Source organism: Rhipicephalus microplus, chromosome X (genome assembly GCF_043290135.1).
Source record: "Rhipicephalus microplus isolate Deutch F79 chromosome X, USDA_Rmic, whole genome shotgun sequence".
In the NCBI taxonomy this organism is placed as follows: Eukaryota; Metazoa; Arthropoda; class Arachnida; order Ixodida; family Ixodidae; genus Rhipicephalus; species Rhipicephalus microplus.
Window position 1 is genome coordinate 180,417,847 of NC_134710.1, and position 144,179 is coordinate 180,562,025.

General features: G+C 46.5%; 1 protein-coding gene across 3 annotated transcripts; it reads right to left on the reverse strand.

Annotated features, from left to right (window-relative positions):
• Window positions 1–40,664: 40,664 nt before the first annotated feature.
• LOC119177237 (innexin unc-9) lies at window positions 40,665–114,456 on the reverse strand. 3 transcript variants are annotated; one of them, XM_037428660.2, is made up of 4 exons: window positions 114,329–114,456; window positions 65,818–67,838; window positions 65,714–65,757; window positions 40,665–41,008 (listed from the first exon to the last, which is right to left on the reverse strand). In XM_037428660.2, the coding sequence occupies exon 2, from the start codon at window positions 67,560–67,562 to the stop codon at window positions 66,162–66,164; it is 1,401 nt and encodes a 466-aa protein (XP_037284557.1). In that variant the 5' UTR covers window positions 67,563–67,838; window positions 114,329–114,456; the 3' UTR covers window positions 40,665–41,008; window positions 65,714–65,757; window positions 65,818–66,161. The 3 variants fall into 3 exon arrangements, with proteins under 3 accessions (XP_037284557.1, XP_037284559.1, XP_075734434.1); XM_037428662.2 differs by having other exon boundaries at window positions 40,665–41,026; XM_075878319.1 differs by having other exon boundaries at window positions 114,278–114,414.
• Between the last annotated feature and the right edge of the window lie 29,723 nt (window positions 114,457–144,179).

Below are 144,179 nucleotides of genomic sequence, written 5' to 3' on the forward strand. Positions count from 1 at the left end.
TCCGCCTCCATCGGAAATGCAGCCGCCGCCGCTGGCATTCGATCCTGCCACCACCAGGTCAGCAGCCGAGTACCTTAGCCACTAGACCACTGTGGCGGAGCATGTGTGTGTGTGTGTGTGTGTGTGTGTGTGTGTGTGTGTGTGTGTGTGTTTACGATAAGGTAATATGTAATGTAAGGCGTCGCTACGACTACGGCGCTGCGCGATGGCACGCGCCGCCGCAAAGAGAAGCAAGCAAAAATAAACAGTGAGTGATGTCTCCATTTATGCCGTCAAAGTTATTGTGCACGATGTAACAGTTCCTCATTCAACATAGCTAAAGAAAGCTGTCCTAAAGGCCTTTCGTAGCACTGTCTTCACTGTACATATCAGCCGTTCTTAGAAAAAACGCCCACCATTCTGTTTCAAACCCTTCGAAATTCTACCTTCTTGTCAAATTTTGTGACTGCAGAAGTTTTAGCCGATCAGAGAGATCATATAGCAACAGACTGGGTCAATTTGTGTTGACCAATGGTGGAATTTAATAACATGGCAGAATTCGATAGCGTGAAGAAATCTGATGATGTCCTGGATAGCTACCAGAAGCTTTGCCTGGTCCGTATCAGGTGCGCTGGTGTTATGGCTTGTTCAACAGTTGTCTTTTTTTGAAGAACAGAGGTTATTGTATGAGTCGCGTGTAGGGTTTGGTCCTTTCGTCATTCCTTTCGAAACTTTTGCTTGACTTTCTATTGTGTGTTTCGAGGTTGTGTCCCTTTTCATCCTGTAAAAAATGGATGCGCTGTTTCTGAATGAATTCACCGCCAATGGATAAGCGTAGTAAAGAGAAAAAACTTTAAGCCAGACGAAAATGAACTAATGTATGTATTAGTTTAGACGTTAAAAATATTGTACTATATGTGTGTTTTTGATGAAACTAGCTGATTGGCATACACGTAATGGAGTGTGTTGAAAATCCCAAGTTAGCAAACAGTAATAACTCGTGGGACGAGCCTAGGGCTAAACGTTTTCGCGGTTGCATACAAAAAAATGACAGATCCCATGTACAGAGGGAATCGACGATATGCGAAGCACGAATGAGAAAGGTTGATATGTGACTTTAAAATCAGCACAACGTTATGAGGCGGACGTAAATTATGCCGTACATGACTTCCATGTCACGATTATTATGTTTGCGCCAGTCAGTTTTTTTCGTCATCCATTCACGTCATGTAATACGAAAATTTGGGATATCTCAAGCTATAGCGAAACGACCACAAGCGTTCCATCAGTGTAGCATGTGTCATGTTTTGCGTGACATGCATGTCATGGTTATTATATTTGGGCGTGACATTTACATTCGTCGTCTATTCACGTCACGTAATACGAAATTTGCAATATGTGAAGCTAGCAAAAAGGCCACGAGCGCGCTATGAGTGTAGCATTTAATCATGTTTTACATGACACGCATGTCATTATTATCATGTTTGGGCGTGTTTTTCTCTTCTTCGCCAATGCACATCGCGTAATACCCAATTTGCTACATGTGAAGCTAGCGAAACGGCCGCGAGCGCATCATGAGCGTGATATGTAGTCATGTTCTTACACGACACGCGCCTCACGGTTATTATATTTGCACCAGTCAAATAACTTAACATTCAGACCGATAACCACTTAAAGCTATCGGTTCACATATTCTTTGTATTTTCATAATTTTCAAATAAAAATATTGATTTAATGATTGATTGATTCATTGACGTCACGTAATACCAAATTTAGTGTATTTGAAGCTAGCAAAACGACCGTGAGTGCATCATCCGCGTGGCATGTAATCATGTTCCTACATGACACACATGTCATGGCTATCATGTTCGCACCAATCATATGCTTTCATCATCCATTCACGTCACGTAATACCAACTTTGGTGTATGTGAAGCAAGTGAAAAGACCACGAACGCATCATGAGCGTGGCGTGTAGCCATGTTTTCCACGACACGCATGCCGCAATTATTATGTTTGCACCAGTCATATACCTTCATCATCGATTCAGGTCTCTTAATACCAAATTCGGTGTATGTAAAGGTAGCAAAAAAAGCGCGAGCGCGTCATGAGTGTGGCATGTAGTCATGTTGTTACAAAGAGCGCATGTCATGATATCCACGGAAGGGCCTGTCACTTATTTTCGCCGTGCAGTAATGTCACACCATACCAGTTTTGCGATATATCATGTGAACGAAACCATTGGAAGAGCAGCAAGACCATGAAATGTAAAACATGACATTAATGACATACATTACATAGTTTTCATTTAATGACTACTCACTCATGCTCATCATACAGTCATGCTATGCCAAGCCAATTTCAGTATTGATAACCGAAACAAACAGGATAGCAAAAATTGATAGATAGATAGATAGATAGATAGATAGATAGATAGATAGATAGATAGATAGATAGATAGATAGATAGATAGATAGATAGATAGATAGATAGATAGACAGACAGACAGACAGACAGACAGACAGACAGACAGACAGACAGACAGACAGACAGACAGACAGATAGATAGATAGATAGATAGATAGATAGATAGATAGATAGATAGATAGATAGATAGATAGATAGATAGATAGATAGATAGATAGATAGATAGATAGATAGATAGATAGATAGATAGATAGATAGATAGATAGATAGATAGATAGATAGATAGATAGATAGATAGATAGATAGATAGATAGATAGATAGATAGATAGATAGATAGATACGGTCAAATTCGCCGACGTTCGCTCAGAAATGCTTCGCATATAAAAAACGCCAGGCCTGCGCTGAACCTTCAGCACAGTCACAGCGAAAGCTAGAACAGTGACCTGTCAGAGCTTTTTTATAAACACTCTTTGGGTAACTAATACAAGCACACTGCTGGGTACCCACTAGTCATTATTAATCATAATAATTTGTGTAGTAAGCCAGCGTTCGCTATGCTATCCTTTGTCATTCTTTGGAGAAGCGTGGTGGTATCTGCTACACGCTTGTTAGGAATTTGTGCTTTTTTTTTCATGTTGAGGCTGACAACGATAAATTATGCCTCAAGTAGGAATGCGCCACAGTTAATACGTGATCAAGAACATGTCACCTAATGATATGGAGCATTGGACGTCCCACTCGTTACGCAATGCGTATTGTGTGACGCCTGGTTGTTCCTTTGATGCTCTAAAACGCTATATTACTCATAATAACGTGATTCCTTTTCCGACATCAAGCCTACCGGAGGCCACTTTATAAACACCTTACAAGCACATTGTAATAAATGCCATGGAAGAAAAAAATTGGCGTGGCTCGTGGAAGACTGGACTAGCACGCAGCAGACGCGGGTTTGAATCCTAATATATGAATGGTGTTTTTTACTAGGCTTTTTTTTTTCGATACAGGTTGTGGACACGGGTGGTGGCGGCGGTGGACAGCTACGGCACCACGCGTGACCCGTGTTCTGATCTCATTCATAACAGCTTTCGCTGTCAAACCAATTGCTTTCGCAGTCATGACAGCAATCAGTGTGATTACTTTGGACTTTTATGGGGTCCTCACGTTTGAGTTTTTGAGAGAGTGCAAATCGCAGCCTCGAAGAGCAAGTCAAAGTACGCATTCCACCGGGTGAAATCAACAATAATTCCGCACCACTCTTTGGCTTATTCTCCTAGTCGCATTTCCCGGTGCGGTAGCCGGGAGTGTTGCTTCGTACCGCTTTTGATAGATGGCGCGACGCACGCGGTGAGATAAATTTCAGCAAGGCGGCGCACTTTGAATTTGCCATCCTGATGTAGCGTTCCCCGCCTAATGTGTGCACATGACGCGGAATACTATGGCCACATCACTACGCATCATCACATTTCTGTGTGTATTCAAAACATTTTTCGCGTACCAGTACGAGGTGGGGGTTAGCTCATTGTGATAAATGTTAGTGCGTGTGATCACATCTGTTCGTGTGTGATGCCTCGCGTGTTTGCTGCTTTTGTTTTGATGTGTTTGGTTTTCACTTACAAGGACTCTTAGCATCGCTTGGTGTAGAACGCGCCATAATGTTTGAGAAGCTTCGCGATTGTTTGACATCATTCTGTTAAGTTTACGCGTAGTACGCGAATCGTCGGGTTTATTCGAGATCTTTACGCAAGCAGCAGTAATAATTCTGGATGGTTCGATGACTGATGAATATAATATTAATGAGACCTAACATCAATGAAGTCATTGCCTCTTAGATTTTATTATTATTGCGCCTAACAAAGAAAAACAATCCACTTAAATTCCAACTTCTTTTTTTTTGATGTAGATAAGATGGCACCTATCAACGATCATCACGTTACTTGACGGGCGACGACTGTTCACGCCGTCATAAGTGCACAGTGTGTATTACTTGTATTTGGAGTTTCCATTTTCAGGCACAAGTTGACCCAAATAAAAAGTTTCGTATTTCCCAGTCTCGCTGCAGCCTTCACCGCCACAAACACGTGACGACTGGTGCAGGCGCTGATTCCGTCATGTTTCAGACATCCACTAAACGTCGGGAGCCAAGCCCCCAGCGTGAGGAAAAATATACTGAAGCCCTAAGGCATAAAGCGGGAGACACATGGTGCGATTTGGCACCCGATGCGGCGCGTGACGCCGCATGCCGCGTACGACGGTTCACAACACGTGGGGCGAACAGCCATCAGCGCTCAGGCTGCGCCCACATACGGCCCCCTCAGGTTGCCCGCTCGGAAGAGATCCTATCCTCTTTATTAAGCGCAAAATGAAGAAGCTCATAGAGCCATGCCTTGCTGTATAATAACATCGCCAATAACATTGCCTTCGCAAGCGACAAACATCGACATAGCCCGCATGCATTATTGACTCCGAGCTTAGGCCTAGCAAGGCCGACGGTCTCGGTAGTGCCGCTCTTTTTCCAACGTGAGCTCATTGTCGAGCGCTTCTTTTTACCAACACGATAAAAACTCGTACACTTATATGACGCTTTCACCCGTGCAACTGGTTTAATCGACGGCCTCGATGTAAAAAGCAAAGGTGGGAAAGAAGCGGGCCGGTTCGCCGTGACCACCGCTACCAATGTTTGTCTACCTGCAAAATGGACTTCCATCACGGCTCGACATCCCGTCGTTGTTTCGAAAACGGACGTTGCCCTGCAGAAACAGCACACTTTAACCATCACTTTATTCACTCATGAGTTATTTTACGTCAGAAACAGTCTAACAGCCTTTTCAATGTTTTTAATGCCACTGGCAACGGTGATATCCAAAAAAATACAAGGGCGGTCATAGTGGCGGAGAGGCAGAAGTTTGCGACGGTACCCACCTGTGGCACCCTTTGTCACGCTCTTGCGCTGCCATTGGCTGCGGTCGCCAAACCAGCGCGGCTGTCCCGCGGCTACATTCAGCAAGTTGGATGCATGCGCGGCGTGCAAATCGTCACCGCATGCTGTTGGACGCCTGTCGGATGCGGCTGTTTGCACGAACAGCCGTACGGCAAATCACATCTGAATTCCCACCATGTGTCTCCCGCTTTACTCCAGGTAGCTATCGGAAGCGGGCGGGCTTGTGAAACGGCAAAGCGAGCTCGACGTCCAAGGAAACATAGAAGTGTGGCAGCTTGGGCTAGTTGGTATGGTATGACGATAGCTATAGCGCGAGAACAAAACGACGACACAGAGACTGTTTCGTGACCTTCTTGTCTCTGTGTCGTCGTTTTGTTCTCGCTCTATAACTATCGCCAAGTAAACAGGCATGCGGTCGGCACCTCTGATGAAATTTGTCACCCTGGCATGCCCTCGGCTATTTCCATGCTAATCCTTTGAAACGAGCTTGTAAGGGGAACCATGTGTGGAGAGTGATCGGTTCCGCTTACGAGACACAGGCGCATTTCTGTTCCGTCGTCAAGAAGTTGACGTGTTACCAGGGAGGCCTTTCTTTCACCAAATCCCAGAACTCGTAGCTTTAAGTTTATAGATAGTTCTAAGCCTGGTGAGCTTGCCCTTCCCTCTAAGACTTTAGATTAGCTTTGTTTTATTTGTATATTGTTGCTCTGTTGTTTGGTGCAAGGGGCATGAGCCCTCACGCTTGCACGAAAGTATAATCCTCAGGGTTAGGTTTTTGATTTGAGAAGTGCACTTTTGCATCACAGGACAAACAGCTGACGATTCTCCGAGAGTTCCGTAAAGGCGGAGCATCCAGGAAATAATAAGCGGCCCCGGTGTACCGCCCAGCGTTCTTAACTGGGCTTAAGGTGTTAGGCACCATCAGCTCTGCCAAATCTTGTAGGGTTGCACTGCAGACGGTTCATTTCAAAGTGATTTTTAAGTAACTTGTATGCCCTAAACTCCGTAATATATTCGGTATAGTGTGTAAACATAGGTTTTCTCTCAACTTTGCTAAAATTTCTAGTTTTTACTTCCTCTTCAAGCAACCGACGAGTCAATCACCGGTATTCACATAGCGGCAGTACGTTACTTCCTCCCACTTTGCTACACCACCTGGGGTGGTGTGTCTCCGGTGCCGAGTGGGGAGAGTTGATTTCACAACAATGAAAACCCTGAATTTCACTTCTTTTCTTGAGTATGACGCTCGCGAACGTGTCCAAGAATACTCTCTGAAACATATCCTCGAACCTGGTTCTTAGAAGAGATCTCTTTCCATTCTCGAACCAGGTCTCGAACCAGGTCTTCGCCGCGTCTTCCAGGTAGAAGTAGACGTGGCGAAGATTGTTTTCTTTGTTCCGGCTGCTAAATGTGGCGACACAGATGTATGTCTGAAGTCAGGTTTCCGGGTCTCCAAACGATGATTGATTCACGAAAAGACGGCTGCTCCCTGGGCCTCTGCATCACGACTGTAGCCGGGAACACAGTAGTCATCATTGTGGCAGCTGGTCTTGGTCGCCGTGACTGTTTTATTGACAATGTTGCAGCCTACGACTATCTCGTTTATGTAAGCGATCCTTAAAAGAGAGAAAAGAAGATAAAAGTGAGCCCCATAACTGTCTGCATCATAGTGCGACCCCTCAACAGTGGCTCACGAGAGATGGGGGTAAGGAGAGATTAAAAGGGATATGGAAGATTAAAAGGGATAGAGATAGAGATGAGGACAGCCACATACAGAAAATAAAATAGAGAAAGATGGACACGGTCGAAGGAGTCCGAGGACGGGGCACCACTCAGCGAGTGCTTCACGGCGTCAGGAGATGGTGGAGGGCGAGCCGGTCGGCCAGAGCTGCGCAGTCGTCGGAGATCGCGGGCGCACAACTGGTCGGCACCGAGTCCAGCGAGCGAATTCTCTCGTTTAAGCGCGAGACACACGTGCGACTTTCCGTGCGATGCGGCGTGCGGTGCGACGATGCGACAGCAGGAGTGGTGACGTTTCATGACGTATTATCACGTCGCACCGCCGCATAGAGGGTGCGGCGAGCATCAAACCAGCCAGATGTTTTCGTCGCCGCATCGAAGCGCCGCATGGCAGCAGCCAATCACAGTGCGAGCAGACGAGTGACGTCATGTCGCTAGCGGCGCCATCTCCCTGTATCCGCTCCCATCACCCGTGATCCAGGCCAGTTCAAACGAGTCAATGGAGCGGTGCGAGCGTGGATTTGCTGACATCGCCGACTGCGACAAACATCGAGTACATTTCCTTGGTGACGTGATATTATTCCGGATTGAATAAAGTGATGTTTGAAGTGTGCCATTCCTGCACGACGAATTCCGCTTTGAAACCGTTAGTGAGAGTGGAGATTGTGAGCAGCGATGCAAGGTCATTTCGCAGGCAAACACGGCTACCAGCGTTTCTGCGCTGGCTCGCTTCGCTTCCACCTTTGCTTTAGTGTTGTCAAAAACAAGCGCTCGATGACGAGCTCGCGTGTGAACGGCGTAGGCGACGGCTGGCACCCGCCATGCTAGGCCTACCTGTCGGAGTCGTGAATAATCAGCTGTTACCGCTGTCGCGATGTGCTTGTCGTTCACGAATATTGCCACGAACGTAATTACAGACAGCGACGAAACGACGTCTTGCTTGCCCTCAGACCAGGACGCAAAAGCCCTCTTCTTTCTTCACTTCCCAAGGATTCCACCTACAGTTGATGGCTCATACCCATTACCTGTGACATTACTTCCTCTCCTCGAAAAGTATCGGCTCGATGCTGGTAATGAGCGTTGAGGAAAAAAAATTAGAAAGAAAAGATGCTACCATGGATCTCAACAACTCCGTCGTAAGGTGAGAAAAATTGGCTGGCGTCATAGAAGTACTCAATAAAGAAAGGAGTAAGTACACAAGACAATAGAAAAAAAACCAAAGTGACAAAAAATAGTCATTGCATGGTAAGTTAGTCCACGTTAGATGTATGACACGAGAAATATGGCTTGAGTCTTGACACGTGCACCACATCACTTTGTGGAAACCGACGGGAACGTCTTGAGGCGCCCTCAGGGAGACCTTCATACGTAACGTCACTGAGTCGGCGCAGAACTTTGTAAGGGCCGAAGTAGCGCCGAAGCAACTTCTCAGAGTGACCACGCTGTCGGATGGGAGTCCACACCCAAACTTCATCGCCTGGTTTGAAGGTAACCTCTCGGTGTGTAAGGTTGTAGCGGTGTGCGTCGGCAGTTTGGCGAGCCTGAATACGGTCGGGCGAGTTGACGGGCCTCCTCGGCGCGTTGAGTGAACAATGCAGCGTCCGTGTTGAACATGCTCAAGTTGTTGGGAAGGAGCATTGCGTCGAGCATTGTAGTGACCTCTCGACCATGAACTAAGTGGAATGGGGTGAAACCTGTACTCTCTTGGACTGCTGTATTGTAAGAAAAAGTTACGTAAGGGAGTATACCATCCCAGTTCTTGTGATCAACGGCTTCATACATAGATAGCATATCTGCAATGGTCTTGTTCAACCGTTCAGTGAGTCCATTTGTTTGGGGGTGATAACCCGAGGTTTTCCGATGTTCTGTACCACTTAGTCTCAGCACTTCTTGAAGCATCTCTGCGGTGAAAGCTGTACCACGATCAGTAATTATTACAGCTGGCGCTCCGTGATGAAGTACGATGCTGGTGGCAAAAAACTGTGCGATTTCGGCTGCGGTAGCTTTGAGCAGGGCCTTTTGTTTCACTGTAACGCGTTAAATAATCGGTGGCAACCACAATCCACCAATTTCCAGACGAAGAGGTGGGAAATGAGCCGAGCAAGTCAATGCCGATTTGATGGAATGGTGTCTTCAGCGTAGCGATAGGCTGTAGTAATCCTGCTGGTCGGACAGGTGGAATCTTACGGCGTTGACAGTCACGGCATGTGCGGACGTACTGCTTGACTGTCTTCGCGAGGCGGGGCCAGTAGTATGAGCGGCGAATTCTTTCCAATGTGCGCGTGTAGCCAAGGTGTCCGGATGATGGTTCGTCATGACAAGCATGTAAAATATCGTCCCGAAGCGAGATCGGCGCAACCAGTAGGTAAGTAGCCGGGGTATGGTCGAAATTTTTCTTATAAAGGACTCCATCCCTGATGCAGAGCGAGGCCAGCGAACGTGCGAAGTTTCGAGGAAGGCTGCGTTTTCGGCCTTCGAGGTAGTCAATCAGCGGGCTTAGCTCCATGTCGTCGCGTTGTTGTTGAGCCAAGTCGGTTGCTGACACAGAGGAAAAGAATGTATCGTCCTCTTCAACGTCCGCGTTCATACTTCCAATTGGTGCACGTGAGAGACAGTCAGCATCAGTGTGTTTGCGTCCTGACTTGTGAATGACTGTAACGTCAAATTCTTGCAGCCGAAGGCTCCAGCGTGCTAGACGATCGGAAGGGTCTTTGAGGTTGGCGAGCCAGCATAAAGAATGGTGGTCGCTAACTACCCTGAATGGTCGACCGTATAAATAAGGGCGAAACTTTGTTATAGCCCAAACAACGGCTAAGCATTCCTTTTCTGTTGCAGAGTAGTTTTTTTCTGCGGATGACAGTGTTCGACTTGCATAGGCAATCACGTGCTCTACGCCATTTTGCCATTGAACCAGTACAGCTCCAAGTCCGACGTTGCTGGCATCCGTGTGTAGCTCTGTGGCAGCGTTATCGTCAAAGTGACCGAGTACAGGTGGGGCTTGGAGATGGTTTCGTAGCATGCCAAAGGCGTGATGCTGATCATGACACCAAACAAACGGTACGCCGTCTTTCGTAAGTTCATTTGGCGGTTCAGTGATTTTAGAAAAGCCTTTGACGAAGCGTCTGTAATATGCGCAGAGTCCCAGAAATCGGCGGAGGTCGCGCTTGTTCGTTGGGACAGGAAATGCGGCAACAGCTTTCGTTTTCTCAGGGTCTGGATGTATACCGGCGTGGCTGACGACGTGACCAAGAAATTTCAGTTCCTCGAATGCAAAGTGGCATTTCTCAGGTTTGAGAGAAAGTCCAGCTGTTCGAATCGCTTGAAGAACTGCCTGTAAGCGCTGGACGTGCTGCTCAAACGTGTCCGAGAAGACGACCACATCGTCAAGGTAGACAAGACACGATTGCCATTTTAGCCCAGAAAGAACCGCGTCCATCATTTTTTTGAAAAGTAGCTGGTGCCGAGCATAAGCCGAAGGGAAGGACCTTGAACTCGTAGAGTCCGTCAGGAGTAATGAAGGCGGTCTTTTCGCGGTCACGCTCATCAACAGATATTCGCCAATAGCCGCTGCGTAGATCCATGGAAGAAAAGTAAGGAGCATTGCGAATGCGGTCCAGCGAGTCGTCTATTCGTGGTAAACGATACACGTCTTTCTTCGTGATCTTATTCAACTTTCGGTAGTCGACGCAAAATCGCAGAGTACCATCTTTTTTCTTTACTAACACAACAGGGAACGCCCAGGGACTGGTCAATGGCTGAATGACATCGTCCTTGAGCATCTGCTGGACCTGTTGGCGTATAACGTCTTGTTCTTTTTGCGAGACTGTAGGCATGCTGTCGAATGGGTCTCTTGGTAGGCTCGGTGATGATACGATGCTTTGCAAGTGGTGTTTGGTTAACTTTCGAAGTCGTTCGTAGCGAAGCAGTCCCGAAATGATCCGAGTAGTTTCAAAAGACGTTCCCGTTGTGCAGACGGCACACCCTGGTTTATGTCGAGAGTGCTTGCAAATGTCATGGCGGAATCGTCGCACGACAAAAGAGCAGATAATGTTGAGGGACCAGGGACGTCGGCAATATCCTCAAGGTATGCAATCGCAGTGTGTTTGGTAAGATGGCGATACCCCTCGCTGAAATTCTTGACTAATAGGCAAGCCTGCTTTCTACTGGGCTGAACAATACCTCGGGCAACGCAGATTTGTTGTGCAAAAAGTAGGGACAAATTTCCTTCTGCAATTACAGCATCGGGGACGTCTTGGTCACATTCAACGTTGATAAAAAGGCTGCTGCGGGGAGGCAGAGTAACAGATTCGGAGGATACACGTAGGGCAGCCTTCGATGAGCGGCGTTTTCCGGTTCAGGATGAAACGGGTCCGCGAACGACAACTGCAAGTCTCGTAGGTCAACAATTGCACCGTGTTCGCGAAGAAAGTCCAGCCCCACAATGAGTGGACGGGAGCACACAGGTAACACGAGGAAAGACCCTATGAACGTCGAAGCACGGACTCGAACACCGGCTGTGCACATTCCAGTTGGCGTGACGAGTTGGCCCCCTGCCGTGCGCTACGGCCGTCCTTGCCAAGGGGTAGTTACCTTCCTCAGGTGGGATGCTAGGGCGCTGCTCATAACCGAATAATCGGCGCGGGTGTCGACGAGGGCAGTGATGACGTGATTATCGACGTGTACGGTGATGTCGGCGGAAACAGTCTTATGACTTTCGGAAACGACTGGAAAGTCAGAACGGTCTTCGTCGGGTCTTTGCGTCGAAGGAGGCTCTTTGACAGTTCGTTGGGATGCGGCTTCACCCCCAGGAGCCGCGGTTTCTAGTTTCCCCTGTGGGGACTCGGTGACCGGCCTCTGAAAGGAGCATAAGATGACGAGGGAATGCTAGGTGACGTGGGGCGGCAAGGTGATGGTGATCGTGATTGGGGGCGTTGACAAAGGCGAGGAGCTTGCTGGCCCGTAAGGTACGCTTCGATGTCGCGAGGACGCTCACCGTAACGCGGGCACCGAGCATCAGGGTGAAAGCCACGGAGACCAAGTTGGCGGTACTGGCAGTTACGGTAGACGTGACCCGCTTCACCACAGTGGTAGCAGAGTGGACGGTTATCGGACGTACGCCACACGCTGGCCTTTGTGGCGTTCTGCCGCGATCCAGACGGACGATAAGCTGGTGCACTCGGAAACCTTGAGGCGGGTGGCGGAGTCGAATAGGTGCCCTGGAATCGATGGCTAGCCTGATCCATTCTCCCCATGGTGGGATCAGGGCCATGTGGTGCAGGAGATCGCAGAGCCGCCGCATAAGTCAGCACAGGGGCCTCAGGCCTTGTTGGCGCGAGTGGGGTGACCACCTGTCGGATCTCATTTCGGATTAAATCTGTGAGATCACTTACGGGTGGTTGGGGTCCCGCTGCTTGGAGTTGGCGCAGCTCGTCCCACACGACGCTTGTTATGAACTCAGCGAGGGCATGCCTCTCGCTGTCAGCCCCGATAAAGCATGCAGCATGGGTCACGTCGTGGCGTTCATACTGAAACGGCCTATACTGGAGAGTACGTTCCATTGTGGTTGCCTCATTTATGAACTCTGCCACAGTCGTCGGTGGATTGCGCACGAGTCCGGCGAAGAGCTGCTCTTTTACCCCACGCATTAAATGCCGCACCTTCTTTTCCTCAGACATTGCAGGGTCAGCACGCTTGAAGAGTCGAAGGATGTCCTCGACAAACATCGAAACTCTCTCGTTGGGTCGTTGGTTCCGAGACGAGATTGCCTGCTCCGCTCTCTCTTTCCTTTCAGTGCTGCGGTACGCATCACGAAACTGTCGGCTGAACTCATGCCACGTCGCAAAGGAACCCTCGTGATTCTCGTACCACGTTTTGGCAGAGTCTTCTAACGCAATGTAAACTCTCCGCAGCTTGCGAGCTTCATCCCATTCGTTGATGTTGGCAACTCGATTGAAGTGGTCAAGCCAGTCGTCAACATCTTCATAAATGTCTCCATGGAATGAGCGTGGTGTTTGTGGCGCATAAAAAAGATGCGGGAGAAAAGAATAGGCGTCGTTGGTTTGACTCGCCTGGTTGTTAGTTGAAGTTGCCATCTCGTCTCGAGAGCGGGGACCGCACTCGGGAGATAGTCCTCGCAGGCGGCGACTGCTTCTTGCCGTGGGAGCTGTAGCTGTCTCCAAGTAGCTCGGTGTATCGGCTGAAAATCTGCAGCCGAGGCGCATTTACCCAGCCCCTCCACCAGTGCCACGGACGTAATTACAGACAGCGACGAAACGACGTCTTGCTTGCCCTCAGACCAGGACGCAAAAGCCCTCTTCTTTCTTCACTTCCCAAGGATTCCACCTACAGTTGATGGCTCATACCCATTACCTGTGACAATATGTTTTAATAATTATTTGTTAATGGAACGAAGCGTGGCTGTGCAATCCTGTTTGTTTCGAGCTTCATTACGAGAATACAAAGTCGTCCGACCACGCATGCCGAGGCGCCGCATGGGGGGTGGAGCCAGCCGCTGATAGCTTCTTCGCCCCCATGTGTCCCAAAACGTCGCATGCGGCACGCCGCACCATGCGAAACCGCACGCCGCATCGCACGGAAAATCGCACGTCTATCTCGCGCTTTAAAAGCCGGACCGTTGCGAGGGGCCGTACCGCCGCGCTGGGTGCCCGAAGAGGTTCATGCATGCGCAGGCCGAAAGTTCCCTGAAGCAATGAGCGGGTCGTCACAATGACGTTTTCTTTCCTACTACCTTGTCGCCCACGTAGGGTTGGGTCATTTGACCTGAGTTAACAAGAAACCATAAGCGCTCAGTAATCTCAGGCGCCCCAGCAATTCACGGGGTGGCATGCAGGCATACAGCGTCCACGATCAGCGCCGAACCGTTCGGACGCTGACAATGCCGTCAAAGGAATGCTTTGTGCCGGAGCAAATGCAGCAGAACGGTGAGCATGCAAGCTTACCGCACAAACTAAATAAAATTGAACTAACAAACTGCCACGCAACCACTTCTTACCTCGGTTCTACAAAAGGGCTGCTTTGTCGTTGGAGACACAGGTTCAGCTACCAAACGACACCATCTTCACCAACGTGACTACCTCCAGGTTCTCATTTTCATAAAAACATTATCATATTCTCGGAACAGGTAGCCCGACTTTATCACCAAGCCGACGCCGGCATGCCTGAAGAACAAAAAAAAAGCATTTGCCTGTTTATGCGGGGTGTCAAACAAAGACTGTGCACAGGACTTGTCCACATCTCGCCCAATACAGTCGTCGAATTCCTCATCCGCGCTAGAACTATTGAGAAGACATTTGAGGTGCGGACGAAACAATATAGCTATTCTCCGCTGTCTGCAACATATCCCGAGGTGCACTGGATGGCCACCGACGGCTTACTCGAGACAATCGTAATGGGGAAAGTGCTATGCAAGTCGGATCGCAACGTCAGGTGCATTCTATTGCCAACATCGCTCACGAAGATATGCAGCAATCTTTCTGGGAGTACCTTAACCATGCAGCCTGAACCACAAGCGATCAGCCATGCTGCTGTAGGCCGTGGTACCACTTCCTCTGCGCACCCACGTCAAGACGCCGCCCCGCCACAGTACCAGCGCTAGACACCAATGACTCCATACCATCCAGCTGTTGGCTCGCGCTGCGCGCCTGAAAAAACAGATGATTGGCGTGCTCCTGACAACCACCCTCTCGCTACCACAGCAGTGAAGCCAGCCACACCTACCACCATTGCCAGCACCGCCACATGGGAACGTGTCTTCGCTGTCACAGCATCGCGTCCATAGCGTGATCACCATCCAGGTGCCACCGCCAACTATCTGGAAGGAGCACACTGGACGCCCTGACGACTTCCGCATTTGTCGTCTCCATGGGCCACTTCATCTCATCACAACGCCTGCACTTCAGCTGTCATAGGCGGACTAGTCCGCCAGCTCCTATCCGAAACAATAAAGGCCGTAAAGGATTAAGGTTCGGTTGCTTTTTCGCGCTACACCGAAGATTCTCCATCCCTCTCGATTCTTCTCGTCGAAATCTTAAGACCACAATGCAAACCGAACGAAGGCTCGACGACCGAACTTCATGGCCCGAAAAAGGCCTGATGACGGGACATAGAAGCAGTAGTACATACCGACCACAATGCAAACGGTGGACTGCCTACCTCGACATCCTATTTGGTGGCCACAGTGTCACTGCTCTTTCATAATGTCGAGAATATTCCGTCGTCAGAGGACTGTTTGCCGCCAAGTTGAAGAAAGTGAAGGCTGCTTCAGAAGGCCCGAAATGTGGACGGCTGGAGTCCATCTAATAACACCAGCTGGGTCTGCAAAGTGAGGCACCATCAATTATCGAACTTATCCGGTAAAATTTGTCTTCCCACAATATTTCTCAGAGATGTGATACTTATGAAAGACTTCTTATGTCACTACGGTGCCATACTGAGATTGACTCGAGATCATAGTCAATAATACTAACCTCAGAAAAAGTGCTGCCGCCCGACCCGACGCCAGTGAGCCACGCACTGAATGTGTTTACCGAGCAAGGCACTGTTCTTACGCCTCTCTCCAGCATTATACTTTCTCTCGGCACCGAAGGAACAAAAATACAAAAAGCATCATCAAGAGAGATAAATTACACGTTTGTCAGTCGCTGCATTTGCGTTATAAGAGGGACATTCGAGCTTTGTGGGGGGAAAGCAAAGGCGATGCTTACAGATTTTAGCAACGAGTACAAGAACGTCAATAAAGCCGCGTTTCTCGAAGAAATTGTGGAGCCACAAATGCTTTCGTGATCACGGATTTCATCAAACCTACTGCGAGAATGCTAACGGCTATACCCGCTTTTGTGTTCAAATTGAGTGTTCACCCGCACAGACAAAACAGATCAAACTTTTGCTTCTCGTCGTCCTCGTGAATTCGACTAATCCCGGTTGTAATATACCGCATTATAAGCAAACATTATGCACCTCATCTCTGTCAGCACCAGAAACAGTACCAGTTTTCGACAAGAACGCTGGGGCATTGCAAAACAAGTCGACGGAATGCGACGAGACGACATCATCCAGCCGTGCAAGAGTGCAGGGCGTATGCCGCAGCATCAGTGAAGAAGAGTGGAACCCTACGTTGCTTAGTCGACTATTGTAGCCTGAAAAAAAATCAAGAGAAAGGACGTGTACGCTCTTTCCAGATAGGCGGCGCCATGGATTAACTCCAATAACGTGAAGTACATGCACATTTCCTCGATGGACCTCAAGATCTGCTTCGGGAAAATCTAGAACAATCAGACCCCGAGAAGAGGCAGCCTTCGATACCAAAGAACGTGTTCGAGTTCAAGGTGAATCTTTTTGGTATTAGCTCCTTATCTACGACTCATCAACGCTATATGCATACATTACTGGCCGGCTCGAAGTGGCAGACATACCTCGTGTGCTTGGATGACCTCGTTGCGTTTGCCTCAGGCTACGAAGAACACTTGCGGTGTCTTGAAGCGGTACTTCAGCAAGCCAGCACCTCCGGACTCACCCTTAAGGTGAAAAATGCCGCTCCACGTACGTGGAGCTCTTGCTCTTGGGGCACGTGATTAGCAAGTGTGGGGTTCGCCGAGGCTGGCGGTAAACTGAAATTCAACTCGTTTAGGAACAGCCTAATGTGCTGACGACGTCAGTTCACGTCATTGTCAGCAGGGGTGAATCTTCTGAATAGTGATATGCACTCTCTCACACCGATACAAGCAATGCAGCCTCTGCTGTGGGCCATCTCAATGCGCTTCGTCAAAATGTCGTGAAGCTTAGGGTGTCGCTCGATAGTGAGAGCAACCGATCCAGAAGAAACAACCTAATCATTTTTGTCCTAGACGACGCAAATATTGAAACATGGTCCAAGTTGGAGGAGAAAGTGCTATCTTTTTTACAAACGCAATGGAGCGAACAAACTACCTGCAGTGAATATAAAACGCTGTCATGGGCTTGGTAGATTCTATGAAAAGAAAAACTGACCTGTCCTTATTAGGTTTCTTAACTTCAAGAATAAAGAACGCCTCCTATCTCGTGGTAATAAGCTAGGGCACCAACTTCGCTATTCGTGAAGATTTCAGCCCCGACATCAGGCTTGCGTGATCTAAACTTGCGAAACACGCAAGAACGCGAATTGGCCTTTCAAACTTCGATACGATAAGCTCCTTGTTGGGAGCTTATCGTATCGGAAAAACAGCAATATGAAAAATATAGGAAATGGGAATTGTGAGAAAAATAGCAATATAGGCGGTGCTCGAGCAATGTTTCCTCAAACCTGTGCGTTGGTAAAAGACGTTCTGCTCATTCAACTTGTGAGGTTACCATTTTGGTCATTGACTGCCAAAGCATAAAAAAGAAGACCAATGAATTTGCTTCTCTGACCTGTTCAGTCAAATCTAACGTAGTTATAGGCAGGGAATCTTGGCTCGAAGAATCTGTTGGTAGATCAAAAGTTTTTTCCACCTGGCTTTCACGTCTGCCGTTCTGATCGCAACGCGCTTGGTGGTGGTGGTGTTTTTCTTTTTGTTGATTCGTGCTTACAGACGTCTCCTGTGTTGACCCCATCTAATTGTTTCGAGTCAGTTTGGTGTAATATCAATTTTAAAGCGGGACAGTCCCTGACAAACGGTTCCTTTTACCGTTCCCATGCCTACGCATGGCCTGAGTCCTTCACATCTATTTCGAAGTTTCTCTCTACAATAAACAACGACTATCTTAGGCGGTGATTTCAATATGCCCAATGTTAGGCGGGTTGGCAACAAGCCTGTCCTTGGTAATTCATCGGCATCTATGGCGTTTCATGAGGATTATTGTCAATGACTTGTATTAGTTTGTTACTGCACCTACTAGGTTTGGCCCCAATAGTTCTTCCATCTTAGATCTGCTTTCTTCAAACCATCCATCGCTGTGCATGACAGCACTGTTATTCCTGAGATTAGTGATCATGACTGTATTGGAGCCCATGTTTCATAGGCTCCCTTTTCTTGTGCGCGTAATCGGCCAAGGAAGATGTTTTCTTTTGATAAATAAAGTTATGCTTTGTTATCGAATGAGCTTGCCATTTTTCTGCAGGAATTCAATCATTTACCTCAGTCCGCACATTGCAACGTCCTGTGTAATACATTTTGCTTCATACTAAAGCACTGCATTTCCGATGGAGGCGGAAATGTTGTAGGCCCGTGTACTCAGATTTGGATGCACGTTAAAGAACCCCAGGTGGTCAAAATTTCCGGAGTCCTCCACTACGGCGTCTCTCATATTCAAATGGTGGTTTTGGGACGTTAAACCCCACAAATCAATCATACTAAAGCAGATGATAGACAAACATGTTCCAACTAAACATTTGTCTTCCCAACAACGTAGTGATAAGCTTTGGGCTACTCCGGAATTCAACAAGCGACATCGTCCACTGAATGCTTATAGAAAGCAACGCAAATATTTTTTACCAAGTCTCAGAACGGATTTCGGTCTGATCTTTCTTGTTCAACACAGCTCATCAAATTCAGTCATGATCTTTTTTGCTCATTGGACCTTGGAGTGCAGACGGACAGCATATTCCTAGAATTTCATAAAGTGTTTGATTCTGTGCCCCATGTGCTGCTGCTACATAAACTCTCATTCCTCGGCATTACTCCTGCATTGCTTCATTGGATAAGGTGTTATCTACAAGACTGGATGCAACGTGTGCTAAGTATTAGTTCCCAATCTTAATATGTTGCTGTTACTTCGGGAGTTCCACAGGATTTTGCGTTGGGACCCTTGGTGTTTCTGTCTACATCAACGATATCACTCAGGATGTATCCTGCAAAGTACGACTTAATACAGATGATTGTATGGTTTACCATTGTATTAGACCCACATCTGACGATCAGTACTTGCAACGCAATTTAGACAGTATTATGCTCTGGTGTGATATGTGGCGTATGTCTCTGAACCTTAGGAAGTACCAGTGCGTTTCCTTCACTCGTAAATGCGACCCGCACCTGTTCCATTATACATTAGATACCATCCAGCTAACGCAACTGAGTATAAATACTTTGGTGTTTACTTTTTATCAAATCTTACCTGAACTAAGCCCGCTGAATATGTCACAGCGAGAATTCCGTGCCGACCGGTTGTGGCCTCGCGATCTCCGACGTCAACGTAGCTCTGGCCAACTGGGCTACGTCATCTCCTGACGCCGATCTCCGACGACAGCGTAAATATGACCTACTGGACTTGATCTACGCCATTTCCTGACGCTGACAAGAGCTCTCGTAAGTGGTGCCCTGTCTTCGGACTCCTGTGACCGTGTTTCCATCTTTCCTATCTCTTCTATCCCCTCGATATGTCCTCGCTCGCTGGCTTAGCGCATCTCTCTTTCTCTCTCTCTACACCTTTATTCCTATCCTTTTAATCCCTCCTCACCCCCATCCCTTGTGTGCTACTGCTGAGGTGTCGCACCCTGATGCAGACAGTTACGGGGCTCACTTTTCTCTTCTTTTCCTTCTTCTATGCATAAACACTTCCCCCCTGCAGAATGTTAAGCTTCGTTAAATAGAACTTTCGGTTAGCACCTCCTAAAATCAGAGAACTACTCTACTTTTCAAATATCCAACCTATATTAGAGTACGCCTGGGTGGCGTGGGACTCACAAACAAACACTATGTCGAATATGCTCGAGATCACACAAAACTGCGCAGCTCGGTTCGTGACTATAGCAACTATGACTTCAGTGTCAGTGTCACTACGCTTAAGGATAGGTTAGGGTGGTATTTGTTAGTTTCACGTTGAAAAAACTTGAGACTGGAAATGCTATTCAAAATATTTCATGGTTTGATCGAAATAGATAAAGAATCTTACCTATCATTTCCCCATTTTTACATAAGAGAACTGACCATGCTCTAAAATTAAGAAAAAGTTTTTGCAGAACAAACATTTACCAATACTCATTTTTCCCGCTCAAAATCTCCTAGTGGAATCGGCTTCCACAGGAGATTGCAGGCTGCCGCAATAAAGCATATATCAAAGACATATCGCTATACTCATAGCTAAATTTTTGTTATGTGTTTTTGTGTTCACCTTGTCTTGAATAGTTTTTATGTAAGAATAAGTTACGCTGTGTATTTCCCCTTTGCAATAGTGCCCTCTGGTGCTGCAGGTACTTTAAACAGAATAAATAAATAAATAGATAAAAAAATATATATATTACTGCGGCCATCACCATAGGCATCGGCAGGATATTGTCTTGGGTGGTGCCAACGCGTATTGCATCACGGCTGCTGTGGGGAGGTGGAGGGAGGGGGTGCTGGTGTAGCTTATGTCGAAAGCAAGGGTTGGTGGGCTTGAGGGAGGCAAGTTTCCCTTTTCCACACCCTACCAACGCTGATGGCCATCACTGTCTTCTCACTGTCCACTGACGAAAAGGTTATACGTCGTTTTCTGTCAAAAATTTTTCACGGATCGCCGAGCCACTAACTCACCTCCGGAAGAGTGACGTGGAGATCAAGTGTGAAATGGTGCAAATGGAATCATTTCCTGGATCAAAACAGTGCTTGCAGACGACTCCGGTATATGCGAGTTTCGACGAATGCACCAATACGGAAATCCATCCTGAAACAAACAGCGAAGGATTCGGCGCCGTCCTTCTGCAGAGGACCGAAAAAGTCGAAGGCTTATCAATTATGTTGGCTGGTCAACATCTAAGGCTAGTTATCTCAACCGATATTAAAGATAATGCAAAAGAAAGAGGAGGGTGGCCCGTATCACGAGGTAGGGAGGGTGCCATCTAAGGCAGGCAGAAGCCAACCACTCCACAACAAAAAAGAGGTTTTTGGGCATCACATCGGCTACATCAAACTATCACTCCAACATTTACCTGCCATCGATCCACCTTCACCCGCGTTGCGGGACAACCGGTAGAATGACAGCTTCTGTGGAATCCTAGGAGCTGACAGCTTCGTTCAATGAGACTGAACCAATCCGAAACTCAGTGGCCTCCTGAAATACTTCGAGTGTAGAATTACTCTTGTTCTAAGTTTTTCTTTTAAAACAATGTTCTCCTACAGAACAAATTGTCTCCACTTCGAGTCAACTCTCCCCTCGTTATACCTTGAACTCTATGTACACAGGTTTTGCAAGCTTTCCGTGAAGACGCGATGGCTGAACACCTTGCACTTTCCCGCATGCTCGCATGGATACAAGAGAGCTACTGTGGCTTCACCTCACTGGAGACGTCGCCCAACACGCAGGGACTTGCCGAGTCTGTTAACTACGGAAGACACCAACGACTAGGCCAGCCGGACTTTCGCAGCCTATAGAACCACCTCACTCGCCATTCCAGCAGATTGGAATGAACCTACTATGTCGTTGCCAACGTTGACTTCCGCAAACAAATAAATCTTTGTAGCTACCCACTACCCCAATGCTACGCCGAAGCAAGGTTCCTACCCAAAGGTAGTGCCACCGAAGTAGCCAAGTTCTTTGCTCGGAGCATTGTGATGACGCCCCAGAGATATTCATCACCCGCCGAGCTACAGCCTTTCCCCGCAGGGGTGCCTGCGCAAGTAGGCGTTTGGTGTGTAGCGACACCACAGACCCGAGCTAATGGGGGAGTTTTGGCTCCCTCCCACGCCTAGCCATGCGTGGCTGAGCCGTGTCCGGGGAAAAGGGAATCCTGGGGGTTGAGCCGACGCTAGGTGATTGGACCTTTAAGGCCCCCCCGGAAGAGGCAACACACCCCTTTGGCCCCGGCTTCACGTAGACGGCACCCCTGGGCTTACCCACCCAGGGGAAATCGGCAGTCACCTTTTCCTATCTCTCTCCCCTACAACTTCGTCTTTATCTCTCACTTTTAGTCTGTTCTGTCTACTTCTCTCTTCTGTTTACTTCCAATTTTCCTGGTAGCAAGGTTTAACCTTGTGTAGTTACTCAACCTTGAGTAGTTATATTTGGTTATAGTGGCAATGTACGGCTGGCGTCTGCAGCCTTATGCTATAAGTGCTTCAGCGTCCCCTGGTTAGACTCCGTGGTGGGTGGTCGCCATTGCTGCCGGAAAAAAAGTACACTACTATGGGAACACCTGCATTTCCCCGTCTCCTAGATCGTCTTCCGCTTATGAGGGGACGCACCAATGAAATGTCAGTTTTCAGCCAACCCAGACAATGCTTTCCAAAATTCCATGTTGTGCACAGCGAAAATCCAAGAAAACAAGCCAGAGCCATATTTCCATTTCTTGTTGCCAAATCTCTGACTGAGGTCTTTGGCCCAGGATACAAGGTTACAAAGATGGCTAGCGGAGACCTTCTCCTTGAGCTGCCTGAAAAACATCACTATGAAAAACTTGGCAGTCTCGTAGCATTTGGTAATATCCCAGTATCTGTTTCACCTCATAGATCAATGAACGCGTCACGCGGAGTTGTTTCAGAAGCAGACCTTCTTGAAATGTCTGAACAGGAACTTCTTGAAGGGTGGAAGGAGCAAAATGTCACGAATGTGAAACGAATCGTCATCAGACGCGACAACAAAGAAATACCTACCAAACATTTATTACTCACTTTCGCATCTAGCACATTGCCTTCCTCTATAGACACAGGCTACATCAAACTCTCTGTCCATCCCTACATTCCCAATCCAAGACGGTGTTATAAATGTCAACGATTTGGTCATGGCTCGCAGAACTGCCGGGGTCAGGAAACTTGTGCAAGATGTGGTAGCCACGCCCACCCATCTGATAACTGTGTTACTACGCCTCACTGCGTTAATTGTGATGGGGAACACGCCGCATAATCACGTTCGTGTCCTAACTGGAAGAAAGAAAAAGAAATAATCACTCTTAGTGTCAAATAAAATATATCATTCACGGAAGCCCGGAAGAGGGTCTCTCCTTTCTACAACACATCTTATGCTGATGTGGCGCGTCGGGGGGCCAGCGTCGCACCAGCCCTCGCCACTCCTTCGGCCCGCGCATACCGAGCCGGTGGCGGTGGCACCTGCCCCCAAGGCGGCTGTAGTCCAGGCTACTCCACCTCCAAGCAAATTGAGGCCGGACACTCCAGGGTCCTCTGGTCTCAAGGCCTCACCTTACCAGGCGAGGCCCCAAATTCGAACTAACAGTCCGCACGTGCGGGCATCCAGTGCCTCCGAGGAGGCAATGAATACGTCGGGACCCTTTGTACCGAAAGAGCGGCGTTGCTCATTGTAGCGCGCCAAGAAAACAAAAAAGCAGATAACAGGGCCTGGTGACGGCCCTGTTACGTGAACTCAAACTACCTGTCTAAACAGCCACTCGCTTTTCGTAGCCACAGCACTATTTTACATTCACCAAGAACACTCAAATTATACACTGGAACGTCAGGGGCCTTCTCAGAAACCTTGACGACATCCAAGAACTTTTACACGAACTCTCGCCATAAGTGCTGTGTGTACAAGAAAGACATCTTAATTCAAAACACACAAATTGTCTTCGTAAATACGTTATTTTTCGAAAGGACCGTGATGATGCCATGACATCATCCGGAGGTGTTGCCATCATAGTGAGTCAAGGAATTGCATGCACACACTTACTATTCCAAACATCTCTGGAGGCAGTGGCTGTTTGAGTGGTTCTTTTTGATAAACTGATCACAATCTGCACTATTTACATTCCTCCTAGCTATCAGCTGCAATAATGTGATTTACACTCTAACTGATGAACTTCCGGAGCCTTATGTTCTTCTTGGAGACTTTAATGCGCATAGCAGGTTATGGGGTGACTCTCGGCGCGGCATGCGAGGTCAACTGATTGAACAGTTACTTCTCTCGTCGAGCGCGTGTCTCCTAAATCGAAAAGAACCAACCTATTATAATCTCGCTAATAACACCTACTCCTCCATAGACCTAAGCATAGTATCTCCATCTCTTGTGCCTCTACTCCAGGGGCAAGTCGTCAGTAATCTGTAAGGAAGTGACCACTTTCCTGTAGTTTTGAGCACAACTACAGCAACTGAGTGTCCACCACGTGTTCCCAAATGACTCATAAACAGAGCCGACTGGGAACGGTTTTATACCATCGCTCGTCTAGGTTTAAGTGACATATGTACTTTGAACATTGATGTTGCTGTCAACTACTTCACAACGTTTCTGATTGATGCTGCAACAAAATGCATCCCACAAACAAATGGACACCCTGGAAAAGGGCATGCGCCATGGTGGTACTCTGAATGCCTAAAGGCGCGCAAACAGCAAAACAGAGCATGGAGGTTGCTTCGGAACTCGCCGACAGCCAAAAATATTGACACCTTCAAGAAACTAAAGTCCCAAGGCAGGAGAACCCGTCGGCAGGCCAGAAGAAAAAGCTGGCAGAAGTTTTTGTCAGGGATCAATTCATACACACAGGAGGCTAAAGTCTGGAACATGGTCGGTAGGATAGCAGGGAAACAAGTACACACAGTTCCACTCGTAAACACTCAGGGTGATACCATAAAAAATCAGGCAAACTTCCTTGATGCACACTTCGAACGGGTGTCCAGCTCGACCCACTATACTGACACTTTCCAAAAATACACAACAAGAATAGAAAAGCAGAAACTCGAACACAAATGCACTAGATACGAGGCATATAACCAAGCTTTCAGTCTAGCTGAGCTCCGAACATCTCTAAACTCCTGCAGTACTTCTGCCCCAGGTTCTAACCGTGTGGTGTATGAAATGTTAAAAAACCTACGAATCGAAACGCGAAAAACTTTACTTTGTTTGTAGAATGCTATCTGGTTTTCTGGCACTATCTCTACCTCCTGGAAAGAGGCTATTATTATTACCATTTTGAAAGAGGGCAAGGACCCTTCTTTAGCTTCAAGTTATAGGCCTATTGCACTTACAAGTTGCTTGTGCAAAGTATTCGAAAAAATGATAAACTGCAGACTTGTACATTTCCTTGAAACAAACAATTTGCTCGACCCATTTCAGTGCGGGTTTCGAGAAAGTAGATCCACCACAGACCACCTTGTTTGTATCGAGGCACAGATCAGGGACGCCTTCATCCATAAACAATATTTCCTCTCTGTATCCCTCGATATCGAAAAGGCTTTTGATACTACATGGCGTTTCGGAGTTCTAAGAGACCTGTCCCACCTTGGCGTGCGCGGAAAAATGTTTCACATAATCGAAAGTTACCTGTCAAACCGGACATTCCGTGTCCGAGTGGGCAGCGTTCTTTCCCAAACATTTGTCTAGGAAACAGGAGTGCCGCAAGATGGTGTACTTAGCTGCACACTTTTTCTCATCAAAATGAATTTATTGCGCTTGTCCATTCCTTGCAATATGTTTTATTGTACATATGTCGATGACGTCCAGCTTGGCTTTAGATCTTGCAATCTGGCAATGTGTGAGCGGCAGGTTCAGTTAGGTTTAAACAAGGTCTCCAAATGGGCAGAGGAAAACGGATTCCGACTGAACCCACAAAAAAGCACGTGTGTCTTGTTCTCCCGAAAGAGAGGCATCCACTCTGAACCCGACATTGAACTGAACGGTCAGCGTCTGTCTGTTAATGCGGAGCATATATTCTTAGGCTTAATCTTGGACAACAAGTTGACCTTTGTACCGCACATCAAGTATTTAAAAACAAAATGTTTAAAAGACATGAATGTTTTAAAAGTGTTGTCACATACTACGTGGGGTAGTGACAGGCAATGTCTCATGAATCTGTATAGAAGCCTCATTCGCACCCGCTTAGATTATGGGGCCGTTGTTTATCAGTCTGCGACTCAAAGTGCTTTAAAGATGCTGGACCCCGTGCACCATTTGGGCATCCGCCTTTCTACGGGTGCTTTCCGCACCAGCCCCGTAGAAAGCCTTTACGTTGAGTCAAATGAGTGGTCGCTTCATCTGCAGAGAACTTATATGTCCTTTGTATATTTCCTTAAGGTGAAAGCAGACAAGAAGCACCCCTCATAATCTACTATTAATGATTTGTCGAGCTCCATTCTGTTTCAAAACAGGCCTTCGATGAGGCAGCCCTTCTCAGTTCACCTGAAGGGTCTAGCTGAGGAAACTGGAGTGTCACTTGAACACAGTTTAATGGCTCCTGTAGCATACCCGCCACCGTGGCAGTGGCAGACTATAGACTGCGATGTGTCTTTTTTAGAAGTTACAAAACATGCGCCTATTGGCCATATCCGAACATACTTCCTGGAACTTCAACACAAATACACGCGTCCTGAGTTCTTTACAGATGCCTCCAAGTCTAACTCCTCTGTGTCCTACGCTGCTGTCAGCCCATCCTTTTCGGATGCTGGCCCTCTACATCCAGGCACAAGTACCTTCACAGCGGAAGCTTACGCGATACTTGTGGCTGCTAAACACATCAAACAACTACAAATACAAAAAGCGGTAATTTATACGGACTCCCTCAGTGTGGTAACGGCTCTGCACAATGTTAAAAGACGAAAAAACCCTGTCCTCGTCTCACTTTACCCCACTTTATGCACACTCTGCACACTCAAACAACATGTTGTAGTGTGCTGGGTGCCAGGGCACCGTGAGATCCAAGGCAACGTAATGGCGGATCAGCTTGCTGCATCCGTCCACGAAAGCACTGCCACTACACACACCCATATCTATCCCGGCCCTTGATCTTAAGCCGTCTCTCAAACGAAACCTCAGGGACTACTGGCAGAGCAAGTGGGATAGACACACACAAAACAAACTACACATTATTAAGCCACACCTTGGCCATTGGCTGCCAGTATCGAAATCGCGTCATACAGAGGTAATACTAACGAGGCTCAGGATAGGACACACATACACGACACACACATATCTTTTGTCCGGTGGCGATCCACCATTGTGTGACAGATGTGGTGAAGCATTAACAGTTATTCACATGTTAATCCAGTGCAAACAGCTAGAAACTCTAAGAAAACAACACTTTTCATTACCCTACCGACAACATATACCTTTACACCCTGCAATGTTCGTCGGTAGGGAATCGCTTTTAGTCATAAATCATTGTTAGCGTTTTTAAAAGAAATTCGTAGTTTTCATATCATATACCCGGGCATTCCGTAGCACGACCTCTCTAGAGAGGTTTTTGCTGCGGTGGCTACACAGGAAAGCACTTGCCTCACGGCCCTTGGACGCAAGGGTATGAACGAGTGAGGCACTTGTGCTAATGCCATACTTGTCCACCATCGTTTTTTGTTATCACCTACTTTTGTCATCTATTCACACCACACACACCTTTCACGGCATGGTCATGATTTTATTACTTGTATGTTTTTACCCGCCTTACCACGAGGAATTTTATGACTCTTATACAGCCGCTTATCACAATCATTGTCCATATCTTTAGTAAGATGAACTGGCGCTCTTTGGCCGTGAAATGGCCCTTGCGCCACAAAACATCAAACATAATCATCAGCTACAGCCTTTACTGCTGACCTAACTTAGGTGATCTTGGGGTACAACCAGATAAGCCACTGTCAGACTACATCCACAAGCCAGTAGCCTCGCCGAGCACCTGAATGAGACCATCATTCACATGCCGGTCGCCTACGTCAACGCTGAACACCAGACGTGGTCTTCGCAATCAACACGGCCGTGCAAGAAACACTGCGGATGATTTCGTACTAGTTTTAAGTAAGTAATCTGGCAATGACGCTCGATGCCGTGCTACCAAACATTACCGACGAAGAAAACTTTGACATAATAATATTATCTGGCGTTTTACGTCCCAATACTACAAAGTGATTATAAAAGACGCCAAAGTAGTGGGCTCCAGATATTTTGGCCACTTGATGTTCTATGTGGTGTCGTGGTGTCTATGTGTGTTTCTTTCTCTGTGTGGTTGTGAGTTGGGCGCGAATTTGACTTTTTAGTCATGATGCTCTTTAGAGCGCTGACATAGCGCAGAAAATGAGGTTCTGGCATTTCAATTCCATCGAAATGTTACCACCGCAGCCTGCATCGCACCCGCGACCTTCGCCTCAGCAGGCGAGCATCCTAACCGCTACGCCACCACGGCGGGTGAAAACCTCGATGTCACTGTCTGCCTTCAGTGCACCGAAAAAACCAAACAACTCACCCGCGGGCGCATCCAGAGCCAGGAAAAACCGATGGCCGTCGTTCGAGCCTTCGGTCACTCCACGTTCAATACCAGCCCAACCACCCGCGGCCTCGGTCGAAAACACTTTCGGCGATAGTTCTGGATGGTCATACAATGGTCTTCCACGTCTCATGCTCTATACTAGGCTAAGCCGGGCAACATTATAAACTTACGACATTACGAAGAGAATCTTGCAAATGCCGATGGACTGCGAAGTTACGGCAAAGCTGGTGCAGCCTCCACAACAGACTCTTTTGGTTTGTTTGGGCCTGCTATGGTGCTCACCAGTCTCCTTTGTGTTGAAAACAGGAAGTCGCCGTAAACCCTTTCCTGCCCTTTCAGGGAGAAATAAAACAACTCACCCGTCAGCTTTTCTTCCTGGTAGAACCATCTCTATCTTTCATCCCCATTTCCCCATCACCCTTGTGGCTTTGTTGAGGTGACCTCCAACGTGAGAAACAGTTACGACGCCGCGCTAATTTCTTTCTATTTTTTTTCTTTTAAAACCACTATCCCCCCCCCCCCCCGCGTAAGTGTCATTCACCGAAGAACTCTGAATCTGCGAGTGCAACGACCAATTGGTGTCAGTTTGTTATTGCCGTGTTGGGTAGTGCCGTTTGTACGATTGGTTTCAATCAAGAAGGACGAGCCAGCCTGAATGGTTAAAACTGTGTTGCTAAGTAGAAGAGGCTCAGCGCCTTGAGTTATTGGCTCATCTAGTTCACTCGTCGGCCAACTCTTGCTTTTTCAATATGTGACAAAGTGTACAAAAAGTGTCACTAAACCTGTCCGTTTTCCATTCATCAGCTTACAGCATCAGTTCGTCAACTCAGAGACTCAGTCACGCTATCAAAAGGAGTCCACTCTTGACGCATTCCTAATGTCTCGACAACTGACGTTAGCGGTGAGGTGGACCTTGAGCATAACAGTATACATTTCAAATCTATATCCACAACATTGCACCTCAGTTCTTAAATACAAACCACAGTGCTGAAAAACACTGCAGTAGCTACCTACACTATAGTGCCTCTGTTATTCTCAGTGTGCAAGCACCTTCTCAATTCGCACTTCTTTTGAAACGCTGAGCAATCAAATGTTGCCCGGCCGACTTGTCTGGATCACGTTTCATCACATCCATTGTAGAATAGCATTTCTTGTGGTTGCTTTATGATCGTTCTGTCTTCACTTGAGCCTCTATTTCTGCACTGTGTGGTTTTCTAAGCCTCTATCTACTCCTCTTATACGTAAACTTTTTCGCTGCTTTTTCTATTTCAAGAACTACTCTCAACGTGTTTTCTTTATATCGCTGATGAATTAATACTAGCACCCGCTATTAATCCCTGGGCCCATAAAAAGTGTACACATTTTACGGTTCCTGTTGGCTGAATGGCATTTCATTTCAATATGCTAAGTAGTTCCCCAACTGCTGTTGCAACATATGTACACATGATTACTCTTGTTGGGAATGTTCTCCCCAGCCCGTTCTTGTACTCAAGCAGCCAGCTCGTGTTTCAAATACAAAAGCAGTGCTTTATGTGTCATACAACTTTTTGCATCCAGTTTCATTTTTGTCACATTTGTAAATCTGGTTGCACATTTTTAACCCAAAACATTGCAAACAATTAGGGTGTCTGTTTTTTCTTCAAATTTATTGGAATGACTCGTGCTTGTTGGTTTACACTTATTTCCTCCATACTTGACTCCTTTTAGACCACTTTGTACCGCCGCTGTAGTCTAGTGCCTAGAGTACTCGGCTGCTGACACGCAGGTTGCGGGATCAAATCCCGGCTGTGGTGGCTGCATTTTTGATGGAAGTGAAAATTCTGTAGGCCCGTGTGATTATGATGATGATGATGATATGAAGGGTTTAACGTCGTGAAACCACCATATGATTATGAGAGACACCGTAGTGGAGGGCTCCGGAAATATATCACCTGGGGTTCTTTAACATGCGCCCAAATTTGAGAACACGGGCCTACACCATTTCCGCCTCCATCGGGAATGCAGCCGCTGCAGCTGGGATCCGAACTGTAGGCCCATTTGCTCAGATTTGGATGCACATTAAAGAACCCAAGGAGGTCGAAATTTCCGAGCCATCCACTACGGCGTCTCTCGTAATCATATGATGGTTTTTGGGGCGTTAAACCCCACATATCAATCAATTTCATTTTCGAACACTTGTACAAACCCTTTTATTTGTGCAGCGTTTTCTCGCTGCTCACATCCAGTTCGACTCTTTGCTGGTGTTTCACTAAACTCAGTGATTATTCTATGTTCCTGAGTACGTATGCCAACCTGCAATAGCAATAAGCTCGTTCCACGAGTCGGTGTTAAGCTGATGAACCTGCATGCCCGCATGCTAGAATGGCTAAATGCTTTAATACATTTCACCACGTACAAAGCCACTTCGTGGTCGGCTCAGTGCACCTCATGATTTACGTTAGTGGCATTAGTACTAAATCCCTAACAGCCAAATCTGTGTTTACTGCGAGCATTCCCATTTTACTTTTACACGTCTACATTTCAACCATCGGTCCCGAACACTCGTGAACTGCGTGTACGGGTTGCCGAGATCGCTAATCCCATCAGCTGCCCATTTAGTGATATGTCCATCAGTTTGTGCAGTACGCTAGTTGCTACCTAATTATTCCCTCTCCATGTCGTGGCTGCTCAGCGCGCCACAGTAATTTTTTTACCTTCACCATCACTGCCCCGTTTGGGCGCTCCGAAAAGCCGTAATGCATGCTAGCTCGTTTGCACCTAATCTCTCTTTTACTACTATTTTCGTTCAACGCATGTTTGAATTACCAAACAAAAAACATTTTGACACCCTTCCACACCCACACCCATGAAAGCGGTGGCTGAAGCCGCGAAGGCCCTGCTCTTCGTCCAGCATTACCCTTCGCTTTTGTTTCCACGCCTCCCTTGCCGGGAACGAGTTAGCCGCCACTCACATCTCTAGTAATCTCTTCGGGGCCCACGTGTCTGCGGCTTTTTGCCTCCGTCCGGTGCTCGTATCTGTGCGTTTACTGTTGCTTGGCGGAGCAGTCTATCTTACGAGCAGTTTTGGTTGGCTTCGTTAGCTTCCCTTCTACCACATTCCCTTGCGGCTTTTCTTTCTTCATGTCATTTTGTAAATTACCAACCTCCTTCTCTAGCTCATTTTTCTCCGGCTCCCTACATGGTCTGGTTGTGATCCTCCCTCAGACATACACGCTGAATTCGCACAACCTGTCTCCACCTACCGAATCGAACCGCTTTTCTCCTGGTAGGCAGGTGTTATCTGAATTCATGCCGCGTACACTAATGTTCTACCAATGCTCTACCCTGACTCAGCACCTCCGGAAAAAATATGAAAATATTTGAACTAAAAAAAGTCTTTATATACAAGCATTATTTAACAGAAAAAAAAGAAATGCGAAAGCTGAAATAAAAAGACACCATACAGTGCAATGTTTTAACCTAAACACCACAACAACATCCGTTACAACAAAAAGTCACAGTTTCGCCAAAAGGCGAAGCAATGAATGCGATTGATAGCAACATATTAAAATATTTTACGAAGTAAGGCTAGCGATTTCGGGAGCAATATCAATTTTAGTAAACATGCGCTTGCAAAGTAACCAAGTTTTCGGCAGCGCGGATATATTAGATGACCAGGCTGGCAGTCAATTCGTTTAGATCCGATCTCACGTAACTCTACAAAACGCTGATGTAAGAGAACACGGCGGCTTCATGTACTATTTTGGCACAGTTTTTTCGTGTTGAGAGCTCCACCCATAGAAGCTCCCGCCTTCTGTGGGGCACAAGCCGTGCGCTTATCGTTGCCGCGATAGCGCGGCAACCATAAGCGACCCCCCCCCCCTTGTTCGCTCACGAGATAAGCGTGCGCGAAGACGACCCCGGTCATAAAGGCGATGTTCGCTTCACAGAAAGAGGAGGCTAGCACATTCTTCCCCGTATATGTACACATACATATAGATATATGTGAATGACAGCGGCTCCGCCACTGGTGGCGGGGACGACGACGGCGGAAACAACCAGCCAAGACTGTCTAGATAATTGTTATCGCATTAAGAGCGATGTAACCTAACCCGGTCCCTTTTAAGCGGTGGTCCTACTTTACTCAGACGGTAACTGCGCAAGAAAAGCGCGTCCGCTTCTTTCAGCGTCATTATAGGTAGCATCGATTCTCAATAAATGCAAGTTCAAGCTCGCCTTCATGAGAATAACACTGGTTGGAGCTGCACTCCCCGTTTCCACTCATCGTTCTAGAGACTGTCAGCGGCCGTATACTTGGACCTAGACACCGAGTTTACAATTGGCGTACTTGTGGCACCTTCACTACGAAATGACGATGACATGAAGAATTGTAACGCGTATCAATAAAAATCTGATGATAAAAGGGGCAGAACCTTGCACTCGTCCTCGTCCGGTGCACCTTTCATTCGCGAAGCAAATACTTATCATGAATATAGAATATTTCGTTCGTGGTCCAGTCGACAATTGGTCTTGTTAAGAGGCTTTCACCACGCAGAAGAGCGAGATCACACATTTACGTCTGCATCAGCAAGCACTCAAGCAGATAGACAGCCTAACAGATGACGCCTAACCTCAGTGAAAAAGTGGCTAGGATGCTAGGCAGCTCACTCGAAGGTCACGGGTTCGGTTCCTGCTGTAGTGGTCGCATTTCGATGGAGGTAAAATGCTCGAGGCCCGTATACTGTACGGCGCACGTTAAAGAACATCACAAGGTCAATATTTATTGAGCCCTCCTCTACGGCGTCTCTCATAATCACATCACGTTTTCAGGACGTAAAACCCCAGATATTATAATTAGATGGCGCCTCCCTCTTTTGTGCATGAAAACTCACTGCTAACTGCTTATTTCGTCCTAAAACGCTGCTCATAAATGATCGCAGTGCATGCCCCAGTACATTATGAATGCCGGATACTGCTTTATGACATTTTCATATACTCTGATTACTAGGGGGTCTCTAGCAAGCTGGCCTCAGATTTAAAAAAGAAAGGATAATGGAAGGCTACTATAAATAGTGAAAATATCAAATCTCTGCTTCTACATTTCCCGAAAATACGTGTTTTAGAAAATCCGGATGCTTTACATTCTCATGAAACAACCGGTAGAAGAAGGTGCCGAAGTTTATCTCCTTTTTACAGTCATGCTGTCTTCCTCAATCCTGTGCTGCTGCGTTGGCGCTATTGGCGTAACGAGAATAAATAAATAAATGATACAAATAAGCTTTCTTAGAAAAGTATGGCTTGAACCCCGGCTTAAAGGGGCCCTGCAACACGTTTTGAACATGGTCAGAAAATGTTGACGATTGGTAGTAGGGGCTACCGACAACACGCGAGCCAAATATTAGAGCACAGCACGCGGCCTGGAATTCACAATAAATTATCAAAGTCAGCTAAAAATTGATTTCTCTTATCTCGACAAATAGCGGAATATGGCCGAAAATCACACGTGAATTACCGATCTGTCAGCCATTGGCTGATTTGAAAATGGCTCGCTTGCTCGTTACAGATATCGTCGTGGGAGGCCGCAACTTGTCCACGCGTGTGCGCGCGATCACACCGAGAAAACCACGCATTCGAAGAAAAAAACAGAAAAAGCTGCTCAAGGCCACGAGGCGCCTGCGACGTTTTTCTGTGGCCCTGCCATTTCTCCCTGCTTAGCTTCCAGCACTTTCGTCGGGACGAGATAAGAGGGAATGCAATTGCAGCATGCGATAAACCATTGTAACTTCACTCGCACTGGACGGGATCTTAAAATTTTTGCGCCGTTGAATTCGCGAGGCAATAACCTTTTCCAGTGAATTCATTCCGTGGTTTCTTGAAAACGCTTTTTAGGACCCCTTCAAGCTTGTGTCATAAGACTCATAACCACTGGGCTATACACCGACGCTTTCAGAACGAAGACTTGTGAGAAGCTTATTGCCCCATCTCTTCCCAAGTTGTGTCACCACCAATTTGCAGTGTCAGTAATAATTCTCAGCGCAAACCGCGCCTCCAGTGTTCGAGAAGCTTCAGGACTGTAGTGGATTGTTTTGTTAAGATGACGCCTACTTCGCGAACAGTACAGTCTATTCTGGAACATATGTGGCCTCTGATTGATTGATAAGTGTGGTTTAACATCCCAAAACCACCATATGATTATGAGAGACGCCGTAGTAGAGGGCTCCGCAAATTTTGACCACCTGGGGTCATGCCCTGAAATCTGAGCCACACGAACATACAGCATTTCCGCCTCCAAGCATGGTACGTGATGCCGCCAGGTCTGAGCGCTGAAGTACGTCTGCTCAGAGAGAGAGCTGCTTCTAGCTCATCCATAGAAAACGGGCTCTTCATGCGGGGATCATGTGAGAGCGGTGGATTGTCAAATGTTGCCATTCTTAAATCCGTGAAATTGGACTCACCGGTGATTCTTCTGCAGAAGGATTCTACGGCATCAAACTCTCCAATTTCTCCACATTGTAGGTGAAGTGCCAGAGATGTAAATGGGTGTCGCTGACCAAAGGTTGCACCAAGGCCCCGGACAGTTCTCCATATCAGCGATAAGCGTTTTCGCGGATCCAACGACTCGCAGAAGGATGCCCAACCACACTACGGGGCCTTTAGCGATAGCGCTAGAATATTCGACGGCACATGTATAAATGCCGACGCGCCTCACTGTGGGTCAGTTTATCGGCGGCCGATGCTCCGTTCGCTGCTATTAATGCCGCAGTGTTACTCTAATCTGACTTTTCGTTTACCGGCCACAAGTTCAGTCCAATAAACAGTTTTCGTCTGAACATCCAGCCTGCTACCTTCGTTCACGTCCCGACCCCATGACAATAATAATACGTTGCACCAGCGACTTAAGCACGAATAAAAAGCACTTTACTTGCTCTGGGCGTTTTATTTTTTGGATATTTGTTCCAAAGTTCGGATAAAGGCATAAATTCAGTGATAATCACTACGCAATTCGCACTTTCTTTACACTTGCATTAATTGCAATAAATAAAATTGCCTGCGTGCCCTGGTCATGCGATATCTCTATAACCAATGAGGAGCAAGCACGCGCATATCAAATTCAGCGCCCGTTTTACGCTGCGTGATCTCGCTAGAAATGACGTGACGCGAGGCGTTCGCTAAAATACCATTGCCCGAATCAGCAGGCCACGCTTTCACTAATTAGGTGTAGGCACACATATTTCAATTCTAGCGGTGGATTTACGGTGCCACTGTGTCTCTAACCAATACACGCGCGCACTCATAGCTTTGCTTTCGAATGGTTTTCAAAGCATGAGACTACATTTTTGACGGCGCAAAAGTGGATGCTCATCGTAACTTGTATGTCTAAACATAAATGAACATTATCATGATGAATTGGTACGTGCTCCCTTCGTCCTCTTCTTTATTGTTGTCGTGTTCAGCTTCCACCCATCTCCCAGAGTACATGCGCCGATTTCTTCAGCGCGGGGACTGCAACCTGACGCGCGAGAAAATGAATACACAGAAAGATAAAGGGCGATAGAAAGAAAAATAGAAAAATTACTTCAGTGAGGCAGATGTGAACCCGTGTTCTCATCCCGTGAAACAGAGTGTCTTAACGCCTCGGCTATCCAGGCACGCTGGCGGAGCTTAGCATATATAGCGTTGTAGTAAAGTATAGCTAGGGGGTAGGGAGGCGAAGTGAGAGGGACGAGGGGAGGTGCCAGGTTGAAGAGGAGAGGAGAGAAGGAGGGGAAAAAGAAAAGCATAGCAAGAAAAAATAAAAAAGATAAAATGTGAAAATTTAAAAAAAGAGAAATCAATGAGAGAGAGAGAGAGTCTATGATTCTGAAAAAGGGGGGCAATCAGGCGCTGAAAACAGCACTTCATCACGCCAACTCCATGGTTTGTATAGGCATCCCTAAAATGTAAACAGAAGAACAGTGGACTGAATTTCGTGTGAGCTTCTCGGTACTTAGTCCCTGTATGACAGTGTGGGGAATTGTGCCTGCACTCGTTGGGATGACTTCTCCAAAGAGACCTTCTGAAGTCCTTGTCTTAAACCTTCGGAAAACCCCTGCAACCGTAGCGTAAGAACCGGCGAATGCCTACGCAGCCCATAGTTTAACAGAAGCCATTGACACTTTGCCACATCGTTCATGTTCCTTGATGGATGTCCTTTTCGCATTTCTGGAATCGGAGGGAGAGCTTGGCAGCTTTTCACTACATTACTCGGTAAGATTTGTGCTTTGTTGTGAATGCGCAGGAGTGGCTGTGCAAATGTGTGTCATTTTCGACGGCGCGAACGTGCGGTCTGTTCGACTCTAATACTGCTTTTTTTTCCTCACCCCCCCTACAATAACGCCCACTTAGGTGATATAGGTTGCACTAATAAATAAATAAATAAATAAATGAATAAATAAAAAGCCATCATGGTAAACTAGTGGGTATGGTGCTCGAATCTGACCTGGCCGCGGCCATAGTGGTTGCATTTTCAATAGTGGCGGGTATGAATGGGGCATAAGTCCTTAGATTTAGGTGTACGCTAAAAACACCAGATGGACAAAATTTCCGCAAGCCTCCACTACAAAGTCCCTAGTAATCATACCAAAGTTTTAGGACGTTAAACCCTAACAATTATGTGACATTGTGCATTATATTCTGATCTTTTCAACTATCAAATGCTCTCACACCTCCCGAAGCCACTGAAACGATAACTCCTGGCCATATTCCACACTCTGTAAAGCACGTGCGATGATTCCGAGATACGAAAAGTCGCATTGGTGATGGCCATTTTGAAGCATCGAAAGAAATGGTTTGGAGTTGGCATTTATTTCCCGGTTGGCCTGACGCCCTGTGTAGCCAAATATATAGATGAACAAACTAGCCCATAGCGGGATAAATTGATTTATCGATAAAAAAACTTCTTGCATGCATGACTGGGTTTCATTAAGCGACCATGCGCTCAGAATAGTATGCTAGACCTCGTAAGTTTTATTCAAAATCACTGAGAACATGGCCTCGCAACCTTTGCTGTTATCGTGGATGTATCTAAGGCATATCACTACGTTTTTTTTTTTTCAGAAATCTATCATTGTCCTACTGCCATACATGGGAATCACTGACAATATTGTGTGATTCATACACCCATTTTTCCAGTGATTGTAATATTAGGGCTCGCCTCGAAGACAGTCTCAAAGAGGAGAGACGAATTCTGGACAGTGTACCACAGGGGTGCGTCTTCTCTCCTCTGCTCTTCAGTATTGTTTTGGCAGCTCTCGTAAATGAAGTTCATTGTTTGCGCCCACCTCCCTATAATGGGAACGTATACGGGTGACATCTTTATCTGTGTCTTGGGATACAAACATAAACGGCTAGTATGTATTGCTCAGGGAGCAATATCATCTGTTCAAACCCACTTCTCAACACTCGGTCTTTCAGTTGCGGCAGAGAAGTCTTCATTTCTTACCTTTCCCGGGATAAAAAAGAAGGCTCTGCTGTTGCGATCGATTGTCGTGGTTAAAGGCTGCAGACTATGTGTATAGAAGTATCACAATAGCGGCTTCACACTCTGAAGCGAGTTGATGGCACGCGCGTGAGCAACCACCCCATGTCTATGCTCGCACAGGACAGCGCCCAAGTGACCAGCTCGATACCAAATGCCATGATGTATCTATCAGAGACTAATGAATGATATAAGATTTTTGCACAGAAAAAGTCTCCACCTATATTGGGAGCTCGGTAGGCAGTCTCAAACAAGCAATTCTTATACAAGGCCCAATCCCTCCCACAACGTTTTCTTGTCTACCAAGCTCCGTTGAGTCAACTTCTACGATTGAGAGTCCTTAATAGGGAAATCCATTATCAGAATACCAAGCACAAAGAACAGATCTCTTCTCTACTTCTCTAGAGCGTCCTAAATAGCTCATAGATGTTAAAAATGAAACAAAGTGACCCACCATGGATGCTCCAAAACTTCACTTGCGATCTTAGCACTTCTGGGTGGCACCAAATGATCGACACCTTCTGAAGGGTTTCGTCTCGTGCTCCAGCATTTGTATGCAATGAATTCGAACCATCTTAACGTATCTGCAGGTAGTTCTCTCCCCGTGGCCACTAGCAACGGTGCGGTGGCATAGGAAACCCATTAGTTAGTGCTGCATGGTTTCATCATTTGTACGTTCTTGTCTCGTTGGCAGGTGGAGAATGCAGCTATCGCTGCTGCTGCTCTTCGCAAGCTGAAGCATGGACCCACCCTATATAAGACGTCATTCTCTCTCTATCCAACAAGCTGTCTATTCAACAACTTTCTCACGTCACACCCCAAAACATGTTCTGCAAAGAGTCATTAGTATTGTTGAAAGAAGTCTAAAAAATTTATTATAATAACGTCTCGGTGGGTACCTATAGGCATGTTGGCATCGGTGGCAAAGATTGAGCACATACCCTAGCCAACGAAGCACTTTCAAGGTGACCAATAGTAAGAGATTTTGTGAATTATCAACAGTCAAAATAAACAATTGGAGAACATTTTATTTTTCTATGCAATTCGCCGTATCAGCGCTGCGACGAGTGAATTCTGCTATATACGAGTAGAGTAAGAATGAGATCAGCCTGCTTATCTACATGGACGTTCAAAGTAAAGGTGCTTCTTCTATAATGTGCACTTAATACAATGAACTGCGTGGTACTGTCCTACAAATGTGTAATGCAAGGGCTTTTGTGCTGAAAAGAGAAAGCTCACGGGCAGCATGAAAAAAAAAAGAAAAGAGGAAGACGAAGACAAAGAAAAGATTTTTTTTCCGAGTACATTTAAGAGGAAAGTTCGCGGATAGTTTACAGGGAAGTGCCTGTAATTTTTTTCACTTATCTGTGAGAAACTGGCCGAAATGACATTTGATGAAGATAATACATGCATTACTAAGCGTCCGTCTTGCGTGGTTGCCGGTCACTTCTCCGTCATTTCCCGCTCCCTGATGGCGGCCGTGAAACAGAAGCTGCCGTTATCCGCAAAGCTGGCGATAATCAACAAACCCGAACATGGAATAAGTCTGATAACGCTGTGGTGTACAGCCTCTGAAGGTGCACGCTGAATATGATAATAGGCCGGCATAAGGAACACTGAGGCAGAGTAGTGGCTTCTGGTGCCCGGCGAGACCGCACAACTGCGTATGAAGATGATAAGGTGCTGTATAGAAAGATACCATATTTTCCCGCGAATAACTTTCTTCCACCACCCCCCACTATCCCCATTACAAACCATGGACTAAAAATTATAAATTCGCTGAAGATTTCCGTGAAGCCAACTTTTTTTTGTATTATTGCAAAGCAATGGTGCGAAACCAACGTGCTCACAAAAATTAGCGTTAAAAATACGACAAATTCTTCAAAAACTTTATACCAAATTACACGGTATATGAAACTTATTGCACTTTTTTTTGTTTTTTTTGTTCTGTTTTGCGAGCAAGAGATATGCGCATTTGGCTGTACTTTGAAAGCGAAGTGTGCAGGAGAATTGCTCTTTCGCTCTCTTTTTTTTTTTCCTGGGCAACTTTGCCCAGGGTCACATGAGTTCTACTTAGCCTATTATCTTTAAGCGACTTTCACTAACAATGACTATATTTAAAAGCACGATCAGCTTCTAAGCGCCGATTCACTGCTACATGCATCCATGCGAATATGGTGAAATACATACTCGAGTGTCCTGTACCCCTATGAAGAAAAGATATGCTTTGCACTCGTCGACAAATGTGGTACAATTCACGGTAAACTATGTAATGTATAATGGGAACTGGGAAATTCCTCAATTATCATTGAACCTTACCTCAAATCGCTAACCTTTCATTTGTTGCTTTACAGAAATGCATAAACAACCCTTGATGCCAATAGCTAGCCCAGCAACAAGTCTTACGCAACCTTATTAGTTGACGTGTAATTAAAAAATATTCAAGAACCTCAACTCAAGCATTTTTCAAGCACCTAACAACTTGCTGATATTCAGGTTGTTATGACAAAAAAAGAAAACAAAAGCAAATTAGTTCAATAACACAAATGTGCGAAAAAGAGCGAGTAAAATTGGCTTGCCTTCATGCGTACAGCGTGTTCATCGTGCAGTGCTATCACATATGAGTAGAAAAAAACTTAGTGAAATGTTTTTGTTTCTTACACGAAATCAGTAGAATTACTGTTAGTATCTGCACGATTGGATAACGTTCTGCGCCTTATGCTTCGTCTCAGACATGCAGGCTCATTCACCTATACCGTGCACTTCCCTCGTCACCCTTGCTGCAGGATGTCTCAAGTCGTTTGTGCTTGCCACCAGTTTGGAGCACCTTGAGTCTTTCTTGCTTGTCTATGAAGGAGCACTGAAGTACGACTTGAAACGGCAGGCCTCCAGAAGCCAGCAGTCGCACGTAGTCGTGAAACCAGCGGTGGTAGACCAAGGTTGAGTGCGGTCGAGTCCCGCGTCGCAGCGCTGCGCGCAGTCACACACGGAGGCCACCAGTGTTGGGTGTTTACTCCCGTTTGTCCGTTTATTAGAATTCGCAGCTAGGAACATATTCTGGATGAGTAATTTAAGATTGTTTCTTCGCTCCAGAGCCCGTTAGCAAATAATATCAGCTGATGTGGTTAAGCATGAAATACTTGGCAATGACTTCTACGTTCGCCTCTGAGTCGCGAGTTGGCAGTCCGAACGGCTGGTGCGGAAGCCGAGCGCTTCCCGCTGGGTCCCAACGGGTGCTCGCCAGGGCGGGATCTCGCCGTGCAGGAACGCTTCTCGCCGGCTCTGTGGGACCCGCCACCGCGCCACGCGGTATCGGCCCGAGAGGCTGCCCTAGGCCGGAAGACCTGCAATACAGGGAACGTCTGCATGGCTCTCACACGCTGTCTTTCTGCGTGGATAGTTTGAACACATACTTAGCAAGAAAAATGATCAAACATTATCAAGACAGCGCAAAAACTTTTTGACAAAGTACAAAATGAACGCGAAGCACACAAGCGCTAAAATGTCATCTTAAACTCGAGATTAAGATTCAGTAGGAAGGTAAGCGCTTATGTGTGCCGCGCTCATTTAGTCCACTCTCCCACAGTTTTTGTGCTAAGACAACCCATCAAAGCATTTACATCACGCTCACTTTTGCACAACATTGCCGCAATACGATTACAAACATTCTGTGCAGCCGGCGTCAGTTGATGAGGGCTGGCAGAATTTAAGAGAAAAAAAAAGCTTATTTTTCATTGCTCGGGTACACGCAGCATTCGGGGTTCGACATTTTACTGCAGCGCATTCGAGAATCGCTGTTTTGTACGACGTTTCTCGCCGTATACCCACTGCACCAGCATAGAGGATTTCGGTGCATCCCACGCACCGCAAACATTTCGCGCAGGCTGTACATTTCAGCTCCAATAAAGGCCATATAACGTTCATTGTACAGGCGCTTAAAGATATTTTAAAATATTAGGAAAAAAGCATTTTCTATGCCGAAGCTAATAGAAAATATCACCATCATTACTAACAACTGATTTTATGGACATCTAGAAATCTGCCTTAATTCAAACCTCACTTTAAAAAGGGCCTTCATTACACTTACCTGGCCCTGGTCTCACATCAAACTACGGTGAACTTATACGACTCACGTGCAGCGTAGGCTGTTGCATTAATGACTCAGTTGCAGCACACATAGTTGCTGTCATGTGTTATAGCTCCATTTTCGAAGAGTTTCACTAAGGTAGATCAGAAACACAAACGTTGAGAGGAAATAAACTTTTTGTATGCTATATGTACGTAACTACGTTATCTCGCGTGCCTTGTCATGAGGTGCTGGCCAAGGATAATTCCAAAGCTTTTATCGGCTCTGTGCTTGAGGAGTTCCTATAGTCAGATGACACTGAAGGCGAGAAAAGCCCCGCCCAGGTGACCGAAGCACGGCATTCGATCGTCTACGTGACTAAAAAAATAGTCCCGTTCATGCACTGGGCAATGTTTTCTGAAAGCGGGGTCGCCGGCCATCCAGCTCATCACATCAGCCTGAAGCTGGCTCTCATTGGTGTAGGCTCGTGTGCATCCGCCTTTGAGTACAAAATGCCGGAGACTTCTGAAGTTATATCCAACTATAGAAAAATTATTTTACTGTGGAACCAACGCGGCTACAAGCTGTGGTTATTGCGTCAAGCGCCAAACACACCAGAAGCAATATCACTCTATAGAAATATGATGGCAGCTGGTGCTTTCAGGATATTCTTGGACTAAAAAGAATAGTTGGGCACTGGAATCAATATACCGACTAATACTTCGCTCAAGCTAGAAATGAGGAGAAAAAAGTGTAATCGGCACATTTGCCCTCGTCGTTGTCACTCATAGGGAAAACAAATTCTTAGTTGCCCGATAGAAATGATAGCTTCCAGCGGCAGCAAGTCACATCTACACCATATATACATTCGCGCCCATTTGCACAGTTGAAAAAGCAAGAAATTGTTACGTCCAAAACAAAACACAATAATATAATCAGCAGAGCCACTGCTTACTAATAACTAATGAGACACATGCATATGTGATTGAGATGCATAGTAGGCTTAGAAAAGCAGTTTTTATTGTCGTAAGCAGTATATACCATTAGTATATGCCTAATGTACATTCTCACCGACATTTCCGTGTGCTCAGGCTTGGGTGCACGTTAAAGAACCACATGTGGTCGAAATTTCTGGAGCCCTCCACTACGGCGTCTCTTATAATCATGTGCTGGTTTTGGGACGTTAAACCCCACAAATCAATCAACCTCACCGACATCGTATAAGGCGTTCTACAAAAATATATTCTTGCCTCCACTCTTCTGTCTCCTTTCTCTCTCTCTCTCTCTCTCTCTCTCTCTCTTAGGTTTACTGTATACTAACGTGGAGGATTAAATTTTACAGTTTAGCATTTTGAGGTACATCCAGGTAAAGTTAATGAAATAACTTGATAGTATTTCTGACTGGTGACACTCCTCACACGAAGAAAAAACAAGTTTTAACGTTTCAATTTGTATTTAGAAAGGTCCGAGAGCTATGTGGATGGGTCAGGCGTCTCACATAAGAATGATGTTTAAGATAACTTCCCCCAGGAAGGGTCTACTGCCACCACTTTAAGAGTACTCTGTCACTTGGTGCCGCAAAAATTTATGTGTTTTGACGCCCAAGCAAAACTGAACTCGAATCCGCAATTAAAAGCAGGGTCATCAATGGATTGTGTTTAGTGCGTGAGAACCGTTGTGGAGAGCTGCTTAATGTTCATCTGCTCGTGCGAGTTTGAAGCGACAGAGAGCGATAGGTTGAGCCAGAGAGCAAGCAGCTGCTCAAGATAAGTTCCAAGCCGAGGTCACTGTCGGAGTAGTTACCGGTTGCAATGAGAATTCAAGCCTAGCTTAGTGTACGCTGTTAGTAGGAGGTAAAATGCCCTAGTCTACTAGTTAGTGGTCTCTCTCTCTCTTTTTTTTTTTTGCTTTTTGTCTCGGAAGCATGCCCAACCGTGCATATCGGCATGAAGTGATAAATGCTGTTTGGATTATGTTAATTTCACGTCTAAAACTGTGGCTTTGGACGGAAAGTAGCAAGAAATGGTCAAATAAATGATAGGCAGCGTTTGAAAAAGACTCCAGCTATGGTTCACCAGTCAAACATAGCGTAGTTTAAGCCGACAATTAAAGGAACACTGAAACTGTAGTAACAACAGTGCAGTTTTTTTTGAAGGGTAGAAGGGTGTTCAAATATTTTTTATTTTGTGTTCGTGGTGCGTGCGTTTGTATATATGTGTGTGTTCTATACACGTGTGAAACTGGACACTTTTGGCGAGGGGGCTGTAACTTTTCCATCCCTCTCACCATGCTAGTGAAACCTGATAAGCGTTCACTTGGCGGTGAACGGTATTCATGTAAGGTTTGTAACATATATAGCTGAATGTCTCCTCCAGCAGAAAATTGTTTCTTTTATGTTGTGTCTAAAAGAACAACTACTCTATAAGAAAAAATTGAGTAAATAGGGCGTCACTTTGTTTGACAACAATTATCAGTATCGGCCTTGCGTTTCTTTTTTTTGCATTATTATCGTGCGCTCGGCACTTTCAAGCTACAAACTTCACGCGCTATCAGTGTTAATTATCCCTCTTGAGAGGAAACTGACCAGCGTAGAGTTTTAAAGTAAAGAGCCATACGTTGTAGTAAGATTTATTTTTCAGAGCTACGGTTTAATTTTGCCCACGTGATGGAGCAACAATTTTAGAAATCATTAAACTTTCCCGCAGCGAAAATTTCCTGTCACCTGTCTTACTCTCACTTAGCCAACAAGTCCACTTTGTTCCAAGTGAGATTGTGAATTGATTATAAACCACCGTAAATCCATTTTCAACACCCATGTCGGCTTACAGATTAATTAAGCCAGTCCGTGCAAAGGTTCAGCCCATGAGTAGCATTCTCTTGATCTCCTGGTCAATTCAGAGCTGTTGTTTCACCCTGATACATCACTTTAGTGGTCCTATATGGATTTGTTCCTTTGCGCTGCCTCTTTCAATGTCCGTACGCTCTTGATTTATTCACCGAGAATGTCGTGATGTTGAAAATATATCGCACAAAGTTTAAAAACCTTTCAGAAGTTTGGAAATGTAGTCTATACTGTGATCTCCACAGCGCACTCCACTCAATGCGACGCACAGTGTGCATCACATTGAATTCGTTTATGTTGTGGTATACCACAACAAAAACCACAACATTCTGCGTAATGGTATACCATTACGCAGAATGATAAATTTCCTGTGCAGTCACTGCCAAATTAGTGCACGGTTTTCTTACGCATCACTTTTGCCTTAAAGGTCACTTTTACTTTCGGCAAACGTAAGGTGAATGAAATATGTGACCTAAAGCATTAGTAAGCAAATTTCGTTAGCTATTCCTCATTTCAACGGGGTCTTTCCTAGAAACGCTAAGATGAATGAGTCGATTGGTTTTGATACTCGATCATATCCGGACGAATTTTTATAAGTTTTTTTTCGTTATCACTTACAACTTAAAAAAATCACACATTCATCGCAAGAACGAAGCAATAAATGTGATAGTAAGAGATAAGAATGGTATGCGAAGTAAATCTAGCAAATAACTTTTTTCTAATGTGACCTCGCGTGAATCTACAAATGCTCCTTTATTGGAATACGGCCGCTTCAGAGCGCGAAGTTGTTTTCGTGCGGTGGGTCGTCTCAACGCCAGTAAGCGGACAGAGGACACCACATACAAGGGTACACGAGCCATCTTCTGACCTCTGTCGAGATAGCGCGTGCGCTTGCACTCGCGCCCTTGTGATCTAAATTCGCAGGTGCCGCTGAACCGACGTAATTGATATGTGGGGTAGATCTGATTTGATTGATATGTGGGGTTTAACGTCCCAAAACCACCATACGATTATGAGAGACGCCGTAGTGGAGGGCTCCGGAAATTTTGACCACCTGGGTTCTTTAACGTGCACACAAATCTGAGGACACGGGCCTACAACATTTCCGCGTCCATCGGAAATGCAGCCGCCGCAGCCGGGATTCCATCCCGTTACCTGCAGGTCAGCAGCCGAGTACCTTAGCTACAAGACCACCGCGGCGGGGCGCTGAACTGACGTAGCAATCCCTCATCATATGCACCGTTCTCTGAGAGTGAATGCATCGCCACCTTGACAGCTTTCGAAAGGTGCTAGTGTTACGTAACATCGCTCCATGCGTGATTCTATGGCCCCAGACTGCGCATGCTCGCGCGCCCCGTGTTCGAACTTAATAGCCATGTGCTCGCCATGTTCGAACTTAATAGCGTGTAACGTATCGATCAAGTCTTATGATAACCCAACATGGCGCATGCACAGAACCGGCGATGACATCGCTGAGTCTACGTCTGTATGTAGACGGTTTGCTTGCTTTCTTGCATATTGCTTGGTCAATGGTTCCCACTAGTGGGAATGGGCCAAAAAGCTGATGGTTTACGTATATGAAAATTTTGAAAAATAATACACAGTCATTCATAATAGAAATCACGTCATGTTAAGTACTGAAAGCATTATAGCTCATTTTGCTCATTGTAAGAAATTTTAGTTGTAATAAAACATCTGCAAATACATAAAGCACAAACTTGTGGTTCTGTGAAGCGCTGAATTGTTGATTCTAATTATTTATGAAGAAACTCTTCCTGTATCACAAATGTGCTCACAAATGATCATAGAAATGTTTTAGCAACAAAAACCCAATAAATATTTTCTGATGACGATAAACTTTATTAAATTAGCAGGAAGATCCACCCTTTCAGTGGAGGGGGAAGTGCCCTTCCTAATTTTAAAAATAAAGTTAACTTTTTCATTTTGTTTCACAACAGATAAGATTTCCACCACTTCCTGCTAACTACCCGTGTATTCGTCTTGGTAATATTATTTCGTGAATAGCGCGAATTATCACAAACACCTTTCTATGCGCAATACTCATGGTTGCGCAATACCCACGGTGTCGCACCTGGCGCAACTCTAGCTATCTCTCACGCAACTGTGCATGTATTAATGGGACTCTTCGCACTAAATGAAACCTTGATTGATATGTGGAGTTTAACGTCCCAAAACCACCATATGATTATGAGAGACGCCGTAGTGGAGGGCTCCGGAAATTTAGACCACCTGGGGTTCTTTAACGTGCACCCAAATCTGAGCACACGGGCCTACAACATTTCGACCTCCATCGGAAATGCAGCCGCCGCAGCCGGGATTTGAACCCGCGACCTGCGGGTCAGCAGCCGAGTACCTTAGCCACTAGACCACCGCGGCGGGGCCTAAATGAAACCTGTGTATGCTTTTCTTTTTTCGAAGCAGTTTCAAGCCTTGGTATATCTCTGGGGTATAACACCCGACTTCCACGTAGAAGGGCTCGGCTGGTTTGCCACTTGAACGGAGGATCTTTTTTTTTTGCTGACTTATTTGCACCTATATTGCTTTTCCGCTCACAGCCAATGAAGCCGATACCCAAATTTTAGGGGCACAAGCTCTTTAACGCTTTTACGTTAAAAGGACACTGCTTCTTTCTAACATATGCCTTCCCCTTTCATTACAAGAAAAAAGGTCCTAGGATATTATTGCCATTGAACAAAACTTTATCTTCACTCACGTATAACAGTACTTTTCCAAAATATAACATATTCAAAAATGTTTTAGAGGAGTTTCAAAAAGTCGTTTTGGAGCGCAGGCCCAATTCTCTGCAGGTCAATCACACGGCTCGTACTGGGTTTCGTATTCTAAAAGAGAGCGGACATGCTCATCTCTGCTGATGGGACAGAACATATGATACGGACATGCGGTCAGCGCAATACCTTGTCATGTAGGCTGCGGGCAGTCGCAAGCGGTTAATAGATGTTTTGAGACGCTTGCGATGATCTCACAAGGTTGCGACGGAAGTTGTTGGTATGTGTACACTTTGTAATTCACTGCGAAATTTTACAGACAAGGAAAAACGAAAAACATGAAAGGGTGATGTGCTAGCTACGGAGATTTTGTTTGAAGAGTCGCTTTGTTCTTTTTAGTGGGCAAAGTTTTAGTTAACAATAAAAGCCATTAGAAGCACAGTAATAAAACCTTCTCACTTTAGCATTTTTCCAAAACTACGGTGTAGGCTTTTATCTGAAAATATAAAGGCAATCGTATTTTCACCTTGATGATTTTTCTGTTGCCCTTGCGTTTCTATTCATAATCAGTTTCGACACTAGGTCAGCACATTTCGCATTCAGAGGTATGGATTTTGACTCATCGTTAAGCCTCACACCCATTTGAACCCTGCAGCACGTGAACATTAAAAAAAAGAAATCACTCGTTGATTGTCTTCACCAACCCAAAGAGAGAGCCAAGATGCTACCAGCTTCGCCCGCTTGGAAATGATGTATCACACGCCATGAGCAACGTCACAATCAGATTTTGAAGATGCGTTGAGACACACACCTCCTGACCGCAAAGTTATCTTAGCAGCTGACAGGCCGTAAAGTGTGATAATAGACACTCTCTTTACAGGAATGTTTCATGACCATAATAAAAAAAAATGCGGCTTACGCTGAAAATATTCCTAACACAATGCTTCAGCCGATGCGGAACATAACTATAATGAAACCAGCTCAAGAATTGATATCTCAGATCTAACGTCCTAAAAACACAATGCAATTATGAGAGACGCCGTAGTGGGTAGCGGCGCCAGAGCTTTCTACCACCTTGGGTTTTTTAATGTGCAACTAAACCCGAGTAAATGGGCCGCGAGAATTTTCACCTCCATCGAAAATGCAGCCGCCACCTACGAAAGCGAGCGTTTCAGAATTCAGCCTCACGAAAATAAAAGTGAAAGTACCTTCGAGTTAACTGCCCGAACGTTTTGAAATATTAACATAAACCACAATCAAGACAGCACTAAAATTAAATTTAGAACTTTTCTTTTTATAATTTATTTTATATCTCTCTATCTATCTCTATCCTCTTTCTGACCCTTATTTCCCCACCCCTGTACAGGGTAGCAAACCAGTTCTTCTAGGTTAACTTCCCTGTCTCTTCCTTTTATCTATTTCTTTCATTTTTATTAGTGTGCTTTAGGACGGTAATTTTCTTTGAAAGTAGATTTCATTAAAGCGAATAAACCACCTGTACAAGCATATTGGACGTCGCTAACGCAGTTATTGTATTTCAGTTGATGTTAAAGTATAAGTGAGATTCTCCAGACAAGGGTCACTCCTCTTTGAAACTGGCTACAATTCGCTTATGAAGATTGATAGCTTATGAGCTTTTGGTTAATAGAGAGCTTTGGGGGTGGTGGGGAGCATTGAAGAAGCGTTTTCTCTATGACTGTTTTTGCCATTGACCTGCTGTCTTCTCTGATGATATGTCCTTCACTACCATTGCCCGAAGTATTATCCAACTATTGGTGAATCGAACTGCTTGATCCGCAGCGGCCGCCGAAATTCAAGAGCGGGCACTCGGATTGCGCCAAGCCAGATATGCGAGTGGAACACGTGAATTCCCCGCGTAAGGTCACTCCGGAAGTTGTTTACGCATACGTCACTTAACCAGTACAGGAAACAATTTTCTTTTCTGTTCTCTACGTTTTCAAGGCAACTTTGTCGTCACTGCAAAGCACTGGTTTCGACCATGCAGTCGCCGTCACTCAGAGCGAGATGCGAACCCGCAGCAGCACGTCCAGCACAGTCAAACGACGCCATTTTAGGAAAGTAGTCACTCCGTTGATTGATTGATATGTGGGGTTTAACGTCCCAAAACCACCATAAGGATATGAGAGGCGCCGTGGTAGAGGGCTCCGGAAATTTCGACCACCTGGGGTTTTTAAACGTGCACCCAAAACTAAGCACACGGGCCTACAGCATTTTCGCCCCCATAGAAAATGCAGCCACCGCAGCTGGGTAGGCACTCTGTGCACTTGTACAGTGTGACTAGACACCACCTCAAATAGCACTGAAGACAACCTAGATTACCGACTGTACTGTAAAAGACGGCAATGCATTCTCGGAGTTCCGGCGAAATCCGTATCTGCAAGACGAAGCACAAGAAAGCTCCATTGTGGAGTAGGTTGCTCCAAATGTACCAGCGGAATGCATTTTATCGGCCGCGGAGCAAGAAAGCTTGCTCCCACTCGACGAGTGCAATTCGCCATAACATTTCTAACATAAGACTTTCCTGTGAATGCGTATACAGAATAATTTACTTTCGCATGATCTTTGAAGCAAAAAATAATCTTCTCGACTGCCTTCGTCCTGCGTAGGCTGAGCTCTATAGCATAGGCTGCGTGGGTGTGCACACACAGTCAGTGACAATGCCATGATTGGTTTGCAGCATGCGATGAAAACAGGCTTAGCATACGCTTCCGCTGAGTTCTTCACTAGGGCTGATGAGGGGGGTTGTAATACGCAGCATGTATTGCTGAACTATTCGTCAAAACCTTGGGGACAGTTCTCTATACGTGCGATGGTTCTTTTTGTATTACAATGACTGTCTTCTACGCACAGTGAGCAGAAAATAACAAACAGCATATGAGAATATTCACTGCATTATTGAAATGATGAGAAATCACTGAGCAATATTTTTCTTTTAATCAACATTTCGACCGGGTGACCTGTCTCATCAAGCCAAAGCCAAGTTTCCGTCAAACACTGGCTCCAATCACATTCTTTGTTTATGAGCTTTAAACACGAAGGTGTTTTGTGTCGGGGTCCACCATGGCTCCGCAGATGTATCTCCAACACGGAAGTGACGTTGAAAAATACACCAAGTTATTGCAAATAAAACAACCAGAAGGCAAGCATTTGTCGCTCGGAATTGAACCAACAACCTCTCGATTCTGAGCGCGCTGTGCTAACCACTACGTAACGGAGCATACACTGCCTGCAGTGCTGACGGCAAGTAATTTATATACACCATAAACCATCTGGAAGTCTTCGGAACTTCGAGACCTTAGCGCATTTTTTGTTACCGGTGGCGAGGTGGCACGACAGGCTCAAGTTGGGCGCGCTCTAAAGATCATGGCGTCAACGCGGCGTGGTCTCTCCGGCACGCGCGCTTATTACACTCGTAATTTTGGAGAGGACAAAAATCACTTCGCCCGCTGCATGGCCACGTTTACAAAAAGCGCGCACTGCTGCCACACGACGCCGAAAGAATCGTGACAGTTCTTCGCGCTTGTCCTGTGTATACTTGTGCGCTCGTTTTGCACGTCTTTTTTAGTGTCGCGCTTTAAATTTTGCGCTTTAACAGTTTTATTGCGAGAGCAATGGTATGGACATGATCGGCTAGATTTTGCCGTCGGCGTCGACGTTGGTGTCACCGTCATTCAGCGTATATGTTAACGTATCTATACATATGAAAACGCAAAAAAGAAAAACGATCCAGAAAAAGACTGCGGCGCGCGGAAGCGAACATCCAACCTCTGGATTGGGAGTGCGAGGCGTTAGCCACTGAGCCACGAAGGAGCACCTCCTTGAACATTCAAATGACCGGCTATTTATATCTACCACTTACCGCTGGCATGGGCATCTCGGGGGAACTACTGTCGTGTTTTCAGCATTACCAGCGAGCTGGCGCAATGAGCGCGCGTCGGCAGACCGTGAAGACGCGGCGGCGCGCGCTCTCATTTCCCACGCGTACTTTGCGCCGCGGAGAGGAGAACCTCTCGCGTGCACTCACTTATCTCGTGGTGGGGACAATCGTACGCCTCGGTCTTTCACCGAAACAATTCTGTTGTAGTTAGCGGGCGCAAAATTGTCAATTCACTCGATGCACAGTCTCCGATTGCGAAAAAGGTGCGCTTTTCAGACACAGCGAAGTAACAACTCAGACGCTTATTCACGTTCATCTGTACCTGTAGTACGCTTCGTGCGTCATTTGTGCGTAAAAAACGCGGGGCACGTTTCGATCTACTTGCCATTCTTCGCGTGGCCTTCCAACTTGTTGCTATCGCGTTCATTGCTTCACCTTTGCGGCAAAGCTATAACTTTTTTAGTCCGCTCTCATCCTATGTATGCTAATTTCGCGCATGCTTTCTGCTTGAGGTGTGCACTGCAGGTTTCGAGTTGCTTGCCATTCTTAACATGACTTTGTAATTTCAAACCGCTCCTGAAACAATACACAATAAACGCTCAACTATATATACATCTGTAAAGACGCGTTTCCCTTTCGTTCTATACCGGTTCCTATATTGGGAGATCAGCCACATTTTTCGTTTGATGAGTGTCGACACATGACCATTTTACAACAGAATACTGCTTCCGAATTCAGCGAGCTCACGAACTTGGGGTGCTAAGCTGACCCAAACACACAGTTACAGTATATGCTGGAGCCAATTTATATAGTTGCCTTACCGAAACTGGAGTGTAAAAAGGAACGTTGAGACGCTTGCCGTCTCAATGTTTTGTCGTCTCTTGCTGCACTGAGTCATGTATTATTCTGTGGTCTACCACTCACTAAGGCTATGCTCTTGTATCTGTTTCTAGGTCATTGGTCTCAACCAAGACTATGTAAGTTCAGTATGCCTTTTGAGAAAATGCTCCACCCTTGACGCAACTTCTTGAGTAGAAAGCTTCAGCCAAAAATATTTTTCTGATTACTATATATGGCCATCACTAGCAGTTAGTCCTTAAAAAGTACGCTTGGGTTAAACGACTAGCCTGCTAATGTATTAAATTTATTAACAATGTCACCTACAAATGCGGTAATTCTTCAACAATCATTTTACACAGCAGCTGTCCAAGTTTAACTTTAATCAAGTCTTCAAAGTCGATGACCACACACACGTATTTAGTAATGTTCGCGACATTTTTCACCCGTATGAAGTTGAAGATTGATTTGCCGGGCTTGTAAAATGCATACATACTACTGTGAGAAGCGCAAAAACAGGACCGATATAAAGGACCCAGAGCATGTACCGTGTGTACCATCAACGCCTCTGCCGTTTACATGCTGTTTACCAAATGTTCAATAGAACCTTATGGCAATCACATGTGCTCCTAAAGCTAGAATGCAACCTCCGTATGCCTACGTGATAAAACATAGTGTCGATGTGGACCACCCGATAAAGCACTACTTTCAGTGATTTCTCCTTGTGGAACTCAGATGTGTTCACCACACGATCCTCCACTCTACGATCACAGTAGAACACCTCAAGCTGGAAACCGACCTCTGTATGCCAAAGTGACAAAATCAGGTGTCGATGTGGACCATCCGACGAGCCACTACTTATGGTTATCTCTCATTATTTAACATTAGAGCACTTTAAAGCACAAAAAATTTCAGCAGAGCATAAAAATGCGGAAAGCCAAAAGACAAGCGACACAGACTGGCGCTGTCCGTGTCCGTTTCCTGTTGTCCGTTACTGTTTCTCTGCGCTGTGAAAGTTTTCCTTGGTGATGAAGTCCAGCTCACCCAAACGCTCGTGTTAATTGTTTAAAAGCCGACGTAAATCCCTGCGGTTCCGTCATCCACCCTTTCCAGTGCAGCTGCGACCCTGACGAGAGGGACTGCATGGGTAAAACCAGAGTCCTTCAATGATTTTGCATTGAAGGACTCTGGTAAAATAAAGTGAGTGAGCGCAACACTCTCTAGTCTAGAAAGTGTTGGTGAGAGGGAAGCTAAGGATAGCCACCATAGCTTAGAGCAGAAAGGGCACTGACGAAGTATGTGGGAAGCTGCGTAGAGAAGAGGACAGCAAAGGTTAAACTATAGCGGGAGCGGAGCAGGTGTTGGGGACATGAAGAAAAGGCAGATGCGCGATTGGCTGTGCTCTAGAAAGAAGTCAACCAATAGTAGCGTGCGCTCGAGCGCAGGTGGTGCTGGTGTGAGAGGAGGAAAGCTGCGCCGAGCGTTGGTGAAAATGCAGGAAAGGCGCACTGATGCCACCAGCTCCGCTTTTTATCAGCCTTCGAGGTGCTGCGCCAACTGAAGCTGCGCCTAATTGTAGAGCGCGACTGTTAGGCCATATTCCCACTTGAGAAATGAAGCGAAAACGAAAATGCCAGAGCAGCTAGAAAACCATGACTACGCGCGTCCAAAGTGTTCACATTCGTTCTGACCCGGGGGATGCTACCGCCGCCGCCTCTGTCACTACTTTAAGAATTAATTCGATTTCGCCTGCTTTCTGAGCACTAAATTTCCTACCAAATTCTAGCTGTTCACGCAAACTACGGAAAAGAAAGAGCTCACACCTTTACAAACATTGTTTCGGGACATACAACAGCAGAAACGACAGGAGCAAACGCACTGGCAGCAGCGGTGGCGGCTTCAGCCGGCTGTGCACAAAAGGGTGACACGTTAGGGCACGCCAACTCACTGCTGCTGCACCGTCTACTTTTAGTGTTCTCGTGAGTCGTAATTCAAACAGAACTCTCGGTGAACGCGTCTTTTTTGAGACCATGAAGTTTCATTGAGTGGCAGGGTAGTTTGCAATTTGAGCCAAAGCGAGCCATCGCCGCCGCCTTTGCCGCCATGTTGGATCTGCGGCCGGCTATTTAAATGACATGTTTTGAACTAGTGCATTCAAAGCCATGAAGCGCAAAGAAGATCCACTTTCACGTGGTGGAAAATTTGGTCTTGCCCTGATTGTTTCGTTCAGGCCTCACGGCGTGGTATCCCGGCCGCTTAGGTGGTGAAGCGAGTGAATTTCTGGTGAGTTTTGCCGCTTTCGCTCCCTTCGAGGCTAAGTGTGAACGCGCCATTGGCGCCCGTTCCTGCGTTGAGTGCCGTCGGCGTCGTCTGATCGGCAGAGCGAACGCAGAGCGCGGCGGGTAACGAAAGACGGCGATAGCGAGCACAGCGCGAGCAGGAGGGAACAAGAGTAGTGAAGTGACAGGCCCCACGATGCAGCAGTTGTGCGCACGTGTAGAGCACGACGAAGAACAAAACACCAATGGCACATGGGAGGAATTGGAGGCGCTGCTGTCCAGCTCAGCCCTAGTGGATCATATGACTCATCCAAAGAGCTGAACGTATGGCTCATGCCAGTGGGGCCCTGAAATAGAGCACCACCCTGCCGGACAGACTATGCTCTTCACCCTGTATATTTCTCAGGGCACTGAAGTTCTAGTCTGTCTGGTTTATGTATATAACAAATTTTGTACTACTACTACTACTCTGCGCGCTGCCGTACGGTCGCCGATGACGTCATCCTTAAGGTATGCGGTGAGAGTGTCCACCGATACGCGATATAGAAATAAAGCGTTGTATGAATGGAAGCCTTTCTGTGGTGGCTGTTACGCAACACATACACGCGCTATACCTTCCGTGGTCTGCCGGTTAGTGATGCCATCACGCCTTAACATATCAGAAAATCAAAACACCTAAACATACGCGCTTAGAATGCACTTATGCAGCATTGTAGTCGTCGGTGATTTTTTTCCTGCCTGGAAAGCCCCATCCCACTTCCTATCATGCTGGGTGAGAGAAGGGGCAACGGGAGAGGGAAGGGGCCAGCTGAGGAGGAAGCATGGTTCCTCTTGTACTCAGCCCGGCCGGGAGCGGCGTGGTCATAACTTTCCGCAGTGACGGTTGCCAAGGGCAGGGGTTGCAAAAGCAGAGTTGGCCATGACGGCTGCTTGCTTCATTAGCGCTGTCTCCGCGAGTCTAATTTTGAAGGACGCGTCGTCACAGAAAAGCCATAAGCAACGAGATGCATGTGTTCGCTTTTGTTAGCCGCTCTTAACCATGCTATCGCTATAAAAGCTATTGTTAATGGTGACCGAGTGATACGTGTTCACATCTGCATGAGTTTGCATAAGAGACAATGTGCAACACACCATGTAGGGACAATATTAACATTAAATTTACACTCTGCAGAAAGAGCAAGTAAAAAAGGGTATATTTTTGTCCAATATTATTCATCATCCATTTTGAGTGCCTTTTCTTGCATTAGCGCCGCGCGCCCGGTACTTCCAGGCATAAGTCGGCAACAAAAAAGGAAACTTACTCAAAAATATCTAAAAAATCTATTTTGCGCTTGGGGCTCATTCGGACCCCAACTCACTAATGGTTTCCTCAATCGGACGCACTAGGACACGCTCTCACCAAAAGTTTCCCTACCAGACTCACTTGGACTCAAGCTCTCCAAAATATTACTCACATGCACTTGATCAGGCTCATGGCTTGATCTGAGTCTGAATGATCCTGCGTGACCTATGCTTCCAGGTCACGAACAACATGCCCGTCTTCAGCGTGGAATATCAATCTTGATAGAAAAAGGCCCAGAGACCAGCTTTCAAGCAAAAAAATGCAAGCAAGGCAGATGACAACTACTGTTAAGTCACGTGATTTAACATACCAAAAATAAGAACTATCGTTGTGGCAAAACATTGACGCCTTCTTTACTGGATCACTTTCAAGAATGGACAATGTGAATCCTTCTAATGCGTTTCTATCGCGCTACTTCACTTTCCGAGAAATATTGACTTTTTCTATTATTATTTTTGTTTTGTGCAGCAAAGGTTTGTTATGAGTAGTAGGATTAGTGAGTCTGGAATACGATGCAACGACGATTAGAGTAAGGTATAAAAATTGACAATATATCAACAGACAAAAACGACTGACAGACAAGCGCTATAATACTATAAGTGCTGCCAAACAAAATGGCAGGAAGGGGGAAATGGAAGCTTCCGATGAGAAATCCGAACGTTTCATAGATTCTGCTGTCATATTTAACCAGCGCATAATATTTTACTACGCCGTTAGTTGAGGTAGCGTCTTCAATAAAGCCGTTTAGACTGGTACTTTGTAATGGCGTGCATGTAGTTGCTCTATTTCCGCGTGCCTGGCATTGGAGTGTGTGTTATATCAAATTTTATTATGAATGTTGAAGGGAGAGGAGGCTCTGAGGGCTCACTCACCACTGCCTGCGCAGTTCATCCCGCGAACGTTGTATCACTATCATCATCATCTGTTAATGCGTGTCTGTACACGCGTGACACCTTGCCTGTTATTAATGATTATTTTCTGCAGCATATATGATCGACAGAACAACAAAGCTTACTATGTGGGCTTGTTCAATACATCGACTTTGCCTTCACTGTTTTGGTTTAAAGTGCGAGTTTTTCGTTTGTGTATGTTTTTTTCTATTGATTTACTATACTCGGCAGTGATTGCTGGCTATCACGGTTGCTTATTACGTAGATTTAGGATAAGCTCGTGTCTTATAATACTTTTGCAAACACTGACCGCAGGCCACAGTAGTATTGTAGCGGTTACGGTGCTCGGCTGCGGACGACCCCGGCCGCGGCGGTCACATTTCAATGGAGGTGAAATGCTGGCCGCGTATACTGTGGAGTGTCAGTGCATGTTTAGAAACGGAACACTATCTATCTATCTATCTATCTATCTATCTATCTATCTATCTATCTATCTATCTATCTATCTATCTATCTATCTATCTATCTATCTATCTATCTATCTATCTATCTATCTATCTAGGCTGATGCTATATTCACGAAAATTCGGTGTAACTAAATTGTTTGTTAGCGGAAATTTTAGCTAATTGTAATGTTTACACACACTCAGCGAAGGCGGCTGACCGAAAGCAAGTGCTTATGAAAGAAAAGCTTCAAGGAACTTAGCGACCATTTTCGAAGTAGCCATAAAATGGCTTCACTAAGCAAGTTTATTGCCTCACGAATCGACCACGGCAAGTATTTTAGAATCCTCCAAATACGAGCAGAGAGACAGAGATGCATCGCACGCTGTAAATGCTTTCTCACTTGTCCCGACGAAGACGCTAAAATCGAAGCATGGAGGCCTGGTGGCACGGGGGAAGGATGTTACATCACGCACGCGTCGTTACCTTGAGCGCTTTTTCTTTCTATGAACACGCAGCTAACCTTAAAGAGGCCCTGTGACACCTTTTGAGCATGGTCAGAAAATGCTACCGATCGGTAGTTGAGGCTCCCGACAACACGCGAATCAAATATTAAGCACAGCATGCGGCCTGGAATTCACAATCAATTATCAAAGTCAGCTTAAAAAAAGCTTTCCCTTCTCTCGACAAATCACGGAAAATAAGCAAAATAAGCCCATCTATCAGTCATTGGCTGAGTTGAACATGGCGCACTGAGTTGTTCCAGAGGTGGCTGCGAGAGGCTGTCACTTTCCACGCGTGCGAGCGCGATAGTACTGAAAAAGCCGCGTATTCGAAGAAAAAAATTGCTCAAGGACACGAGGCGCGAGTGACGTTTTTTGTTTGCCCCTCCCATCCAACCCTGCTCAGCTTCCAGAGCTATCGTCGGGACGAGAGAAGAGAGAATGTAATTGCAGCATGCGACAAACCTTTGTAACTCCACTCCCGCTGGTCGGATTCTTAAAATTTTTGCGGCGTTGAATTCATGAGGCAATAAGCTGTTACGGTGAACTCATTCCATGGTTACTTCGAAAAGTTTTTCAGGTCCCCTTTAAGTGAGATCGCGCGACCGCATGCGGGCACATGGCGGCCTCCAGCGATGGGCGCAGTAACCGTGCAGCCCACGGTGCTAAAATCAGTCAAAGGCCGTAAATTTGGGTATATGTGGCATGGTATTTCAGTATATGGCATCCAGTATATATCTTGATTGTGCCTCGACGAGCTTGGTCTCTGTCTTTTGAGCGCCATGACTTCATTGAACATAACAAACCAACTGGCCCAAAAGTCTGTTATCTTGTAGCAGTGGAAGTTTTTGCTGATTGATATGTGGGGTTTAACGTCCCAAAACCATCATATCATTATGAGAGACGCCGTAGAGGAGGGCTCCGAAAATTTCGACCACCTGGGGTTCTTTAACGTGCACCCAAATATGAGCACACGGTCCTCAGCATTTTCGCCTCCATCGAAAATGCAGCCGCCGACGCCGGGATTCGATCCCGTGACCTGCGGGTCAGCAGCCGAGTACCTTAGCCACTAGACCACCACATCGGGGCAGAGGAAGTTTTTGTCCCCCACCGTGATGACCCAATGCCAGTTTGTAAAGGAGTTGGAAGCCCCGGCATAGCTGTGGTAGAATACTGGGCTGGCACGGAGGGTACCCAAGTTTGAATTCCATTGTGTCTTTGGTGTTTCTCATTTACTTTGTTTCCTTATTTCACGCGATAGTGGTTACGAGCACCAGCGGCCGCGGACAACTAGGGTGCGCGTGACCCTTTTTGTCTTCTCATAATACCTTTCGTTGTAAAATACGAAAATATACGAGTAGCCCCTGAAAAGAACTGGCAAAACAAGGACATCAACATAAGCTACTTGGTTGACGAAATCGATGTAGCTTTCGGCGCACGAAATGACCAGCACACAGTAGACGTGGGACACAAATGCACAGGAAAACTACGTAGATGTCATACCAATTCGCCTGAAACGTTACGCTGTTGACCCAAATCTTGGTAAGCGCTACAACACTACAGAAGCTAATGAAAGCAAGCAAGATGGACACGAGAGATAGAACAAGACATTCACACCATTTTCAAGGTACTGCTTGGTAACTTTGAAGGCAGCAAATCTGTAGCGACGAGAAATTGTTCAAATCATCAGAACGCCTACCTAAATGGGCCAATATTGTCACGACGCAGACACAGCAGGAGTCTGATATAGAATAGCTCACTTTAATTAAAATGAAAGGCGCTCGTAAAGAGCACCGGGCAAGAGCTTCGTCTTCCTTTCTGGCTGCGCGAGCTCTCCTCTGCAGGTTGAATGCGGCATTTGCCTCCCTCTAGGAAGAGCATCGACCCGATGCTCGGCTATAGAATACGCAGTGTATGTAGTTGACGTATTACGCAACTGGCTCTCTGCAATATGGTTTCATCCGCACAACGTGCACGATTTCAGATTTTTTGAGCTCGCGAGGAACTGTCAGGGATGACCTCATAATTCACGTCACTTAGGCGTCGTACAACATTGTAGGGACCAAAGTACTTCTTCAGTAACTTTTCAGAAAGGCCGCGTCGGCGAATAGGGCGCCAGACCCACACTTGCTCGCCTGGTTGATAAGTGACGTATCGGTGTCGCAGGTTATAACGTTGTGCGTCGTTACTCTGCTGTCGGGCGATTCGCACGCATGCTAGCTTCCGCGCCTCTTCAGCTCGTTGGGTAGAGGCTTGAACATCTGTGTCTGTATCGTCACAGTCGTGCAGCAACATGGCATCAAGCATTGTCGTTACTTCACGGCCATAAAGAAGACTAAATGGCGTGCTCCGTGTAGTTTCCTGCTGCGCCGTATTATAGGCAAACGTCACGTATGGTGGAACGTCGTCCCAATTTTTATGATCCACGTCGATGTACATACTGAGCATATCAGCAATTGTCTTGTTGAGGCGTTCTGTTAAGCCGTTGGTTTGTGGGTGGTAGGACGTAGTTTTTCGATGCGCTGTTCCACTCAACTCAAGTACTGACTTGAGGAGCATGGCCGTGAAAGCGGTACCTCTGTCCGTTATTATAATTCTAGGAGCACCATGCCTCAGAACACTATTTTCGATGAAACATCATGCCGCTTCTACTGCGGTTCCACTTGATAAAGCCTTTGTTTCTGCGTAGCGAGTAAGATAGTCCGTAGCGACAATTTCCCACTTGTTTCCAGTATGCGAAGTCGGAAAAGGTCCAAGGAGGTCCATTCCGATTTGTGCAAAAGGCATGGTGGGCACTTGAACTGGTTGCAACAATCCGGCTGGTTTTAAAGGTGGCGATTTTCGTCGTTGACAATCGAGGCACGTGCGGACGTAATGCTTTACAGTATCTGGAAGCTTCGGCCAGTAGTACTTCTGTTGAATTCTGGCCAATGTGCGCGTGTATCCGAGGTAGCCGGAAGTTGGCTCATCGTGGTAAGCGCTCAGGATCTCATCGCGAATGGATGTCCGGACAACAAGTAAGTGGGCATTTCCACTGGGGGCAAAGTTCTTCTTGTATAGGACACCACTGCGCAAGCAGAATGATGGCAGGCTCCTTGCAAATATCTTGGGAACGCTTGTAGACTGGCCGTTAAGGAAATTAATAAGAAGAAGCAACTCACTGTCTTCTTTCTGCTTAGACAAAATGGTGACTGTGTCGACCACTCCTAAAAATGCCATGTCATCATCTTCTGAGACATCGTCTTGCTTTATGGGCGACCTGGATAAGCAATCAGCATCAGAGTGCTGCCGTCCCGACTTATAGACGACCGTCATATCGAATTCTTGTAGGCGTAAGCTCCAGCGCGCTAGCTGACCGGATGGGTCCTTCAAGTTGGTCAGCCAGCAAAGGGAGTGGTGGTCGCTGACTACGTGGAAGGGACGGCCGTAGAGGTATGGGCGAAACTTCAAAACTGCCCATACTACAGCAAGACATTCCTTTTTCGTTGTGGAATAATTGGACTCGGCACGGGAAAGCGTCCTACTTGCATATGCAATCACTCTCTCGGCTGAGTCTTGCCACTGGACGAGTACAGCGCCTAAACCTATGTTGCTGGCATCGGTGTGGATCATGGTTGGAGCGTCCTCGTCAAAGTGAGCAAGCACAGGTGGTGTCTGCAGGCGCTGTCGTAAACCGTCAAATGCTGCTTGTTCCTTTTCGCCCCATAAAAATGGGGCGAAAAGGAATCCTCTCTCGTTATGCGTGTTAAGGGCGACGCTATGTGCGAGAAATTGGCGATAAACCTGCGGTAGTAGGCGCAAAGGCCAAGAAAACGTCTTACGGCCTTCTTTTCTGTTGGCACCGGAAATTTTCAGACGGCGTCGATCTTGTCGGAGTCCGGACGAACATTTTCATAGCTCACCACATGTCCTAAGAATCGGAGTTTCTTGAAACCGAAATGACATTTCTCAGGTTTCAGCGTTAAGCCAGCGGACCGTATTGCTCGAAATACTAATAGCAGCCGACTTAGATGTTCCTCGAATGTTGGTGAGAAAACAATGACGTCGTCGAGGTATACCAGGCACGTCTGCCACTTAAGGCCTGATAGGACGGTATCCATCAGTCTCTGAAATGTTGCTGGGGCTGAGCACAATCCGAAGGGCAAGACTTTAAACTCGTAAAGCCCGTCAGGCGTAACAAAAGCAGTCTTTTCTCTGCCCCGCTCATCGACCTCTATTTGCCAATAACCGCTTTTCAGGTCCATCGACGAGAAAAAGCGTGCATGCCTCAGCCTGTCAAGAGAATCGTCAATACGCGGTAGTGGGTATACGTCTTTCTTTGTCACGCGGTTCAGCTTGCGGTAGTCCACACAGAAGCGTAAGCTGCCATCTTTGTTCCTAACTAGCACTACCGGTGATGCCCAAGGGCTTTTTGACGGCTGAATGGTGTCATCATTGAGCATTTTCTGGACTTGTTCTTGGATTGCTTCGCGTTCTTTCGGTGCCACGCGGTATGGGTTTTGTCGAATCGGTCTTGCCGTCTCTTCCGTTTTAATTCGGTGCTTTGTCAGTGGCGTTTGATTTACCCTCGAGGTCGACGAAAAACAATCTTCAAACTGGCCGAGAATATCTAGAAGACTCTGCCTCTGAGCTGGCGATAAATCTGTGCTCACGTCGACAGGCAGTGGTATTGAAGCGGCCGGCGTCTCTGCCTGTTGTACTGCGAAGCACTCGCGGAATTCTACAATTTCTTTGCAGTATGCAACTGTGGTACCCTCTGTAATGTGTCGACGCTCGTTGCTGAAGTTCGTCAACAGGACCTCTGCTTGCCCAGACACTACACTGACGAGACTTCTGGCAATGGCGATTCCTCGAGAGAGTAAATGCGTCGATATTTGTTCCGCGACACCTTCTCCAGTATGCTGCGTGTTACACGTGACAGAGACGAGGCGGCATGACAACGGTGGCATGGTCACGTCGTCAATCACGCGCATGGGCTTGCGCTGCAGCGCTGCGCTATGGTCCGCAGAGAAGGTCAGTACACCGTCCGGTATATTTATGATGGCACCGTCCTCCCTCAAGAAATCCATACCCAAGATGGCCTGTTTACAACACTCAGAAAGAATAACGAAGGTTGCGACGAATGATGAATCCCCGATCTTGATTCGTGCGGTGCACTTTCCAGTAGGCGTCAGTAGCTGGCCTCCGGCTCTTCTAATTTGCCGCCCCGTCCATTCCATTTTTACCTTCTTCAGTTTGTCAGCCAGATTCGCACTCATTATTGAAATGTCCGCACCAGTGTCTACCAGTGCGGTCACGTCGTGACCGTCAATTGAAAGTGTAATGTCGGCGGTGACAATTTCGTCTTTCGTTGGTTCATTCAAAATGTGCGGCGCTTCGTGCGGCGGTAATGGGTGATTTTCAACTCTTCGGCAATTCGCAACCTTCCCCCTTAAGGTCGCTGCTTTTAGTTTCCCCGGCGTGGACTGGGAGATCTTCCTCTCGCCATGTCCGTGGTGCTACCTCTATTAGATTGGAGAAAATGACCAGGGGAGGGCGAGCATGACCGGAACCCAGGAGAAACGTCCCGCGGGATCATCGTGCTCGTATCAACGTTGCGTCTTCCGTCGAAATAGCAACGAGGGGTAGTGGACGGAAATCCTTGATACCCGGCAACGCGATGAGGACAATACCGCACGATGCGGCCTGCTTCCCCACAAGCACAGGGGCTTGTAGTCAGGGGTATGCCATACGTCGGTTTTGCGGAGTGGGGTCCGCATCGGCGTCGACGTTTCCTTGTAGTACCAAGGCACTGTCGGCAGCTGTTGCTGGTGGTACTGCTGAGGTGGCGGCACGTTAGATCTAGGCTGTCGACGGAGAATATCTGCATATGTTAGCCGAACTATTTCAGCGTTCGGCTCGGGAAGTGAAAGCGCTTGCCTTATTTCTTGGCGAACAACTTCTGTGACCGACGCAATCGCGCAGTCATTCGGTGTGGCGGCGAGCTTCTTCACCTCTTCTTGCACAATTTCGCGTATCAGGTCACGCAAAGAACGCTCGTCAGGGGTCACAGTGGTCACGGCGGTTGCGCTGATTTGTCCGCTGTTGTTTGGGCGGTCGTACTGGCGGTAGCGTAGCTGCAGTGTGCGTTCGATGGCGGTCACCTCCTTCAAAAATTCGTCGACGCTTGAAGATGGGTTCCGCACGAGACCAGCAAACAGCTGCTCTTTAACACCGCGCATGAGGTGGCTGATCTTTCTGTTCTCGGGCATATCGGGATCGGCTCGAAGAAAGAGACGAGCCATGTCCTCAACAAACATAGCAACAGACTCGTTGGGCTTTTGAATCCGTGATTCAAGGAGTCGCTGTGCATGCTCCCGCCTTTCGGTGTTTGCGAAGGTGTCCAGGAACGTCCGCCGGAACTCGTCCCACGTTGACCACACGCGATTCGTGAACCATGTGCGAGCCCCGTCTTGAAGAGGGAAATACACGTACCCCAACTTCTGTCTGGCGTTCCACCCGTTAACGTTGGCTGTGCGCTCGAACTCCTCAAGCCAGTCATCTGTGTCCTTATATGCGTTGCCATGGATGTCCACAGGAGTTTTAGGGGTTAAAACAGTCACCTGTGTCGTGCTTGGGCTCGTCAAGGTGGGGCAACTGCTTCCGGGCGTGGTCATGTTTTCCGTCCAAGGACCGAACTCTGGGCTCTGGCCTAACAGGCGGCGGCTGGCGTGGTGAACGGGTGTTTCAACGAGCGGAAGTCTTTGTGGACTAGATCCCGGGCTGTTGGAAGGTGTCCTGGACATGTACCCAGCACCTCCACCAGTGTCTCGACGCAGACACAGGAGGAGTCCGATATAGAAGAGCTCACTTTAATTAAAATGAAAGGCGCTCGTAAAAAGGACCGGGCAAGAGCTTCGTCTTCCTTTCTGGCTGCGCGAGCTCTGCTCTGCATGTTAAATGGGGCAATATAAAGAAAATGCCTTACACTACAATTGTTCGTAAGATAAATTTTTCGAAAATCATTGTGCTCTATAGCTTTAGCAAAGCCGGCTAGTCAACAGAAAATAACGCTAACCAATGACAGGTTTCATGAGTTCCTGGTGCTTATGAAGAAGTTTCTGAGCATGGGGCCTTAAAAAAAAGAAAACAACTGAACACACGCAGTTCATTCCAGTGTATAACTTAGGCTTTGTAAGGAGGAAGACCTGAGGCAAAACTCAAAACTACGGGTAGATATAAGGTAATTTATCCACTAATTTACAGATATGGTGGCATTAGGCTCATACAAGTCTTCCAAGACTGTGACCATCAGAGGGTCCGTTCATATGAGTCCACCAGCTGATATGCACGACATGCAACACTATCGTATGCACTATTCGTGTAGTAGATTGTATTTGTTTATTTTTACACGCTTGTGGGGCTATAAGAGGCCTCCCAAGGACTGCTCATCATTAGAAACAAATATTACAGTAAATACTGAACGCACCAATACAGGTTGCCGCTGCACATATACTGTCTTCATATATATATATATATATATATATATATATATATATATATATATATATATATATATATATATATATATATATATATATATATCGTAAGCTTCAAATGATAGTGTAAGCATTAGCGAGGCTTAGCATTTTGTAGCCGATTTCTTCACCTATTGTTTATTCGATCCATCCACCTTCCTACATGTCCACCTAGCACCATACGCAGCACCGATGCGCCATGTTTGTCATATTCGTAACTCAGAGGAAATTTAAGCACTTACGTTTAAACACACTATAGGTATTAATGGCGCGTTTACCACCAAAGCGCGCAGATACAAGGAAAACGTGACGTCGAGCAATCATCTCAAGAGCAATATACACGTAGTGAGAGCTCTGTTTCTCATTCACTGGTGTATTACACCCGTCGTAAACCACTGCTTCCACGTCAGGTCAGACTTGACGTGGTTACAGCGATAACAATGATTTTAACTCAAGGAGACTGAACGACAGGACGATGGAAGCTGCAAGCTTTAGAAAAAAAAATATTGCTAATGGCTGCGACACCACGTTTACGCATGCGTGCGGAACGCGAGAAACAAAGAACTTGTGCACCCGGCATCAACGGCTCGCCGTGCAATTTCATGTGCACTGACTGACATTGTAGCCGAGGAGCGTCCGCAACGGTCAGACTGATCGCGAGCAGAGGGGAGGAGTTGGTGTTCACCTCGTGTGGTCCTGGCCGTCGTCGTCCGGGCTGGAAGGCTCTGCCTGCGGCGGGGAGAGAAGGCGTGAAGCGGACGCCAGCAGTGCGGCAGACACGTGCCTCACCTGCATGCAGGCTGCCCGGAGAGCGGCGGTCCTTGCGCGGCGGCGGCGGTCCTCGCACCGCTGGCGGTAAGCGGCCCCTGGCGAGCTACTAGTCGGGGCGGCCCCCTCGAGAGAGAGAGGCGCCCCCAGGCGGTACCAAGGGGTCTGGCTGCCATTGGGGCCAGCGGCCGCAGCAGGGCCCGGGGCGATAGAGATACACGGTGCCGCGCGCGAGGCGGTATGGAAGCCGCCTCGCCGGGCTTGCATAGCGAGGGCGGCCCTCTCTGGGATACATGTGTGTGCTCTAGGCGAGCCTAGCGGCCGTAGGGCCGGCTACGGTAACTGGCTAGGTCCCTGCTGCGCGCTCACTTGCCCCAGTAGCCCCCGGGCCGCCTGGCACCGAACTGGTGGGCGCAGGGCGCGGCCGCGCCGCCGTGACAGGGCGCGCCGTGGCACGGGTGCATGGTGCCGGTCTGTTGGGCGGCCACCGAGGGCGGCATGGGGCCCAGCTCCACGTCGGAGCCGTCGTCCTGCGCCTTCATCTGGTTGGCGTAGAAGTCGTACAGGCGGCCCAGGATGACGGTGGCCATGGCGCTGCCATGGTTGTTCTCGATGAGGCGCAGCACGAACACGCCGTCCCAGCCCAGGTAGTTGACGGCGATCTTGCGCGAGACGCGCGACAGCTCGCCCAGGCTCACCATGCGGGTCCTCCAGAGGCAGAGCCGCACGAAGGCGAACCGGTTGCAGCGGAAGCAGCGCCACAGCCAGAGCAGCAGGCTGGCCAGGTTCAGCGGCAGCAGGAGTGCCAGGTAGAACCATACGACGGAGAAGATCTTCTCGTTGAACACGTTGATGGGCAGTACGCAGCGGCAGAGGTAGGTGCGCAGGCCGCCCTGGAGCGCGGCTCGCACCTGGCACAGCGTCTGCAGCGGGAACCGTGGCGAGTTCCACCAGTCGCCATCGGCGGCCAGCCGTCGTGCCAGCTCGAGGCCGTGGCGCAAGAAGCCGCGGCCCAGGAAGGCCGTGAGCAGCAGGAACTGGAGGCCCACGTTGAGCACGTAGAGCGATTTGACCAGCAGGTAGAGTAGGCAGAGGTAGCGCGTGGGGCCGCCCACGCAGCGGCAGGCGAGTGGGAGGCCGCAGGCCGGGTCCGTGCAGCAGCCCGCGCTGCCGGCCACCAGCGTGTGGAACTGGTCCACGAACTCGGACAGGAGGGCCTCGCGCTGCTGGCAGCCCGGCGGCAGGCTGGCGATGTCCGAGGCCCGCTTGAGCAGCCGGCGCAGCTTGACGCCCGCGCTGTGCGCGCACGCGCCCCACAGTACGAAGGGCAGATGAAAGCAGCAGCCCTGCACGAGCAGGATCAGCGGCGCCCACTGGTAGTATGAGACGTGCACGCGACGCAGGCGCTCGGCGCCACCGGCCGGCGGGGTTTCAAAGCCCGCGTAGTCTAGCTCCTCAGGCTGCACACGCGGGTCCGGCGGCTCTCGCGGCGGAGCTTCGGCCGCCTCGTCGCCCTCGGCGTCGCTCACCAGGTAGTAGGTGGAGGCTGTCCAGCAGTAGCTGTTGACAAAGCGCGCCTGGGCGTCCGTGAAATAAGTCGGCGTGAAGCACTCGATTGGGTCGCCGATGTACTGGCGCGTAAAGATGGGAAGCGCCAAGAACAGGAACACCACCAAGGTGTACTTGCGGTTCAGCTTGTCCACGCCGTCGTCGATGGGCACATGGATGCCTCCGATCAGGTCGTGGAAGCGGAACAGGAAGGACATGCTCTTGCCTTCGCCAGCCGGCTGATGGTCGTGCGGCGCCTGCGCGTGATCCGTGGTGACGCTTCGGGGCGCTGCGCGAACGCCGCGGTGCCTGCTGGCCGCTCTGGGTCGCCCGGGCCCCCGCCGCCGGTGCCGCCGCCGCCGCCGCTCTCACGCTGCTGCTGCTGCTGCCGGGACCGCTGCGCTGGCGCATGGCAGCCCGGGCTAGCATGCCACCTGCAGCAGCCAGGCCGCCTTAGCGGCGCTGCGCTGCCCGGCCGCCATGGCCCCACTCACCTGCGACCGCGCATGCGCACCGTGGCACACTGTTAGCAAAACGCCAAACCCGAGGACGTGGAGGCTCGTTCTCACAACCTGACAACACTTCGGTGAACTATATAGCATTTTCTTCCCTTCCACCAGATGTGACCATAACGTAGGTAACACCGTATTGCTACTCGGAATTCGTTACTGTAATGCACTTAATCGGGCCTTATACATGAAACATCTTAAGCTACGGAGTTGTTCGTATACAACAGCCAGTTCCAGCTAATCCTTACGCTGAGCACATGGCTAGTGAAAGCAACCACCCATGGCTAAGAACACTTAGAGATTCAAACATAATGAATTGAGCACACGAGTTAATTCATGAGCCTTTTCCTTCGTAAGTGCTCGATGTCATTGGCCAGCAGGCTTTGCAATATATATGTCAAGCACAAAGATCAGATGAAATTTGCTCTTGCAAGCATTTCTAGCCTAAGACAACTTGTTAAAACAGGAACAGGTTCGCAATTCTTCCGTAAGATTTCTTCTAGCCATGACTACTAGTGAGATCTATAAAAAAACGCTAAGCTAAGGATGGTGAACAGTGGCGGGGACGAGCACTGGCCTTTGTCTTTGACTGTGTCCATCGTCTTTGCCTTAGTGCTAAGGCTCATGTCAGTAGTAATGGCGTACCAACTAACCCGATCCACCTCTGTTTCGTCAAGTTTAATTGACAAATGTTACTGACCAGGTAGCCCCCAAAACGCCAAAATGCTTGCTTGGTAAGTGTTACCAAATTTACTAGAAACTTCACTTACTAAAAATGACAGTTCCACCACCATACATACAAGTGTGGCAGTAATTTCGTGAATCTTCATGTAAGCATATTGCTATTCTTTCTTTAGAAGTATGTGAGCTGTAAAGGGCAATGTAGGTGTTATCGTCTATTTGCAAGTCAGCATACGTATGTCTTACGGTAAGAATGCTGGCTCCTAAGTGAAATCTCGTACTGCAGTCTCATATTTCCCACATAAAACAATGTGACACGACGATTTATACATTCCTATTAGTAACTAACTATAACTACCAAATTACCTATATAAATCGTCCATTCTGACGTTGGGGCTGAATTGAATCATTTGACATACACTGTACTCGCTCCTACAGTGTTTTTGAAGAGCGTATTAATGTGCTTTTGAAGTTTACCGCGAAAGCCTGCTTTACAGCTAGTGGCACCCACGCCATTTCATTCGTCTTCCCCGGATGTGCCATCAGTATAAAAGCACACCTTCTCAATTGTGGTTTTAAAGGGGCCCAGCAGCTATTTTTGAATATAGAGGGAAAACACGGCCCATCGGTAGTGAAGGCTCCTGCAAACATGTGAGCTGAATATTATAGCACTGCACACGGCAAGGAGCTTGATATTTTACGTTGCAAAGACAGCTAAAAGTTACTCACTCTTCTCAGGGCGAATTCCGGGATAGACTTTGTATTACATCTTAGGCGTAGAACGACGACCCCTGAGTGATTTGAGCATTCGTGGACGGCATAGTTACCGAAGCACTCATGGGGTGCCACCACAAATCCACACCGCGTTAAATTGTGCAAACATTACGCACTATAGTATTACACTACCTCGCTTCTCATCAAACCGAAAGTGAACCAGCGTGCTGACATAGCTTCTTTCAGCTGTGCGATCCTGCTGTGCGAACTGGCTGACTTAAATCCTGTGATTACAACGCACCATTGGTGTCAATGCTTAGCTGTATCATTACCTGAGTTCATTTTAGTGTTCATTACTTCTTACTTTCTCAATCCCTAAGCTGGGAGGCCAGAAAAAATTACCGGGATTGTGCCTCCCCCCTCACAATTAAACGCACTCATCCGAAACAGCCGTTTGCAGAAACACCTGGCAGTATAAGAACTTAGGAACAGCGGCGTGCAGTGTGACTGATGGGAAATAAACATGGCGCCGAGGAGCTCACAAATTCAGATAATAATGGTAGCACAAAGAAACAGGGCACAAGAATGCAACAAAGAGACACACGCGCGGCGCTACATCTTTTTGTCACCGTCTTGCATCATGTTTCTTAAAGCTACCATCGTTTTCCAAATATGCCGTACCAACAAGTTCACCTTGCAACTTCAATCAAGCTGAAAAAGTTGCAGCTTCAAGCAGTAAAGCATATCGAGACGTTCAATACTATTTAGTGTTGTCCTACTTCCGCTTAAGTAATCATTAGCGCACAAAATTAGCTTCGCCTTATTTTTTATGCAACGCGCTTATGTATCCCTTGGTCAAACTGCATGCCTGCTGTTCCTTGACATAATTTCAAGACGAGGCAACAAACCTACATTACTACAGAAAAGGTAAAGCATCATGCCGGAGAATAGAAAGTCGTGCAATACGTCGTGCCAAAGTTTAAAGCAGCATGCAAGACTAAGTAACAAAATGACCATGCAGAGAACAGGGACATTGAAGGAGCGTCGAAGGTTCAAGAAAAAAATGGGGAGCAAGCAGTTGGCCGAAGGGGAACCCCCGCCGCACTTTGACAAATTTATGTTCTAGAGGGCCCAGTTACCCGTTTTTTATTCGCAATATTTGTCTGTATATCGAGACTCTTTTGGATTGGCTTTACGCAAGCCAGGCGGGAAATAAAGCTATTGCCATGAGCGAAACCTATCAGTGAACAGCTTCGGTTTGACGCCACTGACGAATGTGACGAAGGAACCGCAAGCGCGAATGAAAACGAATGGGACAAGTCACTTGTACACCGCAGATTCTGTGAAACCGATCGGTGAAAGGCAGCTTCGGTTTGATATCACCGACGAATGTGACGAAGCAACCGCAAGCGCCAACGGAAACGAATGGGACAGGTCGCTTCTACACCACAAATTGTGCGAAGTTTTTGACGCAGAAGGAAAAAGCAGGTCTCCAGCGTACGTCTCTGGCCGACGTTCAGTGAGGACCTTCCTTTACGTTTGTTGCAGTCTTGATAGTAACAATCTTGGTGGGAAAACACACCTCCTCCCACCCTCCACGGCTCGACATTGTGTTTTTGTGCACTGTTTTTTTTTTTACATTCAAACGAAAGGTCTCACGAAAAGTAAGGTATTCTAATGTTTCCTCGTGATTACAAAGTGATTCAAGAAAAAAAACGCCAGGCATGCGTGTGAGGCTCATCGCAGTCACAGCGAAAGCTCGAAGAGCGGCCTTTCAGAGCCTTCTCTATGAACACTCATTGGGTAACTAGTGCAAGCACACTTGCTTGATACCCACTAAGGCATTGTTAATAAAGTTTTTTGGTAGTATGCCTGCCTTCGCTGCGCTATATTTCGTCATTCTACTGAGAAGTGTGGTATCCACTAAACACTTGCAAGGAATTTTGTGTCAATTGTTCATGCAGTGGCTGACAACAATGAGGCATTATGCCTGAAGTGGGCATGCGCCAGAGTTAATGGGTGAACAAAAACAAGCTTTTGTAATGGGTTGGAGCATTGGACGACCCACTCGTTACGCTACAGTGTCTAGAAATATACTGCCTAGTGTGCTGAGCGCGGGCTAGGAGATGGCCCCGCAGCTTAGTACTGCCGGCGGCGCCCGCGTGGTGCGCTGCTGTGCGAGTTGGCGCATTTGCGTTCAATCCTTGCTCTCCGCAAGCGCTGCGAAGCTTTCAGGAGGCCGAGCGGCGCGAGGCCAACTAATATTTTCCTGCATTTTCGTAGTGTTTTAGCATAATGCTTTTTATAAGAACTACTCGATTGCTTTCACAGTATTGGCGCTGTACAATACCAAATGAACATCATTTCGTGGCATACATTTCGCCATTCGCTACTGCCCACAAAAAAAAAAATGACGCAGACCCATGTAACTTGGGAATCAATGCTATGCAAAGCATGCTGATCGAAGGTGACTCTTGTCATTTTTTATCAAGCGAAACATTACGAAGTGGTGCTAAATATATGCGAGAATTTGGATAGTCAACACTGCAACCAGATGGCGTTTCACGAACACCTGACTCTTTTAGCAAAGTATTTCGAAGACCTGGCGTTGCTCTGTAGTACAATACTTGGTTTCCTGGCAGATTGCTTGGCTTCTATTCCTCTGCTTGGACACAAACGTTTATTATTTGCATTTGTAGGGTCGACGTTGGTAATGCCAGCTTGACGCATACGCGTTAAAAAATATGTGGCAAGAAGGGTTTGATGGCATCCGTGAAGGTATTGTGAAATTATTCATGTCAAGACCAGCGAGTCATATTCATCAAACCATCTTACCTGCCCACACTAATTTTGGTTTACCCTAAGTTAAGGTGGTGATCGTGAGGGCACCCAGACGTAGGCGATTTGGCAGACAGACAGACAGACAGACAGACAGACAGACAGACAGACAGACAGACAGACAGACAGACAGACAGACAGACAGACATATAGATAGATAGATAGATAGATAGATAGATAGATAGATAGATAGATAGATAGATAGATAGATAGATAGATAGATAGATAGATAGATAGATAGATAGATAGTTAGATAGATATATAGATAGATAGATAGATAGATAGATAGATAGATAGATAGATAGATAGATAGATAGATAGATAGATAGATAGATAGATAGATAGATAGATAGATAGATAGATAGATAGATAGATAGATAGATAGATAGATAGATAGATAGATAGATAGATAGATAGATAGATAGATAGATAGATAGATAGATAGATAGATAGATAGATAGATAGATAGATAGATAGATAGATAGATAGCCACCAGAGTTTTCTTTAATGTACTTTGTTCTTGAGAGCAAGAAATATCACAATACCTTTACCTCTCAGCCTGCATTCCATTAGGATTCGAGTGAAAACGAAGAATGATAACATGCCAATGAACAATCTGACAGTCGCCGCATATGATACTCAATACGTTATTGGAAAGGGATTCCGACGTTGAAATGGGGGAAATTGTGTGAATGAAGTTTGAAAGGGTATTTCATTTTTTAGATAAATACTGATATTTTAAATTATGCCTCAACGGCTATTTCGTTCACGACCCCGTTCACCCTAATCCGAAAATATAGTTCGATGGAGTCACTCTCAGAATGCTTTTCTCACAGGACAGCCTTCGGCTGCAGCCTTCTGTCTGCCATCTTGATCCTACTTTTTCATTCAGGAAACCGTGCTGGATCCGTTAGTGCGGTGAACAAGATACCTTTTCCTTGTTTAACCGATAACTTCCTTGACACTGCTGCACAATACAAGCCCTTTCTTTGCATTGTCGTTTAGCTTTTAACATCTCAGGGTTTTGCAGTGTACATATGGCACCATCAAACTTTCCAGTAAATGAGATGGCAGCTGTCACACGCTGATTTTCAACGTGGCGAGGCTCCGGCAGCAACAGGACGAGAGGAATTTCATGCGTTCGCGCGCCCTCTCGACACGCAGCGCCACTTGTGGCACCTGAGTGCAGTCATCATATGCAGGGCCACCCTTTCTCGTACGGAATGCGCGCGCTCAGCACACTAGCCAGTATATTTCTAGACACTGCAGTTACGCTATTCACATTTTGCGACGACTAATTGTTCTTTCGCTCTTTTCAAACGCTAAGTCGTATTAACGCGATTCCTTTCCCGACCCGACATCAGCTTGCCTAAGGCAAGTTTGCCGCAAAGTCCCAAGCATCGAAGTGGCTCAGTGGTAGTACTAGGCTGGCACCCAGCGGACCCGGGTTCGAGCCCGGAGTTGTGATCTCATAACAGCTTTCGCTGTAATAAACAAATTATCAGATATCGAGTATATTCATTCCATCGTTCACCGTGTTTACGTGCAACTAACCGGATATGATTTATATGTCTTGAAAACTAACCATTTTCGTTCAAAAAGATTTTTTTTTAATCTGTAGAGACCACAGTGAATTTATATATATAAATATATATATATATATATATATATATATATATATATATATATATATATTAGTTCTAATGAACCACTTAGTGTCTCTTTTACTGCTGTCAATGAATCAACTACAGTGTGTAGGAAACAGCTCTAAACATATGTCGGTACGCTCACTTTGGCGTCTAGGTGTGCCTGCACAATAGATTAATCCGTGTTCTCACATGTATAAATAAGAAAAATACACCTCACCCCAGCCCTGCAGGCGCTGTTCTTAATACGCTGCCCTGAAACACGCTGGTGTGCTTCACCGCGCAGCATTTTCGAGCTGCAACAAAGCCAACTTCTTCTAGGCGGCACGGATTGATTGATTGATTGATTGATTGATTGATTGATTGATTGATTGATTGATTAATTAATTGATTTGTGGTGTTTAATGTCCCAAAACCACGCTATGATTATGAGAGGCGCCGTAGTGCAGGACTCCGGAAACTTCGACCACCTGGGGTTCTTCAACGTGCACCCAAGTCTGAGCACACGGGCCTACAACATTCCCGCCTCCATTGGAAATGCAGCCACTGCAGCCGGGATTCGATTTCGCGACGTGCGGGTCAGCAGCCGAGTACCTTGCCCCCGTATTCTAGACCGCCCCTTCACTCAACGCTCCACCTTCACTTGATGGATGGATGGATGAATGGATGGATGGATGGATGGATGGATGGATGGATGGATGGATGGATGGATGGATGGATGGATGGATGGATGGATGAACGGACGGACGGACGGATGGATGGACGGACGGACGGACGGACGGACGGACGGACGGACGGGCGGGCGGACGGACGGACGGACGGACGGATGGATGGATGGATGGATGGATGGATGGATGGATGGATGGATGGATGGATGGATGGATGGATGGATGGATGGATGGATGGATGGATATGGCTGTACCCTTTAGATCGGGCGGTGGTTAGCGCCACCAAGGCGTCATACTCAATGAACCAAAAACTACATTTATTTTTTTTTCCCTTTAAATAGTGAGGTTCAGGATTCGTACTCTGCAGTGAAGGTTTTAATTTTTACTCGTGCCTTGACTTTAGCCACCAATCAGATAACCTCCTTCTAGTTGATTCTACTCGCTTAAAGTTTATCTTGCCCTCCCTGTCTCTAAACCCCAGTGCTTTGACAAACTCTGCGCCATCATCCTGAACTATAGGGTGAAGTCTTTTACAGAACATTATCAAGTGTTCGGCAGTTTCTTCTTCCTCTCCACATGCACTGCATACCGTGTCTATCCCTTCGTATTTGGCCCGATATGGCTTGGTTCGCAATACTCCCGTCCTGGCCTCAAACAGTAGAGAACTACCCCGAGTATTATTATTTATCCTTTCCTTGGTAAATTCCTGCTTAAAAGTTCGATAGATCTTTAGTGCGGATTTCTTAATCATGCCAATCCTCCACATATCGGTCTCAGCTTCTTTCACCTTTTTCTTAACCGATAATTCTTCTTGGTTTGGCCCCCTGCTGTGTTCTAAGTATTTACCAGTCGATTTTCTGGTTCGCTTTCTCTATTTTGTATCGACATTCTTCATGTACAAGTAGCTGAATACCTTCCTAGCCCAACGCTCCTCCCCAATTTCTCTCAATCGCTTCTCAAATTTTATCTTGCTGCTATCTTCCCTGCCCTCAAATGATGTCCATTCCATATCACCTTGTACTCCCTGATTTGGTGTAGTCCCATGAGGTCCTAAGGCAAGCCTACCTATTCCACGTTGCTTAATTTCTAATCTTGCTTGAAGTTCTGATCTCATGCACAAGACCGCATTGCCGAACGTCAGACCAGGAACCATGACCCCTTTCTATATTCCTCTCACAACATCATACCTATTGTAATTCCACAGTGCCCTGTTTTTCATTACCGCTGCATTCCCATTACCTTTAGTCGTCACGTATATTTCGTGTTCCCTAAGGTACTAGGCCCCATTGCTTACCCATACGCCCAGATATTTGTATTTATCTATTATCTCTAGCGTGACCTCCTGTATTCTCACTACTTTCATTGTCATTAAAAATTATGACTACTCATTTATCCTTACTGAATCTGAAATCTAACCTATCGCCCTCTATCACCGCTGATGTCCACCAATCTCTGCAAATCTTCCTTGTTGTCGGCCATTAGCACTATATCATCTACGTACATCAATGCTGGTAGTGCCTGTTCAATGAGTTTTCCTTGTTTAACGAAAGAGATGTTGAAGCCCAGTCCACTTCCATGTAATTTGGCCTCTAATCCTTGTAGGTACATCATGAATAATAAGGGTGACAGAGGACACCCCTGCCTAAGCCCCCGTTTTACCTCTGCATGCTTGGATACCTGTTTTTCCTTTCTAACTGCCTTGTTACCTTTATAAATATCATTTAAAAGATTAGAGACTACATCTTCCACGCTATAGTGTGTCCAGTATTCCTCACAATTTCTCTTGAACCACGCTATCGTACGCTCCCTTGATATCCAAAAATGCTAGCCACAGGGGCCTGTGTTCCTTTTCTGCTATTTCGATGCAGTGCGTCAGTGCAAACAGATTGTCTTCCAACATCCCGAGTTTCCGAAACCCATTCTGCAGTTCCCCAGCACCCCCTCATCCTCTATACATGCATGCAGTCTTTCCTTTATAATCTGCATCGCCAGCCTGTAGAGCACTGATGCCACTGTTATAGGACGGTAGTTGTTTATGTCAGCTTTGTTCCCCTTTCCTTTATAGATCATGCTCATCCTGCTAAGTTTCCAACCATCGGGAACTTTTCCATCGATTATTATTTTGCTCACTGCCTCTCTCAAAGTCTTTTTAGACTTCGGACCTAATGTCTTTATCTGCATAATTGGAATGCCATCTGGGCCTGTTGATGTACTACTAGGAACTCTTTTCTCAGCCCTTTCCCACTCTTGTTGTGAAAATCGAGCCATTGCGCCACTTGATTCCTCCTTGTCTATTGTGGTGCATAAAGCACTTTTTTTGTTGAAATTTTTCTGTCACCTTGAGAAAGCCGTTGGGAGCGCCATCTTTAGGCAGGGAAAGTCACTACATATCAGTGATAATTTGCTGCTATTGTTGAGTAGCGCAGCGTCATTTTCAGCCGAGCAGCGGCACAGTGCGCAACTCTGTCAAGTGAAGGGTGAAATTCGAGTCGAGGAGCGTTCGTGAATACAGGGGTTAGGCACCCATATGCATTCACTGTCACGAAGGCATTCGAATTGTTAAGCATACACAAAACATCCGCCGGTTGAGTGTTTTACCTATCGGCCAAGAATAAGTACGTTTTAACATTACACGACGAAGTGGAGCACAAATTTTGTTAGTCGACAGGGCAAACACGGTTCTCAAGTTACCATCTATTATTTATTCGCGAATGTACATGCGTATAGTGCTCAACTCAAATAACGATGAGCGTCGCGCGCGGAAGAGCACGAGCGACATGGATGGATGGATGGATGGATGGATGGATGGATGGATGGATGGATGGATGGATGGATGGATGGATGGATGGATGGATGGATGGATGGATGGATGGACGGATGGATGGATGGACGCACGGACGGACAGACGGACGGACGGACGGATGGACAGACGGACGGACGGACAGACGGACGGATGGATGAATGGATGGATGGATGGATGGATGGATGGATGGATGGATGGATGGATGGATGGATGGATGGATGGATGGATGGATGGATGGATGGATGGATGGATGGATGGATATGGCTGTACCTTTTAGATCGGGCGGTGGCTAGCGCCACCAAGCCGTAATACTTAATGAACCAGAAACTAGATTTATATCTAGTTTCTGGTTCTGCAGTCGCAAATACGCCACATCTGAGCATGCGTGGCACTAGTGATGTGCCTGCCCAGCAGTTTCTACCCTTCTTTAGTTTTGCGGCCATGATGACTTTTTTGGCCGTCATAGCACTGTCAACGTTATAGAACCAAAAATATTAAAAAAAGAAACCAGCAATTGCCTGAGTAGGCACCTTTTATATTTCGCATCATGATATCATATCAGAGCGACAACGCTTTTACTTCGTTTTTTGTTGCTTTTTTTTCGCTATTGTTCAGAGCGCTTTCGACGGCCAAAGTGGTTGCTGCATCCGCGGTGATAAACAGGGATCAGTATTGCGAGGCAGGCACATCACTGGCACCACGCATGCTCAGATGTGGTGTGTTTCCGACTGCAGATGTCGCTCGTTCAGTTCCGCGCGCGACGCTTCGTCGTTATAGACATGCGAGTTGAGCACTGTGCTTGTTGACGCAAGCGCACCTTTTTTTTTCGTATGCACAACAAGGAACACCCTGCGTACGTGGTGAAGTACCAGCCGTTCTAGCAACTGCAGCCGCATTTCGTCAAACAAAGAGCGCGGAAGCACGCCAGCGCTAATTCATGCGCACGCTCCGGAGGTGCAAATGCTTCCGACTTTCCTTAAGTACGCCGCTTTAACCACACTCTTCTTATGGCCTCCCTAATTGGACTTGGGCGGAAAGTAGCACATATTCCATCGCCGCCTAATTTGTGCCTCGTTCGTTCTCACCTGGACTTTCCCATAAGTGATTGGTACTTGCACGCTGTCTTACGGGAAGTTTATTCGGGCCTGTCACGCCCGTACCTTCCATCAAGCCTTCGCAGTTACCACGCGATGATCACGCGAGGTAAAAAGGGGGGAAAATGACTGAAGGGTTTCAAGCGGAACTCCGGGCTCGCGGCTCGCGGCAACGCCCTCGCAGATTTTTCATGCAGACCTCGGAAGCAGCCGCGCCTCTCTCGAGAACCGCTGCCGGCTCGCCGTGGTCGTATGTCAGTGTCAAGAGGAGGCGTGCGTGAGCACAACTCCGCGAGAAGAGCGCTCCGGCAGGGCGCGCTCTGAGCGGCCACTTGTGAGCTCAACCGCTCGACGGCTTCCGAGCTCGGCGCCTGCATTATCGCCTGGCGCCAGGCTGCAGGCACGAAGCACGTTTTGTTGCGACAAGCGCTTTGCGTCCAATCTACGGCGATTCGCTCGTCGAGTTGAATTAGCGTGATGACCACGAAGGCCCGCGGGCTCAGCAGCTCTCGCTTTCTATACCGCGCCACCGGCACGACTGAGCACCTTCTGGCAGGTGTTGGCCAAGATCCTTCCCCGATAGCGTGGCCTCTGTTTACGGAACCGGTGTGAAGCGGTAGTTGCAGGGAAATAAGCTCAGCGCTAGTTCATGCCCATTCGTATGTCCTTTTGAGTCTGCTCTAAAGTTCAACGTTTTAAAGGGCCACTCACCAGGCTACCAAAATACAAAAAGCGCAATATTCTGTCCTGGTATTTCTCGTCCTTCTTGGCGCACTACTGTGACGTAGACAGTATAGTTCCCGTGACGTCTACAGCGTACATGCTGCTGATTCGTTGATATACGCGAAATATCACATGTGATTTGTCTTCTGCACTGCTTTGCCTTGCAGCCGCCCATCCGTTCTTCTTTGTCTGTCATGAACATCGTTCATAATCAACCAATCAAACTTCATTTTTTTGCGTGTTTACAACTGCACAAGCGGTGATAACAGTGTGCAGCCGAGAAGCGCGAAATCCTGATAGGCTCTATAGCGCTTAGTGCTGATACTGTTCACGTGCATTCAAGAACTAAGAGCGAGGAGGATGCATCGTGTGTATGAAGGTGAGGATAAAATCACCCCCTCGTCTTTAAACGCGGAGTGGTGAGAGGCCCGTTAACCGAAGCACTTTAATACGTCCACGCCTAAATTTGGGTCAAAATATTCTGCGAACGAGAACACAAGCAGTAAGCGCCACGTAGCTTAGGAAACTTTTGAATGATTGATTGAGCAATGTATGGGATTTAACGTCCCAAAACTATCATATGATTATAAGAGCGCCGTAAAAGAGGACTCCGGAAATTTTGACCACCTGGGGCTCATTAAAGCGCACCCAAATCTGAGCACACGGGCATACAGCATTTTTGTGTCCATCGAAAATGCAGCCGCCGCAGCCGGGATCTGATTCCGTGACCTGTGGGTCAGCAGCCGAGTACCTTAGCTACTAGACCACCACGGCGAAGCTAGCAAGTTCTCTAAGGAAGAGAGAGATTGAAATCTGTGAGAACGTTAGACGATGCCGTCTTGCGTGCTGTTCTGTTCTATATTAGCAATGCGCCTTACATATTTTAAAAGAGAGAGAGAGAGAGACTCTTTATTAGAAAATTACTGATGCTAAAGGTATTACAAGAAGTTTTTACGTTATTAATTTTTTGCGATAGAAATTATATGGACACTATCGGCTGAATTTTATTGCCGGCGTCGGCATCGCCGTCATTTACTGCGTATATATATATATATATATATATATATATATATATATATATATATATATAAACGCTAGAAAGAAAAATATTCCAGAAAAAGACCGGTGCAATTGCGAGTGCGAGGCATTAGCCACTGAGCCATGGAGGAGAGCACCTAATTCAACGTTCGGATGACAAGCTAATTATATCTACAACGTACCGCTGCCGATTGCCATCTCAAGAGAACTGTCGTGTTTTCAGCACCATCAGCGAGATTGAGTAATGAGCGCACGTCGCCAGATCTTCATGACGCGGCGGCGCGCGCTTTCATCTCTCACACGTACTTTGCCCCGCGGAGAGGAGGGTGTAGATGCTCACGCTCGCTTATCTCGAGGAGGGGAGGAACGTACGCCTTGGGTTCTCATCGGAACGATTTTGTTGTAGTTACTAAACTTATACAAATATCAATGCACTTGTGGCACAGCCTCCGCTTGCGAAAAGGGCGCGCTTTTCCGATACCGCAAAGTAACAACTGAGACGCTTATTTGCATTCATCTGTACCTGTGAGTACGTTTCGTGCGTCATTTGCGCGTGAGAAACGTGGAAAACGTTCAGATCTACTTGCTATTCTTCGCGTGGCCTTCCAATTTGTTGCTATTGCATTTATTCTTTCGCCTTTTCGGCAAAGCTGTGACTTTTTTTCACACAAATAAATTCCTGTCAATCATGATATGAGACATATTAGCAAAGGTGGATCAACAATGGAAAAGAAAAATAATAGACTAATTATTATGCGTAAAGTCAGTCCTTAATAGGAGGCCTGATCCCTCCTACTATGCACTCTACACGCCTAGAGACGTTATGAAAGTATGCTTTGAACATGTTCTTCTTGTTTCTAGTTTATAAGTACCACAGTCAATTGTGTCTTTTGAATACACATAATTTTATGACTTGAGAGCAATGGTCATAGAGTTTCCTAAAAATACACTAGATGGAACTCAGGCGCTAGTGTCCACGGGAGCTGCAACGCACGGCGCTTCAGCGAGCATGGGAATGATAAGTAGTACACGGCTTTGTCTAATGTTCGTACTTCTGGCTCCATGTGTGTTCGTCTGGGTTGGAGCTGTTTTCTCAAGAAATAAAAATCAGCGAATGTTCAGCGGTTGCACTTCATCACCTTATTCTTTTGAGCTTGCCGTTTAAATCGGGTCACGAACTTTAAAAGGGTTCGTTCTTTTCTTCGAAACAAAACAGAAACACAGCAATACACGAAGCCACAAGTGCGATCCACCGCCCACAAATACGAAGACTAGGCAAATCCGTGCACTACTAATCATTCCCTTGGTCGCTGAAAGAGCGCAGTGCCAGAGTCCCCTCTAGATACTTCTAAGAAACTCTATGGCAACGCAAATGCCCTGCTGAGCTTGATGTGGCTTGTTCATGAATTGTGACCACGAAAGTCGCTTCACTGCTGTGGATGTCGACAAAATGCAAGAAAACTCACCAACATCGACTTGCGAACAAGTGAGACCAGATGGTAAAAATCAATCCAGAATGCCTTACTCCAGCATGCCTCGTCATCATATCACGATCATGCACGTAATGTATAACCGACGTCAGTTTCAGACGTTCGTCATCTTATCAATACACGCTAAAAATAAAAAAGAGTCAATACTGGCATTTTTAGTGACCGTTTTTATCGTCACAAAGAGAGAGAATCATTAACGAATGGACATGGAATAAGCAAGAGTGGCCGAACGAAGAAGGCTTCCACCTGCAATCAGTGCTGTAACCAGGGCCATTTATTGCATTATGACAGGCGTGTATTTCATTCAATGTTAGCACATGTAGTGGGGTTCAGTATATCCCGCTATCACATTCAAGTTTGGTAACTAAGGCTTTCGCTGCAAACTATTGCGTTTGAGAAACATTTTAGTAAGTCTGAGTACGAGTGAGCCCGGCTGAGTTTAATTTTGGTGATTATGAGTTGTGAGTGAAGGTTAGTTTGGTCATGTATACTTCTTGTGAGCTTGAGGCGGATTGAGCCGCTTCAGCAGGCTTTTGGTGAGTCCAAATGCAAGTTAAATAGAATTCGGCGTGAAATGAAATGGACTGAATGGAATTCTGGTGGGCATGAGTAATAATGAGCTCCTACAAGATGCGTGTTCGGGGAGAGGGGGGTCTGTGCAATTTCTATTTATTTTGTATACCACCAGAAAAAGTGTTCCTGGTTGAACACGCCGCAATTACTGAGCAATCGTTGAAAAGTAACGTGATATCCTCTCTCAATAAAATATTATTAATTTCTCTAATCTCCAATACCAGTTGTTCGTATCACCTGGGCTGCAGGTCTTATAGTAAGGATTGTAGTACTGGTTTTACTTTTTCGACAATCGTTATAGTTGACTGAAAACACGAAGTGCAGCGCAAAAAGCTGCAAGTTCTGCAGCCGTCAATATCGTTGTGTAGTCTGCATCTAAACATATGGCAATGGCTCTCGCCGGGACAGCCACTCAGCAGGAATTTGCGAGTATCAGCAGGAATTTGCGAGTATTAAATTATAAGTTCGAAGCGAATAGTGATTTTGTTTAATAATCTCGAATAAAACAGTTGGAACGGTATGCATAGCACATAGTCAAAAAAGTAGCATTTTTATCATAACCCAACCTAACTGCTGAATATGTTTAAAAATTAGAATTGGTCTTGTGCGAACGTCACTTTTTTGCTTCGAAAAGTAAGCAACTGTGAACAATAGCAATTAACGTTTGACTACGATACAAGTAATAAAGGAGAAAATACGTTGCGCTTTAGAACACATGGCGAATCTAAGCCTGTACAACACGCTTTTAAAGTAAACAAAAATGTTTATTGCGGTGCAGCTAAACTTTGGAGTGTGCTTTCCAGCACTGCTGATTTAAACTGGGTTGATAGTTTCACAGCATGACATACAAAAACTACAGTAAAACAACCTTTTCAGTCGCTTTTATGAGGTATAATATATGTCTATTCGTTCGTTTCGAAGCGAATGCGAATACTGTCGTATTTGCCGAATATTCGAAGCACTGGAATATTTGCCCATGCCTCTCATGAGTATAAACTTGTTAACTCCAAGAATAAAATGTGCAAAGCCTATGGGCCCGGCACTCCCAGAACACTCAGTAAATAAACAACACTGGTGCTGTAGATGTGTTAGTTTCTCAATTATGTTAGATACTTAGAAACGCCTTTTATTTGCCTTTGTTACAATTGAACTTAATTGCGAACTTAAATTCAATTGAGATTATTTCACAAGACCGGCTGCTGGGTGCCGCGAGCTACATGCACGTGCTGCATGTTACGATTTCACGGAACTTTCAAGAACGACAGCCACTTTGTCGGGTGGGGGTGGGACAAGCTGAGAATCATAGATGAACGGGTAATTGATTTTATATGTGGGGTTTAACGTCCCAAAACCACCATATGATTATGAGAGACACCGTAGTGGAGGGCTCCGCATATTTAGACCACCTGGGGTTCTTTAACATGCACCCAAATCTGAGCACACAGGCGTACAGCATTTTCGCCTCCATCGAAAATGCAGCCGCCGTAGATAAACGGGTGAATGTTTTGGAGTGTCTTTATAAGAGCCCCGTGTGAATATGTTGGTTAGCCACACAGTAAGCCATGTTACTTCAGACGGTAAGCAGGGATCAGTAGTGACACATGCCTCCATCGAGAACATTCCCGGGAGATTCGGTATACACTTAAACCTGCATGCCGACCGAAGCAGCGAGGTGACGCGCGAGGTTCTGTCTAAGAAATTCATTTAGAAATAGCCGAGACGTGCCTTAGTTGCAAACCCATGGACACATCACCACCACCTACGCATGCCTTTGCTTTTCATTGGGTAGTTCTACGAAAAGACGAATGTATGTAACCTTCTTTTGGGATAAAATCCACATACAATTACACTTTGCTTTCATTGCAAGGTGAAACAAAATATAATAATGGGTAAAACTTTTCGACTCTGTCAAAGTAATAGAGAAGTACATACAAAAACGAATTAAAAATACGACTAAAATCAAGCGGAGCATGGTTGAGCATGCGTAATGCTAAAGAAGAGAGAACACCTACTTAATAAAATTGACGTTTGGCACCGTCAAAAAAAAAAACAGGAAAAGAATGGTAACGTTTCGGCAACTTGACAGCTATCTTCAATAACGGTTGACTGCGCGGTTTCGCAGTGCCGAACGGATCCGATTGCACACTATTCGCCCGACGGCGTTCTGCGGGGGCGGCCAAACGGCGGTGTCGCAATCACGAAATTGGCCGAGGCCGTCCTTATCGCTGCCTCGCATTGGCGCGCTTCTTTCAGAATTGCTGTGTTAGTTTATTGATATGTGGGGTTTAACGTCCCAAAACCATCATATGATTATGAGAGACACCGTAGTGGAGGGCTCCGGAAATTTCAACCACCTGAGGTTCTTTAACGTGCACCCAAATCTGAGCACACGGGCCTACAACATTTCCGCCTCTATCAGACATGCAGCGGCTGCAGCCGGGATTCGTTCCCGCGACGTGCGGGTCAGCAGCCGAATACCTTAGCCACTACACCACCGCGGCGGGGCATCGCTGTGTTAGTTATTTCACGTGCAAATGCGTGGTTTCGAGCAGGCTATTATTATTATTATGCAGATCGTGGATTACGCCATCTCTCGCGTAACTTTTTCTGAGCTCCGGTCAGCAATTCAGCACATATAAACGCTTCTACACTGGAACTTCGGCGCCAGAATGTTCGTTTTAACTTGCGGGCTGTATGCTAAAAACAACTTCAGGCACTGCCTGGCATTGAACGGCTGCCCTGGCTGATATGTTTGAATATTTTTGACGCAACAGTTTTTTTTGCCAATACAATCCCACAGTGAATAGACCATCTTGTAAATAACTCGTAATGAAACTGACCGATAAGACTGAAAGTCCCGATGGTATACATATATGCCAGTAAGTTCTATTCATCTACTAAACGTTGCTAAATTGGGGATTTTCTTTGGCTGGCGCTAAAGATGTATACAAACTAACTTTCATGGTTGGTCTTTATGCTACGCTCGCGCACAGTGAACATTTAATTTCGCTTAAATCATTCCTGCGTTGTCAGTATCATGGCGATCGGCTGTTGAGCAGGAAGATGCGAATTGGATTTTCAGCCGCGGCGACAGCATTGCGCGTGAAAGGAAGCGGAAACCTGGAGATGCTAGAGTGCTTCATGAAGAAAATTGAAATGTATCTAGCAGCTTGTATTGATTAGGTCTATAAATAATTCCCGCAGTAGTGTACCGAAGAAAACGAATAAATCCACTCGATAGACTGCGATCGATGGTGAGACATCGCTAATGAAAGCAGCGCTCGCCTAGTTCCTGCGAGACTAGCTGTCGTATACTAACCCGGAAAAGACGCTCGCGATATCTCCGGATGCACGAGCTCTCACCGGAAGCAGTTCGTCATTCGGTCGCGTGACTGCCATCTGAGCCCCAAAATGATGGAAGACACGAACACCGCTCGACTTTGGCAACTGCGAGTATAAGAGGAAACAACTTGATCGATGGGCGCGCCGGGGACACGCGCTGCGAAGCAAACCGCAATGGCATCAGCCCACTTGGCGATTTATCGACACGGCGCCAAACACCGGCACGCGCGAGCCGCAAACGTTTAACGGCGAGCGCCTCCGAGCACGCTAGTCTGAAAAGTTACATAGCTGGCCGGAGGCTTATCGCACGAAAAAGACAGCGTGGTGATCGCTTCCGCTCGTGACGTGTAGTCACCTGAGCCTTGTGCAGGGAGCGCGCTCAGCCGGCTCGCTCAGTCAAGATTCAATTTGCTGCGGACTTCGTAATGCTGGGCTTCCAGATTTCCCTCGGGAACTGAGTAGCAGGAAGCTTCTGTGTTAGTAAAAGTTGCTCGTTTGCTTTCTCTTCACAATAGTATTTTTTTTCTCTACTTAAAGCGATGCATTCAGCTTGTCAGTCGTCGTGCAGCGCCAGAAGAGTGGAGTTGAACGAGATGAAGAGGGAACGACAACTCGGGGTATATGATGAACTAGCGCAGTGGCAGGGTGCAAGATTTAAGGACACAAATAAAACCCTCCTGCGCTTTTTGGGGGGCGTTTGCGCTGAACAAACAGTTTTGACTGTTCGTAAACCTTCCTATACGAGCGTATTAACACTGGAAGCCTCTTACATACTTGACAGATGTTTATTTCTCTCTACTCCCTTATACATCAAAAAGTATAAGTAGGGAACGCAGCCGAGTTTTTTTAGCTTCGTCCGTCTCTCTCCAACTATCTAGGGCACACAATTATGCTTACAAATTAAAAGCGTTGAAAGTAAAAACCTTTACATTTCTTTCGCCTGCTCACAACAGCAAAGTTGCTTATCTCTCCAAACTTTTTCTTTTCAGCTTTCAACAACAAAAGGTAGTCGTCGCGCGATTTAAAACATGACGTTCATCGTCTTTTAGCATCACCGCAAATAGCAAACTGCCAGAGGGGAGCGATATTGATCCTCAGTGGTGCTGTTGGCAATGTCCTCTTTTCCGTAGACATGCGGTGAATATGAAGCTTGGGGGAAGGAGAAAAGGTACCCAGAAATGAACTGGAGAGAGAGAGACGGAATAGCAGGATGTTATCAGGTAAGTTAAAAGGATGTTAACACTAAAGTGGTTTGCAACCATACACTGGCGAAAGCAATGAGTGAAAAGTATGTGACAGAAGGGGATGAAGAGTAAATCACTGATAAACACATCAGACTACCTCTCAATTGCTTTCTCAGTAAAATATTATCTGCTAATAGAGTCGCGTTTGATTCCTCCGCACACATGCTTTATGCCGACCTCTAAAAGATCTTATGCGTCTGGCTCTATCGAAACGAATTCCGGAAGTATATGCACGGCACTGCTTATCAACTTTGCCGTTTGGTAGATCGAATAGTAAAAAAAACTAGTAAACGTCAGACAGAAATTTCTACATCAATTATTGGCTATAGTATCTTTCCACCCGTCAGCTACATTAATTGTTCGCCATGGGTGATCTTCTCAACCGCTGGCTTACACGTTCAGCACCTGTGCGAGTATACAGGAAAGGCGTTACGCTAACATACATGTTACTGGTACGGATATACTGTTATATCTCATCTTCAAGTATACAATACTGTAAAGCATACAGACGAGTAGACAAGAAGGTACGTGAAGGTACAGACATGGCGCTAGAACAATAAATAAACTAGAGTTTCAATGCGGGTTTGTTGTACATACAAGTCCGCATTACACTTCCTTTCTATTTTAACGCTGCGTCTGTGTCTTCTTACATTTTCTTGTGTACTCATCTGTAGACGCTATGCACTTGTATAGTCCAAGACCAAAAGAAAGGGAATGACTGAAAGGCTAGTTTTTTGTTACAAAACCTTATGAAGCAAATAAACAGGGAAGCCAGTAAAGGCGTATAGTGCATTATTTGTAGCTTTTTACTCTAGCGTAGTAGTCGTGACAGAACTGGAAAGCAATTCTAATGGACGAAAAGACCACTTGTCGTCGGTAGGCGCTGAGCCTACAACCTGCAGATATCGCGTCCGATGATGTACCTACTGAGCTACGACGATGGTCCTTCTCCCGTCACTTTACTGGGCGTTTCCGTGCAGGCGATCCTTAATGTGTAACAGCCAGAGTCATTTGTTGACATGGCAGCGAGTGTAGAACTCTATTGTTTATGCCAGTTGGAGCCACGTAGCACGTGATCGTTTGCCGAGCTAGCAGCTAACATAAGCCCTCGCATGCCGCCTGAAGGAATCAAGCTTTATTTCGCACCAACACGTCTGCATTTCAACGCAACAGTGTTGCTGGCAGTTCTCAAACATCATTCTAACGTTTTTTTTTTTATATTTCCAAAGCCTTGAAGCACCGGCAGCTCCTCACGCGTGAAACATACACAATGTGCCCAGCTCGCCTGCCAGACGTCGCGCTGTGTCAAGAAGCGGTAGCGCCCCCATGGCAGCGCCAGTTGTCAGCAAGGAATAAGGAATGTCTGTCGTAATGCTTAGTGTTCGTTGACGTGTGGAGGATCACGAAAGTGCCATTCAGCCAGAAGGCAATTTTTCTTTTTGTTCCCCCTGATTGTTGCTTACAGATAGATTCGCTGTGATGGTCAGCATCCATCACCCCAGCAATAACGCAGCCTGGCAAGACAAGACAAGGCAGTTGGCGTCGTGGATGATATGTTCCACTGATATTCTGCCATTGCCATCTTGTTACTGCTTCCTTTTTTCTATGCGTTGTCTAGTACATCTGAAGGCGAACTAATGTGTAATATATATATATATATATATATATATATATATATATATATATATATATATATATATATATATATATATATATATATATATATATATATATATATATATCACGTTCAATACCATCTACATTGTCTAGAACGTAAGCAACAGTATCCTACTTCTGAAGTTTTACTTGTTTGCACTGATCAGCATTTAGCAACATTATTAGGCTTCATCGCTGATTATGATTACCAATTTCCTGGAGAGATTTGGGCTTGGAAAATAGGACGAACGGTGCTTTGACTTCTCACGATGCTGCATAATCCCAATTATGAACACATCCTAATCGAATCTTCAGATAAATTTTTGAAATGCCTACTGTTCAAAGACAGGTGACTGAGTCGACGTGCAACTGCCTGTATCTGAGAAACCAGGTTGTTCTCCTGCAAGAATTTATTATAAAGCTGAAATTTGTATGAAAAATGAGGTATAGTGCAAGTTAATTTTGCATGAATAAAAAACTGCGCCACAGTTGCTGCGAAATGCGAAGTTAGGGAGGAGACACAATACAAGCGCTTGTATCGTACTCAGCTTGTATTGCCCACTTCGTTTCGTGTCTCTTCGTTAACTTGGTTTTTAGCAGTAAGTGTCCTACAGTTTTTTTTTTTAGTCCTTAAGTTTGTAAATACACCTTAACCTGTCTGATTTTTCCTACATCAGGGCTGAAACCGAAGACACGATGTGCGCTCGCACTTCAAAAGCTCTTTTGATGGGATTCCTCGCGATGTGACTGCGCATGTTATACGAAACGTTCTGATGCTGCAACTTAGAGAGAGAGAGAGAGAGGAACACTGATAAAGCTAACGGGGTATCGAGAAAGGGTGGAATTTCACTAAAAGATGGCGCTGCAATTTCATCTGGCGCCAGAACACGAGCGCTGCCGATCTCCTAAGTGTAATCTGATGATGAAAAGCTCGTCGTCGAAGGTATACGCGATACTTTGGCAGCCGGGCGGCCTTCCCCTTTGCGAGCCGGAGGCGCGAGAACTCGTTTCAACGCGAACGTGCCAACATTCGAGACGCGACTACTATTTCCTAGAATCAATTTACAGTGAGAAAGCATTAGGCAGAGCCCGAGCTCGTCGCGCTCAAACGTGTCAAAGAAAGCGCCCCATGGCTCCCGGCGAACACTCGATCGCCGCCTGACAGGGGGAAGTGGAGTGAAAAGTTTCGCGACAGTTGCACGCACGCGCAAGTTTTAGTGCCCGAGCCTGGGAAGCTTGTGAGGGCGCCGAGTGATGTCGATTTTACAGCGAGCGCAAGTTGCGTAATTTGAGCTTCGCGCTACGCGATCATCTCTCGTCGGATCATTTTTTTTTTTAGAAGGTCCCTCGCCGAACGTGTTCCCGCTACCTGCCGATACATTTTTCTTTAACACACAACAACAGCTATTCACTTGCGGCTCCTCCTCCACTGGCGGTGGAACTTCATTACATATTTATAACGAGTTTTCTCGACTTACGCCCGTGATTAGAGGGCGCAGAAGCGGGCCCCGTCATCACTGTCTTGGCTAAAAGGTTGGCCCATTACTAAATCTGTTGGCGGGCATCACTTCTCCGGCCGCTCGTATCCCCACAGTCAAAACAGAGAAGTGCCAATGAATAGAGCAGCTAGAGCTCAATCTCCGGAGGCAGGGATCAATATAGAGCCTCCCTGGCGTTGCTCTCTTTTCATCTTCTCATAAACGTCCATCATGGGGCTTTTTTCTCTTGGCTCCTCGCTGACGGCGCTTGCCCGCACCTTTTGACGGGCTTGCCCACCGCGCCCCGCCACATCCCGGTTGCGAAATGGCCCGGGTGCGTGCCTTAAATCCTTGATGGATGCAGGTGAGCAGCGCGAGTGGCTCGGTCCGAGATGAGTGGTAAATTGCGTCCCCCTGGGGCGGCCGGCCGCGTGCGCTGGGCGCTGACCCAGATGCGGCCGCCTCTGGCATTCCCGGAGAGCTATTTTTAGCCCGCGCTGCTCCCCCTCCTCTTTCCCCCGAGAGAAACGACCGCGGCACACGTGAGGACCATGGCGGACGGGACATCGATCGGCATCCCGGCCGACGCCAGCGCCGCGGACGACGGGGCTCTCTCTTCCGGGATGCCCGCGGATCCCCTTCCTGCTCCCGCGTTCGACTCCCTCAGCGTGGGCCTAACTATTCGCGCTACTCGCAGTAATGGAATGATGGAGTGGCTGTCGGAAGCAGGCCTTTCTTCGAACCGATGATAGAGACGAGATTGCGTTCGCCTTCGTCAAAGAAGCGATCGACTGGGAACGATGTCGTCGCAAAGCGACGCTTGATTCATACAGCGATGGGCGTAGAGTTTTTTTTTTCTTGTTTTATTTTTCGGCCACTACCGCGTCCAGTCGAAAAGAGGTGACTGCGAGTCAAGTGCGGCTCCGCACCGAGGTTCAGAAGCTGGGGACGTATTGCGCGCGCACGGGGTTTAATAGAAGGGTAGGCTGGTCGTCAACGGCAGCGGAAGCGTAAATAGTATTCCGCCGTAGAAGGCCGATATTCGGAATCGTAAATCTCGTAGCATGGAACACCGGTGTACATGTAGCCCGGAGCATGCCACCGCGATGCCGTTCAGCTGCGAGCCAGCGCTCGTTTCCGGCCCCCCTCGCCAGGGCGGGGTCGCCCGAAGCGGGAGTATCGCCCTCGTCGTCGTGCGTGGCGGGCAACGATGGCCAATAGCAGTAAAACGCTTTCGTAAAGCAGCAGAGAAAATTGGGCGAATATGGCACTCCCTCACTTGGGCTTTCCCCAAAATAAACTAGGCTGCGCTTTTATCAACGGGGCATGTCAGGTCGGGGGGTCGCGCTCGATCGCTACCACCCTTTTCTTGTTTTTGCGCTCTCTTCTGAACCACTCGCATTTTTTTTTTCAGAGCCCCGCAATGGTGTGTTAAGTAAAAAAAACACACCAACAAGAGCGCTGCCACCCGCCGTTTCATCACTGCCCGCGTGTTGGACGCCCCATCGATATTTACACCCGAGAATGACAGCGACAGTTGCACAATATTCAGCTTTTAACACGCTCGTTCATCACTAAGGACATCATTAAATGGGGAACATGTGCGCACAGGTCTTGTACTTACAGTCACGAATTTCAGCGCTTCCTGCCAACTTCTCCTCCCTCCTTTCCCACCCCAAGCAACCCTTGCATAGAAGAATACGAAACAAAAAAACACTGCATGGTAAAAGTAAAAGGCTGCGGCACTGAGCTTCGCACATTTATTTTCCTACGTTATATACTGCACGCTGCAATTTACACCAGCGCTCTCCAAGTTTATCTGCGATCCAATAAGAATCAAAGGAGTCCCAAGTGAAAACGTGAGAGATGTTGCAGTCAGCTGGTTTATTGCTGCCTTCCCGGCTCTGATGTAGACGATAGAAAAATCGGGGGTGACCAAACGAATCAATTTTGTGGCAACATTTCACTGTGTAAAATTGGAGCCATCTACTTGAAATGCAAGATGAAAGGTTCATTTTATACACCATGACGACGTAAAGAAAAGGGGAGGAGATGTTTTAATGCTAGCAGTTAAGTCCCTGAGATAGACTCCCAAGCCACTGCAGTGTGATGCTCTTTCTCTTTTTTTTTTTTTTCGTCGTCCGCGGCACTCACGCGAATTTCACCCCAGGGAGCTCTCTGTGGGAGAACAAGCGGCGCGCCGACCCTGCGAGGTCACCGCCTCTCACTTGCCGCCCACAGTGCCAGCCGAGCGAGCACAGCTCGATCTGTAGTAATGCGCTCATGGCTGCACCGCGCAGCTTAAACGTGCTGCAATGAAGCCAGCAGAGATCGGTTGGGCCCAGGAGGGGCGGTGGGAAGCAGTCACTTCTTAACGTCGCGGTATTTTCAGCGTGAAACTTGGTTAATGTCACAATGCCTCGATCCCTCTTTTTTCTTTCTTAAACTCGTGAGACCTTAATGGGCCAGTTCTGTTAAATGAAGAGCAACTACTTGAACTTTTTTTTTCGTCCTTCTACGACCTTATCTTCTTTTTCAATTCACTCTTACGAAACGCACTGCCAGTGATTAATGCTGCCTGCGATCCACTCTTCACTGTTAGCCCTCTCATGTTCTATCGATTACTTTAATCAATCAAGACTTGCATTTACTGTCACCTCTTTTATTTTTTGTCTTACGCACTTTCTGCGTTTTTTTTCTTTTTATAGACATCGATTTCTGTGTATTTTAAGCTCGAGTGAAAGGCCTTAAGCCACTGCCCCGAAATAAAGCCTTAGCTTAGACCTTAATGCCGGCGAGAGGGCTCATTATCAGGCCGGGCAGAGGTTTCATGCTCCTGGTGTTCGACAAACAACTAGCAGAATAAAATCCGCCCGCGTGGCCGTACACTGTAAGGTGCTACGTATTAGGGCCCGTTTTCCACTTCTGCCAACATTAAAGCACCCAGTGACAACCGGTAGCAACTGTGAGCCTAAAACAAGTTTTTTTTTTTTTCATCTATACTGGGTTCGTTGCACGGCGTGCTATACAAACAACAACGGTAGAATTTCTCGGCTTTTACCCGCCTTAAATTGCTACGAACTTCGCCTATCATTCAGATGTAGGGCAAAGTTTGCTTTGCTTTTGCTTTCCAGCATAAAGTAATTTTTTTTAACAAGCGCTTGAATCTAAGCCGACTCTTTCTGTGTGCGGTATTTTTCTACTCATTGAGAGCGTGCACGCTTGCCTAAATAACTTCTCATTTAAAGATGCGGTGAAACCAGCACAAACGGCTTGATGCATAAAGCATCAACCATAATGTGTATATAATGCGGAGATTGGTTCGGCGCATCCCTGATGCAAAGCAACAAATTTGTACATAAAGCTTTGGCGCCTTTTACAAACTACCACGCTGCCTTGTCGCCACGGGTGAATGCGTTATGCTTGTCGGCGTCTGAACAGTAGCTGCTCTGAAGCTGCGCTAGAAAGCGGGACCAAGTGCGACAGACGCAAACGAAGTCTAACAACAGAATGCGCTTGAAGTAATTTGAAGCCCAATCTTTGAGAAGTCGTCACCAAGTATAGCAACATAGTTGCTTTAGAACTATTTTGCATAGCAAGTGCCGCTTATTTTGTTTTTTGATGTGCGACTTGTGAAAACTTTCTATCCAAGGCTACTCCTAATTTTCAGCCATGACCAAGCAGTGACATACTTTTTTATTTTCTTCTTTTTTTCAGGCGGAATAGAGCAAAAGGGGGAAAAAAGGTAGGCGAGGGGGGTTGGGCAGACGTAGGTGCCGTTTCCATTGAACTGGAGTTGTTTCAATTTACTGATAGTGTAGGTTTAGCGGCCGCATCTAGCAAATAGTAGTTTCTAAATGTGAAAGACACTCATCAAGTCACCGATTTCAGTACAATCTTTGTCTGCCCGATTACTTTGTGCGACAAATACTATGGGACAGCCGATCCTAATTCTTGTCATCCATGGTACATGACGGGACGAATTCGGTTTGCCGAGGCAGAGTGGGAAGAGCGGCCGGTGAAACCTTTGAAGGGGCACGAAAACACATACCGTTTGTGGGGAACTATTACATAACACAGATAGTTTCTGTAACTAGGCAGCAGCCTGTAAAGAATATGTTGATAATATCTTGCTTAGAAGATGCTTAAATAGAAACCACAACGTGCTTCTGTAAACGGCCGCGGGTTTCTCAAGAAGGACAAAACAGGAAATATCTTTTGATTGTCTCTATTGCGCTATACCATTTGTAGTATTTATTTCCGCAAGGCAAATTTTTTATGTGCTTTTTTAGCCCTACACTCTAAAGAAAACGTCTGTTTGAGGCGAGTGGGTTCCCTAAACCAAAATGGTTGCCCGTCTTAAAAGCGTTTACTTTCTTTGATCTTCATGCTCATTATTGTGTTATTAAGTATGCAGCGTTCAATGAAGGAAATGTATGTAACATAGATTCAGGTTGTTGTTCGGAAAAACAATCAGCCCTGAGGAATGCAGACTTTTCCCTGGAGTGTGACACAAAAGATTATTCTGGCAGTTCAGTGCATAAATCAATCAGTCGCAATATAGACCACGCGGAGTGCTGCTGCACTCACTACAAGGACGGGTATTACAAAAAATGCAGTGAAATCATTTTATTTTCAGCATTGTTAGGGGGGGGGGGAATATGGGTGCATCTGGAGAGTCTTGGAGACGAATTCACGAAGCGTTTTCGTTCGTGTTTTTTGTCAACGGCCGACCACCCTTCCATCAGCATTCGTAAAAGTTTATCTTACCAACAGTTGTTAACGGAAAACACTTTTCGCAATTTAAACACGTGAGGACATGATTACGTGCAAATATCGCTATAATAGCCACTGGGCTACCATAATCGCCAGCCTGTTAAGCACAAGCTGTGTTTAGGAATGACAAGGCCAGTTAAACCCTCTGTCGAGTCCAGTCCTCCTAACGCTAAAACATTGTTCCTCTTTCTTTTTTTCTTGGCAAAGGGCCAGTACGCTGCACCATTACAGGCGGTATATGTGGTATCAGCCATTAAGGGCCCTTCTACAGTGGGATCAGTTAGAGGAGGCTCCGGGCACACCTCATGCCCCGTTCAGTCGTTGGCCGACAGACAGGACAAGTTTCCGCTTAGCATAAGAAGCGTTGCTGCCAGTGCCGTCGAATAGCAGCAGCGCTTCCCGCATGCAGCCAAGCGCCAGTGGACGGGGATCAATAGAGTTGTTCCAGCGTCCAGTGTGTGCAGCGGCCATGGCGTGCCGCCAGCCTGTTCCGTAGTGAGCACAAGCAATGGCGCTTCTCCACCCTCTCCTCTCCAAGCGGCCTAGCGGCGCCCGACCGCGCCCAGGCGGCCGCGCACGTCGGACCGCTCCCCCGATTGCGCGCTGCATTCCGCCGCGCAGCTCCATTTGCTGGTGGCGCCGTGCCAGCGGCGATTCGCCAACGATGCTCCGGATCGCACGCTACACGGCGAATGGCCCGCCGGCCTCGGAGTGCGTGCTCCGAACGATGCTAGCGCCGTTCGAGCACGTATTTACATTCCAAACTGTCGCGTTCGGACCGCGCGTCGGGGATCAGTGTTTATGCCGCGGCTCCGTGCACGCCATACGTTGGGAATTCGAAGAGTTGATTCGTTCCTCTCGCTCGAAGTTTTCTTTTTTTCTCCATCCAGTAGTTGGGATGCAGCTCAAACTTCGCAGTTTGAGCGTGCTGCTGGGTCACAAAAGTAAGCCGTGCTCAGCGTAACCACAAACAGAACGCGACACAGGGCTGCTCACAAGCGATGCCACTAACGACGAGGGTCGAAAAGGCCGTTATTGTTGCCCGAAAGGCGGTCCATGGTGTGTCGACGCGTCGGTTTATGTGGGGCACCGATACAGCGCTATCTAGGATACATTTTTGTTACCCCCACATTGTTTCGCAGAAGTAACTCTCGGACGCTGGACGCCGCTTGTTTTCGTGGCAGCTTCGCTGGGTGTATGAGAATCTGGACACTGCTACATTTATCACACCCATCACTCCCCACCTCCCCTAGAAGATTTTCTTCTGCTATACGCTATTTCAGAGCACGATAAACAATTTTGATATGTTGAGCAAGACTTAGTTCCTAGCTTTCATCAATATCTCAAGTAACTTTTTATAGTTCTCCCCCCGCCCCCCTGCCCTTATTTCGCCTCTTTGCGTTCTTGCCTGAGCACGCGCCTTGAAGAAGGGCAGCTTTCAGTAAACAACAGTGCCGTGGTGTACATTGCACTAAGACATTACTAGCGTTTGTTTCTATTATCTGATCAATTCCACTGTGTGGTTGTTTGCCGGACGGCGTAAATTCTTATTGCATAAGTTAGAAGCTGAGGCCACGGAAGTATAGCCACGTGTTGATTTCATAGCAGGAATTTTCATACTAGTCGGCGAAAAGGTTCAAAATCCGATGTTGAATTCACGGAATCGTTCCCTTGTGACTCCTGCATTTTCTAGCTCAAGTAAGCAGTTATATAAACTTACAGAGGGAAGGAGAGAGAGAAAAAAAATAAATTTTAGAGAAGGCGAAAGTTGACGTACAAAACTTGACACGTCAGATAGATTTCCCCTTAACCTTGTAATGCGCATTGGTTGGCAGTGATAAGTAGCTTCACACTTCGCATATAAGATGTATTATCATTATTCATTATTTGATAGCGAATGTGTCCTACCAACTTTTCAGCTACCCACCACGTGTAGACAAAAAAAAAAGAGCGGCCAGTTGGCGTGCATATATTTTAGACCATTTCCTTAGTTCGGAGAAAAGGAAATAGAGCGAAGCGAAGTCAAGTGAGGAAGACGGCACACTCATCTGGCTCGCATCACCGAATATGCCTCTCACAATTCTCTCAAAGATTCTGGATTGGTTGCATAAAAAAATGACAGCATCGGCGTGCCTCGCTATAGATGTTTAAAATTTCACCGTGTTCCACATGCAGTGCGACACGTCACCTGAGACTAAGATGCATAAGGAAAAATGCAGGAGAGAATGCAGTCTCCCATCTTCTGCGGGCTTCGAAAGGTCCATTACCTACCGGTGCAAGAAAGGCATTCGTCCGCTTCAGCGCAGCCCGAGTTGTGCCGGCACTCGCTGTTGGTGTGCTTTGTTCAGCTCTCAAAATGTACGCACGAAGTGTCCCAAAGAAGAAGGGCTGTCGTTACCAAATTGGGCTCTGCCTGAAATCTACGAGTGGTCTTTATGTGGCCGCATTGAGGTCGCATGTGGTTGCTGCGATCTTTTCAGGAGCCAACCCCAAAAGCAATTTCTGAATGTTCGCCGTAATTTTCTATGCAGCCCTCATCCCCATCGTTCTCTCTTTCCTGCCGTTTGTTTGTTTCCAGTTGTTTTCTTAACCAACGCGTTCTTCCTATTTTGTCTTTCTATCTCTTTCTTTATTAAGGTATTATTGGTGGCGCCGGCGTAATCATTGGCTGTGGCCATAGGCGAACGATTGTTAAGGCAAGACACGTCTGCGATCTTTGATTTGCGACCGGCCGCGGCGTGTCAAGTGGCTAGGTTCGCATGCTTTTTTGCGATACACACACACACACACTCGCAGTCAATGAGCCACTGTAAAACGCAAGTCAGAACGCGGATTATTTTTGTACATTTGACTTCGGACGGAGGTATTAACGAGGTATTGTTACGCACAAGTATAATGAACTGTTCTCCATTTCTTTCTGGCAACGCAGATTCCGTCGTATTTGCAGACAAATGTATATCACCCCGCTTACAGACCTGATTTGTGAAGCACTTTGTAATGAAGCGTAAGCCTCAAATTTCTTCTTATAGAAGCAAATACGATAAATTCACCACTTCTCTCGGAATTTAGATTGTTTGGCTCCACTACGGGAAAACATTTTGGAAAGACGCCTTACGACTAAATCAAAAGTTTCACTATATGAATGAGTTTGTATGATCCTATAACAATGAAGCGATAACGCAAGTCACGAACGAAATTATGATCGATAGCCACTTCAGGTGTTCAAATACTTCAGTCCTGCCATTGAAGTTCCAGGAAAGTTCGTATAGCACACAGCTTTTTAAACTCGCCTCGTTTCCGACACTAACGGAAGCGCAGTCCGCGATGCTACCATCAAAGCCATTTTATATTTGAAGCCTTTAAAATTCACACGAATCACCTAACAGCAAACAAACCCTGTTCGGCGACCCCTTGTTACGTCATCATAAAGTTCGCAGTTTGTAAGCGGGTGGCGTGGCTATTCCTTTTTCACTGACTGATCCCGTTTCTTTTTTGGAAATGGGGCGTTAATGTGATAGGCATTGAGGATTCAATTCACTCGACAACCACCTTGAATTACTTTATGATATGGTAACAAACACGTCTCAGTTGAATGAGTACAGGCAATCGGCACAACGAATATGGTTATTGACTACACATTTGGGTACACAGCACCTTCGATGAGTTTAATGTTTACCAACCACGAAATATCTCAAATTACATTATACGTATCTGAAATGGCAGCGCCTCAAGTTTAAAAGCTGGTTCAAATTTTCGCGTGAATAGCTTCAATCCATCTTCCTTCCCTTACGACATGAGGTAAGCTATGCAGTAAATGCAGTTTTCCAAGTGCTCACAGCGACACTGAAAGCGCCGCTCATGATCACAATAAAGTCTATATTAGGTGAATTTTTTTTAAGTGTGGCAACAATATCAATGATAGTCACTGTTGAAAGCAAATTCAAGCCAAGCAATTTTAAAGAGATATGTGCACGTAACTTCAGATGAAAGAGTCCCTGCTTGGAGTTAGCTTTACATTTGTTATGTGTTTTTTATGAAACGATGGCCGCTTTGGAGCCACATACTTCATTCTGTTCATGTGCATACTCATCTTAAGCTTATTGTTTTGCGCGAGTGCCACAATGTCACAAGTTATTGGTATACGTAATTGTTAAACGTTAGCAGTACACCAGGAAGAAACTTGCGCACCGTTTAGGGACACTTAATTCTGACAGGAAACTGGAGCGTGCAACAACACTCTAGAGTCAGTAATAGTATGTTGCTGATTACTTGAAGGATTCAATAAACATAAATTAATTTTGACAAACATTAAGGAAAATGCGATGAGCGCATAAATGCTACCGCAATGCTCCTTTTTAGATCAAAGGGCAATCAAACAATATTAAGAATTTCTTCCTCCCGAGTTGGGCCAGTTGATACATACTTAGCTGGGGAAATACAGTGCAACAATATGATGATGACGAAGGAACACAGTGTATAGCACAAGCTTTGAACTTACAACTGAGCTTTATTGCGTGTCCACTCGCTTTTATAGCGTATACAAAACCACGCATTGTTTTTAAAATGCGCACGTGGTGCCTTTCCGGGAAACTGTAGATTGCTTTATGACGTTTAAGGTTGGCTGGAAGGGCATTGTGGCACTGTACGCCATAACAGCTAGTGGTCGGTGCGATAAACTTCAGTTGTAAGTTCAGCACTCCTCCTGTGCACTGTGTTCCTTCGTCCTCGTAATTTTGTTGCGCTGTGTTTCCCCAGCTTTTTCCTACCCCCCCCCCCCACCACCCTCTCACTTTTGTTTTTTTTCTTCAAAATTACATATATTCAGCACGCGCGAGCAATTGTATTTGGGTGCAGAATGCAGAAAGAGGAACCAACATCCCTATTTTCTGCGAGGGAAATCATAAAGGGAATAGGCGTCCCTAGACTTAGGGACGCCTATACCCCTAAAGTTGGAATCATCGATGCCATTGCCGATCGACTCAGTTTCACAAGCCCAACAATGATGCCGGTGGCGCCAACCGTAGGCTGCAGAGTGTACTAATCGGTCACTTCCCAGGGGCTCTCTCTCCTCTGCGCCCGCGCGCTTCACGGGAGTGCGGTATGCGGTGGCGCGGGGAAACACTATGCGCTAAGAAACCTTAAGAAGGGGCTTGCTCGTTTTGCGGGGCACGCTTTTAAAGGCGATATTCTTTCTTGGGCACCTCCGACGCAAAAAAATTGGTCTGCTTGTCTGTCGGTACATTTGTCTGTTTGTCCATCCTTAAAGGTACTGGGTACTCTAAACGGCAAAAATTTTGGTCTGCCTGTATGTCTGTACATTTGTCTATTTGTCCATCTTTAAAGGTACCGAGTACTCTAAACGGCACCAGCCGATACTGCAAACGGCCGACCCCATTCGCAGCGCCCACCAATGTTGCTCAAGATTCAGCGTTCATGCTTGTGCTTAAAAAGCAAATATTGCGCATATCTGAGGCACTATAACAACACGTATGTATTCTGTATGTACGTCTTTTACTAGAAAAGGCATACATAAGTAATTCTAAGGAACGTAGCGTGTATCACGCTGCGCTGGCTATGCAACGCTTGCACGAAAAGACAAGTGTTTTCAACGCTTTGCTAAGACGACACGGTGGTGGCATCTACCCGTAGCCTTGCGTACTACACCTTATCACCTCTGAGACGGGCGCGCACGCCCGTCTCAGAGCCTCGATCGCGTTTCGTTTTCCAAAATAACTGCCAGATAGCGCTCATGTCTCACGTGTGACGTGACTTGATGCACTCGTTCGCCTCCGCTACACGCTCTAGGCACTCTTACGCAGCGCCTCCAGAATACCATTCACCGATTTGCTTCAGCAGAACATCAAATAAATGTTTTGTTCACGCTCCAAAGATGCAAGACTATCGTCTTTCGACATTCGTAGATTAACATGTCAATACGGGGTCATTTTTTTTTTTGCTTTGGATAGTTTCTCTAGCATCAATTAGAACTGAACTCATCGCCACTTCCCGAGGAGACGAACCGCGCTTCTGGTGATTCAGAAGAGCTGTTGGGTACCGCTCTGTGCTTGCTAGCTGGTGACCAGCTATTCCAACAGCGTACAGTCGATTGTCTGTAGTTTACCAAGACTGCGAGCATATCTGACTGAAAGTCGTCAGTCTTAATGAGCAAGATGTTGTATAGGACCATCCAAACCAATGATTCGAAACAATCGTTTCATCGCTTCTTCTCATTTTCTTCCTTGCGTAGTTATACTAAGTACATACCAGCCCATGTTATCCCTCTTTGCATGTTAGGTGCGGTATATATATATATATATATATATATATATATATATATATATATATATATATATATATATATATATATATATATATATATATTGTGAGCGCTGATTGTGTTGCTCATCATTTTCACTTTCACCTGCGCATACAAAGCACCGTGATCATCATCATCGTAGCGGCTCGCTGCTTGTTCGGTTGCTGACTCGCGCGTCTGGGTTGACAATAAAACGGTCGCTCCTTCGTACCTGACGTCGTCTCACAAGTGGTGGAGCGTGCTGTGATTCCCAAGTCCTCGTGCACTACCGGTCACCCCTGGAGCTCCGATCAGGTCGACGGCTGTGCTTGCCAACAGTGATGGCGCAAAACGACCCACCCCCTACCGCCTTCTTCGCACCACCCGCTCAGCCTGCTGGGCCTCACCACACCGTGAGTACCTCGCAACGAGACCCTCCAGTGTTTTCTGGCCTTCGCGGTGAGGACGTAGAAGAATGGCTGGACAGTTACGACCGTACCAGTGCTTGCAATTACTGGGATGAGGCACATAAGCTGCGCTATGTACCCTTTTATCTGAAGGAGGTTGCTAAGACGTGGTATCATAACCACGAACGCGACTTTCCTGATTGGTCAGCATTCACGGTGCAGCTGCGTCAAATATTCGGCACTTCTACAGGACGCTCTGAGGTAGCTAAACAGAAGCTCGCTACCCGCATCCAGGGGCCTGACGAATCGTACACATCGTACATTGAAGACGTTCTGGCCCTCTGCCGCCGCGCCCAAAAGGACATGCCGGAGGCCGATCGTATTCGGCAAGTAATGAAAGGCATCAACTCCGTCGCCTTTAATGCTCTTGTCATGCAGAGCCCGACAACAGTTCAGGACATTATTACCACCTGCCAGCGCCTGGACGCACTTTACTCAATGCGCCTTCCACACGCCTCCTATGACACTCGTCTTACTGGCGAGCATGAGCTGCGAGCTCTAATTCGCACCATAGTGAGAGAGGAACTTAACAGCCTTGTTCCTGCCAGCGCACCGACTTCACCTGCCCGCTCACCCCCTCCTAACCTGCGGGAAATTATAAAGGACGAATTGGCGTCGATGACGAGCGTCGCACGTGCCCCGCCTCCTGTGCCCTTACATGTGCCTACGTATGCCGAAGTCGTGTCACGGCCTCCTCCACCTACTCCACCTGTAACTACGGACGTCGTATACGACCATTTGGCCGCGATGGCAGCCAAGGCACCACCACAACCACACTTCCCTGCCTGGCGCCCTACGCGCCCCGTCTGTTACTACTGTGGCATAAGAGGACATATCTCCCGCTTTTGCCGTCGGCGCCAGCAAGATGAACGACGAGGTTATTCTTCGTACGAGAGTGACCGGGCTGCGAGGTCTGACCCCTACGTTCCAGGAACCTACATTCCCTCGTCACGACGTTCGCCTTCGCCTCCTTTGTCCCACGGTGAACCTCGTTCTTCCCGCTCACCCCGCCGTCGTTCACCATCGCCCTTCCGCCGTACTACTTCGCCTTTACGTTCTGCCCTGATGCCCCTCGACAGCCACTCGGAAAACTAGCAGCTGCAGTTTTTGGAGGAGAAACTGCCTGTCGTCGAAGTGTCCCAATTCCTCCTGCGCGCCCTGCAAATTTACTAACTGTTTGTGTAGAAGGCATTTCGGTTGACGCACTCGTGGACACTGGAGCAGCCATTTCGGTCATTGATCGCGAACTATGTCATCGTCTACGAAAAGTGCAAACTCCATATGTTGGTCCGGTGTTATGTGGTGCTAATGAAAATAGAATTTACCCTATTGGACAATGCACTGTTCGTGTTCTGATCGACGGAATTCGTCACCATATACAATTGGCTGTGCTTTCTTCATGTGCTCATCCGATTATATTGGGCTGGGACTTCCTGTCAGCCGCTTCCGCTGTCATTTCGTGTGGTCCGCCCGTTATTCGCATTACGGACACTGAAAATTCTAGTGCTTACGATTTTTCGTCGCCTCACCTTGTTGCAGCTGCAGACTTTGTACTGCCCCCGGCCCAAGAACGTATCCTCACCATTAGATCCAGCGATACCATTGACGGTGACGCAGTGGTTGTCCCCGATCAGCGCTGCATTTTCCGAGGAATCGCCATCGCATGTTGTCTAGTGCGGTTTTCGCGTGGTCATGCCAGTCTCACCGCCTACAACACGACAACAGAGCCACAACTACTGCCAGAGGGGTCCACTGTTGCCAGCCTTATCGACATAGCACCGGTATGTGTCGTCACTGTATCGTCTCCGCCGTCAGTCGCTAAGTGTACGCCACCAGGAGGCTCATCTAATGCGCTTAAAGCCACTTTGAGTCCATATCTCACTCCAACGCAAACTAATGACTTAATGGCCCTTTTAACAAAACACAAGACTTGTTTTGACGTTTGTTCGGATGGCTTAGGTCAAACTACGGTGACCTCTCATCACATCGCCACAGACGGTTCTCGTATTATCCGCCGTCGCCCTTACCGCGTGTCGTCTTCAGAACGCAAGGTCATCGAGGAACAAGTCAATGACATGCTCGCACGTAACGTTATCAGACCTTCCACAAGCCCTTGGTCTTCTCCTGTTGTCCTAGTTAAGAAAAGGGACGGATCAGTGCGATTTTGCGTTGATTACAGGGCACTAAACAAAATTACGCGCAAGGATGTATATCCTATGCCTCGAATTGACGATGCACTTGACACCTTACAGGGTGCAGAATATTTCTCAAGTCTCGACCTACGATCTGGGTATTGGCAGATCCCGATGCATGAGTCTGATAAAGAGAAGACAGCGTTTGCTACTCCTGATGGTCTCTTCGAATTCAATGTGATGCCTTTTGGGCTCTGCAATGCCCCAGCCACATTTGAGCGGATGATCGATATGGTGCTGCGTGGCCTAAAATGGAAGACCTGTCTTTGTTACCTGGATGACATCGTCATCTTTTCATCCAGCTTCTCGCAACACCTAGAACGTCTAGACGAGGTGCTCACATGTCTAGCCAAAGCCGGTCTCCAGCTAAATACCAAGAAGTGTCGGTTTGCGAGCCGCAGCATCAAAGTGTTAGGCCACGTTGTCAGCAAGCTTGGCATCGAACCTGATCCCGACAAAGTGGCCGCTGTGCTGCACTTTCCTAAGCCCACCACGCTCAAAGACCTTCGCAGCTTCCTCGGCTTAGCCTCTTACTTCCGCCGTTTTGTCCGTGATTTTGCCACTATCGCGGCTCCTCTTCACAAACTCCTGACCACAAGTGCATCATTTCTTTGGACAGATGACTGTGAAGCTGCTTTCCAGACCCTGAAGCGATGCCTCACGTCAGGGCCAGTTCTTCGCCATTTTGATCCCACAGCCCCTACTATATTACACACTGACGCAAGTGGGCACGGAATCGGCGCTGTTCTGCTGCAGCGTGACCAGGCTTCACAAGAGCAAGTCGTGGCTTACGCGAGCCGTACTCTCTCCCCAGCGGAACGCAATTACAGCATCACTGAACAGGAATGTCTCGCTATCGTATGGTCCGTGCAAAAATTTCGCCCCTATTTGTATGGCCGCCGCTTCACGATCGTCACGGATCATCATGCGCTCTGTTGGTTGTCATCATTAAAAAACTTGTCAGGACGCCTCGGTCGTTGGGTGCTCCGACTGCAGGAGTATGACTACAGTGTCACATACCGGTCGGGCCGCAAACACCAAGATGCCGACGCTTTGTCACGCTGTCCGCTGTTGCAAAATCATGACGCATCTACCTGCTGCGCAGCACCTCCCAGCCAAGAGACCACGCAGATGACCAGTCTTAGTCCCATCGAGCCCACTGCACCGGATGACTTCCTTCAATCCGCAGACCTCACCTCGCTCCAACGTGCAGACACATACTGCCGTACAATCATCGATCGGCTCACCGGCTCATCTCGTGCTCCCAACAGCCGCTTGCGACGACAACTCACGCGTTTCAAACTTCATGACGGAACGCTACTTCGACAAACTTACCATCCTCTCGGTAGCCGATGGGTCCCGGTCATACCTCGCTCACTTCGACTCCAAGTCTTAGAAGCCTTTCATGACGACCCGACGGCTGGCCACTTGGGTTTTCATAAAACCTACGATCGCATTAAGACTCGCTGCTTCTGGCCTGGCCTCTCCACTAGTGTTTCCAGGTACGTCACTTCCTGTTCATCATGTCAACACCGAAAACGTTCGACATCTCTTCCCGCCGGCCCTCTACAGCCTCTACCGTGCCCATCCGCTCCCTTCGAGTTCGTCGGCATAGACTTATACGGACCCCTTCCGCTTACCGCCGCCGGTCACCGCTGGATTGTTACTGCCGTAGACCATCTTACTCGCTACGCTGAGACGGCAGCTCTTCCTACTGGAGCTGCCAGCGAAGTAGCCGACTTTGTTCTGCGTGCCATTATCCTGCGCCACGGCGCCCCTCGTGTTCTCCTGAGTGACCGTGGCAAGACATTTCTTTCTCGTGTGCTCGCTGAAGTTTTACAGGCCTCTGACACAATCCATAAGACCACCTCGGCATATCATCCGCAAACCAATGGTCTTACTGAGCGTTTTCATAGAACTTTGTCAGACATGATCTCTATGTATGTCCAACCCGATCACAAGAACTGGGACACAATACTACCTTTCGTCACGTTTGCCTATAACACTGCCATACAACGCACTACAAGTTACAGCCCGTTTTTTCTTGTGTATGGCCGTGCACCATCTTTTGTTCTAGACACCAGCTTTTTGTCCACGCCTTCTGTCCCATCTGCGTCCCTTCCGGAAGAATTCGCTGCCCGTGTCAACCACTGCCGCACAATCGCCCGCGCCAACACCTCTACCATTCAGACCCAGCGAAAAGTTCGTTGTGATGCGACACGTCGAGTTGTGTCATTCTACCCAGGCGACGAAGTGCTCCTCTGGACACCTGTTCGCACACCCGGCCTCTGTGAAAAATTCATTCACAGATACCTGGGTCCTTACACCGTGCTTGAACGAACATCGGCCGTAAATTATCGCGTCGCGCCGGTTACTTCGGCTTCTGATCGCCGTCGTCGCGGGACCGAGATCGTCCATGTGTCTCGCCTGAAACCTTATATCCAGCGCTCATACACTTACTAAATGAACGTCTTGCAGACCGCTTTCGTGTAGGGGGGAAATAGTGTGAGCGCTGATTGTGTTGCTCATCATTTTCACTTTCACCTGCGCATACAAAGCACCGTGATCATCATCATCGTAGCGGCTCGCTGCTTGTTCGGTTGCTGACTCGCGCGTCTGGGTTGACAATAAAACGGTCGCTCCTTCGTACCTGACGTCGTCTCACAATATATATATATATATATATATATATATATATAGGTGTAAGCGGTACACATATTTTCTTGCATCGAAGTTTTTATAAAAGTTGCTGCTTTTAACTTCTTCAAGGGGCCACGACCCTAAGTTTCTGATCAGAACCTGTATTATGAGGGTTAATCATTGAGCATTTCCAAATAGGCTAATGAAACTTTAGTGCATTTGGTGAAGCGCTTAGTTTTTAAATTTATATTTTACAGGCACGCGAGCGTTTCGAGAGTCGGGCAACAGTGGTTCATTCGTGAGTCGTGACGTAACAAGTAGCTGGCTGTGTGAGCGTCTGTATTCCGGCGTACGATATTGCTCTGTGCTCAGTAGCATGTGAAATGGATATATTCGAGCTTTCTTCGGCTTGGTTCTGCAATTGAACGATTTGCAGTGGCTGAGCCTCTGGTAGACGACGACGGCACCATTCCTTCCTGCACGTGAAGTCACAGGTGCCATGGCAATATGGCTGTCGCCGGCGGTGGGCGGGATTCACAGCCGAAGACTGCTAGGGTCTGTTTCGCACTCATATACTATTTTACGGCCAACTTCTCATATCTATGCAGGCGCAGTAGACCCTTTATTTCTAGTCTTCACTGAAAACCACAAATTTTTGGGTGACCATGTCACGGCCTCTTTAACAGAAACTTTTATCCACATGTAGAACGAGTGTACCTTGAAGGCGGTAGGCTCCAGCACCTTGGCTTTTCGCAGAATTCACTGTTCGCATACCAGTGCAGTTGCCCAAGTGCACCGGCTATAGAGAGGGTTCTTAAAACTGACTTAGGGCTGAAATACGGTGACTGCACTGATTAACCGCCCGACCTTTTTTTTTCGTTGGTTTCTTTGGCTCTCGTAAACGGAACTTTAATTTCCAACATACGAACAGAAAAGGGAGATCCGAAGTGCTAAATTTTTCATTGGTCAACTCCATGAGAACTAATGGAAATCAATTTAAAGTAATCATATATACTAATTATTATGTTCACTTTAAATACAAAGTAGTTGGGTAAAGGTAAATGACAGTGGGCAAAACAAAAGATGCGGTGCTGGAGGGGCATCGAATCAGCCACTTCTCCTGCCCTGTTCCTTCTAATTCGCATGCGGCACTTTATAATTCAAGCCTCAATTAGTTCCAAAATTTTCACATGACACGAGCTTCAAGTCAGTTCGACACCCCCCTTTTCCTTCAAGAAAAATGTCGTCCCAGAATTCTATTCACTTGACTCATCTGCAGTGCTCACACGTTCTACCTTCTTCTTTTTCATCCTTTCTTTCCTCCCTTTCAGGCGTGTGGGGAAGACTTCCTTTTCGAAAAGCGAAAGCTAAAGCGGGCACTTCTCTACATTTGAGACTGTTGAAGGCCAGGCGCGAATCACTCATTATATTTAGACACCATCAATATACTTTCTCTGTTTTATTTAAAATCTTATTCAGTTTAAACTGAGTATTACAGCAGCACCAGTTTTAATAGTGCTTTGCTGGGCCGTTTTCCTGCGTACAGCTGTTTGTGTTTCTCACGAATACTAATAATAATGATAACGATGACAGCAAGCGACATGCCTCATATGAGAAGATTGACGAGGGACGGTTCTCGTCGCGCTCGCACGATATCGGTCGGTGGTGTAGCATCTGTAGCGAGAATATGTGGACTAGACAATGAAGACAGATGGGATAGCGCGTACAGGAGCTCTGACAAGCCCAGCTATCGTGCACCGGTGTTGCGCAACACACACTCGCACAGAGTGGCGTAAAGTGGTGGTGGGCGAGACTATACATAAAGGAAGAGACCAGCCGGGCAGGCGGTGTTTGTTCCTTGACGGTGGTGGTGAAGGGAGCAGGAGAGCGCTCATATTGGACGAGAGAATATGGGGACCCACCAATGACGACACCAGGGAAAAAAAGGACTCAGCGGAGTAGTCTGGGGTCTGGGAGCGAATTCGTACGAAGACGTTGGCGCCATAGAGTTTCCTAAAATTAACTAGAGAGGACTCTGGCGCTGCGATCGCAGGACCATGGGAATGAGGGGTAGTACACACATTTGCCTAGCCTTCGAACTTGTGGGCGGTGAATCGTAAATGCGGCTTCGTTTATTGATGGTTACGGTTTTGTTGTGAAAGAAAGAACAAAGCCTTTTGAACTTAGTGACCTGATTCGAAATGGTAAGCCTAAAGAAATAAGGTTGTGAAGCGCAAACGATGAACATTTACTAATTTATGTTTTCATGAAAAAACAGCTCTAAGCCACACGAAGACACACGGAGCCAGAAGCAGGCCAGAAGTACGAAAATTAGAAAAATGTGTGTACTACCCCTTATTCTCATGCTCGCTGAAGCGACGTGCGTTGCAGCTCCCATAGACACTAGCGCCAAAGTTCCCTCTAGTGTATTTTAGGAAACTCTATGATTGGTGCCACCGGATTGAGGGCGTTAATCTCACAGCCAGACAAGGTGGAGGTGATTCCAGGGCTGCGTGCTTTTGAGTCCTAGCGTAACTCAGCAAGCATTAATATGCCGCACAGTTTAGTGACTGCCCTCATGGTTGACTTCACGCCTCAAACCTAGCAATTCTTCTATTACCTCGAACGCATTTGACGAAATAGTAAGGTTCGTGCTCATGTGTTGCTTGCAGTTCCATCAAAAGGTACCGAGTGACGAAGTATCGAAATTATACAGATCTTCTAAAACTGCAACAGGTTAGATTGGAATCAAGGCCCGGTTTTTCAAAAAAGGAGAAAGTGTACAACAAATTAAAAATAGCTGCAAACAGCCTTATGCTTGCCGGCAAGATCAAAGTGAAATTCAACAGGAGGAAAACAAGTCTATATCAATAGAGAAAGAAGTTTTGAATAGAAGAGACCAGAATCAAGAACAGAATAAATTATCTTCTATATAGTGACATCAAATAGGAGAAAATGCAAACTAGCCTGCATTATATAAAATGGAGACCCAGAACCCCTTTGCTTCAATTTAGGCAATCTACTGTTTTAACATTTTCTGATAGCGTATAAGCGCAGCACCTTATCGGATGGCACATGTCTAAATAAGTTAAAAAATTTAAGTGCTACAGGTCCTTCTGTGTCCTTTTACCAGCAACTAGCAAGATGTAAAAAGCGTATATTCGGCAGTGGACCACTTCTAATATTACTCAACAAATTTCCCTTTCGATGCAGAAAGGACAGGCAATTCTTCAGAAAGACCTTCTGTAACACTTATGTAAGATTTACTGGACAATAAATTGACAAAACTAGACGTGCTATTGTAAATACCTGAATAAAGAATGTTTTAGAGAGACTGTTGAAGGCCAGGCGCGAATAACTCATTATATTTAGACATCATCAATATACTTTCTCTGTTTTATTTAAAATCTTATTCAGTTTAAACTGAGTATTACAGCAGCACCAGTTTTAATAGAGCTTTGCTGGGCCGTTTTCTTGCGTACAACTTGACAATGCTATGCCTTGCAGAAGCGCCCACCTATGCATCGTGCGCCACTCAACTTCATCAACGCTTTCCACTGTTTACAAAGATGCAGTTCTGCGAGGCACGGTGACCGCGCATTTTCTCAGCCGCCGCGGTATATTCCATCGTCTATGAGCTCACGGGTCTGATTCCCCAATACAACGGCCACACTATACTACGGGGGCGGTATGCAAAAGCACTCATGTAGCTAGATTTAGGTGCATGGTAAAGCATTTCAAGTCATCCAAAATAAAGGTGAACAGCAGTGGAATTTAATTTTGACTCAACTGATAGAATGAAGAGTTTGGACCATGCACTGTAACAATTTTGGCATGGCCGCGGGGCTGATAATGATGTAGTTGTCTGGTTAGCAGCCTTAAAAAGTACCTAAGTAGACAACGGGTGCCCCCTATTACTGTAAATCACATATGTAGGTCCAGTGATGCCACCTTAAATATCTTTTAACTGTTTGTTATCTGGAATGTTATGGCGAAAAGCCGTGCGTTCATTTCATTGTCCCGTGTTACAACCGGTGAGCCGCGAAGGCGACGTCTTTGTCAGATTCGACATCAGAAACGGCCATTTTATAAGCGTTCAGTGGCGTTTAAGCTCGCATCTTAAACGTTTCACAGGGAGTCTGCTCTATTACAGTATTTTTTAAACAGCTTGGAAATTTTGTTGCACTTGACTTCTTGAACATAACGCAGTTCTTTCGTGTAAATATTGTAAAATTCTTACGCAAATATTGCAAAACTTGCGAAGCTCACTTAAGTACGTTTTGTGTCGGCTTCTCCTTGCAGACTAAAAGAAATAGAGCAATGTTTAAAGTAATCATGAGCACTTGTAATATGCAACAAGGTAGCGTTCAATTTCAAAGTTTCACTAGCCTGTATAGTTTCTGCATGACTGACCCATGATGCACTCCCACATAGGGAATGTAAACTGTTATAAAGAACAGAACACGTGTAAAGAAATAAAGATTAGATACATGTTGCGAGAGCAGCTTAAAAAGAAGCCATAACGCAATGGAACTGCATTCCTCGTTTCCTGTTTACCCTTATGTGTTATTATTGCGCGCTTGACACGCTCCCACAATAGGGGGCGCGCTGAAACATAGGCCTCGGGAGCACGGTTTCGATGTCCTGCGTTGAAATGGGCTTCGCTCCAAACGCGGAAAGATCAAGCAAGTATTAGCGGTGTAGCTTTGCAATTCATACAAGCATTTTTATGACTGATGAGCGTGCGATAAAAATGGCAGTCAGTGTCAACGATTGTGGTGTACTCGGTGAATGGCCACTCTATTTTACCGTCAATAAGCCGGCTTTGCAGCAAAGAATGCAGTGATCAATGAACCAATAGTGAATATACCAGCGAGTCACAAAAGGGTGGCAAAAGAAATATTTGTACCTTCCAAACTTGACAGAGGCTGAGACTCGGCAGCACGGATGGCTCGAATAAAATCGAGGACGCATTGAGTATACCCCTAAACAAATGTAATGTGGACATTGAATCCACCTTGTGGTGCCTCAGCTGCTTTACCGGAGCTCGGGTAAACTGTATTAAAATTCGCAATATTCATTGACACTTCTAAATATTAGTATGAAGGGGCTTTCATGAACACTTGCTTAGCAAAGTCTCTGCACAAAAGTTCAAGCAAAATACCATGTGCACATTTTTAACGCTGTTCTTTATTTGCACCCAACTACGTACAACGTCTCCCCATATGCACGTTATATCACTTTCCGCTTGACAATATTATGTCGTTTTGTCAAACATTTTTATTTTATGTGCATGCGTTACTGCGGAGTGACAGTATGCTGCCATACTGACTGACGGTGGTTGGTGCTCTTGTGATAACTCGTTCTCCCTCCCTCTTTGCCTTCCTCCGTGCTTTTAAGCATCTCTCCTGTTTCTCTCTCTCTCTACCCAGCGTGCATACAGGCCAGGTTTTCTTTCCCAAGATCAGCGTATTATGCACATAGGTTGCAGAGTAATTATACGCCGGCTGCAAAACTATAGGACACCTAAAACAAATGGCAGAAAGAAGGCACAACCAAGTCCTCGTTTACTCATAGTGAAATAGATGGAAAGAAACCTTCTAACAACACACACGGGGGCTATTACTTTCAGAATTCGGGCATCAATCTTTCCCAATCGTTTGCTCTTCCTGTAAAGCGGAGATGAGGAATGTGCTTAAGTTCAGTAAGCAGCGATGGCTTACCACTTCTGCGTGCTAATGAAACAACACGATGATGCGTGGCGTCTGCTATTCAGCTTACACGTCATTGTGATCGATGAATGTTCTGGTGATGCTTACGTAATCTTGTCATATGCCCGACAACAGTTTCACTGCGACCAATATACGGCGTCCACGACTGGAAATCATTGCCCTTGGAGCACAAAGATTCTGCGCTTGTTATTCAAATGTGATAATAGCTTCGGGGTTCAGACTATTGTTCGGCTTGACTATTGTATCACGTCTTTGGAGCTTTGTCCTCATTGATTGTTTCAGGTGATGAAGCTGAATAACAATATTTTGCTCTCGGGTACACGATAACGTCTCCAAATCACGCATTTCAGTGCTTCGTTTTATAAACTAAACAGTTCAATCTTACGGCAAAGCATGGCAATGAACGAATGAAACGCACGCCAAATGAACAGGAGGTCACACTAAGAGATAGGACAAATGGTGCTACTTTCTACCCATAATACTGTCGCTAGCACTTTGCTTATTTAAGAGCCTCATAGATTTCTGTGACTATGTGGTGGAATATTATTCAACTAGGACTTCCTTTACAGCTTTAGCATCTAGACATTGTGCTGGCGGGCCATATGCGTTCAACTCCGTCACAACAATGATACATTGATGGCGTTATCCACGTTTGCATGCAATTGTTGGTCGTGTGACAGCAGCACACGAACATTGTTAGGCATCGGCGACTTTTGCTGAATTATAATACTGACAATATAGAGTCACGTGCATAAATCCGCTCGCACGAAACAAAGCAAATTTTGTTAATAGTGAAGATCCATGCATAAGTCAGTCACGGCATCAGTAAAGAACTAGCAGAAGTACAGTAAAATTGTAAGAAACTGTTCAATTCTCTTTTGCGGGCTTAGATCTTGATTATAATTTTAGGTTAGTAAGAAAAGAGAAGTCCAAGCAATGTGCACTTCAGATAACGATAGCAACTTAAGTTTTCGCGCTGTACCTTGTTTCAAGATGGCGGTTAGTGCACACCAAGAAACAGTGTAGCGATGAATGCTTCAGGATTGCAATACTTGTCTAATAAGATACACCAAAGCACACATTGCGTTTCACCAGTATCATTCAGTGCAATGTACACCACTAATGCTTTATTTAAAGGCTTTCCCATTTTCTCGAAGCGTTTCAGCGAGTAACGTTCGAATGAACAACTCAGAATACTGCCCGTAGAGATTGGCGTTCTTTTTTTCTTCACCAAGCATCCCAAGCATCGAGGGGTGTTCTCATTCATGAACACGGTTCGGAACAGTGGCCCGTGCCAGCATGAGGGCGGAAGCGTGTGCGGAAGACATGCTCTGCCCTCTATCGAAGGATTTCAGCCCGCGCGCTCCAGTCCCGGGAAGCCTTCTGATGAAGCTGGGCCATCGATGACGTCAAAGCCGCGATCCCGCGTGGTGCGCGCGCCCCGGCAGAAGTCGCTCCCTCTCCAGCCCACTCCGCTTTGCGCGCGTGCGGCTGACCGCGTGCGCTTGCAGGACGAGAGCATGAGCCGAAGCTGCTGCAGCGCGCGAAAATGGATCGACCTCACGACGCCTGCTCTAGAATAGGCCGGATGCGCTCTCCAGCATCTGTGCATCGAAACTCGATGCTCTGCTAATAAAGCAGCTGTTCAATTGCAACAAAAGCGAACATGAAGAGGGATGGTGAATTGAGGTCACCTTACGTTACTCCTTAACAAGCTCCCTGCTAAACGGCCTAAACGTCACGCTGCTTTACCCCTTGCCATCGCCGCCTGTCAATGATCGCTGAAGGCACATTCTGCTAGGTTCCTTAATGCCAAGTGCACATAGCAGAGGAATCTCTGCAAGAAATCTTGGGCCAAAGCATTCCCTTGGAGGTTCGCGGACTGGAGCGCACCTTTGAGGCGGCCGCTAGTGGGCACGGTATTACGGCCGTAGGACACCCTACACAGCGTAGGCTGTCCTACGGCTGTTCAGCGTGGTCAGTCTGTCGCTAGGGATGGGACCGGCCCCAGCTGCTGGCGAAGCGCACTCATGGCGGGCCTGGGGTCTGGTGCTCCGGTGGTGCTGGGACCACATCCTGGGGGGCTCGAGTGCCAAGGGGGTCCATCGGCCAGCGCTTGCTCCCGAGTTAGCCAGCGGTGTGGCGGGGGGTGGAGGGGTGGGCATCGTGTATAGATGGGTATCTATAGACGATGGTTGGGGCGGGGTCGGCCCGGACGTGGGCCCGTGCGAGGGCGCATCGATCGCGGATGGGGTGGGGGTGCGGCCATTAGGGAACGATGACTGATCCCCGGCCATCGATTCCCCAAGAGGGGGGGTCAGGAGGGCCACTTACCGGCAGACACAGACACAGACAAGGCGTCCTCTCCTAGGGGGCCGCATTTACCTGAGTGCAGTCCCGACGGGGCCCGGGGAGGCGCATCACTGGCGCGCACAGTCCCTCGCCAAGCAGCAGCGCACCGGGCAAGCTCCTCGCCGCACTGGCAGCCTTGGCGTTCTGCTGCGCCCGCGCGCAGCAGCGTCGCGAGGAGCAGCACACCGCCAGGGGGCTGCAGTCGCTCCCATCAGGCGCCTCCGGGATGCGCGCCTTCCCCTTTTCCCTCACGGCAGCCTCCCGCGCTTCGCAGAGGCCGATGGCGACACGCCGCGCATGGCCGGCCACAGGTCTTCTGAAACAAAAGAAATTAGGACCACTTTATGATACCCGCACCCGCACACTTTGCCACGCTTCGCGTGAAGAAACCCTTACACACGGAGAAACCATCGGGTGCCAAAGAACGCGCGCTATGGTGCTTTCCGCAGGCTCCAGCGTCTTTTTCATCACTCAGTATTTTGCCAATGTGTCCCAATCACGTTACTAATGGACGCTACCGCTCTGGCAGCAAACGCGTATTGCTACTAGCCTCCACGAAGTGGAGCACCCCACCAGCTTCGACATCTTTCAATCATTTCGACACTGCCTGCACGGCTACTGAGCTCCTAGGCTGTATATCGGCAAACCTTTGCGCAAAGGCGGTCGATGTTGCAACTTGAGATATATTTCTTGTTCGCTGTCTTCGCTACACGCTGGTTTTCAAGCGGACGCGGCAAGAACAGTTTTCGGTCGCACCACGGGCGCAAGAAAATAAAAAGGGAAGAGAGTGACGCTTACACACCCTACAGTCAAAGCAGAGGGAGACACCTTATTCTGATGCAACATGAAAAAAAGTGTACAGCCGGTTGTCCCAACGGCTCCTTTTAGTACTTCGGTGAGCGCGTCGGAAAAGAAATCGGAAAGGCCTTTAAGGAGTCAACCACTGCGGCCGCAGTGGCTGACGCAAATATAGGAAGGTCGTCGCTTCCTCTTTATGCAGGCAACATTTCGATTTGTCTTTCAATTCGCTGGCGCCCACACAGTTTTGAGAAGCACCTCTTTTTTCTTCTTCTTTTGTTTTTCTTGTGCGAAAGACTCTTGCATTTGCAGGCTCAGTGCACCGTTAGGACACGACGTGCAGCGCGGAGTGCAGCTCCGGTGTTCTTTTCCCGCTCCTTTATTTTTTCTCAGCGCTGACTCTGACGTTGGGACAAACGGCGTTATTGCACAGTGAGGTACAAGAACTTACGTATACGTTACAAGTTTGTCAGCAAGAAATGTACACGTGTGAAACCAACCGACAAGAAGTGCAAAGTAGGACAGAACTTCAAGAAATGAAAACTAGAGGGAAGCTAAAAATAGACAGACCACGAACACAACCACCTTTTTTTTTTTCAAGTATAATCAATCAAGTTGTCCACAATCAGCGCTTATTCAGTTAGGACGAAAGCGTTTATAAATGTCATAATTCCATGCATTAAAGAATATTACCGATATATGGGTGCCATACTACACTGACTTCAGCATTGGACAATTCATTCTGTGAGAATTATTTCTAACAGCTGCTGATTGTGGTTTCGCGCACAAAGAGGCGGCGGAAAGAGAAAAACAGGGCCCTTGTTAATTCCCGTACATCAACATTTCGTATAAAGAATTGAACATTCCGCGTTCCTCATTGCTTCGCAGTGATTATTTGGAATGGTCTGTTTATGGTTACGCTATGAGCAAAATATTATTTCGTATAATATTCCTTCTGTTTAAGCAAATGTGCAACCGACAAAAAGAAACACACAGCTGTCTGTCCTACTCCTGTGTCACGTAATAGCGTGGAATATAAATAAACTGAAGTCACTGTGCTCTCTCATCTGAACTCCATTCTTATCCTTATACGTCAAAGGATAAAATTGTTTAACGCTTTTTTTCTGCTTGAGCGAGTTCCAAAGACAATTTCCGTGTAGCTGGCTTAATCTAAACGTATCACTTTAATGATAAGCTAAGTACAAAAACATGTCCGTTCGAAAGATCTCAAATTACGAACTCAAAATCTGCAGTGCTGTATGTTGCTGGTAATTTTGACTGTTTCACTTCCAGGAGTTTCCTAAAATGTTAAAATGTTAATTTACTGAAGCAGCGGCTCATATTTCAGTGGCTACCGGCGGAGCCTTCCAGGGACCAATAAATACCACTGGAAGAACAGTTCCCTAAGTGTGCGAGCATTGTATCTTGCAGCAAGATTTCTTGACACCTGGACAATGGCTCCCCCGCAGGCCGTCATCTTTGGCACTCGTTTTAGGCTCGTAGTAAATCTAAGCTCGTAGTCACAAACCTCTTACGCTAAAAATTTTCGTAAAAGAATATTTCAGTCAATCACAATGTCAGACATATCCTTAACGAAGCCTCTTGACCAATGACAAAACGCACTTCCGAAAAAAAAAACGCCAGGCATGTAAGCGGAAGGCGCAGCACAGTCACAGCGAAAACTAGAAGAGCGGCCTTTCAGAGTCTTTTCTAAACACTCATTGGATAACTGCTGCAGGTACACTTGCTTGATGTCCACTACGGCATTAATAATAAAAATGTTTGTGTATTAGGCCAGCATTCGCTATACTATATTTCGTCGTTCTTCTGAGAAACGTGGTATCCACTTAACACTTGCAAGGGATTGTGTGTCAATTTTTCATGCAGTGGCAGACGACAATGAGGAATTGTGCCTGAAGTGGTATGCGCCACAGTTATAAGGTGAACGATAACAAGCTTTTTTAATGGGTCGGAGCATCAGGCGACCCACTGGTTAAGCTATTCACATTGTGCAACGACTAATTATTCTTTCTTTGTTTTAAAACGCTTCATAAGTCGTATTAACACGATTGCTTTCCCGATATCAAGCTTGCCTAACGCAAGTTTGCCAACAAATTCCAAGTACCGGCGTAACTCAGTGGTAGAATACAGCTCTGGCACCTGGCGGACCGTGGTTCAAGCCCACTGTGTCATTGATACTAGTTTTTTTTTTTAATTTCGTGCGTTGTGGTTACGGACACCGGCGGTGGCGGACAATGACGGCAGCAAGTGACCCAAGTTTTGATCTCATACCAGCTTTCGTTGCAAAAGGAGCTTTGTGAATATTGCCTCCGGACTAAGGGCCGCTCTCCCTCTCAGCCGCAAGCTCCCAGTGGTCAACTAAGATCGGTCACATGTTTAGTAACCTTGCTTGCATAACTGCAAAACCACCACGAAAATCAAAGGGGAGGGGGAAATACATTGGCATGGTGCACAATTTTCTGACGTGATGTCAATCGTGACGTGATGTCGAGTATGTTATTAGCGAAGGTGGTCAGCAAGCAAGCCGCAAGCAGCACCTACCAATGAAAAATAGCGTGAAGTTGGGTCCGCAATAACCTCTGGGGACATGTTAAGCCATAATGTTGCATTTATGTGTGTTTGCATTATCTATTAACAATTACCTTTATCTTTAACGATTCCAGGAAGTTAAAACAATAGACATTAAAGAATACCCAGAGTACAAATGAAATTTTAATTAGAACTCAGAGGAAACAATGGCATACTATGAATCGATATGGAATGGGCTGAATTTTCGTCATTAGCTTCGGGCCACAAAATCGATGGCCCAGATGCTGATGAAGCGAATCAAATGCACATTAAAACGTTCATTAAGAATTGTGTGCGGAATCATCATTGGAAAATCAGTTATACTTCAAACAAGCAGATACTCTATGTGAACCTGCGCTCCTCGATTGTGAACTCATTAACTGGCTGTGTCGAAACGATCCTTCGACATGTGCGAGTCTTGATGGACGTCTTTACGCATGAAGTGACTGAAACTCAGGGACCGAGCTCAAGCAGTACCCCTCCTCCTCACCCACAATCCTGTCCCTCCTTCTTATCAAAAAGGAGGAAATAAGAAAATGAGATTATCCATTCATTCACGGCCAAATCTTAAAGGTGCCTCTGAGTAAAGGGAACACCGGCGATCAAGGAACGAAATTAACAGGGGCATGCGCCATGACCACTTATCATGGACACTGAGCACACCATGTGATGCGGTTATATATAGCCTGCAGCTTTACGACGACGTTACGAACTGGCTGAGAGCATGCACTCTGGGCATTTAAAAGATACGTCCAGAAGCCCCGCGTGAAGTCAGGCTCGAACAAGCACTCATAGACCTATCCCCCCGCCTGAAGTGCCGGACTGACATTTTCAAACGTTTACAAAAGCTGCAACAAAGAGCGCTCTCTCCGACATATTATGCGCCTACACGCTCATAAAAACAAGTGCGCATGCTCTCTGAACAGCCCGCGGAACCAATATATAGGTAACAGGAAGGAGATTATGGATGATGGATGGATGGATGAAAACCTTTATTAGGGTCCTGAAGGATTCCAACCCCGTTTTATTGGGGTATAGGATCGCGGGCCGCTCCCACGTAGAAACGGGGAGGCCTAGCCAACGGAAGAAAAATAACAACCCACAGAGATTAGGCGAGAATCGTAGGCTTACGTTACTACCACAATCAACAGTGTTAATTACCGCAGTAGTAGTCATGTCAACAACGTCCATTGGGTCCTTCGAGATGGCTATATAAAAGAGTGTAGATGCAAGACAGAAGCATGAATCTCGTCAGTGGCGACCACTGATGGCCGACGCTCGCGCCCAGCGTCCACTGCGATGGCACCGGTCCTGATCAGCCGTGTCTTAAAACGAGCACTTCCTTCGCCTCGCTATGGGCGATGGCTCTGCCGACAGTGCAGCGCGGAGCAGCCCGGTCACGGGCGGTGCCCGCCGAGCGCAGTTCTTGAAAGACAGCTGTTCACGAAATGGTGGCCCCGGTGTAGAAGCTCCCCGGCGCGGAACCGAGCGGCGATGCGTTCATTGCAGTTCGCTCCGCCCTGTTGAGGCAAGCCACCGTTGCACTAGAGTGTCCGCACGTATACCATCCTTTCCATTTGCTTTTTTTTTTGTCTCTGCGTTGCTCACCTCTTTTTTGCTTGCTGAATTCTCGCGAGAAAGCTCACACGTGAATGGGATAGATTTATAGCGGCTGCGCGGCGGCCAATGCAGCCGCTGCTGCGCTCTTTGCGACAACTCTTTCAAAGAACGTCGAAAGTTGCTCTCATTCTCTCCCTTCGGATATTTTCTCTCTTTTTCAGGGGGGGGGGGGGGAGGGAAACTCGCACTTCGAGTTATTGATTTTCTTCTACACACACGAAGAGAAACGTTTCTTCGCCTGATAAATCGCTTTTGAAACGCAGTTTCCTCTATCTTTCTCGCAGTTAATGGTTTAGACCTGAAGATCACCCTGCATTTTTATTTCTACTGGGAAGTTCATGCTTGCCTCTTTTTTTTTTCGGTGAAAGTGTGATCGTTTGCAGGCTCACGCTACGAAACCAAGAAGCTCGAGCACACTCCCTCACGTCCACGCTCTGTGGATCGGGGCTGACGAATTATTTGCGGATGGTTGCGAGGGCTGATGGGGAGGGGCGCCCAAAAGTATAACCCAGATCGTCGAACAGAGCTTTTTACTTTTCTATTTTACCTCTAGCACACACCCGAGTTCCTAATTCTCAGCACGTGAAATAATAACGTCTTTTACTGACTTTTCAGTCGCAAGAGAATTTATTTTTAACGGCTCCTCTGAGGAATAGAGTCGTTCTTTAAAACGAGTCACAGAAAAAGAAATGACGCTGTTCGGGGTAAATTTCAACCTAATGACCAAGTTCATACGACCTGGACAGCGTATTAAATAAGTAGCACACGAAAATAATCTAGTGTAAATGCCACCACCAGGCAAGCGCCGCACGCATGTGCAATACACAACACAAGAACAACCTGGAAAAGAAGGCAGCGTCCAATGTTTCCTTTATCACTTCTTGTTTTCCTTTTTTTAGATGTTCCTATAGCTACTGCGCTACCTTAAGGAAACCGGCAAGGCGCTTTGGAGGAAGAAACTTACACAATTTTTCAGGGGTCACCATGACGCTACGAAGATCAAGCGCTGCGCTGAAACATGCACCGCCAACAGAAAAAAAAATAATAAATAAAAGAAAACTAAAACTAGGCGACCAACTAAATAAGGCCCCCGATTGCACTAATATAAATGCGGTCGAGCAGTATAAATGAGAGTTCCTTCCCGTGTTGATTTTTCTCATTACTGTCATTTTTGTGTATCTTAAGAACCAGTATATAAGAACCTATTATTCAGGGAACCACGAGAAAAATAGTTCATTTAATATCAGTGGTTTTCGCAGGTGTAGAGGTATGGCCTACACGCTATAGCTTGTGAGGGGGCTAAGAAAAAAAGAGACGCTGAATAATAGAGGATACCCCCCCCCCCCAATTATTGGACTATCATCTTTGCAAACTTTGCAGAAAGTTTTTGTATCGGTCAAAGCAACTACATGTAATGTATTGTTTTCTTTTTTAACTGCCTGATAGGCTTTATTCAAGTGGGGTAATATATTGAATACGTCAAAACGAATAGATGGTCTGGTATTTGTTTTCGAATAAATAAACGCATACGCCGAAACGTGAAAATCTGGCTAAAACACGGTATACACAATCGCGGTACACTTAATGTAAACCTAATAAAGCATTCCGCATCAAAACAAGAGTAGGAAATGGTGTGAAAGAAGCACCCATCCCTCTTTTTCTCCAAGCGAAACACTAGTTTTCAAGTTAGAACAAGCCTGGAGAGCTTAAGCGAAGGTGCGACATCATTAGAGCACGTGTATAGCGGTGCAACAGCGAAACATTATCTCCATCGGGTGTTCCACTGTGTTTTTTTTTTTACTTCGCTCCGTTTTTTCATTCATTTTTCAAGCGGGATGTCAAGATACCGCTCCATCGACTCATTCTCCCCTCTGCGAAAACCCCTTTCTTTTTCCACCCGGTTGTTTTCCCAAAGCCCTCATCCCCCCATGCCCCTTCGCAATCTTTTGTCGGCGATACTATACCTTCTGTTGCGTCTACGAAGATGAGGGCCTGAACGGTAGAATAAAGCTCCGGGGCCTCGACGAGCGTCGCAGAGAACGGAGGCCGGGAGGTCATAGTTACGCATGGCTGGCCGAGCATCGCGGGCACAGGCTCGTCCCGTTACAGCATCCAGGGAATTCGCACCGGCGAAGGGGAGGCGAGCACCAGCCGAGACAAAGAAGCTGCTGCTTCGGCGAAAGGTTCCTCGGGTCTCCTTTCAGGATAACACGGGGCTCTATTCGCTACGCTCTCCTTCGTCGCGAAATCCACGGCGACTCCTCTTCGCTATTCCCTAACTACGCTTTTCTCCTCACCCCGCCAACATATGCGCTGCTTCGCCCAGTGTACAGCGGGAAATCATCGCCAGGAGAGAAAGGTAATGAGGAAAGAGGAGAAGGAGGGCGCAGTCCTTTACTGTGGATTTAGCGAATGAACGAAAGCGTGACGAATAGAGCTCGTGTGGGAGCCAGCGCATTCTCGTAGACCCAGCTCCGTTGAAACACATTTTCTCCTCCCCTGGACCATCATTTTCGCGCGAGCTTTGGCGGTTTCCGCTAAGTAGTTTATCAAAGTTTATATAAGCTAGTCTTGGCAGTGTGCATTAATTTAATTTGGCGAAAGTAAATGTATTGTTTCAACAACGCACCACTAATGTGAACAAAAGCAGGCTATTTGTTTCCTGACCCATACCACCCTTCATTTTTAAGCGAAATGCACTCGCCAAGAAATGCAGCAACGTGGGCGCTCGTAGGAGCGACGTGCTAATATTCAACTCAAGACACAGCAAGGAAGTTTTATGTCAAGATATACACATTTAGGTGGTTAGAGTAGAGTGAGAAGTCATCCCCGCTAACTTCACCCAGATTTTAAGCGTGCTGATGCAATATATAAAGAGATAGGATTAAAAGCCAATTGTTAGGGACTTTATATAAAAAATACTGCCTCTTTGTCTTTTCTCTAATGCATTATTCAGCAATAACTACTAATGAAGTCCGTCAATCTTAAAGTATCATGAAATCTAAGTTATAAATTGCATTAGGGAAATATTCAATTCAGCAATATTGTCTTTCCTCTTTATTACGCAATATTTGATTCGCGTCTAAATCTAATCATGCTAGATATAAAAAGTTAAAGTGTTAAGAAAAATTGATGGATGTATAGGTGCTGTGAGCGTCAACTTTACAACAGGGAGGTAACCTGTAAGCTGTCGAGCTCAATTTTTAAGTTGGCCTGGTGCCTTGCGTTGCTGAAATTTGTGTTTTAAAAAGGAAAAAGCGGTATCAACTGAGAGCTTTGACTTTTGCGTTTTACAGTGGGCTAACATCTCCAAGTCCACTGATTTCCTTAAGATACCTATAGACGCATGTGACGATTTGTGCCAAATGAGTACGACGAAACTTTGGAACGTTCAACGTGCGGACATACCGACGACACTGTTCACAAAACCACAGATATATACTTCACTCACGCATACATGAAATGGAATGAAAAAACTTTATTTCAGTCCTGCAGGACGCGCTTAGCGCGTAGCGGGCGTCTCCCACGTATAGGGACCGACAGGGAGTACCTGGCGGCCGCTTCGTGGGCCTGCTGGACGGCCCATTGCTGGTCGGCGAGAAGTGAGCTCCTGAGGGACCTCTCCCACTTCCTTGAGGTAGAGTCGGGAGGAGTTGTTCTACACTCCCAGAGCATGTGTGTGAGTGTCGCTGTGTGTCCACATGATGGGCATGTGTCGCTGGGGTATGCATCGGGATAATAAACGTGAAGAGTGGCAAGGTTTGGGTACGTGTGTGTCTGTACTAGGCGTAGGGTTAATGTCTGCAGTCGGTTATGTTTCGGTTGTGGGGGTAGAAAAATGCGGCGTTCCAGGTAAAAGTGCTTTGTAATTTCATTGAACGTAATTGGTGCATCCAGATTGGTATCTAACCCAGCAAGAATAGGTTGCCCTGTGGCAGTGCGGTCGGTAAGTGCGCGCGCTGCATCATGGGCGATCTCGTTGAGGTTGGATAGGGCACCCGGCACCTGGCCGAGATGGGCGGGGAACCAGATGACAGTGTGGTGCTTCAGGGCACTCGGGTCCGCTTTGCGCAGGATACGTAACACCTGGTCGGAGATGACTCCGCGTTCGAAGGCTTTGATGGCCGGCCTGGAGTCGCTGTAGATGAATTCCCGTTTGCTGTCGAGCATAGCTATAGCTATAGCTACTTGCTCCGCTACTTCGGGGTTTCGGGTGAGGATTGTGGCAGAGTTAAGAGTCTGCTGCGCGGATGATACCGCAACTGCGGTGAAGGCTCGTTGTTGCGATAGGCAGCGGCGTCCACGAACGAGACGTTGTCCGCTTCCATGTCTATGCGCTTGAGAATGGCGGTCGCCCGCGCAAGGCGCCTGCCTCTGTTGTATTCGGGGTGTACATTTTGTGGAATGGGAGCGATCATGATAAGGTCACGGATTTCACGGGGAATTAGAGTCAACTCTGGGGGGTCCCTGGCCCTCGAGGAGAAGAAGCCGAGCTCGCGCAGAATATGGCGGCCCGCCTTGGTGGCAGTGAGTCGGGTCAATTGCCCGCGTTCCTGAGCTTCAGCGATCTCTTCTAGCGTGTTATGTACGCCAAGCTCGAGGAGTATGTACGTTAGATTGGTGATAGGGAGGCCAAGGGCTCGTTTGACCACCTTGCGAATGAGCGCCTTGAGTTGATCGCGCTCAGCACGTAGCCATTTGTGTATCTATAGTGGCAACGTAGGTAAAATGGCACAAAACAAACGCGTGTACGAGACGTAGCAGGTTGTATTACATGCTTCGAATGTTTTTCTATATTATTATAATTTCGTTGCAGCAGTGGTGCGTTTTAATTGATGATAAAATAGCGATGTCACTGGCATGACATGTTTTTATGTAGCCACAGCATTTTTTCTTTATTGTATCTCATGCTATATCCACGCGTCCTGAGGCAACGCGATTTCGCTCCATCATCTTAAAACTATCAAGAAATGATTGTCTCCTCATTTCGTACTTGGCGTTTCGGGGTTTACTCAGAGCTTGTTTTTGTTCCATAGCTTCAATGGCAGCAGGTGAAGCTTGGGTCTTCTCCACAGCCTCGTCTGTAAAGCTATAGTCCGTTGCTCCACGCAACGACGTTCGCGAGATGTGGCACCTGAGCATTATCGTTATGTAATCTGAGGCATTTGCGCGCCGTCAAGGATTAAAACGACCTTCCCTGCTCCATTGTTTCAACCACCTGCCCATCATCCTTCGCGACAAATGTTACAAATCACCTGTGCTGCGAAAATTAACGTGTTCAAATGTTCTCTTTTCCTGTGTATCCACCCGTTATGTAATACCCCCAGTGGGGTCCTTAAGAAAATAAAAATGAAATGAAATTAAAAGGCCAAGCGAGCCGATATGGTAGGGGGCATCGTATGCGCTTTCTCCGCTCACACCAACGGAACCGCGCGTGTTGCAACTCACATTATCTGGAGGAAGCAAGAGCGAACTGGTTACGTTCGCTCATTTTTTTTTTTAATTCGCACTGCTCAACTTGCCAGCATTGTGAAAGCATGTGTGCGCGCTCATCGGCGTAGATATGTTCGTGTTGACCTGGGCACGCATGACACTACCTGCTAGTTTGTTTTATTAGTAGTAGTTTTTTTACAGCAATAGATATGGTCAATAAAACTATGGACCTTCGCACCCTTGTCACTCACTATAAGTGCTTTACCTTTCGGGTCACACTGACTTTTCATTGTTTAATTTTAACATAATTCGCAGGCTATCTTATGATGCCGAATGGTTATTGCTAAATAAAAAGGTCTGTATGGTATAGTGCTGAGGACTCCGATCAAATAGATTAGTTATGTATGAACTGTGAAATAATAAGCCTCGACGTTAATGTTTGGCCTCTCAACAATATAGTTCTATAGTGGTTAGAGCCTTTGAGGAATAGCTTAGCTCGGTCTGAAAGAGATTTTTTTTGATTTACAGAATTGCTGATGCTGATAAATAAACTGCCACTTTATTGACTTATGCCTAAAACTCTTGAATTTGGAACAGGTGCAAAGTGATCGCACCACTTTGAATAAACGGCAGGTTTTCAAACTTCCTTGTTCAAAAGTAGTTCTCATGGACTCTCCAAGTAAAACCCTACACAGAAAAAAATTTTCAATGCACAAAAGCAACCTCGCATATACAAAACAATATGGGTATTGCGAAATATTTAGGTATGCACATCAATAATCCGAAAAACAAAACATCTCTTCGGCATTTATCAAAAGATTATTTAATAATTTTTGGAAGTTTCGCGTCAAATCAGCGATATCATTATGAGGCCCACCATGGCGTAGTGCTACGGATTAATTTTGACTGTCTGGGGTTCTTTAACGTTCAACTAAACTTATGTACACGCATGTTTGCTCATTTCGCCCCCATCAGACTGTGGCGGTTGTGGCTGGGTATTGAACCCGCCTCCTCCAGCTTAGCAGATCCCCACCTTTACCGCTAAGCGGTCACGGCGGTTGAAAACGCCACACGCTTAGTCTCTCGTGATGGCGAGAAACAGGAGCTTACCGACTAGTCACTCTAAAGCAGCGCCAAAGACATAAAAGTACAGTAATTTTTAATCCACTTCCGGCGCAACCCGCGTAAAGAACCGGGAAGCCTTTGTGCGTTGTGAAAGCAGCTTTCCTGTAACAAACGGCCGTCGGCAGCACGTTTCCGTGCATGGTGATTAGTTTCTGAGCCACGGTCGCTAGATGTGAACGCGTGCGTTTGCATCCGGCGACCGTGTTTCTACTGTTATTATTTTTACCACATACCATGACATTGTTGCGGTGAAGCTTAATAAAGTTAATCTATCAACGCGGAGAAGTAGAAGCTTTAAGAAGCAGGAGACAATAGATGTCCGGAGACTGGGGGTGTTCCGAAAGAACTACCAATCCCGCTCTGTCCACTAGCCTAAGCTGGTCCCCAGGGCTAGCCTGTAGGTCCTGCCACTGCTCCTGACTGAGGGAATGGGGGATCAGAGATGGCGTCCTGCAAGTTCCTAGCTCGGGGGCACGACGCCGAGCATTTTGTAGTAGCCATGCCGGATACACCACGTGTAACTATGTACCATGCGGTGTAGTATGCTTGCAACTGTGTACCTCATCCTAGAGCGCAAATGAAATCCCTGGTGTATGAATCATTCATATTTTGGGACACGCACGTTGCACTTTTTGTTTCACCAGTGCTGGTGCCACCCTCAAGTTTCCATGTCCTGTTCTACAACACTTGCCAAAGCTGTGCTGTTTCGTTGACATGAATGTTTTCGATGGGACATGTGACCGACAGCCAGTTAGAAGAAGCGTGCTTGCTGGGCCACAGCGGAGAACAGCACTCGATATATTGTATATGAAGGTGAATGGTAGTTTGTTACAGAAGTATAAAGTACAAGTGCTTTATACGTATGCATGGTATTTTGAAGTGCTTGTTACAACTGTTTGATAATGCAAATATTCAGGTGCATGCGTCTTCCACTGGATCACTCATAGTTTCGTAGTAATTTATATATGACCAAGCATTGCACCTGCTACGCTTAAAGTTCTTTGGGGTACAACTGGGCATCACGACTGGGCTATATGACTGCACCAGATAAGTCTCAGACTGCTCACAAGAGACCGTATCATGTCTTTTGATCTACCATTTCAAACAATAATTTCCAATCGAAAAGCATTGTCATTTTTTATGTTTTGTTGGTTTGTGTGCCGTGGTAATAGTAAGAGTAGTAGTGGTAGGAGTAAGAGTAGTAGTAGTAGTGGTTGTAGTGATGGTTGTAGTAGGAGGACGAGGAGGAGAAGGAGTAGGAAGGGTTGCAATAGTAACAGTAGTAGTAGAGGTGTTGGGATTGTGGTAGTTTTGGTTATAGAATGACTGCCTCCTCTTTCCCCTCTAACGAACGTATACAATCTTATTGCTGCCACTGTCCGCCAACTTTTGGACCACAAATATGTCATGATGAGCGTAGAAACTGCTCTATTTTGCTCCAGTCTCCAATGCCCTATGCTCTCAGTCTCCTACGTCCGTATCCATGAGCAGCATTGCAAACAATATGAATCCTAATCAGGATTCGTGTTGTGTGGATTGGACGGACCACCACCAAGAGTAATAAAACCTACCACACGCTCTCACGTTTTGGTCAAGTGTTCAGCCGACACGGTGTGCTTCACTTGGCTTCCCTCGTGTGACGCAATGCTTCCTTTATGATGATGTGTGGGGTTTAACGTTCTAAAACCACCATATAATTATGAGAGACGCCGTAGTGGAGGGCTCCAGAAATTTTGACCAACTGGGGTTCTTTAACGTGCGCCCAAATCTGAGCGCACGGGCCTACGCCATTTCCGCCTCCATCGGAAATGCAGCTGCCGCAGCCGGAATTCGAGTCCGCGACCTGCGGGTCAGCACCCGAGTACCTTAGCCACTAGAGCACCGCAGCGGGGCATGCTTCCTTTATGTCTTCATGTTTGCATATACAGGGTGTCCCGCGTAACTTTAGCCAGAGTTTAAAAATATGCCGGAACACGCATTTACGACGCGACCAAATGCATGTTGCTCACCGTTGCCTGGAGTTAGACTATTTTTTGTCTTCTCAAATATTGTTTAATTAGATATGTTTCTTTACTAAACTTTTAAGAGGCGAATAGAGATGAAAAATGTCAATGAGAAAGTTGTAGACCGGACTGCGAAACGTTCAAATAGATAGTTTGAACTTTGTATCTGATAAGTATTAGTGTTTTTCTGCTAATGGAGAATTCCCGCGAAATGCAAAAAAATACTACGTGACAAACCTATTCACGCGTCAGTGCGTGCGATGATTCAAGTGCTCCCAATTTTTATACAATTTTCCGCTTACCATTCTCTTCTGTTGTGCCCTCGGACCATGATGGTACAATAAATAAATAATAACATAAATAAATAAATAAATAGGGATTAGTTTTGAGAAAGACTGCTGTATTGCAGGAAGTTTACTCCAACGCAGCACGTTGCTGTTCATGCCACGAGCAATATTCAGCTATAAAACAATAGGTAATCGTTCTCTGTGATCAATCGGTGTGGTTTCTTCACCTTGTTTTAAAGCAAAACACCGGAATAAGCTTCTGCAAAAAGTCATTTTGTTGTTGGTTCTGAAAATTAAGGTCAAACACACTAACAAATTTGTGTAAACACGTAAGCAACAGCATACGGACCATAGCCGTCCTTATAGTGCCGTCTGCGTAGCACATAGTGTTGAGCCATCTGCTCTTGAGAATTCGTCATACAGACAGTGATTTTGGACGGCGTTCCCACGGTCTGCACACTTTTTCTCACGGCTATATATCGTACAAATGTCACTGACATAAATAGCGTAAAGGAGGTGTAATAGAGCCTACGTTTTGAAATGCGGACTTGTCTACTTCAAGGCTGACTTGCAGAATGTTTTCGGGTTTTTATTGCGATAGCAAATAAATGGACACTCTCGGCTGGATTTTGTCTCCGGCATCACCGTTACTCACCGTATATATATATATATATATATATATATATATATATATATATATATATATATATATAGCTCACGGCTGGTTATTTTTTCATCCACTTTTCTTTCTTCTTATTTACATTCCGTTGGTTATAATAACTTCCCCTGTACATTCCTTGGCATTACTGTCTGTTAGATCTCATTAATATTGTGTTAAAACACGGAAAAACGAACCCTTAGGTATACACTTTTTTCCCTTATATATATATATATATATATATATATATATATATATATATATATATATATATATATATATATATATATATATATATATATATATATATATTATATATATATATATATATATATATATATGTGTGTGTGTGTGTGTGCAGTTAGGAGGGCGAATTAAACCAAACGCGTACTACCTTAGCCACTAGACCACCACGGTGGGGTGGCGGCAAAGCTATGAATTTTTTTAACAGCACGATCCTCATGCTACTCCGTTCCTCCTTGAGCGTCGTCCCTCGACCTTGTCATGAGCGATATATCAAGTGCAGCGGCATATATTCGAAAGATTAGGCGATCACCATGAAGTCCCGTGATGCCTTTCGCGTCGTGTTAGCGTGTGACGTAGCCCTGCCGAGGTGGTTCAATGACTGAGGCTTAATGATTCGATTCCACATTGCGCAGGTTGTGGGATCGAATCCCGGCTGCGGCTGCTGCCCATGTGCTCATAATTGGTATCACGTTAAAGAACCCCAGGTGGTCAAAATTTCCGAAGCTCTCCACTACGGCGTCTCAAGCAATTATATGGTGGTTTTGGGACGTTAAACTCCCCCCACCCAATATCATCACAGTCAGCGTGTGACTCCTCTTCGCTAGCGTAGAGCTGCTTCGAAATAAACCAACATCTTCTCCTACCTCTTCGAGGGCACTGGTACCGACTAATAAAACGGCCGCTATAGGCAACGCAGAAAGGCAACGCGTCCACGGTGAATTCCGTGCAAGTGGGTGTTCTGGTGCAACGAGTGGCATGCGAGCAGGAAGATGAACACCTTCGTGTGTTCGTGCATAAGCTACGAGCTCTACCACAGAACGCTCCACGGATGCTAGTTGATTGTATGCATGAGTGCAGGAGTAGATATACCCTATTACTGTAAAGTGCACTCATTGCAGTTTTCCTCCCGAAACGGTCACACGTTTCAAAAGTACATATTAGAGGTTTTTAGCAAGCTACGGAAACACGTTACGGAAAGGCGCAACGTGTAACCGGCTGACGAGTGCGCATTCGCGATCATTCTATGCGCATACAAAAAGTAACCGTGCCATATTTCTGTAACATGTTTTCATAGCTTGCTAAAAACATCTATTGGGTACCAGTGTTTATTATGTATATGCTGGCGCCGTATTTCAGCGGGATTCACCATATGCTGTGGCCAGATGTATGTCACCACAAATATTTTTAATCATGATCCCGTGCATTAGTCGCCGCTACGGAGATGCGCCACTAGGCGTCAACGTAGGGGCACCTCGTCGAAAGGTGGTACAGTGCCAAACACCAATCGGCATTGTGAAAGCTTTCGAATATGATTGTACAATAATCTTTCAGCATTTACTGTGAGGAGAAGTTCAATTTTCTTGTTATACTTATTTCTGTGATGGAGTGATCGACTAAATATTTGTTATTTTAATTTTTTCAAACCTACAATGCTCTTAGCCGAGGCTTCCCCTTCCGTTGGCACAGCACTGGTCACGTGGTCTTGCGACGCGGCGAGGGTGAGACTCCGTAGGAAAGGAGGGCTGCGCCACGGAAAGATGGGTAAAGGCGAAGCTTGGAGGAAAGGGTGCCCCAATAAGAAGCTCACTAATATTGCAAAGTCTGACGAAGGGGAGAACTTGCGACCCTGTTTCGACAGAGTCGAGTGAGATTTCAACCGAGCAGGATGTGTCTCTTTAACGCGATAACGTTGAAGAGCTCGTGTCAGAGAAAACCCGCCACCGGCGTCGGCACCACTGGTTATGAGCGAAAAATCATCTTTGCGTCTGTCACCGCAAGATCAAGTTACCGAGATAGCCGCGGGAGGCCGCTACTTGTCCACGCGTGCGCGCGCGACCACACTGAAAAAGCCACGCATTGAACGAAAAACAAATTGCTCAATGTCACGAGGCGCGGTAGTTTCTTTGCCCTGCCACCCCTTCCTGCTTAGCTTCCAGCGCTTTCGTCGGGACGAGAAAAGAGATAATGCAATTGCAGCATGCGACAAACCTTTGTAAGTCCACTCGCAATGGACGGATTCCTAAAGTTTTCGAGGTGTTGAATTCGTGAATTCATTCTAGTGAATTCATTCCATTGTTACTTGTAAAAATGTTTCAGGGTCCTTTAATGCATTAGGTTCGACAGGCGTCACAACGAAAACGAGCCCATTTGGCGATAATAGCGCGCGCTGGTCCAATCTACTGTGTGCGTATTTGTGTGCGTGCGTGTGCATGTAACAAAACATATGAATAAGTATGCACTTAGTGGTTGAAGGGTGCACTAGGGGCCGGATTTCATTATCACGGTCAACTCTTAAAGGCGAAGCTTAAGGGTCCCCCAATTTTTGCACTTCCGCCCTCACGTCTATACTCGCTCCACGCTCTTTGCGAGGAGCCCTTCTAAGGGCTACAAATGGCGCCTCACAGAGGCAACTGGAAAAAACGCCGCAGCAGGACGCCATCTTGGTAGCCTCGGCATTGACATCGCTGCCTACCCAGCTGCAGCAGGCACAATGTAAGCCTGCACGCTCTAAAAAGAAAACCCAGCCCCAAGAGGACCACAGCCATGACATTGCCACCCTCTCCACAGCTCCGAGCGAAAAGAAGGTGCAAACTGGAACGTCCTCCTCTCCAGCCACAGCCGTGGCTTCCTACAAGGGATAGCCCCCTCACCGCAACATCACCTCCTCTCGCCTCTCAACCACTGCAGCTGCTTAGCAAACGGTGCTTAGTTGGCGACTTACCTCCGAGTGACCCCGCAGCCACCACCATCTATCGGTCTGTCGGGAAGAAGACCATCTTCCTGGCTGCGTCGAGAGATGTGATCGCCGCCTTCTTTTCGGGGTTTTCAGTCACCCTGCGTGTACAGGTGAATTTCAGGCGCAACCTGGTTGCGGTTGACAGCCACCCCACTGCCGACCTGACCACCCTAGCTCAAGTTGGGACGATTTACGAGATTCTGGTGCGGGCCAAGCAACTGGTCCTGAACGCCTATGTTGGTATGGTCTTTCGAGTGGACCAGACGATCCTCTTCGAGGACCTCGCCAATAACATCGCGTCACCAGTGCCACTTGTGTTCGGTGTCCGCAGAGGCAACTGCCTCCCCCTCACCTTCGCGGGGACTACCGTCCCCCCGGAAATACTGCTCTACAAGCCATTGCGCCCTGTTCGTCTTCACCAGCCCCGATCCCTGCAGTGTTCCCGTTGCGGCAGCTTCGGGCACGCAACCACTCCCTGCTCACGAGACGAACGGTGCATGCCTGCGCTGCGGTGTCAAGCACGCCCTAGGACCGTGAGCAGCACAACAACCTCGCTGCATAAACTGCCGAGGAAAACATTCTGCAACAAAGCCGCGCTGTTCCTCCTGGCAACTCCAGCACAAGGCCGTGGTCATCATGGCCTCATCTGACGGCACCGTGACTCACCGCCAAGCTGTGGAACACTCAAGAACCCCTGGTAGCAGTGCCAATGTCATCAAGAGCCGCTCTTTCCGGGATGTTCTCACTGGTACCGGCAGCACGACCTCGGAAGCCACCTATCAACCTACAACGAGTGCGCCCGTCGTCCCCATGAATACGACGATGACTTTGACTCCTTTCACAACTCAGCCGGCTTCTGCCGTCGTCACCAAGCGCTCGACGACGACTGAGACACCGCGCGCTATTTCGCAACCTCCGGCCACTGCCGCCGTTCCCAAGAGTGCGACAACGACACCATCCGCTTCCTCGATGACGCCGGCTCCTGCCGGCCCCTCGTCAGCCACACAGATAGACACGCTACTTGCGGCAATTTGTTCTGTGCTCCCGATACTCCCAGTCGACTGTTCGGAGCAGCAATTGCCCTCTGAAGCAGTGTGACCATCGGCGTCAACTGGACTTACTGTGGTAGTTTGGAAGACCCCACTCTTCTTGCCCACGTTTAATCGTGGGCATCACTGTACCCCCGGCTTTCACGGCGGTCTTCCCGGTCGACGGCGTGTTGCTCGCGCGTGTTCTTGCGCCCGCACGTAGGGCGGATTGAAAGGGACCTTTTTTCTCTCTTCCCTTTTCTCTTGACTTTTCCTTACATATCCCCTTTCGTTCCCACTACTCCATCTTTGTGCCGACCTGTTGAAGTGTCATCGTAAAGATAGACAGTTATAGGCGGCATTTTTCTCTTCTTTACCTTTTAATAACCACTTAGAGGGAGAGAGAGAGACAGTGTTCACGAAGTGGAGCAGGCCACACCTTTTTTTTTTACCAGGCATCAAGAGAGAAACAACTTTCTGTATGTGTTCAGCATTTCCCTAAATATAATTGCAAACCAATCATACAACAATGTTGTTCACTTCAATCCATCTTATATTGTGATAACTAATATTTTGATAATGTGCTGCTCTGATGGTCTTCAAAAGGATAATGTACACCTAACACTCCGACAACCGCAATGTGCTACACGAAATTTGTATTAATGACGAAAGGTGTACGGAGACGGAAATCTCTAGGGTTAGACAAAAGTCATAAAATTGTAGCGCAAGTAGTCAAATAAAACGCCAGCATAGGTAAGGTTTTTATGGCACTAGCATCGAAGGCCGATCTCTCAGAGCGCCGGCTGGATCACCACCGCATCCAGCCAATATGCTGCAGATGGGACCGGCACGCGCTGTCGGAGATCGATCACCAGGAGCCAATGACGCGGAGTTCGGTCTCATAATGAAGTGGGGCTATTAGCCCTACGGCCAGCGTGGTAAGCACGAGCCGCCCGCCACGCACCACTGCTCACCTCGTCCACTCGAAACGCGACCCGCCTCTTAAAGGGGGATTATCGCCATCAGCGTGTAGGTCAAATATCGAGAGGCCGCCGTGACGGAGTCTATATACAGCACCGATGGGAAGTGGCCTAACTGCCGTGTGAAATCAATCAGATGACACGATGCACCAGAGCACAAAATAGGGGTGGAAAAACGCCCAGTAACGCAGAAGCTGCACGTTTTAAACTGTGGAGCCCCGGGAGGTTGATGGCTTACGCATTCAAATACCTAAAAAAAGTATAGCGGTTCCAATTTATTTTACTGCGAAGGAGCATAAATATAAGGAAATTACATCGCGGACAGCAACCCGAAATCTAGGGTCGAGAATGCGTTAGGGGAAGACAATTGAATTATTTTCTGCAGCAGCTAACAGAAAAGACGGCAAAATATTGGGTGATCTTGAACCCAGTTATTGATCCAAACACGGTATTTTCATGAGTTCGGAGAAGTAACATGACAGCTATAATTACGTGCTGACTTCCACCATTTCACGAAAATCTTCTCGAGGCACAAATTGTAAATCATGCAAAAGTTTACTTGTTCCTCCGACTGCAAATCCCTTCCGTCTGCAGTGGCCTCTAGCTTGACGATCGTGCTCCATTCTACGCTATTCTTCAGACCGTTCTCTGATGAACCCCACAGAAAAGAGCTCAACCTATGCGCACCCTATGCCAGATTTATGGTCCTTATAGCATCTACTTAGAGGATAATGGATCTTGTTAGCGAAGAGCACACAATCCCAGATGAGCTTCAGCCTACATAAGCTTAAGTTCCATCGAAGTCTCATCGGCTTAGTGAAGACAACGCCGTATGAATAATTCAATAATGTCATTTCATAAGTAAGATTAGGTTCTTATAGAGTATTGCTATAAAGTATTGATAAAGTAATCCTTGATAAAGTACTGCTTGAGCGGGTCAATCTTTTTCTTTTGGAGATTCTTCGCAACATTTCCATTTCGTGTTACAAGGACAAGTACAGGGCTTTGAGAGAAAGTGGTACACTTCTACTTTATACCAAGTTAACTTTTAATTTATATGGAAGGGTAGTGTTGTCGCCCACCTCGAATACACGTACATTTTTCTCTTTCCTGTAATTTTCAAAAACTTTCAAAAAATCGTTGGCCATTGAGACAGCGTAGTATTTAGAACGCGAAATTACAGTATATTGTGAAATAGAAACTTCATTATATAGGTGTTTGCGAAAAAGATTTTAGCGCGCTTTCTGCATCTACCTTTATCTTCTGCTTTTTTTTCTCTTTCATACATATATTCTGTTACACAAGCTCTATTCCTAACACGATCATAGTCTATTGTCTGTCCATCTCCGCAGCGAAATGCTCTATTAATGTGCTAATCTGCAACACCTAAAGATATAGCGCCAGTCACATCTCCTTTTTTTTTCGATATACTCATTTCCTGGTGCTTCCAGCAATAAAACGACGCCTAACGACGCACTCCAGTGTCGTACGGCTGCAACAACGCTATCTGAACTGCGAATGCGGCGTAATATGCTCCCGCGCTCGGAAAGTACATGGCTGAGCTTCCTTTTTACGGCCTAATGCTGGCATAACAGTCCAACCGCTCGAGCACTTCCGATCACCGACAGATGCCTTTTTTTTTTCGCTCTCTTTCTCTTTCATAAGACAGAGTGCCCTTTCGGGCAAAACATATGCGCATTTTGTCTTTCACATTTGTTTGACTCAGTGGTCGTAAAATGAAGGCCGCCGGAATAATAGCACAGTGATAAATATTCAACCTTGGTGCGCGAGTGCGTAGCACAGAACGGCCGCACGCGTGCCAGCACTTCTCGCGGATTTCGGCGCTCGTGATCTCCGCTCGTTGAAGCATGTCTCCGCATGGATCTAAACATGCCGATCTTATCGCTAATGACGTACGTCCACATCACAGGATGAATGATAGTAACGCGCAATCCTAGAGCGTGAGTTCTCGTGCAACAATCTTAACATTTCAGTGACGGCCACAGTTATAATATCTGCGGTATTATGTGCCAAAATAACAATATGCTCATAAGGCACGCGGTAGAGGAGTGCTTCGGAAATTTGGAGCATCTGGTACTTTATTAAGTGCAGGGACATCGAGCAACGAATGTCTAGCATTTCAACGTCATCGAAAGGCGACCGTGCCCAAGACTGGGATTGAAGCCGCGACTTTTTGGTGAGTAGTTGAGAACCGTAACCGTGTTGTAAAAAAGAATTCGCTGCGCGGGCTTGGGGAAGGCGTTAGAGACGAAGTGATGGGAGATAATGAGCTGACCCGTACGCAGTAAAGGCGTGTTTAACCAGGGCCCTTGCTTATTACATTGTTTGGTGCCGATACCCAGTACGAACAATTAAGGGACCTGGACAACCGCCAAACCACCACGGCTGTAGAGGACCTTGCTCAAACTAAGACATTAAATAGCTCACTCGCGCGAGAAAAAGGCCGTACTAGTAATTCAAGATTATCGTCATCTTAATTAGTGTCCCACTCTTATTTCCTGATTTCACAGGACGCTCCTGCGCACAACCGGGAAGAACGCAGACTGCCAAGCAGCCACACCCATTAGTCGTATTCATAGCCACACCCATTAGTCAGCAGGCCCGCCTCTTATAAGTGTTTTAGGTGATCAAAAAATGAAATCAGGAAATGCTGCCTCGAGGAGGAAACAAGCATTAACTTTCAGCAACAAGCTTATCCGACAGTGCATTTGCAATGGAGCGTGAATTTTAACAGATTTACGGACTATTGTCTAAAGCTTTATCTAGAATTCACGAACTCCGATGGAACTCCACCATGAACTCTGCTGACTATGCTGACTCCACTATGAACTCTTAAAAGTGAATAAATTCATCAGGAATATTGTTTTAGAGTCACTTTAAGGGTACCCATAATAGAAACCAGTTTAAGAAACTTGCATTTTTACTATGAGCTTATCAGAATCGTGGAAGGATGTTAACATTGCCTTTATTTATAGGAAGGTTGAAGGCAAGGACCTGAAAAACTACCCGTTTATTAGCATACTGCCCGTTACCTAATGATATATTTACAAAGGTAATCACCAATAGTATGAGCATAATTTTACTATGCAATAGGCTAAAATGAGAAGCAGATAGTGTTTCGTAAAAGCTACCTATGACTACGCAAATTCTGTACCTCTCTTCCAGGCCATTGCTCATCTCACCATTGCAGATGACACCGTATCCAGACCGGCAGAGTTCCACATACTGCAAGATAGCCGCTTGCCGCCAAATTCCTGTTGCGACGGGTATACGCCCAGCTATAATCCCCCCAAAATATTCTAAATTACCTATATTATTCGCAACGCCACATGAATTAATAACCAGCACTTTAAACCTAGTACTGTCGGTGATCTTTCTGATATCTGTGGACATAAGCGCCATTCCACCTGTGTTGCTTACAGTCTAGTCTGTTTTGACTCTTTTCTTCATGCTGTATCTTGCAATGACTTCTTCATAGTGTTGCTGTGTCACATAATTCCAGCTGTCATATCACCAATTTCAGTATCATAACACATTTGTTTCGCTTTTGTTTTCATATAATCACGTTTTCAGTAATCTAAACAATTTCGTGTTCAGGGGCTTCGATCCCAACACAATGTTAGGCCTTCTATCTGACGTAGCTTATACTGCGCCCAGTACATACACTGTTCGGCACAATCAACTACAGTAACAATACAAAATAAAACTTCGAGGTAAAAGTAGAAAACTTGCGCTCTACAGTAGCGAAAAATATGAACACTTTACCAAATTATGCTACAAGTCCATCCAATGTTACTTTAACTGTACGGGTATTCTTACATATCCTTTAACTCTAAAGATATGCAACGGGAACAATAGCAATATTATTGTTGAGGTTTAACGTCCCAAAATTACGATATGATCATGAGGCGCACCATCGTGGAGGGCTCCCCGTAAATGTTGACCACCTGGGGTTCTTTAACGTGCACATCAATTAACAGGCCTCAACCATTATCATATCGAAAATGCGGCCGCCGCGGTTGGGAGTCAATCCCGCAACCTTCGGGTCAACTGTCGAACAACGTGATCACCGTGGCGGCCGCAACGGCAGGTCATTGTGACAATTTGGCAGGAGTTATCCTTTAGAGTAAGTGGCCAAAGGCTATGAGGATCATTTTAAGCGTTCTGTTAAGTGCAAATACAAATGAGAAATGTAATTTTGATAGCTATTAAAATGGTCTCAAGGTGCTCTCAATACGTCAAAAAACACCATGATTATTACAGAGCTTGACAGTCGTGCTGACATAAAATGAGGTGTATCACTAGTATGCTTGAGGTCCATTGAAAACAATAACTTGGCTCCACCAACTTTGAAACGCTTGGGTAGCATAAAAAAGCAGATTCATTCGTTAAAGCCACCAGATTCCACTTTATGATGAATGACAGACCTCAAATGTTTCTCGGAGGGAAGGTCAACGAACGAGAAGCACGCACGCACGATAAGATGGTGTCATTACATTGCAAATAACATAAACGCATTGTTAAGCATTTATATCATAATGTGTGTGTACCTTGGTTACCGGAGGCAAACGTCATTAAGTCTTTCTGGCTCCTAAAAACGAAAGAATATCATGAGCATTGTGTTTCTTTTTACATTTTGCTCCCCTAACTCGGTCAAACATGACAGACGTTTCATTGTGTTCTTGTCTTCCTTAATTTTCGTTCATTCTACTAAGCCTGGCAAAGTGCCAGCGTCTAGTCATTTCAGTAACAACTATGTCTCAACATATGGCGTATATTTGGTAGCAGAAAGATGATATTCCAGTCAACAGCCTCGATGAAACAGTACGAGCGTACATGCGTTGTTCGAAGTACGGTGCGTTACGCACAAATAAGACAAACATTTCCTTTGAGTTACAGCATTGTTAAACTCAGCACGGCGCAATTAATAAAATATCTCGGCACATTTGACAATTATTTGATAAGATGTTTCCACAAGAATGGCCTTAATAACTGAAAAAAAGAAGAAAAAAGATACCATTGTAACATTTACCTGCCACGCTGCTTAGCAGCGGCAGACATCAACTTTGCACAATAATATATAATTATGTACCAAACTTAACTGTTTAAAGGACCCCTAAGCAACCTTTGGAAACACAAAAGACGAGAGTGTTATTTTCTATTAGCATTTCTCGTCTTTTTGGCGCAGTTCATGACTCCAGCACAGGTATTCACGTGACGTCATTAAGGTACATGCTCTTGATTGGTATATATGCGAGAAATATCAGTTGTGAATTGCCTCCTACTCTGTTTCGCCATACAGTCGCCCACCCGTTCTTCCTTGCATGACTGCCGTGCGCGATCAACTGGTTTCACTTCATTTTCAGCTTAGTGCTGACATCGTACACGGGCTTTATGAAGAAATAAGTGGCGAAGAGGAGATGGCGCCTGTAGGAAAAGTAGTCAATGGGAGAAAGATACTACCACCTCGTCTTTGAGATATCAGTTTCTGGGGAATGTCTTCATTGCAGAAAGTATCATCTCATTAACACTATATCTTGCACCGTAAATGACACAATCATCTGCATGTTAATGCACTGAATTGTTCAGAAGTGCACTTTCACCCTCACATTAAACTTCTATCTTCGTGATGGGGCCGCCTTAAGATACCTTTATCGGGCGTATACGTTACATGGTTGGTCCAAATTTCCCCGGCCACTGTCTCATGTATTCCTACGACAGTGTGGCCTGGGAACTTTCGACACCCTTACACGTATACGCTATCACTCACCTTGGGCTGGTCTCACTCGCTATCGGCTTTTTCAAAAACTTCAGGTTCCACAGTCAAACCCGCATTTATTGAACTTTCAGAAAAATGGAAATTAGTTTGCTATATCCCCTTGAGGCGCGCGCGTGCACAACTTGTTTTTGCCACTCCCTTGAATCTCTGAGAAATAAAGGGCAAGATACAGGGTGCATAACATATACTGAACCGTCGGCGTAGTTAACGCGTCTTTATTTAACCCCAACATGCTGCGTATAACTGCAGCCAATCGCTTTGGTGAAGGCCTTACAATGTCCGACGGATCGCTCGACGTACCACATTCCTGGACCAACTACATAAGTATTACTCTTTGCTCAATATTAACACAGCCAAAAACGAACAGCGTGTACATTTTCAGCGTAAGATTCTCTTCCTTTTTTCTAATCAAGCATCACTTATGGCAGAATATTTAAATATTTCTTTATATGCTAATCAAGAATAATTAGCAAAGCTTGCCAACAGCAACTTATTTTTTATATTCTTTATAGGAACGTAATGTTGAGTGCCTTAATATTATGTTTTGTGAAATTGAGACATTTGCGAACAATGCATCATAATTCGAGCTATAATGGGCTGCACTATAATTCTATATAGAACTTTTGAAGAATTCTCCGTATCTTTTAGGCCAATTTCGGTGCTCAAGATGGTTTCATGTCACTGCTTACCACAATGCAAGAAAGCCGGCTTGGAAAAAGGCCTCATCTTCACATCTTCATCATCAACGGTATATTTCTTTTTCTTTAGTTTTATTGATTTCGAAATTTGTAGTTGTAGATGTGGCGAGAAATGACGGTGTCAATGTGAACAGCGCCTCAACATCTTCATACGCAGATACGCCTAATCCTTGGGCACCGGAAGCCTTACTAGACCCCAATGTCCGCCTTCTTTAACATCATGCTCAACGCGCTTCCTGGGATGCTGTACGCAGCGGCGATGGAGAATCTTTTCTCCCCGTACGACTGTTAACTGTCACTAGCTATGCGTAGAGCAGTAGGTTCTTCCTTTTCACCACAGCCACGGCGTTAACAAAGTAACTCGAGAACTGCGGAGAAGCGGGCACGCACGATGGGCCCATGGGCGCTACGACGTGCCTATGGGCGTGACGTCGAGAAATCAAGTTGGAGAAAGCACGTGATGGAAAGCGGTAGTTTCTTGTAGCTTCACGTGAAGCCCTCCAAATCACACCACTTGTTTTCCAACATACATGTGGGAAAGCCCCTTTCGGGGAAGAAAAGGCAATGTTGTTAAGAAAAGCCAGCTTCTTGGGCCAATTTTACGCTGCCCTACTTTCCATGTATGAAGTGTTTCGGCTATTTTTGTTAGGTGTAGCTGGATATATTCCAATGAATGGACGTCTAGGTATCGTCATGTTTGAAAAACGTCCGATATAAGGATAATAATTTGATTTATTCGAATTTGAAACAGGCGGGTTTGACTTCACCTGCTGGTCCCCTTAAGCCGATCTATCACAGCCGTCACCACGCCGTTAACTGCCACGCTCTCCTCCGTAAACAAACATGTAGCCATCGCAATTTATTGTAACCCACGTGCTAGGCGATCGCATTAGCTCTCCCGGCAATTCGCAGCCCTGATCATCTAGTGGACTAGTCCTCTAGCATGGCATTATAACGCAATAGCGTTAAAGAGCTCATTTCGCAGAAATTCCAGCGTTGGCGTTGGTGTCGCCGTCAGTGTTGCCGTGATTGGTTGTGAGCAAAACATTTCCATGTTATGCATGACTGGAATATCGACAACGATTTAATTAAAGTAAATAAATGATAAAGATTCCTGGAGCAGAGTGGGGACCGAACCAGGGTTGTTCGGGTTTAAGGGGGGATCAAACCCGGATCGTTTGCGTGACAAGCGGATGTTCTATCACACGACCACACCTCTGCTTGTCGAAACAAGGAAAAGAACTTCATCTGCTTAGAAATGCAGCGAAAGTAGCTTTCATGCTTGACAAACACACGCGTCCTGTATGCATGCTTCACAATACAACATGAATTACTGCAGTAATAACGCGTGGTACAAGCGCCAATTGCCAAAGGGCGTCAAATGTGTGATTGACATAATGGTCCCTTGGTTAAAAGCCGGTACCACACTACAAAAGGCACACACGGTGCTGCGCCTATTCCATTAAAGCCACGTAGTGGGCGCATAGCAAAGTCGAAAAAGGTTTCATGAAATAAGTGTTTGAATTACGCACTATAGAAACAGGATGTCACTGTCGAATTCAACTCCTAAAACTGTAGCTCCAGGGCCCCCTAATTTTTTTACTTCATTCCAAAATCGTTACTCACCGACGAAATGAATGTTTGAACAAGGTTATCACTGCATCCAGCGTACTTGCTCTATACTCAACACAAGCTGACCAACTATGTAACACCCTCAGCAGATGCGTTATGGTACATGTACATTTCCAATGCACTCCCCTTTCCTCTACATGACATACGTTTCCCTCACTCACGCCACTTACATTGGCCTAAAATTCATCACATCACGCCACTACGGTCATTGCCCTCACACACGACGCACATTGATTTTCTCGTGCTCGGCTGAGAACACAGAAAACTATCATGAAGTTTCTACATGTTCAGCACTGTGAACAAGACTTCTCACTTGGAGCGTTCGGTTTATGATGTTCACTGCCATCTCGTGTGAGGCTTTCAGCAGGGGTGCTGAACTGTGACACGTGTTACTGTGTCATGTGATATCAGTCACGTACGGCATCAGTATTGTCCCTCTTTTAGGCCCATACTATGTGAAGAAAGGCCAGCAGTGTCTGGAAAGACACCAACAATTTTTAAACTTGCGCTGGCCGTTACCTTCTGCAATGCACAGCATATATTTACAATCAGTGTATTTCCACAAAACAATATCTTGCACTTAGAAAATTTATGGTATAGAAAACCGCTGACGAGAACATAAATGAATTTCGCTGCGTGTTCTGAGCCTTCACTTTTTGAAGTTAGTGTAAAGCATATGATTTCTAAAAAAAGCGTGGGTTTTTATGCAGACGTGGACTGAATGACATAGGTACCTTGGTTAAAATATTTTCCATCGCACAAAGTAAGGCTGTTCATAGTGATGAAAAATTCGTGAACCCGTGATATAGCTGGAGCCGTCGCTTGTGCAAGCTAACTTGCGGTCTTCAAGGTTGCAACTGCATCCTTTCAATTTCAGCCTTCGAGTTTCATCTCTTGAATTTTCCATCATCCCCTAAACTACTGCCTTTTTGCTGTCAACACCCCATATTTTCACATTGGGCTTGATGACGTAACTCGTTTTTTTTTATTCGGTCATAATATATCAGCTCCAGCTTCTATTAATGTCTACGATGTTCATGACTAAATTTTTCCTATACTGGTGGTGGGTGGCCTGTATCGTTTATGCTGAATTTGAAGTCTCCAAATGCTTCTTCGACATTCTAGCTGCTTACAGTGAATTCAGAGGTTAGAAACGCCAATGTAAAACCACGCTCTGCATTTCTGCGTGACACAATTCGAAGGCCAAACGGGCAACAACGGGTGACACCTAGGCTTCCCTACATCATGTAGATACCAAAAATAAAATTATGGTTGTATTTCTCCGTTGATGGTATAATGAATGCGCTTCATAATAAGTACACAATAAATGTGTTGATAGTAAGTTTAGGTAGTTACTGCCTTCAAAATCAACAGTATTATAGCAAGTAAACATGCTTTATCAAGCAATATTAAGAAACGCTTTTATCGATCATGCCGATGAACTTCAAGGCATATTATTTTTCCTCGTAAAACTTTGCCACGACAAATACCACTATGACACGTCGATATGCCGAGCACGCACTTCTGATGCAAATAACCAAAACAGCCACAAATAAAAATGTATCTGAATCTCACGAGCACACTGACACACTTCTTGCTCCGAAGTAACCTCGTTTATCTGCGGCAAGAAATTGCGCACGCGTTTATACGTAGGGAATCACTGAAATGGTATCGGACTCCACATGCGCTCATTTTTTAAGACGAAAGTGTTTTATTCCGGGGTCTACCAAGACTTAAGTCGCCTATTTCCGTCACGGAAATGACGTCAGAAAATTCACACGGTCAGATTACAAAGAAAATAAGTTCCGCCAACGGGAGTCGCGCCCACCACCTCAGAGTCCGCGAGTACTAGCTGGCACACTATCCACTACGCCACAGTCACACACCGTGGAAGCTTTACAAACGTTCCTTCTATATCTCCCACTTTCCCTTCACAGTGTTGTTGGTAGGCAAGCTGATATCGCCCTCTAGGAGCAGCAAAGTCATGTAATGCGTCATAACCATGCTATCCGCGCTCAGCTAGCTCCTGCAACGTGTCGATGCTATACACGTCCGTCCCATTCAGCGTGTTTCCAATGGAAGTGCAATTTTGTTTGTGCCTTTACAAAGTTGCGGCCTTAGCCCAATCGTCGGTCTCACTCATAGCATCCATTTTTTACCAAAAATAGCTCCGTTACAGACTCCTGCATACTTTGCCTGGCGGTAACACCACGTTCTTTGCTTACGCTCGCCTCGAGAAGAATCACGGCC

What these genes read in the sequence shown, in the direction of transcription:
- LOC119177237 (XM_037428660.2), bottom strand. Translation starts at nt 67,562, where the DNA reads ATGTCCTTCCTGTTCCGCTTCCACGACCTGATCGGAGGCATCCATGTG.